General features: G+C 34.2%; 1 protein-coding gene across 1 annotated transcript; it reads right to left on the bottom strand.

Annotated features, from left to right (window-relative positions):
* Nucleotides 1–32,295: 32,295 nt before the first annotated feature.
* Nucleotides 32,296–121,825, bottom strand: LOC149797581 (carbonic anhydrase-related protein 10-like). Its single transcript, XM_089960433.1, has 11 exons — nt 121,191–121,825; nt 79,201–79,251; nt 62,622–62,758; nt 49,586–49,780; nt 47,612–47,707; nt 44,905–44,974; nt 40,826–40,980; nt 38,630–38,749; nt 38,168–38,207; nt 37,397–37,467; nt 32,296–34,361 (listed from the first exon to the last, which is right to left on the bottom strand). Exons 1-10 carry the CDS (start codon nt 121,267–121,269, stop codon nt 37,442–37,444), a joined length of 969 nt encoding a protein of 322 aa, XP_089816559.1. The 5' UTR covers nt 121,270–121,825; the 3' UTR covers nt 32,296–34,361; nt 37,397–37,441.
* Between the last annotated feature and the right edge of the window lie 22,354 nt (nt 121,826–144,179).

Raw genomic sequence — 144,179 nt, 5'->3', positions numbered from 1 at the left:
TTAGCGACTTCTTTGATCGTCACTGTTCTACAAACGATGACAAAATAGATGGGCGGTTTTGTCTTTAGCTAGGAAACGTGGTGTACATCAATGGCCCAATGACTTACATCAGTGGAAGTCTAACTTAACTTCACAACGTTGTCAACCTTGTCAAAAATAATTTGTTATATGAAAATGTTTGTTTGTTTGAAAAAATTGTTAATTATTGGTTGTTTGTTTTCTGAATAAAAATGTGTTTTGAAATGTGTATCTGTCGTTTGTTTTCAATTTTTATGCTCTTTGACTTCTCACTATTAATCACCCTAAGACCAGCAATCACAGCGTTCCGACTCTAAACGTTGTAGGGGTGCTTTTTATAGCGTCCACGCTTGAACCATATAAGGCGAGTCAGTCTCTAGTCTGCCCATCCATTCTTGACTCATCCTGCTATGAAGATGCATTCTAATTTAGCTAAACTAGGCGAAGCCTACGTACATTTGCACCGTGTCAGGTAAAGTCTGATACCCAAACCTGAAGAGATAGAGAATGTCCGAATGCTGAAAGTGGTTGAATACCTTATAGAAGAGGTCTTCGGAGAGGAAATCAAGAAAGAGCAGGAAGAATGGCCGAAGAAGCACAGACTTCAGAAGCAGAGAGAGCAGAGATAACACCAGGAACAGCAGGAACCAGACAGAGGATTTGTCGACTGTCATGTAGATTCGAAGGAGTTCTCCTTCTCTTTCCGAAGAAGCAGCTTCTATCCTGCGGGAAAGCCTGTCGCCAGACGGGCACGCAATCTCAGACAATAAAAGATTGTCACTACCCCCCGTTCAAAAAAACAGCCCTTTCCAGGGCTACTCCAAAACTCTGGAAATGAGATGTTAGTTCAATTTCCAATTGTATGTTAGCAAAATAAAAAATTTAAAATAGTGTGTCTCTACGCACTTTGTTCCTTTGTTTTATGTCCAAAATAAGTAGAAGTGTGTCTATAAACACTTCTTTTCCATGGTTAGTCAAATTGTCAAAACATAGCCAGTATGTGTTTGTGTTTGTAATAAGAGTTTGTAAGTAAAACGTGAGTGTTTCTTATAGGTCCGCGCGTTCCATGTTTTGGTGATAATATGGGCTTATACGTTTTGGTAACATGGGTGATTTTCTTCACGTCCGCGCTTCACAAATATAAATCGACAGCGTTGTGTAATCAACTGAAAGAAGATCAGCAGACTCACCAAGCTTCTTGAACTTCAGATGCACCTGAAATATGCCAGGGGCAACCTGGGCGAGCTGGCTATGGAGGCAATCCAGGAAAGTGAAATAATTGTAGAGAAGGATTTGGCGAGGAAAATGAAAGAACAGGAGAAGGGAAAGAAATAAATGATCCTGTCTCACATGATGCTAAGACAGAACTGAGAAGCCACGCCGATGGTGAGGACGCCTCCAGTGAGACAAGCACCACAACCACTACCAGCACAGAGAACCGCGGTCCCACAAGTAGAGAACATAATTGTGACCAAGAATTGAAGAGACAAGGGCGGGAGCCACAGCGTCCACAGGAGGTAAGGAGACAGCATCCATGGCTGCATAATAGGAGAAGGGAATTCTTATGGGTCCCGAGAATCAAGCTTGTGATGATGAGGCCACTCAAGCTGCCTCCGCACTTTCAGCAGGTGCAGCCAATTTGGAAAATGACTGGAGCCGCCGTTGTATCTGTGTTTCCAGGCTTAAGAGATGTCACTATTAGCCAGGTGCATGTGACGTTCAAAACAACAGCCGTTCTCATGGTTACCTCAATACAGTAAAAACGGGACTATTCAAGTTGCCAATTCGAGTGAGTGTGGAGTAGTGTGATTATAAACAGTCACTCCTTTTCTAATATGTGTGCGTTTGTGTGTGTGTGTGTGTGTGTGTGTGTGTGTGTGTGTGTGTGTGTGTTCTTGTATGAGGGCGCGTACGTTTGTGCGGATAATAGATATTGTGTTTGTATGAATTCGCGTATGTTCCTGTGATAGTATTGTGTGTGGTTCTTCTTTCACTTCTGTGTGGTTAGTCGAGTGTGTGTTTGTGTGTTTGAGTTAGCGTATCTGGTGTGGATAGTATATTTTGGGGTTTGTATGAGTTCTCGTACGTTGTATGATAGTATATTTTGGGTTTGTATGAATTCGTGTACGTTTGTGTGGATGGTAGATATTGTGAATTTTTCTTCTTCCCGTGTGTGTGTGTATGATAGTATATTTGTGATTGTTTCTTTTTTCTTCCCTCTGCGTGGAAAATATATTTTGGCTTTTGTTCTCTTCCTTTCCACTGTGTGAATAGTATATTTTGGGTTTGTTGATAGTATATCATGGTTATCTCTTCCAGTGTGCGGATAGTATATGTTGGGGTTTGTATGGGTTCACGTACGTTTGTGTGGATAGTAGATAATATGTGAAGTGAGTGTAAGGGATGTTTTACTTCACGTCCGTGCTTGACAAACATAAAGTCAAGCGTCTATCTTTCAGGCCATTCTACACAGAATACACAAAGATGGCTTCTAATACAATTGATAAAATGAAGACGTTGCAAGAAGTCGTGGACAATTTGGGGATAATTGAAGATATGCTGGTAAAACTGGATGCGGATCACTATTCTTCGTCACCATCGACAGAAGATGGAAATAAACAATTTGAGAAAGACTAGGGAACGACTAAGGTAAGTATTGAAACAAGATAAATAGAAGCGGCTGAAGAAGAATGAGAGCATGGAACGATAAAATAGAAAAGAAGGAAGAAAATGAAAAGAGGAAGAAAGAGGAGGAAAATGAGAAACAGGAGGAGGAAAAGAATGAAGAGAAGACAGAAAGTGTAGGACAGAAAATACGAAACTGGTGGAGGAAACGAAGGACTTTGAAGAGAAAAGAAGAAGGAAACTAAATGCTCTTTTCAGGGCCACTCATATGGCTTAAAAAGATTTTAGTTATATTGTATAGTTAACGTATGATAGATTGATGAACATCAGTCTATGTCTGTATGTTGTCTATGTCCCGCCAAGCGTTCTAGGTTTTTTCCCGCTCTTTGGGCCGATTGAGTTCAGTCATTTACAACATTGTTGCCAATCTCAAATACCGTGACGCCACCCCTATCCAATTCCGATTGACCCAAAACAGTCCCAATTCATTGTCTATACATTCCCTATGTTAAATTCTCATTGACCCTAAACGTTCCTAGGGTGTTTTAAAAAGTGGTGATTCTAAACGTTCCCACGACCTTTTTGAGTGGGATTTCCATAGACCCTACGTTATCCCCTATTACTACTGTACAAGTTCTATCAAAGTCCAACTGTATAAAGCTCCAACTGAATTCCAGTAGTGTTCCGAAATGTCAAATATGTATGCTTGTAGTCTTGAAAAGCCTAATGTGCCTATGACCTGGAATGTAGCGATGTGTTAACACTTATTTACTTATCACATTGATATAATCAAACAGGTATTTGACTGAATGCATTATAATTCCAGTTCAACGACTTAGTCCAAGAAGTATTAATGAGCAATTTGTAATTTTCGTGGATCTTGTAAATAAATAAATCCGTCCAAACTAAAACCTGAATACAACAATAAAACGAATTCCGCTCCAGATGGTAAGCCATGAATGAATAATATATGTATATGTTTGCGTGTGTCCATCATGTTGAGGGAAGGTGAGTCGGGGTACATTTTATCATTTGTATACATCCATCAATATGAAGTTAGGTGCATGTCGGAGGCTTTTCCAAATAGGCTTATATTCCTCATTGATAGCGGATCCATTTATATGAGATTTTGTAATGATCTGCTTGTATATATATATATATATATATATATATATATATATATATATATATATATATATATATATATATATATATATAAACAATAATTTAATATATGAAATTAATTGGTGGAACAAGATTGACCTGAACAGGGTTACACAATAGAACAACGGAAGCCTCAAAATGTAAAATACAACAATTTCATCAAAATGAATTTGAACAAAACATTTCGATGATACACTCTCTCTTACAAAATATAATAACAACAATTAATGCGAAATTCAATTAGCCGTTTTGTTATACCGATAAAATAATTTCATAATATAATCTGGTGACTCAAATTGCCAACATGTCAGCATGGCCTGGTTGTTTCTGGTCTTTTTCTTATCACAGTGGGTGATAGGTCAGCGGTGACGTATTCTTGGATAATGCAATGAGAAATACTTGCAACTTAGACTGAAACCTTTTGCGAGGGAGATTACTTAAACCTTGAACTTCGTCTGGGAAACACACCCTCGTTTATCCTGGCCAATCAGTTTTAACTCTCTCTAACCGCCAAACTTTGCACCACTCCTATCGAAGTCAGAATAAGTCTCTATTTTGTTTCTGCTTAATATCATTTTATGACACCTGTCTCAAATTCCCCAAGATTTCCAAATATAATGTATCTGGCTTGTCAGAACTTTGTCATTTCTCGTCACATGACCTTACGTTAATATTAACCTCATCCATCTGTCTGACCGTCATCGAACGGACTGTATTTAAAATTAATGTATGCTCCCTCCTCCAGAAAAAGACCATAATGAGCTGACAAGTTATTTTGAGCATTGTCCATACGTCATTCTATTGGTTACGTGTCATGGTGAGAAAACAAGATATATGGGTTTCGTTTGGGGTGGGTATAAAACACTTTTAGATCACTCTTTTGGATAAAACCCTAGAGATATTTAAAAATGTCCTTGGGTACCTAATTCACATTTAAACTGTAGACATAGCCACCCACTTGCACAATGTGAAAGGCATGAAATTACAATAGTTAAAATGTTTTCATTTATTGATCATATCCGTTGCTTAACACTGCAGTGTGCAACTTTTAATAACACTTATGCGGACCTCACCCTGGTGGAAATTGTTCATTGCTTCTATTGACGATCTTACCTTTACTTGTATCATTATTTCATTTAAGTTTCCTTCAGGCAATACAGTATCTATCATCGCGGTTACTTGGGCTCCGACGCTTTTAGCAATTTGATTGAGAAAAAGTTGTGCATCCATCATTATGGTAGCCTACGCTACTTCACTTGTAACAGTTTTATTGAAAGAAAGCGGGGTATGTATCCTTGTGGCAGCATAGGCTCCCGCACGTATAACAGTGTAATTTAAGGAAAGTGGTTTATCCATCATTTATTGTGGTATCCTAAGCTCCTCACTAATAGCAATTTTTTTTTTGAGAACGCAGCGAATCCATCATCACGGTAGCCCGAGCTCTCTCACTTATTACAGTCTTATTGAGAGAAAGAGGTGTTATTCATCATTGCGGTAGCCTTGACTCCGTCACTTATAATAGTGGTTTTGCGAAAAAGCAACGTATCCATCATTGTTGAAGCTGTGATATCCTCACTTGTAACAGTGTTAGTGAGAGAAAGCGGTAGTTCCATCAATATGGTAGAATTCAATTTTAACATAAGCTGGGTTTCTCTTTTCATTCTCTTGCACTAAGGGTCTCACGCAATAATTGTTTCTAAAAGACCATACATACATTAATTTTAATAGATATATAGACATTTGCGGTAACGTATTAACGCAAATGTCTATATTGCGGTTACGCGTCTTCACAAATAAGTAGATTGATTTAATGCGTCTTAACAGATAAGTGGCTTCCTTTACCGCGTCTTAACAGATGAGTGACTTGATTTAACGCGTCTTAACAGATAAGTGGCTTTCTTTAACGCGTCTTAACAGATAAGTGGCTTGATTTCACGCTTCTTAACAGTTACATGTCCTGCTTTACCGCGTCTTAACAAATCAGTGGCTTGCTTTCACGCGTCTTAACAGATAAGTGGCTTTATTTAACGCTTCTTAACAGATATATATCCTGCTTTACCGCGTCTTAACAGATAAGTGGCTTGCTGTAACACGTATTAACAGACAAGTGGCTTGCATTAACGAATCGTAACAGATACGTAGCTTCCTTTAAAGCCTCTTAACACATTAGTGGCTTGCTTAACAAATGTTAACAGATGTTTGGAATTATGGTATAACTTCAACGTTCGCCATTTTCATTTTATTTTTAAAGTTTCAATCATTTATATAACATCATCAATGGATGAGGTCAGATGCATTGCGGATTCGTTTTGAATAAATTTTATTCTGATATGTTAGTGCCATGAATTTAGTTCTATATCTTCAGTCACTGAAATAGTCTTCTTTTGCCTGAAAAAGAAAGTCATAAAGAAAACTCAAGTAATACTCTCACAATTTTAAAACACAATTACTTTCATATGAATTAATTAAACCACATTACTCATTGTTTCACTACACAGAAGAGTGTTTTCACAATTCTGGTTCAAGGCAGGAATTGAAATACAGAAAAGGCATTTGTCCATTCTTGCTTTTTAACCAAATTTTAAAATCTTGACCAGAATCTTGACTAGAATGAACGTGTTTATCAATAGCACAATTGTCTTTAACAATCCAAAATGACGAATTACCATCGTGATTTATATGATTAAAGGATATAGTGTGAATTTGAAATGTCTGGTACTTTAAAAATTTTATTCGGTATTAACATATTCAAATACGTTTGTTTTCTTCAAAACCCTGAAAACCATATTTTGTTTCCAAACATGAACGAATTAATAATCCAGATCGTGAAAATTTATAAGCTACTGCCAAAATACGTTGTAAAATAAACGTATCAACTAAAGCTACTCCGCATGCACACACTTAATGTGAATATTCTAAAGAATTGTCCAGGCTTCAACCTTTTGTTTACTTATTACTTTAAATGTGTAACGTGTCAAAATTGGCAAAAGCATCGAATAGGCCATGACCTGTTGAAACGGATGTGTACAGTGTGCATAGCAATACATCTGCTTACAATGTGACGATATAAGGGTATGCCACAATAATACTTGTAGGTTCTGTCTATTACCAAGCTACATCCTTGCTTTTGAAAAAGAAATATTGTGAAATATTATTTTGTCCTTCTGAAGATAAGGTTGTACTTGGTGAAGCCACTTTAGCCAGTAGTTACACGCATATCATGCAAAAATGATACATAAATATATAAACCGATATATTTACAAATATAACTAAGATACATATTTTCATGTGAATATGTATGGCTTACAAACTCTTTTAATTTATATTTTATCCTCAGGAACATGTCATACAGGAAAGAAAGGTTTTTGAACATAAAAAATGTACTTCATGTTTGAAACATTATTAATTCTTTTTCATTGTATATATAATTGTTAAATTTGGCCAAATATATAGAGTAGTCCCCGCAGTCTTCTGCAATAATTGAATAATTGGAATATGTTGTATTACCAACCTAGCCCTATCCGTTCAAACCTCGCCATTAGTTCCATTAATGCATTCTAAAATAGAAGTATGCTGCATGACAAAAAAATCAGTATATTCGAAGTATAAAACAAAGGCAAAGCCTTATCGACCAGAAACTTTAATTTAAATCACGCTTTCTGACGCCATCAAGGTACAACCATGCGATTGCGTAATGTCTTATCGTAACTTCCCCCACCCAAACTGATTCAAAAAGATTTCTTTAATTGCCTGCCACACGTTTTCATTTTTCCTTACCTGTCATAAATTTATCCACTGGTAACGGCCATTAATAGTTTGATATGGTGCAGGGATATATCAAGGATATCAGACCAAGACGTACTCATGCTAAATTGAGCGAGAACTAGCCAACTACTGAAAACACCCAAAATCCCAAGATTTTATTAAATACCTATCCCCTGTATACGCTTTCCAAAATTATTAAGATATACAATGTGAATGGTATACAAAAGTAAATTAAAAGTTGAACAAGTCCGCATCAAAAATAGTCTATGCAGTTCCATCAGTGAAAATGCCTGGATAGTTATTTTCTAAGAATGCAATAAGTAAATACGGATTCAACATCCGTATCGAACATCATCAGATGACCATGTAAGATAACGTGAGAACATAATAAACATCACTTTCGCGTGAAGCAGCAATTTAATTCACATCGGAAGTTTTAGTCATGCTGGAGACAGAGTGTTTCTCTTTGTGATTCGAATCATTCCTTTGACAACATATACGACCTTTTACTATACACTTTCCAAATTCCAATCGATCAGTAATCACAGGAATGTAAACAAACTGTCGCTATGGCTGAGGGACCAAGCGAACGTAATTTTAGAAATATCCAGTAATTATTTTATAATTTTTTCTGATTGAAACTGTCTTACCCCAATCAACATTGATAAAATTAAAAGTACAGTCCGTGGAAATGGGTTAATGCCAATTAATTATTAATAGACGCACTGTTTGAATTTTTCATCCATGTAGTTTAAAACTAAATATAATGTACTGTGACTTTCCACATGTTTTATCATATTATAAACGTGGTTTCCAAAAATATAATTTTGTTACTTTTCAGAATTTAGTTGCGTTAAAAGAAATCGTTCAAAGTGTAATACATTACAAAAATGTTACTGAGATAAACGACTATAAGATAAAACTAAGATCATTTACTACAACCAAAGTATATTTCTGGAGTTTTTGGGTGGGTATGATTTAATCGCATGCCAGTTCAAATCATCGTCTTAGAACCTTTGCATTCCTCTGATTTATTCCTTTCCCGTTTCAAATTATCGTCTTTGAAGCAAATTACACCAGATAGTATAGGATGTATTTGCCATCGAAAGAATTCATTCATTCATCATGCTCCTATTAACTGAATATCAGAAAACCAATTTACCAGACCAGTTTGTCCAAGACCCTTTCGCCTACAGATAGAATTTCCAGAACTAATGTCTCCGTGTGATTATAATATGTGTAAGACATAACCCGTATTACTGTCAGCCATCACTAAAGCATAGGAAATTTCGTCGCAAGTTTAACTTCTGTATCATTTATCTGTCAAACCATTTCTTCAACTCGATTTTCACCACAAGAAGCCTTATCGTATTGGATGGATGCAGATGCGTATCCATGAAAACGGCAGATAAATTGCGGGGTTCCTCTCTACTCGCGCCTCTGAAATCAAATTTCCATGGCAAGGTTGAAGATCGTTAAAGAGGCAGTGGCAGTTGTCTCGGTGCAGAACACATAGGATCCATGAAAATCGATATCAGATTGGATTAAAATGGAATTCAATACGTGTTTTTTGCGAACATACAATTGACACACCATCCTCAATATTCCAAAATCCTGTTACTTTGTAACGCAATTACTGATCATAATTTCAGCTCTCAAAGTCTTCCAAGTTTGAATTGGAAGTTAACATGTAACAAAATGATATTTTGCACAATCGAGTTTATTCACGTTTTATTAGAAATTGCTCTATTTAATGCACAAAACTAGGCAACTAAAAAAGATAACGTATTAATTCCTCTTTTCACAAGGTGTTAATGGGCGAATGATTAGTGAGGCATACAAAATTAACTTGAGGTGAAACATGTACGAGAGGTATTTAAAAACGTTTTGAATATTACTACACTATATAACAAAGTTCATAATGTACATTTTTTACCATTATCACGGGAGGTAAATGAGGAAAACCGTACATCTCAAGTAATGAAATAGTCGCCATAATCACAGATCGAAAGTGATGACAGTAGTATATTTCAAGTTATGAACTACTTGAATAATTTTCACTATAATCACGGGCAGCAAATGAGGATAACTGCACCTCTCAAGTTATGAAATCCCTGTACAATAGTTGATATAATCACATGTCAAAAGTGAGGACAATCGTATATCTCAAGTTATGAACTACTTGTTCAATTGTTGCCATAATCACAGGTCAAAAGTGAGGACAATCGTGTTAAATGATTCATTTTATAACAGTGGAGTGTGCTCGTTTGTGCCGTTTCACAATACAGTATGTAATGGAAATGTGTTGTAACGTTAGCTTTTTCAGAACGTACTACATGCATATTAAAATCTTAAAGAGTGAATAAACATACACGCAAATCCCCCACTAATGTATACGATTATATGTTCAATACTATCTTTCAATATTAGTTTCATTGAAAAGTCATATTTTTAAATACCAGCAATTTTGTATTTCAGTGCAGAAAAGTATACGCAGAGAATGATATATACTCCAGAGGTTGCGCGAACGGAGAGATTCATTTAAGTACCTGTAGGTTGAGAGCTGTGTTTTTATCGTGTCACTCCTACGTTCGATTACTGTCTTAGTTAAGATGTTCTCAAGAGGCTGACGGGTACAATGCATGGCAACACGCACCTCCAAGTGAAATCTCTGATTGAACAGCTGCATTTGCAAAGATTGTTAATATACAAAATTTCCTGAAACTGACAGTGCTATAGAGAGACAAAAACGTCAAATATTGGTGTCAGATTAAGAGGACGAACCCTATTCAATTTTGATGGAAAAGAAATCGATTTTCCAATTGCATGATCATCTTGTTATTAATGAAATATTTTTCTTCAAGAATCCAAACAACCAAAATGTTTAGATGCAGAAAGGTTAAGACATATTCAGAGTTCTATGAGACACAAGGAGTGTACTTTAACACGAAGGAGTTGTGGTTGGGCTTTAAAAAACTTTTGTTGAGCACTCTCTAATAAGTTAATAAATTTAATTACTCCATTAACTAATTAGACAAGTTGAACTAGAAGTCTTTAATACATTAAATTGATCTGACAATTCTGGGAGTTAATTTAGAAACATCAAATATCAGTCTTTAGATGGATTAAAATAAACTTTAAATGAAACATCATTAGGAGATGGATTTTCGTCAGCACGGAATAAATCTAAAACGATACGAGACCTTTCTTGCCGCAAGATTCTTCCCGTATTAAGTAATTAATTACAATCCTTAACTTGTAACTATAAATATTTGTACTATTAACAAACTCTGGAAGAAAAACCCGTCATTATATATCAGATAGGAACCACATCAGAAAGCAGCGCTGGCCTCTGCAGCCTTCTTTGATTGAAATATCAGAACTGTATCTATAATTATTTAACAAGCTCTAAAGCATACAACTATTTTAAACCGATCTGTTCTTGGCGCTACCATTGAACTAATCTAAAGAGCACAGTCTTTGCTGGGCTGAAAGAACCGTAGAAAACGATGAAAAATTGAGCGTGACACTTGTGTGATATCGTTTTCTAAACTGACTAAGGGTATTACAAAAATATGATTTAATTAAATCAATAGTCACAAAAAGAGTTTTAGCTGAAGGGTAAACTTTTGTTTATTATATCTTTTGCTTTGCATTCTATTGAAAGCAAACTTATCAGGTATTAAGAAAATAAATTGATGATAATAATAATAATAATAATAATAACAATAATAATAATAATTAAAATAATATTAATAATAATAATAATAATAATAATACGAATCAACCTAGTACTAGTTCCTAGTTCCATGTAAACAAGAACGTGATCCCTATGATTTAATGTGACATTCTGTTTAGCTTAGAACATAAGGTTAATATATAGATTGAAAAGATTATATTTTCAAAAAGAAAAAAATGATGACGGCCTACATTAACGATCCTTAAATTCCAGCTAACTTTCATGATCCTTTTTTACAGGTGGTTTGACATTATGCAATATGCATGATTTATGATAATTGTGTTTAATTACAGCATTATGATAACTGTGTTTAATTAACAGTTTTAGAATTGATGCATAATTAGAGTAATAAACGATGCTTCATACACAATATACGTAACATTTGCCTTTCAACTGATCTTCAGCTGTCTCATTCTAGCATGTCATCATGCGGAATTATGACCAGGTACATAGGGATCTATGGAGAATCCTGTGTTAAGAAGGGTTTGTGAATTATAGACCCAAATAGGATATGTCATGTCAAAAGTGTCTACATGTTTAACATTATTGATTTGTCGGGAGGTTTGTATGTTTGCGTTTTTTTTTTAAAAATATGTTAACGTAGCTTTAACAATCTGAGTCATATCGCTACAATGTCCGTAGTGTGGCAGTTTATAGTGATGTCTACTAATGGGGCATCATGCCGCAGACATGTGGCATCATATGCCACTGAGTCACATTATCCTGACACCAGGCCAACTAGTCCTAAAACTAACCTCTTAATGCTGAACGCCAAGCGAGGCAGCTGCGAGTACCTTTTTTATAAGTCTTTGGTATGACTCAGCCTGGGTTCGAACTCGAGACTTCCTGCATCCGAGTCTGACGTTCTCACCATTTAGGCCACCGGAGAGAACAAACTGTCAGGCGGGAAATGTAACATTGATCATTATGTTAATGTTTGCTTTATTGTAATAATTTAACATTGAGGTTATAATATTTGGTTTTAAATATGGCGCTTGAGCCTGAAAATTGACACTCTGGCCTCAAACATATAGATATAGATATATATATAGATATATATATAGATATATATATATATATATATATATATATATATATATATATATATATATATATATATATATATATATATATATATATATAGTGAAGGAATGCACTAGGACTCTACTGATTTTGGAGTAACAAATAATCGGAATTCAGAAATTATGAATGATCTGCACTAGAAACTTTCACATTTGTAACAGCAAGAAAGGAATGAACTTAAACGGTTATTATTTTAATATGAGCACTTATTTCCGACAACAGCAAACAAAATTTTAGTAAACTGGCTGTGGAAAAATATATGGGGGAGGTGTATGAAGAAATTGAAAAAGCACATGAATGCGATGTAAGACACTTTTGGAAAATGATCAACATTAAGAGAGGGAACAATATAAATTTTTATCAGGAACTATCAACTGATGGAGTTTGTGTCCGTGATGATGATTCCATCGCAAATGGCTTTGCTAGATACTATGAGGACATTCACACGCCGAATTTAAACCATAGTTTTGACGGAAACTTTTATGAATTTATAGAGAGAGAATTAAATCGGGGTCTACAGGACGAAGTAAGCCATATCGAGGCCTTACAGACCAGTATCAGTTTAAACGAAGTAAGAGAAATCATTAAAGGTAAAGAAATCAAAAGCATCGGGCCATGATCAAATTTGCAATGAACATTTGATCTATGGCAGCGACTACCTCATCGAGTGTATGACAATTTTATTTACTCGGATGATTGATCAATCTTACATACCTGTAGATTGCAAAAAAGGGTTAGTAATACCACTGTACAAAGGTAACAGAAAATCAAAGAACTCCCTCGAAAGTTACAGGCCTGTTACTTTACTGCCTGTTATCTACAAAACCTTTGAGAAAATTATTCATGAACGTTTGGTAACTTGGCTCAAAGATACTAATTCTAGTATACCCAGTTCACAACAACATGGTTACCGAAAAGGTTTAGGCTGCACAACAGCGAGTTTTGTGCTGTTGCAATCAGTACAATATAATGTAAACATGGGTTCACGGGTTTTTGCTGCTTTTCTTGATACAAAAAAGGCATTTGATACCGTGTGGCACGAAGGACTGTTTTTTAAATTATTCACGTTGGGAATTACGGGTAAATCCCTTTTGATATTTTTTAACATGTATACAAATTTACAGAGTAAAGTTCTTGTAAATGGGCAATTTTCAGATTGGTTCTCAATTGGCCAAGGAGTGAGACAAAGGGGTGTTTTGTCAACCTTGATGTACACAATATTTATAAATGACTTGCTGCTACAGTTAGAAAATAGTGGATTTGGAGCAAAGATTGGATCCTTAGCTGTGGGAAATCCAACCCTAGCTGATGATATTTCACTTTTGGCTATATATCCTAGCAATCTACAAAAGCTGTTAGATATAGCATACGACTACAGTAATAAGTGGCGATTCGAGCTTAGTGTTACAAAGTCATACATTATCATTTTCGGACCCCAATACAAGAATTATATCAATATGAAATGGTATTTTGGCCCGTCATGTTTGCCGGTTACCGATTCGGCAACACACCTGGGTCACCGGATTAACTCAAAGCTGACGTCGCATGACGCAATACTCGATGCATGCAAGAAAGGGAAAAAATCTTTTCACGGTCTGTTTGGTATTGGCATTAAACCGAATGGTTTAAATCCTTTGGTTGCTGCAAATGTAATTAAAACGGTAATTTTCCCTTCAATGTTTTATGGAAGTGAATTATGGTGTAACATTTCAAAAAGTGACCTTTATTGGATAAAACTCTGAGGTATTTTGCCAAACATTTACAAGGTTTTCCAATACATACAAGATCAGACATTGCCCTGGGAATGCTAGGATGGACATCAGAGCAGTCCGAAATTGATAGAAGAAAATTGATGTTTTTACACAGATTGTGTTTGGTGCCTAACAATGTACATACTAAACGTGTGTTTAACGTTGCGTTATTTCACTTCATTCTGAGCGGATGCATGTCAAGCTCGGGTTAATTTCAAATTTATATTATACCTCAAAGAAGTTTGACTTGCTCGGGTATCTAACTGATTACTTACATCATTCTGAAATTCCAGATAAACATAATTGGAAAGAAATTGTAAGGTCAAAAATTGTTGGTCTTGAAAACAGCCTCTGAAGAGTTCGTATGTCTAATCAAGCAGATTTTGATAGATCCTCTTCGATACACGAATACTTACGACCTGCCTCAGTGTGGCAGTCGGCTAAAACCAGACAACACACTAAGGTATTTACATATGTAGCTAAACTATGGGCTGCTGTTCCACAAACACCGCTTGATATGTGTATTAGATGTGGGAATGTTTATACAGACTTGATACTTCATTGTTGTGTTAGTTGTCCTTATATGTCGAACTTTCGAAATTCTTTCTGGGATTTCCTTACTGATAAATTTCCCCTGAGCCTGCACATTACGTTATTTAATGCAGAAGATGAGCTGCAACTACAATATCTTTTAGGTAAAAGGTTACCATCAGGAGTAATCGACAAAGAAAACTCCAAGCTATTTGTCCTGTATGCAGCATACTTTGTCATGCAGTGTGCAGCTATCTTCTGTAAATAAGGTACTGAAACTTGCAACTTATGAATTGACGAACACTTTGTTGATTAATATTGTGTAAGAATTTGTATTCTAATATAGAACATTTTTTTTTTTGTTTTAAAAATATTTATTGATTGTATTCAGATGATTTATTCTTATATCATGTAATCTTCCATGGAAGGAAATAAAGATGATGATGACAACAACAAACAAAGTTTTCCATGACGTTGAAATTGTAAATTTCATACCTGTGAAACAACATCCATGCACGATAAACAATCTCAAACAGGGAAACTTTACAAAAGAAATTCATTATTGCTGGAGAATGATTTCATAGTGCCCAGTAAAAGTGACAGGAGTTTACCATGTAGCCTTGTTGCGAAACCAGATAAAACTTTCTGTATGTGCACTGATTATAGGAAGGTGAACAGTGTGACTAAAACAGATTCATTTCCATTACCAAGAATCGGTGACTGCATTGATAAAATCGGAAACACCAAGTATGTCACTAAATTTGACCTGACGGAAAAAGCAAAGGAAATTTCGGCAATCGTGACTCCAGATGGACTTTACCATTATAAAGTTATACCGTTTGGGATGAATGGTTCGTGAAGTACTTTTCGACAAGTGATGAATATGATTACCTCTGGTCTAGATAATTGTGATGATTACATCGATGATGTCATCATCTACAACGACACCTGGAAAGAACATTTAGCAACAATTCGTAAATTCTTTGACAGACTAACTGATACAAGTTTGACAGTTAATTTATCCAACTGTGAGTTCCGCCGTGCTAGTGTAATATTTCTAGGACATATCGTGAGACATGGACAAATTAAACTTATAGATGCTAAGATCAAGGCTATCTCTGATTTCCCTGTGCCTGTTAGTAAAAAGCAACTGATGCGAATTGTAGGTGTGGCTTGATACTATCGGAAAATTATGTTCCAATTTTTCCATAATTGCTGAACCTTGACAAATTTATTGAGCAAGAAAAGCAAGTTTCTTTGCACTGAAAATGTCAGGAGGCTTTCGATAAGTTAAAGGCCATACTGAAAAGCGCGCCAGTTCTTACAGCTCCACATTTCAGTCAATCATATAAACTGTCTGTTGATGCAATTGATTTTAGGGATGATTCAAGAAGAAGAAAATGGTGCTGGTCATCCAGTTTGCTATTTTCCCAAGAAATTAAATAAGCAACAAAGAAATTATTCAACAATCGAGAAGAAATTGTTTGGCTATGACATTGGTATTACAACATTTTGAAGTTTACGTTCGTTCAGCTCCTTCTTCGATTGTCGTGTTTTGTGATCACCCCACCCCCTTACTTTCATCGGCCAGATACCAGTAAAAATCAAAGACTACTAAGGTGAAGTTTGTTGTTACAGAAATATAATTAGGACAAAGGCACATCACGGATAAAGATAATTTAATAGCATATGCACTTTCCCATGTATAGAAATGTATTATTGTATGTAAACGTTGTATAATTCATAAGAGTCCTAGCTGTGAACGATCATCAGCATCAGATGGTCGCATCTTCGTCTAAAAGTGATTTAATAAATTGTTTAATAATAGTTAATAAATGTTTTCATTTTATCTCTGCTAAAACAGGAAATGACTGCAAAAGTTAAATGTGTGTTATCTAAAAGTAATATCGACTGCTATTATGTACAATATCTGTGAAGATGTTTAGGATATTACACGCGATTTTATAAGGATACAATGATTCGATGGCGAGACTAATATGCCGTTTCTACAGGTTGATATTCCTGTTTCTGTTGAACTCATATTCTCTTACAATAATTCATCAATGCTATAAATAGTGTGATTAACAAACGTTAATAGTTAAATCAAGTTCACTGATTCAAGGGACATTTCTTTTGTAAAGAATATAATACATAGGTAATATGTCTCTGTGAGGATTAGGATAATCATCATTGGAGGTAAACATGTTTGTTTTAATTTGAATCTAGGATATTGGAATTCTCCCATGGTAAAACCTATATGATGCTTGCCACGTTCTTTATTATGAACATTTGGCCCTCATTCTGGTTATGTTACGTTATAAACTTTATAGTAGCACTGTTCAATCTATGTTAGACTTTTGTATGTTAGCATGTTAACTAATCAAATAATTGTTATGACACATTATAAGATATCTTCCAACATCTCGGCTATTATTTGACCACAAGACACAGAGTGTATGGTACAAGGATTCGACTAAAATAATTAAAACCGAACAATAAAATGATATTTTCAAATATACACACAAGCTGTTTCACTCGAGCACACATAATACTGGTTTACCGAATACTGAACTTCAACAAGTAAGATTTTATTCATTTATTAATTTTTTTATTTATCTACGTATTTATTATTTATTTTTTTTTTATTTATCTATGTATTTATTTTTATTTTTTTATTTATTTATTCATTTCTAGCTATTTATTTATTTGTTTATTTATTTCATTATTTTTGTCGGTTTTGCAGTTGGACAATTCCATGGCTCTAAAAGAACAGGTGGCAATTAAATCAAATTTGCTGTATTTATTGGTTTCATAGTTGGGTCGCTACTGTATCAAAGTGAATCCCAATCGACAGCCATGAGTATGGTGAATGTAAAAGGTCGCCATTAATTTCTACATCTTTTGATGCAATTCAACATGGAATTTAGAATATTGCATAAGCAGGCGGTCATATGTCTTTTTAACCCTACATAGTCATTGGCAATTTTCGTGTGTCTGCCCTCACCTATTTTACATCCAGCTTCTTGGTTATAAGCTAACCTGGACGCAAGTGTCGACCTTACCCAACAAGCATACGCAAACTTTCCGTACCCGTAAACATATAGATATATACGATGTCGGCCAATTCTGTGCAATGATGCACCATTTAAGTAAACATTTGTTCGTGTGTTATTTATGGTCAAAATTCCATTTTGTATTTTAAAAAAAGACCTATTGTATTTTAATTAAGGAAAGAGATATTCATAAAGTGTACAAAAACATCACACGTTTAGGCTCGAAATGCATATGAAAATGTGATTTCTAAATGTCAGCATGTAAACCCAATCCATGACTTTCTTGAACCTGCAACCCCAGAATAATATATTTACTATGCATCTTTTAGAATCATACAAATAAATACATTATATAAAGATGGTAAAATGTATATCTAAAAACAATTCTGCATCTTAATCCAAGTTTCCAACTTTCGCAAGATGTTGTCCCACATGTACGAAATCGTCTGCTACCCAACGTGTCAACTTGCCACTAGAATTGGATTTTTAAGAAATCCCCCAGCGAATATTCTGTTTACAAATTCGATAGTAATTTTTCCCCATAAACAAGACGTTGTAAACACTTTATCTCCTATTCGTTGTTGTTTCTCTCCCACGTAATAGCTTATATTTTTTTACAAATGTTGAACTTTACTAAAACAAAATTGCAAGATAGGTTTAGTTTGCTTAATATCTCTTGCCATTCCATTTGTTGGCATTGTTACGGTTAATTTGGTAAAACTAGCCATAAGCCTGACCTAATTACTCGACTGAATTGCTGACAGAAACAGTCAAAAGTAATGTATTTCATTTCCATTGCCCGGTAGATAAATATTACATCTTTTCAAAGCTGTGAGCAAAATAGGCCAACTAATCACGAGGCATGAAAACACGGTGGTGGTATCCCATGTGTCCAAAAATTAATATTATTTTGAACATAATATCCTGGCGACAATTGCCTCTTTTGAAATGGTAAGCGTTTACTTTCAGTAAGAGAATTAGTGTTTTATATATATATATATATATATATATATATATATATATATATATATATATATATATATATATATATATAAAGAACAAGAACAGTCCTTTCAAGTGCACTGGATTAAGCAAGGGATCACGTTTGTCAGGGATTAATTAAGATAAATGTAATAAACTGAATATGAACAGTGCAAAACTAGTATTTACCTAGCCTAAGCGCTTTGGACTCTCAATGGTCTTTTTCAAAGGCAAATACAAAACATAGACAAGACAAACAAACAAATAAAACAGACAAACTGTTGTCTTTGTAAAACTTTACATGACTATGACTTGTTGCGGATGCTGAAAGATATTTTATATTGACCTAGAAATCGATGAACCATAGCGTCATCTGTTATTTTATGTAAATTAAGTACGCACGAATTATATCCCGTATATTTCATTATTATAGTTGTAATTCCTTTTCTTTCCCGGTTTCGTAACTCCATTTGGGGTTGTGAGCAATTACTATTAGTGTTATATCACTGAAAGTGGGGCCATGGAAGGAGAAGTGTTCTGCGACTGGGCTCCTGTACAGCTTTTTTGCCATCCAATCAGATCTATGAAGGTTGATTCTTTTGTGTAGTTTTTCAGTTCCTCCGACTTAGTGGATTTGCAGGTTTTGTTTGATCCATTTTGCTCAGTTTTTCTCTAGTCACTGTGCTAGAAAAAGTCCCGATTTTTATCATATGTTGGCAGGTTTTGCACCTTTTATCGCCATAGGGGCCAGATTGACTGGTGTGGTCTTGGTTAGTGATTGGGGTTAGCTTCGCCCTGACCAGGATGTCTTTGAGGTTTTTTGGTCTCCGGTAGACTACTACAGGTTTATTCGGGATTATTAACTTTAGTGCTCCATACTATGCCACGATGATTTTACCTACTTTGGGATTGTCTGGATAGTAGGTCAGGATAAATGGTATCCTATCGGCCGTTTCCTTCTCTCTATATTTTAGTAGGACATTGCTGTTTGCTTCTCGCGCCTCTTGGGTTGCCTCCGCAATCCGATCTTTGTCATAATCTCGGTAAGTTAAATGTTCAGATAACTCTTCAGACCTTTTTTGGAATGTTTCATCGTCGGAGTCTATATGGAGTATCTTTTCTACCAGTCTGGTTGTTGTGTCCAGTAAAACGTGGTTTGAGTTGGAGACTTCTGTCGTGAATTTTATAAAGGAAGGAAGTTGTTTGCCTTTGATAAGAAATCATCCAGATTTTCTCTTCCATGTTGCCACTTCATTTCTATATCATCGATGAAGCGCACCCACTGGTATGGAGCAAGTTCCACCCATGCTAAGAGTTGACCCTCCAGTTCCCCATAAAAATATTTGCATACGAAGGGGCCATTTTCGTACCCTATAACCCTAATTCTCTTATATCTTCTGTGTAATCTATTTTTATCTGGACACCAATCAAAGTAATACTACACTACCCAAGTATCTTATATATTCCCTAAATTCTTTAAGATTCGCGATTAAATCCAATGCAATCGTGAAACAAAAATCAGATGCACCAAGACCATCTATCTTACTTATATTAGACACTAACTTTTACAAATCCAAACTCAGTATGTTTTGCATTTAATCTTTCGGAAATAGTTCATGTGAATGAACAAATAATTGGAATCCTTAGTGCAGTTGACCTTTCAGGAACCGGTCGAATCAAAACTGTTTGCTCTGTCATCCTTCGTGGAAGCATAGGACATGAACCCAAAAAACATTTTATTTTATGTTTAGGCTTCAATGCTGATTTCTATGGAATGCAGTATTCGCTGCAGAAAAAATCTAAAGGGAAAATCTGAGAAAAAACATAAATTGCATTCTTAGAGGTTACACTTGAATGCATAACAAAAGATGATGGCTCAATTTGTATTATGATTCCTTTTTGAAAAAGCAAAGATTACCAAAATGTACTACTTTTCATTTAACGTCAAATACCCTCTCATCCACCCCAACCCATTATTAGACAAATAGGACCCAGTGGTAGTATTCTCATTCACGTTATAACTGCAAGTAATTGGATTCTTATTTAGCATTATTGACCTCTGAAATTTGAAAGTCCTTTTATGGACAGAAGAGGAGGAGCCAAAACTTACTTTCATCTTTTTGAAAGTTACAATTCGGACAAGATAACTACAAATTTCGTGAATTTATTCACAATAATTCAAGAGTGGCTCTGGAAATTAGACTGACGAAAAATGAACGGACAGGCGAATGGTATCGTAACAAACTCATGCTTACTGATAAAGCGTTAAAATAAATTTCATATCTAGAAATTCACAAAAAGTACGTTTTTCATATTCCTTAAAACTTCTGCTTCTAGCATATTTAGCAAGCCCTTTTCAAGGGTTAGTTGGTGAGTAATGACTGTGCATCTTCGTACTGAATCACATAACTTTCTAAATAATGTTGCCACTGAATTAAATTCCACCCTTTTACCCATCAGAATGAGTTAAATCTCAGCAGATTAACTAACAGGCATATCCCATCACAATTTTAAAATGTGTTCGCCAAGCAAAGCGAAATATTTTTTTCTTCTATTTGAAACAATCAGCACATATTTGATTAAAACACTAACTCGTTGCCATTCCAAATGAGAAAGATTAAATTTATTTTAGGCATATTTATCGGCACTAATGCATTAGCCCATGTCATTCCAGTCTCTATTTGGTTGGATAAATATCTTTCTGCAGAAATTGAGTTATTAATGGCGGTAATATTTAGGGATTAAATAATAAATAACATTCTGCCCCATGTTCTCTTTCTCTTTCTTTCTTTGCTTTCCCGTTTTAGTGCGATGTTATAAACGCATTCATTCAAGGCCATATAAAGGATGGAACACATGCAGCAGTTGTTTCAAGATCTAAGGCCAACGTTGACCTCACAACGCCATGAAATGGTATATCTGATTCTTATTTTATTTTTTATTTTAAACTTACTTTTTATTTATTTATTTTTATTATTTGGGTAGGGGCAGCGCCTCCTACCATCTTAATCTCTCGCGGACTATATTATTTAGCCCATCATCATGCAACACTTTTGAAATAGTTTCTGCAGTTTCTTATGTTGTTACTGTGTTGCTATGATGATACTTACTGTTTGGTAAAAGGCGGAAATTGGCTGTGACGAATAATCAATAGTAAACCAAATGCGAATGGCTTCTTATGTAAAGGTAACTGATGCTTACCTTAGGAACGTACGGAGCCCTTTATTATCTGCACAATATTATATATTTCTTAGCAATTTATGTGTGTGTTATTATTTTAATTCTTGGCAATTTTTTATATGTCATATATTATGGCGTGAATTCATCCGTTTATAATGCAAGTACGTTCCTTTGGGTTTGGTTTCGTAGAATTAACACCCATTATAACCACGGAGTATCCGGTGTACGTATTTTTCTGCACGACAACTAATATTTGATTTTTTGGGCTGCACATGTAATTCTTTTTCAAGGTGGGACACGCTAAATCGGACGTCTTGAAAGTTTTAAAGATTACTTGGTTGACCTGCGTTTGATCGACGCGATAGGTGTGTTATCTTAGAACCCTCAAATGATGTGAGTGTATAAAAGTCAGTCCTGGTAACAAAAATGTACAATAATAAAATAATAATAGTAACCTAGGCTTGATTAGAGATCAAACAGCATCTACCAACCGATCTCCAATTATTTCTTGGAAAAATGAACATCGCACTTTCATTGCACAGTGACAAAATCCGATTATTAAATTGCATGACGCTTTACAATGTGTTACAAAAGTAATTACACGCTTTGCAAATTCGTACTAAAAATATATTTCGAAAGGAGCCACGTATTATAAGGAACCTTACCACGGATATGCAAACCCGAACAACAAACGAGAAGTTCTGCGAAAAGATACTTATATTATATAGGTCTCATTCAAGTCCCTAACACACAATTATGAAAGGTCATGAAAGATATACGACACTAACAAATACAATCAAAAGATCCAAAGGTATGTATTATACAGAGTATCTTACATGAGTGATTATTTCCAATAAAAATTATGCGACTAGTCTAATACGTACTATCTAATGCTAGACTTGGAGAGCACAGACATAATTCCTACCCTAGTGTGGCTTTAGTGAGCAAACGATTTAAATTATTCCATGAGTTTCATACATTACATTTTAAAAGAGCACACATTTCCCGAGACTTCAAGGTTACATTGGTTGGGTTGTTAAATTGACTCTGGTCAGAATTCTTAAAATAAGGATATCTCAGGATATTTTCAACTGTACGCGTTTAGCAGACATAGGCATAATTGTGTGTATTATTTATTTGAGACCTCTTTGCAGGTACGTGGTAAGAAAAACCGATTTACGGCTTAGAATTGCATACTGATAAATCATACCAATTCGATGTAAGAAAAAGTCATCCGATGTAAAATTAGAGTTTCTAAAATGCACCGTCATTAGTCTCTTTGGATGAAAAAATTTGTAATGTAAGAGCTCTGTGAAACACGTAATGATATCGCTTCATGTTGTTAAGTCATAGAAATAAAGAAGAACCAGCTTCCTAAAGCCAAGCTCGCAGTACGTTGGAAATTTTACCTCATGGTCTTGGTGTGAATTTTTGATGGGGTACTCTTGCCGCCGTCAATAGCTGCTTTTAAACTACTGGCTTGGTTAAAAGATTATATTGAGGGCCCCAGGTGGCCATGTGGTCTAAAGCGCTGACCTTTACCGATCACTGTAATCTCTCCTCTGATTTAGTTCGAGTCTCTGACTCAGCCAGTGTGGATATGTCAGATTGCTGCCAGTTGCTTCCCGTAGATCGGTGGTTCTTATCGTGATTTTCCCGGGTTCTCCCGTCACCACTTATACTGGCTATGTATCGCCAATCTTGGGCTGCAGAATGGTGTTAAACCCCAAGACAACAACAACAAAAACGACTGCATTGCAAAGGATAGGATCCAGTAAACTTGTTAAATTATAAACAAGTACATGATCTGCAATCAAATATGCTTGTACGTCCACATAAACATTTTAAAGATAATAGTCCAGATAGTATATACAATGGTTTAATGTCATTTAATTTGCAATATCGCCATCTCATTCATTTCCTTAAATTGGGATGTCGACTGAAACGGTGTATTTTATTTCTCCACGTATGGTACCTCAGTAAAATAGAACTATCGTAAAAGGGTAATTCACATCCAATATTATTCTTTGTTCCTGGTCTGTCCTTCAAAGTTATTACCATCTTTTTGGTTTACAACCTTTTCCAATCAATGCAGACTTTGAGATGATAAATGCTATTTTAGATGCATTATCAAGAAAATACACAAAATGTGCAAGAATATAAAACAAAAATAAAAAAAAAAACGCAAGCTTTGGAAACCTGGGCCTTTTCATTAAATCAATAAACCATTAAATTAAAAAAAGACACGAGAGTCTCTGCTGCCTATTTTGCAGGTTAAGCGTGAGACAGCCAAACATACAAATGGTATAACAACAGTATATGGCTGCATGATATATAACTGCGAACAAAGAAAAAGTTTGAATGTCAAACGTAAAGCCTCTGTTTCAGCGATGAACATAAAACGCATCATGTTACAAATAACAAACGTTAATGTATTCTAGCAACATGTGATGGAGTAGATAGACTAAGGAGATGGATCATATGTATGACTCTCTGGGAATACCATTATTTTTTGATAAATAAACTAGAACAATTTTTAAGGGCAAATGAAAACGTAATGGGCTCTGATGAATTGCTTATCCAAAGGATAAATTAAAGTGGGGTTTTTGTCAACAAAATGTTACAGTGCATCCGTTACTAACTTACACTGAACAACCTTGATTGCGATTACCTATGCAAAGAGATTGACGATAACTGGTGAAGGTGATAAAGTGTGAAAGTTAAAACTGGAAAACGAACCATCAAGGAAGATAACAAAATAAATCAAAAGTATACTTTCAAAGGCTAGGTTTGCCTTTCCACAGAAGACGTAAGGTTTTCATTCACTCCGATCTACATAAATTGTATTAGGTTTAACAAAGATACCTATGCCTGAATTAAGACGACTAAATAGCAAGAAATGGAAATGCATGTTTTTCTATTGTTTTGTTATTACATCAAAGTATCTGATACATGCAAATCGCTCTCGATTTATCACTTATCGTACGATCGAAAAATCAATGTAGAATCATTCAGATACATCGCCATTTCAACAAAAAACAATTACTCCAAACGATAAATTATGGAGATTGATTAGGTGTTGGATGAAGCATGGAAAGATATTCAGAAAGAATTCATATCTCTGTCTATGTTACCACCCAATATATGTTCATACAGACGTAAAACGTTCCCACCTAAGGATTTAAAATTTGTCTTCGCTTTGTAGTATGTTATCTCGTTGTTTTGTTATCTTATATACGTGCTACAGTGTCTAGGCAACTGCGCTACATGTACGGTGTCTAGAAAACTGAGCTACATGAAACAGTGTCTAGGAAACTGAGTTCCATGCAGTAGTGTCTCAGAAACTGTACTGCATGCAACGGTCTAGGAAACGGAGCTACATACAATAAAGCATTGTATGGAAACTGAGCTACATGTAAGGGTCCAGGAAACTGAGTTACACCCAACAGTGTCTAGGATACTGAGTTACATGGAACAGTGTCTAGAAAAATAGAAATGAACTTATTACATGAAGCGTTATAGCTACATATATGTCATGATAACTTGTACATGTGCCTTCAGTGATTACGAACGTGAACACATCAGCGGATCCAAAATATCAAAATGAGGAGGCGTAAGCAATAAGGTGAGGGATCTGTGAGACGAAACCTTGCCTCTCCTGAGTTTTTAGCATTTACTTGGCATATTTGTACAAATCTATCTGACAAGTAAACAGATAACAAGAAAAGAAGCATTATTTCAGGAAACAATGTAGAATGTAGGTGCTTGGACTGAGAAAGCGTTTTCGTCAACATTATAATCCATGGGAGAACGTAGCGTCCATGTATATACAGAGTCCCTCTGTAAACCAAGATTTCATGTCTGTTTCCAAAATGTTTTCTTTGCCCATTCGAAACAAATTACGTAGGGCTGGAAAAGGTTGTACTGATTTATTTTATTAAACTATGTACATTTTAGACAGGTGTGAAAGACCAGATGCAGATGCTTGCATTCGTGATCTGCAATGCGTTTCATATAGAAAGGTGTTTTCAAAGATATCAAGTTATATTTCATATAGAAATGTATTTTCAACTATTATGAATCTATAGTCTTGAAAAAAGTAATGAAAAGAGCGCAAACCAACACGTTTTCTACAATTCAACAAATAATTCATTTCCTTAGAAAACAAAGAGAAAATGTAAAAGAAAAACAATTTAAGGTATTGCAAAGGAAATCCAAATTCATCCTAGAATTTCTAACACTAGTCCTACTGAATAAAGTTCTAAATAGACTTTAGTGGTATTCTAAATAATTTCCAAAGCTGAAGGTGTTTATGTGTCTGTATTGGCATGCTGTCTCAAACGTATTGATGTACATATGACCTGAATTGCAATGATGTGCCAACAGTCGTGTTGAATCACCGTAATATAACCTAAGGTTTTCTTTTTTTTCCTTCTATTCTTTATTTTATTAATTCACAATTAGCATTTTCTATTTAAAAAATTACTTAATGAAAACTTCAATTCTAAAAGATTTCGCTACTAAAATTAAAATACAGGAAGAAGTGGTAAGCATCAGGTAGTCCCGGTATTTCATAAGGAATTCCAAATGTTCCGGATTCAGATTGAAAAAAAATAAATATTGTTTACAAAACAAAAATCAAGTATTCTCGTCACGTAGAAAATGAACTTGAACTTGATTTTGGACAAGGTCATATGTCAAATACAATTTTCAATATCATATGAGTTATAGAAGATACTATCAGACAATGTAAATTAAATATACATAACACAAAGACATCGAAGTCATATCATAAATTTTAAATAAGTTTATTTCATGTAGAAAGCTATTTTCAAAGACATCTAATTATATTTCATATAGAAATGTATTTTCAAAGACAGAGAAGTCATACTTTAAATGTCAACAAATTGTATTTCATGTTGCTATACATGTTTAATTCGTATTGTATGTTGGTTTTTCTCCATGATTATATAATATGTATATCTATATTGTGTGACTGACATTGGTCAGTAATTGAGTTTAGGACCTACTTTTACGTTGTGACGATTTTTGTATTAAAATCACTCACAGGAATTACAACGTGCTCTTGACTAAATCAATATCTTGGGATTACCGTGAATTAACTCCAGAAAATTTGGATTATATTATTGTGACAAATCAAGACTGTCAACAGATCGCCGCATTATATGTTATTGGTACATTAGCACATTCGTTATCGGAATTCATTCGGATGACCACTAGAACTTATTTGGAACTGAATTGCTTTTGACTTGTGATAGAACCTTAGGAATATTTAGGATTTAAGTCGCAATACTGTAAGGTTTTTCAAGTTTTTACTATGTATTCTAAGGACAAAAATTATTTCTTGAATTTACTGGCTTTCGCTCTTTCTGTTACCTAGTTTAAGACAACAGAATCGTAATACATAGAGAAAGGTATTTTTAAAAGACATCGAAGTGATACCCTAAATCTCCTAGATAGATTTGAAGGTTCTTATCCAGTCGGTTACCAATGTTTTGATTATTTTCAATAAGTTCTCAGTGCGGGAACATTGCTGAGAAATAAGTTTTTAATAAATTCACGAACCTAATTTATCGACTATTGTTAGGGCCTCAAGTACATTGTAAATTTGTACCGCACAAACGAATAAAGTTCATGCAGTAAACTCGTACCTTATCTCGCACAAATGGGTAGAGTTCGTACAGTAAACTCGTACCTTATGCCACACAAATGGGTAGAGTTCGTACAGTAGACTCGTTCCTTATGCCGCACAAATGAGTACAGTTCGTACAGTAAACTCGTACCTTATGCCGCACAAATGGGTAGAGTTCCTACAGTAAACTCGTACCTTATGCCGCACAAATGAGTAGAGTTCGTACAGTAAACTCGTACCTTATACCTTATATCTTATTATGCTTTTAGTAATAGACCTTATCTTGCCGATTTAATATGTTCTAGAAACGAACTTTTGACCATCATTCAGGTCCTACTTTTGTGTCTGAGGTTTCTATATAATGTTGTTTACTTGAGATATTACTCATTCTTGCCTTAACATAGTTAAAGTAGAATCAATATTATGTTGTGTTCATATTTTCCAAGTGGTTGAGTTTTTTATTCAAAGTATTATTCAATGGAAATACAAGGTGTTCATCAATAATATTTTTGACAAAGACATTAATTTAGAAATATAATGAATTCAGACAAGGACATGTTTGAATTTTTGTGATACATATAAATACTCTTGGCACATCATCACAATCCACACTTCTGGCACATTAGCATAGTAAAGACTACAGGCACATCAACACAATCAATATTAGAACTTAGAGTATGCATTATGTTTGAAACAAATATTTTCCTCATTTCATGGAAGGACACGTCAAAATATGAAAATGAGTTACGAGACTAGGTAATTCAAAAATATAATATTTTATACTGAATTTAAATGTATTCTTCAAGGAATATTTTAGAAGAGCAGTCAATGATAATATAAAGACCTAAAAAATCAAAATCCAGCACGCTGCAAAACAAAATGTCACTTTTAACAGGTGAGAAGCAATATAATTTTTTTCCTGCAGGAGTGCCATGATTGAAAGTGACGTAAAATTTTCTATTTTATGTATCGATAATAAATTTTATAAATTTATTTTTACCGATTTTCTTATCGAACTTTTATTAACAATTTTACATTTATTCCTAAAGAAGGATTTATAATGAAAACCGAATAACGTATTTTACAACTTTATAAGTAAACTGTGGAAGAATGAAGAACTGAAATACAATAAATTCAACGTGCTTAACCACTGTATCAAAAAAAAAATTAAACCAATTTTAGGAACTAATCGACAATTCAGTATTTTAAAGTCGCGTAATTAAATTCAGAAAGGACTTGCTACAGGGTTGCAACTGTGAAACTAATATCCATTGCAACCGACATCGGAGCGGATATTACGATAATTGATAATCAGACATATCGCCTTGGCAAATATAATGGCAAACGTTATTAACCACTTCGGATTTCTTTATTAGACTGTATGCCTACACATGCGCTGGTAGGAACGAACATATAATTTTAATAGAGTTGGAACAGTGTAGGCCTACGATTGCAGACTCGACGTGGAGTAATTGAGCCCAGCTTGTTGTGTGAGTTAACAGATTTATGTTTTGCTGTCTCTAATATCAATAGGTCACACACAGAGTTACTTTATAGCAGTAGAATAAGTCACGGCATGTTATGGATTTTCTACACAACGGTTGCGATATCATGAGAGAAGTGTTGTTTCATCAGAAATGTTGTTATTATCGAATAACCGCGTCTTCTTGTGTGCACAGAGAGAGAGAGAGAGAGAGTTGTTGCTGTTGTTGGGTTTAACGCCATTTTTCAGCACACGATAGGCTATGTATGGCGGCCAGTATTAATGGTGGAGGAAGAACCCCGGGGAAAAAAACCGGGAAGAACCACCAACCCACGAGAAGCTACTGGCAAGCTTTCTCACATACCCACATTGGCCGAACCCTAGACTCGAACCCACGCAGACAGAGGTGAGATGGCAGTGATCCGTAACGGAGAGCGCTTTAGACTACTCGGCCACTCGGGGCCCCGAGAGAGAGAGAGAGAGAGAGAGAGAGAGAGAGAGAGAGAGAGAGAGAGAGAAAGAAAGAGAGGCGCAGTTCGGTGGTAAGGGAAACTTAATAGGTTCAATGACGAGAGATATAATAATGACGGCACCAGAAAATCAGCAAGAAATTAAACTAATGCTGATTCCTGTTACTTTCGTCTCAAAAGATTTGTGTACCTTGGAATCGTTACGTCTTCCGATGGCATATATTTGTCCTGAAGATGAATATTTATGGATCAGATTTAATGTAAGATTTAAAAGATGGCAGTACTCCAATGAGACGTTTAAAACTTTATTTAAGTGGAGAAATTTCTGAGTAAAACTAATTTTCTGCACACACACACACACACACATACACACAATGCACACACACACACACACACACACACACACACACATATCACAATTGATCAGAGGCATCTTATCGAATATAGAATATGTAATGCCACTTTGGGCACACTTCTTCTAGTTTCCTATTTACATTTGAATGAGACGTTTAAAACGTTTAACTTTATTTAAGTGGAGAAATTTCGGAGTAAAACTAATTTTCTGCACACATACACACACATACACACAATGCACACACACACACACACACATCACAATTGATCAGAGGCATCTTATCGAATATAGAATATGTAATGCCACTTTGGGCACACTTCTTCTAGTTTCCTATTTACATTTGAATGACATGGTTTAAAGCCGTGATAGTTTTATGTTTGTTTCATTTCTCTGTTGTTGTTGCTTTTGTTTTCTTTTGTTTGTTTGTCTTTGTCTACATCTCTCAATTCCCATGACGTCACATTATTGTGGGTTGGAGTTTGTCATTTTTTCAAGAATATCTCCACACTCTTAGCTCTTGCTGTTGCTGACTCCACTGTCTATAGAAAAACAAAGGGACAGTCGTTTCAAGCTACATTTGCAATGGAGAAGCGTAACAGCATCGCTTGAGTTTTGTTATTACTGGCAACAAACAAAATAAACTATATACATTTTCCTGGCCAAGACGAAAGTTGTATCCATAAGCGTAATCTCAGTTGTAAAATACTTTCACAGACATTGTTATAATTTGGTATTATATATCCAAAGTGAAGCAATTAACAAGTTTAATCGGAAGACAGCTATCATGTGCGTACACATGCGCAACGTGCACGTGTGAAGTTGTTGTTGTTGTGGGGTTAAACGCCATTTTTCAGCACACGATAGGCTGTACATGGCGGCCAGTATTAATGGTGGAGGAAGAATCTGGGAAAACCCCAGAAAGAAAAAAAAAATCCCACGAGAAGCTACTGGCAAGCTTTCTCACATACTCACATTGGCCGAACCCTAGACTCGAACCCACGCAGATAGAGATGAAATGGCAGTGATCCGACCGGTTTAAAGCTATTCAGGAAAGGAAATTAGTTAATTTGTTCAGGTAATGTTTAAATTGTAATTCCGACAGATAAATATTAAAATGGATTAATTATGAGAAAACACTATACCCTGTGGATTCATGATAAATAAGTCACGGTCATCTGTCACTTTCAACTTTATGTGACCTAAACGAATTTTGAAATGTCACTGTTTCACAGTTGAAAGGAATATGTGAACTACTTCAATAACACACATTTCATCTCAAGAGATGCAACATTTTATGATATAGGATATTAATGTCATAAAGTCTTTACATGATTCAGAATAATGTGAATTCAAAAAAGTATTTTTAATCGGAGAGACTGTGCGCTTTTATCTCATAATTTATTGATCAATGTTGCAAGGTGGATATGTGAACATCTGTTGAATAACGTGACATCGATTCTTGGAAAGTTCAACTGAAAAAATACGTTTCATGGCTCGACATCGATTCTTGGAAAATTCAACCGAACGTTTCTCTGACAAACACGAAATGGCTATTGTATTTTAAACTTTAGATAATATCGAATTCTTTGATAAAGATCAGACCCTGTGCCACAAACACAAATCACTGACATCAAATTTGTAAAATATTGAAACTTTATGCTAGAATTGGGCTTGTCTATTTCCAAGAATGTATAATTGAATTTGATTTGTTTCATTTTGTAGTCGAACAAATTAGCTATTTTTTTAAATTTTAGTAATGTATGTATGTATGTATGTATGTATGTATGTATGTATGTTGTTATTGTTGTTGTTATAGGGTATAACGCCATTTTCAGCACAAGATAGGCTACACATGGCGGCCAGTATTAATGGTGGAGGAAGAACCCGGGAAAACCCCGGAAAGAACCACCGACCCACGAGAAGCTGCCAGCAAGCTTTCTCACATATCCACATTGGCTGAGCCCAAGACTCGAACCCACACAGACAGAGGTGAGATGGCAGTGATCAGTGACGGAGAGCACTTTAGACCACTCGGCCACTCGGGGCCCCATGTATGTATGTATGTATGTATGTATGTATGTATGTATGTATGTATGTATGTATGTATGTGTGCATGTACGTATGTATGTATGTATGTATGTATGTAGGTAGGTATGTAGGTATGTATGTATGCATGTATGTATGTATGCATGTGCGTATGTATGTATGTATGTATGTATGTATGTGCTTATGTACCAAGAAGCCTATTTTTATCCTTGCAAACTTATGTAATAAAACAAAAGAACAGACATGTGCAATATAATAAGACAAATAACAAGATTTTGTTTCATTTGGAGGCGACATTGATTTGGATGTTATTGTCCCGTTTTATAAAGCATGCGTTACAGAGTAAACGATAACCCACACATACTAAGTGATCAACTCATAATGAAAATGTCAACACCTTTCTTTAAAGATATTTAATGAATATAAATGCAAATGGCGAAATGGGCAAAGCAAACTATGTCTTCCATGGACGTGTCACAGACGTTTTACAACACACAAAACATACTGCCCTTTGTATGTTCATCTTTACTACAGCTTGCCAGATGGCGTCTATTTTGCCTCTGATAGCATTATTGTAAGATGCACATTATATTTTTGCTGGATTGTAACATAGACAACATGTTTTATTCTGCAGAAAATTTAATTTATATGTTGATAACTTGCGGACATTAAGCATGACTATTACAATTTCATTGGAGTCTTGTAAAACATCGACAAATATTTTCCGTTACAGATTTTTATCATGATTATTTGCAGGCAGTAAAGAAACTCTACTATGATAATTTAAATGAAAGACGTCGTTTTGCGAATCATGGTGTTCAGATAGACTTCTCTATGAGGCAGAATCACTGAACATAGTATTCGAACAATTGGAACAAAGAATAACGATTTCTCCGCCTCCAGTGAGCACCATCAGTAAACGAAATTCCAATGACAGGTCTGTTTTATATGTTTTAACAATTTTTAAGACAACTCCAGGTTTGCAAATATACTATTTCGTCCCCATGATATTCTAGATTTTTCCATGGCTGTCGAAACGTTACAAGCTGCATTGTTTAACTCAGAATTCGTTCTGAAGTGTTGTCAATGATGTTGTTCTTGTTGTCCATGGCCTTCTGTGCAGGATTTACGCTCAGTGTTGATAGACTGACATCAGCTTGCAATTGTGTCGTATCCGCTTAAATATTCATGTGGTATTCAAATCAACAAATAGTGTTCAAACTGGGGTTGAGTTCTGCTTACTCCAGCACGCCGACAGCATCCTGTGCAGTTGTCTTGTGTTCGCATGAATACTCATGTGGTATATAGAATCAAATCTTACTGTCCTATCTGGCGTTGATTTCTGCACATCCGGGCCCTTTAATTATCCGCCATAGTATTTGCTTACCATCATGCTTGTTTATACCCCATTTGAAACACAAAAATCATCAAGGTTATAAGAAATACACAAATTTTTGGACATTCATTGATCGATTTATAATTTTTACTCTGATTATCGCCTGTGGGTCCCTAACGCTGTCAACATGTTGGCCTTACGAACTAAACTGGATGTTCTTTAGTAAACAATCGCCAAATTTGCATGGGCGAGTTCATGGCTGCAGGCACTAGATGCAATATAGTTCACCGTTTTTTTTTTATAAGCTCCGAATAATTGAGTAAATTATCTCTCTGAACACATACATTCAAGGGACAGTTTTGACTAAAATGGATTGTTTTAGAAATCAGGAAAGGACAGTGAGAAGTCTGCAAGCTTGTTTACATCAACTGCTTCCGTTTGGTTCTAAACGCCAATAAATGTATAATGTTAGGATCACGTGGCGACAATAAGGTTGTATATTATCAACTGATTAGTGAAATGAATAAGTTGAGTGCATGTTTAACTCCTTGTTGGAATTCGTTTTATATAATAAATTGATTGAGAGTTACAAACAAACGAAAAGGTAAGCGACTCCTATAGCCTTCAATCCCTCTTAAAGAAATGTGTTATTTTCGAATAAAGTAAAATCCTATAAAGAAAAGTGAATATTCGAAATATTCGAAATAATTACTGTGACTTGTTCGCTGTAAGGAACAATTATGTTTTGCAAATTATTCCGTGAAAAGTACTAAAGATAGAACAGTGTAATGTTTAAAATGGACAACGGAAGCCTTGTTGCGTACAATCGGCCTGTCAATTCCACGGTCAACCATGTTAGATCACATCGTGCAGCATTGTACACAAATATAACAAACTGCTCCGAGTAAAACCAAAAGCAATGTCACAAGTCTTATGAAATTAAAAGTTTGTTTTGAAAGGATAAAAACAAACATTAAATAAAAGAAACATCACGACGGAAGACATCTGGCTGGCTTGTTTCTTCAAATGCTCGCGGAGCAGCTGATCCAGATCGTCTGCTTAGCATTCTTTTTTCTGAACAGTCTCTTAAAACTGTATCACTTTCTATCGTCTGGGGGACGCTTGCATCTAGAAAATATACAATTTACAATGATTAATGTATGTTCAAATTTATAACTACAGGTAAATAATGTCCATGTTACAGGCAAGTGTGAAAAATTTGATTGTAGTAGATGCCGTGTGTTTATTATGCAGTCCTATTGCCGTGGCATTTGAGCATTTCCGAGAACCGCTGTCTCCATGCGTCACTTCTGAATCACCAGTATGTAAGCATATATTGACGACGTTCACATAGCCGTTATGATTAACTATCTGAAGAAATGCTGTGTTCGTGATTTTTGTTTAAAAATAGATTTTCACTTACATGTATACATTTAAGTAAGATATCAAATCCTTTTCATATCATATCTACTTCCAATCCCTTTCTTCTACTTTACATTCGTAAATTCAGGTCGAGCACAATATGCGCAAATCGTCTGCTTCACAATGCAAACCATACAAGCAGATGGCTACATGACTATAGATAACAAAATTGTTATCTAACTTTGGGGGAGGGTAAAATCGCGAGTTTCGTTTCAGTGCGAGTTATAGCATTCATATCATAAACGCTTGTCAATTAACCATATCATCCCTTCAAACGCATCAAAGGTGCATCCTAATATAAAACTTAAGTTCTCGGGGCTTGGCGTTAACTATAAGTATTCCTTGTACGTTGATATATATATATATATATATATATATATATATATATATATATATATATATATATATATATATATATATATATATATATATATATATATATATATATATATATATAATTATTCATTTGTTTGTTATTTTTCTAAAACTTGCATTCCATGCATTTGTAATGTAGCTGTATTTACTAGATTTGACATTGCCCAGAAATTAAGTTCAGTTTTGACTGATTTATTTTTCTGTTTGACGTAAACAACTAATAAATGAGATATTGTATCTAATTTTGCCCTAGTTCCAGGCCTTGATTTAGAAGGAGTGGTAGTTCTAGTAAACAACATTTTTATTTATTTATTTTTAATTATTTTTGTCTCAGAGTAAGACCTGTTGATTTCAGTTAAGGCCATACTGGGAGTATTTGATATTAGGCATGTTAAATGCTTCCATTTTGTTCTGGAAGGATGACCATGTGACCTTCATATGGGAATCTGCCTTGCGTCTTAAATTAGTGTATAACTGTTTCCTGGATAAAAAATGTGCATTAGGGCTCTAAACCATTGACATTTAAATTTGTTTTGCTGTGACCAGTTTGAGTTGAAATTTTATTTTATGGAATACAAGTGATTCTTTTCCCTGGAAACATTTAATTGATCATACAGAATTCTTGGATAAAGACATTCATTAAAAGTTATTCGAAATTCAAAACTGGATCAATTTTCTCTGTACTTAAACAAAGAACTCTTGACACAAAAGCACTTTGATGGTTGCAACAGACATCATCGCCTGCTATTTTTGGACTTCATCGGTGCTCCAACTCAAATTAATTTTGGATTTTATTCGTAAAAGCGTAAGTTCTTTTCTCAGTTTTACCTTGTTTTCCTAGAGAAATAAATTGTTTGTTACATTTTACAAAGCTTGTGTCTTCACTTTTTTCTTGTTACTTTTTGTAACAGCCTAGACACGTAACAATATATATATATATATATATATATATATATATATATATATAGAGAGAGAGAGAGAGAGAGAGAGTTAATTATTTTATGGAACTGTTGTTAAATTTTACAAAGTTTGTTGTCTTCACTTTTTTCTTGTTACTTTTTGTAACAGCCTAGACACGTAACAATTATTTTATGGAACTGCTGCAAGTCACAGACTTCAATGATCTTCATTAAATTCATGCATTTTTAACATTTTTATTAAATGTGTTATCATTTCCAGATTCTTTTTATATATTATTTTTAGGCTCCTAGCGTCATAGGTCAGATTGAAATGCCAAGCTCTTTGACGGTTTTCGTGATGGGAAATGAAAATCATGGACCGGTATCTACGACTCAAAGGTTGATTACTGATGGAGAAGGATAAATATGAAATCTAAATATAATGGTGCATGATTTCTAAGTAGTAACACGGTTTTAGGATGTATTGGCTTTCATGTACATGTTTTACGAATGCTGATAAAGCGCGCGTTTCATGTCATGAAATGATCACGATACACCACACGTGTGCTCGAGTTTATTCAGTTATCTGGGCACAATTTTATATTAACATATTTGAGACAATATTTAAAGACCAAAGGAATTTTACACTCGAAATTATTCCGAACCTGGTATACCAGATTAACATACAAGGACTCTCTTGCATTTTGTCCAAGTTCAAAATGGTTCAGTTCTCTCAACATATCAGAGATAACTAATATCTCTTTCTAGTTTTATTGAAACAATCTTGCATGAAATGGTAAATAAAGTGAATCTCATATCGACCAACAATCTGCCTTTCTTGTTAAGGAAAGAAAGTGGGAAATGGTACTTATAACATGTGCTATAAGTCTTATCTCCCTTCGAGGAAAAGGTGTTTTCCACTCGGTAAAGTTGATAGATTGTTCAAGTGCACTTTTCCACGTTGTTTTGCCAAATTATGCATTTAAATGACGGTTCATAAATCCGTCAGGCATTTTAAATAACAAAGGCGTGTTCTACCACGGCAGGACTATCTTAACATTGTTGTTGTAAGTCTCTTTCCAATGGAATACTAGTACTGTATGAGATAAAATGAATCTCATATTTGTGGTTGTTTAATATGCTTTCTACAAACTCATTAAACACATTAAATGTTTGCTCGCAAAGACTTGATCAACATATGTTCTATGACTTTCACATACGACCATAAACATATGTTTTATGACTTTCGCATACGACCATTTACAAGTAGGAGGAAAGTGCGAAATACGCATATGACCATTTACATCAAGGAGAACAGTACAAGCTATGCATACGACCATTTACAAGTAGAAGGACAGTACAAACTTCATATACGACCATTTACATGTAGGAGGACAGAACAAACTTCGCATAGGACCATATACATGTAGGAGGACAGTACAAACTTATGGTATGAAAACATTTTACCAGAGCAGGCACTTCATGTGAGCAAGCAGTGGATAGAAGCAACTGTCATTGTCGTATCAGACGTTCGTTGACTGAAACAGAAGCAAGGATAATTAAAGTGTATCTTAATATTTACAAATATACTACTATACATATTATTTTCTAAAGATTAATGGAATCAACAAGTTATATAATTTTCGAATTTCCTCTCTCTCTCTCTCTCTCTCTCTCTCTCTTGAAATCAACATACAATGACAATGAGCAAAACAAAGACTGAACACTTTCAACTGGTGACAGCGTACTCAATCGCTGGAATCTACACAACAGTCTCTCTTAAACCTCGTGTTATTTACCAGGAATCAAAACTAAGGTTTATTTTTTTTTACTATATGTGAGTAACAGTAATATTCCTGCCTAGATGCTAAATCTCTGGCAAGAAAACGTAAGAATCATGAGTATTGAAACTCAGAGACGACGACGATTGCTAAAACGTATACATATAGATTAGCCTGATAAAGCTGAAATAGATGGATGTTTGATGTAATGAAAAGAAAAGATGGCTTGTAAATCCGAATGACAGTCTTTCTAAACCAAGCATAAAGAAATCTGCCTAATTGTGCAATATACTTGGATTAACCTTATGACTTTATTGTTTGTGATGCATCGTGGGTTGGTGGTTCTTTCCGGGATTTGCCGGATTCTTCCTCCACCAATTATACTGGTCGCCAGGTATATACTATCATGTACTTAAAAATGGCGTAAAACCCTATACCAACAGCTTGTGATACATACCTTTATAATATATGGTCCGCTTGAATGTACATTCTTTATCCTGGAAGCATATCGAAAACAGAGTATATATGTGTTTATTTGCAGAAAAAAATATTTTATGTAAAATATACCCTTTGCTTATGTTTTCCAAGAGTTATTAAAAGTATATGAAGAGAAATGGGATTATTTTCATCGTCCAAACAGAATAATTAGTTGCATATTAACTTTTTCATTTAGAAAACGTTATTGCTTAACGCATTTCTGACCAATAAAGATGCTATATATGTATTGCTAAGTAAACTCAATTTATCCAAGTAGCTCTATTTCTGTGTTTTTCTTCTGATGCGGCAATGACATACTACATGTATGGACATCTCTTAGTAATAATGTTTGTTCTTTTCGTTTTCGGAGTGTCTGCTATTTTGAAACAAAGGCTGTGATTAAATGAAAACACGAAGCTGTCCTCACGTGCAGAATATTTACCTCAGCTTTAGGGTTGATATTAGTCCTGACCGGTCGCCTGTTTACTGGCATTGGGGTCCGGAAATTGTTCTCCATTAGTGGTGTAGACTCCGAACTATGCAACAACCGTAAAACTTTTAGCTGTAAAACAATAATATTTCTGCATGAACAAAGGTTTATTTTAATGTACAGTAGAAAAGAGTGAATATGTACCATAAAAAGTACAGACACAACAAATCTTCATGAAAAACTATTTATCGTATTCGGGAGATTGTCCATGAACTAGAACTGGAAAATAAAACGAAGTTACTGTTTATCCATGAATATAGTATCGAATTATTTCACTTGACTGGTATAATATGCGTATTATTTTTGTCTACAAAAGTCACCAATCATTCACCAGAACCAGACAATCAACAATTTCCTAATTCCGCAGATTTTAATTCAATTGAATAAGATGCCCATTTTCTATTGTCACTTTGACATTTATTTAAAATAAACGATTGTTTTCCTTTCTGTGTTTACTATAGAAACATTTGATTCCCATTAATTGCAGAATATGTCTCCCTTTAAGAATGCTAATCTTAACTTTGTATTTGCACTACATCAAGTAATAAATAGTTCTGATAATAGACTTTGTTGTTTTTCATCTGAACGACTTCATTGATCATTGTCTTTTTTCCGTCGCGGACTGCCGATTAATACTACTCATCCGCAATGGTAATAACACTTACCAGAACATAAACGAAAAATAGAACTGCGACCATTGCCTATATCAAGCTGGAGCTGGGAGTACTTTGGAAGGTGTGATAAAATCTGTATCAAACGTTATGGGAAATCAATACCAATCTAACACTGTCACGTTTTAGACTGGCTCTCTAGATTTTCATTTTAGATATATATCTACAAAGAAATTGCATCACACTAGCTCCTTCTCTTTTAATTTGGAGCTATATCTGCAACGAAAGATTTAAAACAAGTCTACCTCTAAAAACTGCTTCTTAAGCATCGTTTTCAGTTGTCATTAGAGAGAAAACCTCTTTAAAATTCCAGGATGGCCAATTGAATGTTAGCAAGAATGATATGTCTAGCGGATATTGTATATTAAATATGCTATTTTCATGCTCTTAAGTGTAAGTACTCATCTATCAACCTAGTACACATACTTTCCAAATTGTAAAGACATATTCAATGACGACAAAAAGTTAATTTATAATTTTGGTATGAGATAACAACTACAACGCTAGCTCATTCCGACATTTCCTCATCTGTCTGAGGAGATAGTTTGTCATGTCAATGACAATCAAGGTTAAGGTGAAAATCATTTAAAAACAAAACATAAATTTGTGGACACAAAGTTAAATATAGTTTAACAGGAAATATATGGTTCTTATGCACTGAAGAAAAAGAAAGTCTTAAACGTCAACCGTAGTGTAAATTCATTAGTCATTACATAATCACGTAATGAACAATTATTAAACGTCCATGAACGAAGAAGTGCACTATGCTAATAATACCAATGAATAATCAAGCCCAAAGAGATCACAATTACAGTATCAATATCTATTCCTAGGTGCGATAATCGTTTATTGCGATCACCTTGTTTAGGCGGAGATTGTCATAACATTGCAAACGGTAATGACAATCTATCCGTTAAAATGGAGCTAACAAACCTCTTGAGGCATGCAATCAGGAGTTTTCTGTCCAGTCAAACGTTGTTATGCTAAATTTAAATGTAATTTCTCTCAAACAGCTTAATGTATTTATTTATGGTGCTATAATATGACAACAATTGGCAGAGAGGAGGAAATGGACATTCGTGAAGTTGTAAGTAATAAAGACCCCATTTATTCTCGTGCTTTCTGTCTATTTCATCTAACAAAGACCACGCACCTGCCAGTGTCTAGGAATTGCGAAACTGTTAATGCATATGAACAATGCTATTTAATAAGATGATTGTTACTTTGACGCGGTCGACGGAAAAGATTTATCTTTCAAAATCGGTAAAATTGTACGGGAATGGATACGCAAGCTAACTCAAACTAAAATATAATGGTAAAATAGAAGAAAATGGAATAAAAGATGGTAACAATATGAGACAAAGTTATACAGTGAACATTATACATTGTGTAAGAAAGTAAGAGCCCGTGCTTGCAAATGCATTCAGCTCAACTTGCCTTTTCAATTTCGTAGTAACGAGGATGACAAATCTCTTACCTGTTCTTGTGATACATGTAGCGGTCTGTTCATTAGTATCCATGTGACCGTTTCCTGGCAACTGGGCTGAGTAAGAGAACCCTCGTAGGTGATGAAAAAATCTGACTTTGGTATCATGCTGCGAATCGAAAATGAACTAATATTCCTTGATGAACCTGCAAAACAATAGATAATCAATATGTGGATATGCATCACTGTAATATGCTATAAATAGCTATAATCGAGGAAAAACAACACTCAAATGGATGTGACTAAAAGTAAAGCAAAACCTACGAAATTGCCTCAGACTTTAACGGAGACTAAATTATCCCGGAACATTAGATAACTAGTACTAAAATTACAAAAACGTTCCGGACTCTAGCGGAGTCTAAGAACATCTGGAACATTGATATTCGAAATCGTGGAGACTATAAGTGGCACTAAGATTCCGAAAAATGTTTTGAAAATTAATCAGCACTGAAAATTATCTGGAATTATTTATTTCTTTTAAAAATGTCAAAGGCTAAAAGCAGTAATACAATTTAACGCTTTAAAAACTTTGTGGATACTGAAAACAGTACTAAAATTACTGAAATACGCCAGAAAAGTATTGGTAATATTTATATATATTTCAATACAGTCTCGGATAAAGTCCGGTGCAGTTTCATAATTTAGTGTCTTGTCCATTTTTGAGAACAACATACAAAATCTAGATGGTTATCAATTGCCCTTCAAATTCATAAAATTTTCGGAATTTTAGTGCAATTTGTTAAGTCACGGCGATTTGAACATTATCTTCCGGAGTGTTTTACAATCTCAAAAGAATCTGGCACATTTGTGGTAATTTTATTACTTTTCTCATTGTCCACAAAGTTTTTTAAAGTTTTTTCTTTTTTAAGTTCTGCCTACATTAGGGATATTATTACTGTTTTAGTCCTGGATATTTTTAAAAGAATTAAATAATTCCGGATAATTTTCAGTCTCCATCAATGTCCGGTACAATTTAGGAGTATTAGTGCTACTTTTTTCTCGGTGTTTTGAATATTAATGTTCCAGATTTTCTCAGTCTTCGCTAGAGTCCGGGTCTTTTCGTAATTATAGTCTACACCAATGTTATCTAATGTTATGGGGATATTTTTAGTCTCCGTTAAAATCTGGGACAATTTGGTAATTTTAGCATTACTTTTAATCACATCCATTTTAGAATTAATTTTTTTCCGCCTTGATTATAGCTATTAAGAGCATCATTACAGTGAAACAAATTTAAGGAAACAACCTCAACATAATTTGAGGTCAACCTAATGTTTATAATTAAATCTCGGATACAAGGATGCAACAGATGCCAAAAAAAACATGGTGTGCTAGACAGCATTTATGCCATCTGAGTTCAGATGCTTCTAACAATGTTACTATATAGCCCCAATTGAGTCAGCCACTTGTTAAATTGTTACCGCCTGACACTCAAGTGACGCTCCCATGTTAAACCTTTGGAGAAGTTTAACATGGGATTTACCCTTGTCCCAAAATGTCCCTTCCATGTTAAATCCCTTTGTCTCCCAAATGCCCGCTCCATATTCAATATCTCTTGCCCCCCTATTCGTCATTACATGTTAAATCTTCTTTTCCCCGGATTTGTCCTTCCATGTTATATTCACATTGTCACCCAAATGTCCCTTACATATTAATTCCCCTTCTCCCCAGTAGCCTCCACCATGTTAAATTCCCCTTACAGCTCCAGCAGCCTCTTCCATGTTAAATTCTCCTTACTGCGTCCAAATCCTATTGTGCCCTCAAGTGTCTCATATTTCTACTCTCCTTCCACCTCAGCTGTTCAAACCGAGGCAATCGTCGTTTCATTAATAAAGGACGCTGCTTGCATAATTCTAATAATACATGGTTCTTGAAAAGCCAAATTATGGCTATTGAATGCGTCTATGGATGAAAACATAAACGTAAACATAAAGTATCAATCTTGAACATAATTAGAAACTATTTATATGCATGATACATGATGAATATGTTAACTGTAAGTAATGAAAATGACGAATGTGTAAAGATTTCTAGAGGGCGTAATCATCTCGATAGTCTGGTAAATATCATTGGTAGCACTGACTGCATCTTACAATACATATCATACCATTATGCTAACGTCCGTATATATGGTAACCATTCTTACGGTTAGAAGTGCATTCATATCTTTCCCTATCATTTCAACTGCATTATTTGGTAATCATATCAAGGATTTGCACAGATTAGAACGTAACCATGTGATCAGATTAAGCTTCGTTTAAATCTGTGTGGCTGTGAACGCTTCAAAAACTGCACTAAAAGAAACTTCAAACTAGTATTTACATGCTGAATGAGGACTCAACGAATACTGAAACAAAATAAAAATGAAATTATAGAAATGAATGCAATTAATTAAAATAGTTATTTTAAGAGATTTTCCCTGTGTTTATTGTAGTAGAAGCTGTCAGTGGAAAAACTAAACAACAAATAAAGCCCAGTGGGTCTATTTCATAGCTGTATGATTCAGGAACTGACATTTTATACTGTGATAAACGCAGAAGAAGCTGTAGTCAGCTCTTTATTAAAACAGCAGGTAAGCTATATTGTAATCAAATAGAATTTAAGTTAAAAACTTCCTCTAAAATCCTGCATTTATAAGGGTAATAACTTGAGTACCTACTCAACCAAATGATGTCCCTCTTAGATGTTCATTAGTTCAAATTTAATTGAACTGTTTCAGTGATAAGTTTCCGCATAACTAACTTGTTTCAAAAGGTGGACTTAATATTTCGTAGCTAAAAAAACGTAACTTTAATGTAAGTATTAGATCGTGGCTTACAGCCGATGGTTGAATGTAATAATCATATCATAGCTATCAAAAAGTACGCTTAATGTATTATATTGCAGCTTACGAATAAAAAAGGTTAATTAAATTATTATATCGTCCTTTAGATAAATAAGTTTAATGTAATTGTTATATAGTGGCTTGCAAAAGTACTCTTATCGTAATTATTGAAATGTTTCTTAGAAATGTAGGACCAATTTAATTATTATATCGTAGCTTACAAAAGAAGTCTTAAAGTAATTTTTATATAGTAGCTTACAAAAAAGTATGGTTGATGCAATTATTATATCGTACTTATCGTACTTTACAAAAATAGACTTGATGTAAATATTATATCGTAGGTTACAAAAGTATTCTTAACGTAATTATTATATTGTACTTTACAAGTGTAGCTTAATGTCATTATTATACCATAGCTCACAAAATAGTCTTAAAGTAAGTATTATATTGTACCTTACAATTGTAGCTTAATGTAATTATTATACCATAGCTATCAAAAGTAGTCTTAAAGTAATTATTATATTGTACATTACAAATGTAGCTTATTGTAATTATTATACCATAGCTAAAGGTAGCTTAAAGTAATTATATTGTACTTTACAAGTGTAGCTTAATGTAATTATTATACCTTAGCTAACAAAAGTAGTCTTAACGTAATTATTATGTAGTAGCTTACAAAAGTAGTCTAAAAGTAATTATTATATAGTACCTTACAAAAGTAGTCTAAAAGAAATTATTATATCGTATCTTATAAATGTAAGCTTATTGTAATTATTATATTTCGTGTCTTACAAAACGTAGGCCTAATGCAGTTGTGATATGATATCTAATAAAAAGCCGTCTCCATGATTTTGTTGATTATTAACTTTGCAAGCATGTTTGTTCATTACGATAATTGTGCGTTTTCTAAGTGTGCATGAGTAAGCAACACTTCCTGCCAGGCAAGTCTGCTATTTATGATAAACATGAAGAAACAATCTAAAAGAAAGACAAATTTATTCCCGTCCTCATTTTCCAAATGACATGCTATTATCTCTATGTTTACATATAAGATGTTTTACAACAGGCTGAGTGCTTGCACCCCAAAGTTCTGAATCAATAGTTTTATTGCTATTTTTGCTGTTATTGTTTAACAGTGAAACTATTAGGGTTAAACCAAAAGCAATAAAGATAAAGCATCTGTTCATATGGAGATGGTGCTTTTTAGAAATGAGAACCCAAATGTTTAAAATAAATATTGGCATACCTTTCTTCTGATGTATCATTCTGGCAGCATTTACAATAGATTCAAATTCTTCGTTCCCTTTATCGTCGATCTAAGCAGAAGACAAAGCAAGAAAAAGCGTGCTTGTAAGTGAACAATAATATTCGATGACACATTCCCGGGCATTTTGGGAAGTATTTTTTACCTCTTAGACCAACGTGTCCCAAAGCATTTTTAGCCATTTATACCTGTTTGTCTCCAACCACTTAAAACAAATTATCTCATGTCATTAATACTAACGTGTCTCATACCATTTAAACCAAAATATATCAAACCATATTTCCAAGATACTGTATAAATCACACAAATAGTACATATTTATTAATAGGAAGGTACAATATTCATACATGTCAAACTACTGAAAACTAGTGTCCAGCTCATGATCTTATTTTTATGAACAATCTAAGTACGCTTCAGGCAAAAGGCAATCGCAGTGTAATTCCATTATTCAAAAAACTGTTTAAATTTCCATGTCTGATATGCAATCGCATTTCCATGACTTGAATTAGAAGGATTCGAAAAGAACACTTAAAAACAGAGAAATGTTGTCAAGAAAGTGATTAATGTTTAAGAGACACTGTGTCCAAAGTAAAGTGAAGATAATAGCTAAATGATGTTATTTCAGTTTTAATATTTACCAAAACATCCCTACGTATTACATTTGAGAAAAGCTTTTACTTATCACATACTTACATTCAGATTAAAACTACCTTTTGTCTGATTTTCAAAAAGTTGTTGCTTTTTTTCTGATCATTCGCAAGTCTCATCCGTCAAGTTAACACATGAATGATTAAGAAAGTCCAAAGACATGTGAAACAAAATTAAACCATCACGAAGGAAGGTGTGTTGTCTCTTTCCGTGCTGACGAGTTCATTTGAGGACGACTTTTAATCAGATTCGTTCTAATGATTTCGGAAAAACTAAACCAACTTGCCACAAAAGCATGTAGATGTTTGCAATGAAATATCGCAGGCTTAATTAAAATGGTTCCACGCCTTGCTAACTGACAGAGGAAGCGCTCACGCAGTCATTCCATCATAGCCCTGGGAAAAACATCATTACTGAACACTCGTCAAGTTCTAATACTTTGCCCTGGATCAAATCTCGTCAGATAGGGATTTTGAATTCAGTAACTTAAATAAAAATCCAGGATCTCCTGAATACAAAAAGGATGCAAATTAGCTAATACTAACACTAAGAAGAAAGTCGATACAGAAAGATTGGTTTTAAATTACTGGTCAAAGATGTCCTCTTGAACGTTATAATTATTATGTCTTTGAATAGTTATATCCCTCTGTATACCAACACATTACATTCAGAATTTGTTTCCATTTTAAGAGTATTTTGAAATCGAAAATAAAACAAGCAAACAGCTGCTTCACAGGACGAACAGTCATCTCAGCACAAACTTATTCGCTCAAAACACAAGAGAACAAGCCTGGTGAGAAGTAGAAACCCCATTTGCTGGTCCTACCTCACATTGTTCTTTTTCTGTGCTCATAATCAACATATCAGCCAAAACAATTGTCAGGTTAATGCAGTTGAAGAAGGTAAGCCATAGAAATGTGACATTATATATGTGAAATTATTTTTAACTAAAAGATAAAACGTTCATCAGGGACATATCTTGATAACCTGATTCATGAAGAGATGCTTCAAGATTCTCTTTGTATTAATTTATTATCAGTACAGAGAATTATATAAAGAACATTTTGCTTACACTTTGAAGGCAGTATCGTCCGTAATGATAAAAGGGGTATATATAATGGTTCCATTCTCATCTGAATAATTTTATTTGAATGGATTTATTAATTATTTTAAGATCAATTACACTATAGAATATATTTTGAAATGTGTTATATTTCCAAAGAGTAAATAAATTATCAGAGTTTTATTTTCTTAGATATTTAATACCATTTTTCTAGTTAATGGTAGTGCATCTTGCAACATATAAAATTCGTCGAAAAAGAATACGAATATCAAATTATCATAATGTACATAAACCAGAGTCCGTTACAACATTAACATTGTCTAGAATTACATTGTACCCAATAGCTGAAACCATGAAACATATTAAGATGATTAATTTAATTTGATTAGAAGCTAAAGATTCAAACTGAACGTTTACATACTAGCACATATAGTGTTTTAAAACTTTTAGAATTGTTATATTTAGTTTATTCGATTGCATACCATTACGCTGTTAAATAAAAGCTATGTGACAACAAGAAAAGAAGAACAATGCAATGAAAATTGCAAAATATCGTTGTCTGGAAAACTATTTAGTAAATATGCGATAATAACAGTTCATTGCGGTACATGTCAACGGGTATTAACATGATTATTCCGTTTCATTTAGGTACATGGTAACTGGTATTAAAAGGACAATTTCCTGTCATTTACGTACATATAGATTTACCTACATCAAGTTACGTGTCAACAGATATTATAAAGTCATATATGTACATGTCAACGGGTATTACACATACATTATCATTTAATTTGGGTGCTTGTCAGCATATATAAAAAGATAATTATGTTCATTTTTCTTACACGTCAACAGGTATTAAAATAATAATGAATGCTCTGAACATATATACCCGATCAATCAAAGCATCAATGTATTAAGTTCTAACATTGCTTTCCTTCTGTTTACTGTCACTTAACAGAAACTAAAGATAGTACTTACTAGTCCTAAAACGGAAAATACGGCTAAACCATGTGTGGAAAATAGTGCCTCTGTGTAATTTTTGTACAAATCGGAATTATATCCAATTATTTGAATCTGAAAAAAAAATAATAATAATAATAAACAACTCAATATTCAACATCACCAAAATAACAAATTAATAGCGAAGCACATTATTGTGCCAGAAAGTTCTACTTTTACTTTTGTATTTAATATATAGAAATGTTTTGCATTAATGCTATATTGCAAAGACGTTGATGCTTTGCACAAATTCAGGTTTTCGTTCTAAAAGCTCTTGCTTAAAGTTGAAAACTAATAAACTTTAACTTGTTCTTTACTTTTCTATTATAGATTGTATACTATTATTGAAACAGATACGTAAGATATTGTCTTTAGCCAAATGAAAGATTAAGTAAAAATAAATTTACCATATTTCATTGGAACAATTAGAGAGCCCGGTTGGCTTGAAAGTAAAGATTTATTAATATATAGTTTAAATGAATATATAATTTATCTTTATTATATGCTCATTTTTTCCCCGTTAACTTAACATTGTCAGAATCGTTCAATATTCCCCGATACTGAACGCGCGCCACAATACACATATAGTATTCACGTTAATAAAGGAACTACTTTATTTTGTAAACAAACAATGGACTCAGACGCCAGCACTTTTCATTTGTAAACAAATCATGTACACTCGCGTAAGAGGCTCTTTACGTTGTGGTTGTTTAAATTTGTTTCTATATGAACTAAAACAGATGTTTCGTGGACTGCAAAAAAAACGCAGCTGTTTTGGCACATTCCGCGTTGATACAATGTTTCGGATTTAGGCTAGCTACATTATATCAACGACGGACGATTAGGTCCGTACAAATAACATACAAGTGACAAGGCATATACTGTTTTCTTTAGCTGATGATAAGAATGGCAAAATAAAATATTCTTACAGTTTTACATCCTGAATTTCCTCAAAATGTATTTTCTTAATTCTGCAAATCCAAATTACATGAGCCATGTCATCGGTTTTCAATCTGGATTACACATTTCGAAATTGTGCTGTAATTTCGATGATAAGTGCAACTGCATCCTCCTTATTGCACTCAAAATGAAATATGCATTAAATTCCATAGCGTCTTTTTGATAATTGCAATTGAAAGACTTCATATTTTTCCCACATTATGATTTCAAACATTCAATGACAGAAACATACACATTTGCAGACGTGAAAACGCTTCTTCCGCGCCACTTCAATCCGATGTATTTCATGTATAATTTGCATAGATGAATCCAGTCCAAAATCACAAACTTTCGTCGAATCGAAACAAAATACCAAAATCTATTCATTCCACATCAAATGAAACAGTTGTTGCAATGCGCATTCATTCACAATATGACTGCAAATTTCAATTTTAACTAGACACGCCATTTTCTTTCGAAATTTATGTTGAGCGCGCGACTAAGTTCAAATTTATCTGGGCGGAGTTATGTGCGCATTAATAATGATGTAATCGTGTAATGACAAATCTGCGTTTGTGTATTTAGTTTGGAATATGGCATTCATTCATTTACATTGTTTCTTGTAGTGTATTTTGTTTATATAATTAAACCTTAGGTATAATTAAAATAATGAGCATATAATAAAAAGGTTACTGCATTTGTAAGGGAAAATATGAACTCGTTTTGTCGGAAGGATAAACTGAACTCGCAAGTTCGTGCAGTATTCCATCTACAAAACTCGTTCATATTTTCCCATACAAATGCAGTAACCTATAACTCAGTGGTGCAAGTTCTTCAAGCAATACAGCATGCAGTTTCATACATGTTCTATCATCTAACCTTTATTGTTGCGAAATTAATAAAACTGATAGCATACATAGTTCTTCCAAAAAGATTATCAAGACAGCATAGTCTTATCACACAAAAAGCATTTACAAACATTTTTCAAAAAAACCTCTTCCACATAACACAGACCTCGATGGGAAAGGTCTTTCCTGCAACAGTATGTTCTGATCCTATGGCATCAACCACTCCAAAATGGAGTTTCATCCTCTGTACTCTGTATTTATAAGACAAGGGGCCACCACTGAATGTAAATGGAGGCTCTAAGGAGTCTTGAAGCACTTCGTATGTAATATCATGGCCTGTATTTACTAGCGTGCCATTCACCTGTGGAAAAAAAATAAAATAAAGATGATTTTTAAAAACCTAAATTTACATGCGGGAATGAATTTGGGTAGGATATCATGATATATTGTTCAAAACATCTCCTCTCTGCATGAAGACCTTCGGATTTGAATATGCCTCTCACAAACATAATTCCAGTCTGTACATGGACTATTGGGCTGACCCAGTATGTATCACTGTAACCGGTGTATTGATCTGATGTATCAAAGCACATTTTCAATTATGACGCCAAAATGTTTACCTATGCGTCTAACACACGAGTGTATTTAGTTAGGGAGACGCCAAGCAGTAATCTTTAGCACTGCAAACATTGTAGATATTTACATTATTTTAAGGGAAATAAATTAAATCACTATATTCAAAATATAATAAAACAAATAGGAAACAACATTCTTTCAAAACCAATAAAAAACCATTTTGAAATTTTAATTAAGAAAAAATATCCCTTATTTGTAAGAAAAGTAAGCAAGGAAGGTAAATCGTACCAGTATACATTTATATTGGATTCATTTTTTGAGAAAAAAATCAATATGGCAACATGATAGAAACAGTCTCAGTCCATCTGCGACCATTTACGATAAACTATGTAGATGTTTATACAATCTGAATAGTAAGTATATTGCCACTGAAATACTTCAAATGTCCTACAGGAATAAATAAACATTTCAAAATCTACAAGTCCCTAAAAAAACATTACTGGCGGATATTTTTACATTATTTATATTATTAGATTATTATTATTACATCTCTATATTATTACATTTGTTGTGTTTCATCAAAATAAATATAATTTTTATTCTACACGTTATCACATTCAAATGTCAGGAAACAATAGCATATGTAAAGCTTATAGAAAATATAAATACAATACATTTCCTTTTTAAATTGCAACTTTCCTGATCGTATTGAGGAAATATTTAAAGTCAGGCAAGCAACTTTACTTGGGTAATCTGCCTTTTTACAAACTGAGAGACTTTAAGAGAGAGGATATCATCGCCTGATTTATAAAATAGTGTTATTTCTATACGCAAACAAAGTGACGTTTACAGAGATGAAGAGATTTCAATGACCAAATGAATGAGCGGCAAAATAGATGTTCTTGTGATATAGACAGGATTTATAAACCAATGTATAAAAAGCTCAAGAGCGAACTAGATTAATATAGTATGTCATTAAAATAACGAATCCACAATGCAGCAAAAGCAATGACAAAGAGCATGAAAACATCAATTTGTGAAAGATAATACATTTCTAATAATGTGACACACGTGGAAAAACTGTTCAGTATAACGTGAAAGAGATAAAACGCACTTGAAATACCACGGAGAAATAATAAAGTATATAATATTATCAACAGTAAACAATTGCAATCTAGAGAATGTTACAACAGGATAACCAATGACATCAGGCAAGATGTGAAAACAGTTAAGATTCAAATGTAAGAAGATGATTTCAACTGCACCTCATTCAACTCAAAAGTAAATGTAATGTGCAAGACTACAAATTATCATATGAGAAATAAGATGAAATGCAAATCACATACAAATGTATGCATTCATGAAGACATTTAAATTTCTCTTGCAATTCATTCAAACAAGATAAAGTAATCGTGTTATTAACACAATCACCATTGCAGTAGTCCTGAACAAAGGTTTTATCATGCAAAATGTTATACATTTCTATTTTCCTCAGAAAGAATTACCACAGAATTAACCACCTCCAAAATGAATTATTCCTTTCTAAATTCGTTACCAATTAGGCAAATAAATAGTATATTGTTGACATACAGAAAAAATGATGACAGAGAACAAAACATTACGCCCTACTCCTACCATTTCCTTCAGCATGTCTGTAAAAGCTATCAAGATTTACAATCGTACACCATCATTAAACGATTTTGTAAACGTTGTAAGACTAATGAATTCCATTTACTTTTAGCCAGTCTATAATGGACTTAATCATATAAAAATGACATTCATGTGAACAAATATTTACTCAGTCGATGTTTCCAAAAGCAAACGTTTATCGTCCCTTTATCAACCAGAAGCATTAATGTTCTAACACACACTACCTTTACGGAAACAATACGTGAGTAATAATGGGCTAATGGAATATGTCTCAAGAATATGCGTACAACACCAATGTGCCTTTGGTACACGTTCAAAACTTTTGAATAGAACTTAATAACATTTTACAGAAAAGAAACAATAAAAAATGTAACAATAAATCCTAAAATGGTTCTGCCTGTCTATAGAGAAGGATCTAGAGAGTCGATAAAATATATTACTAATGAAAAGTCTAATCTTTCTTTTTCCTATTTATAAGATAGTAAAAATATGCTCTACGTTTATCATTTACACTGCCTGTAGACGACGATCTTCATTTCAAGTTGAAAAAAGGTACGACATTGAAAACTATTTAATCATAGAGGATAGACCATTATAAACTATCCCAAGGAAATACAAAATAGTACTGCTATGAATGCAGTGGAAGCTATCATGAGAACATTTTCAGGTGGAATTAGGGTAACGGCAGCCAGGCGTAGGGGTTGCAGGAATTGATATAAGTGCATTTGTTCCTTTGGCGTGCAACACTGACATGATTCGATCAACAAAATAGTTTCAAAACTAAAATTAACAACTGCAAACGACACGCTGAACAGTATCAACAACATGACAAGCAGATCAATAACTGGCAATGAAATACGCCACCAAGAGTTTAGTTTGATCATCAACGAGTGCGTATGAAACAATGAGATAAAGACAAACTGAGTCGGAGAGTCCCTAAAATTAAACATTAGTTGAACACAATTTTAATCATTTGAAAGATGAAGAGACACTACGGAAACATCTAAGAGCGTCTTAAAAAGTAAATGCAATGCAGAATACAAATTAAACAGAAGAACTGTACTGTAACTTACTGCTGTGTTGGTTTTCTCTGCGCTATCTTTACGTTCACAAATGGAGATATATACATTAGTATATATTCGTTCGTATCACAATAAAGTCAATTATATTATTTCGATTGATACCAGAAATGATAAACTATCGATAGGATATGACTAAGACAACAATACCCTCACTAACAATGAACAAGATCCATTACAGTTGTCTGCTACAAATAATAGAAATGTTGTACTGAAATAGTTGCTGATCTAACGGTAAGTCACTGGAGTATAATAATAATTTAAAAGATATAGATACGTGGAGTTAAGATGTTGAGAAGTAATTATCAACCACTGACCAGAGTCATACTGAAAAACCAAAAATAAATCATAAAGCTACACAAAAATGATGAGAACAAAAACTTCGTTTTAGATTCACATGAACTGCTCAGAGCTGTTTACCTACTGCCATGCAAACCCTGCAAACAGAAAGAAAGCGTACACGTAAAATAATTAGTAACTTATATTCAAAAATATTTACAGCTAATTAGGAAGAAAAGAAACGGTGAAATACATGATTTAGATACAAACATGGAAAAAACAACAAATCACTTAAAGAAAGTAACAATGTTCAAGAACGACTGGAATACGTTCGCAGATTTCTGAATAACGAAATTCAGCAAAGGTCAAAAGCAATTATAAAGGTAATAATTGATTTCTGAATAACGAAATTCAGCAAAGGGCAAAAGCAATTATAAGGGTCATAAATGATTGTAACACAACAAGTACGAGTTAAACACTAAGAGCATTGACATCACTACGTTAAAACTGGAATGAAACAAGTCTTTCACTGGAGGTTAGGACAGAATAACGAAGATAAATTTACACAATAACATAAAAATGATAACTAGTTTCAGGATAGAACCAGTGTTATTCTTGAATGGATATATTACCTGATGGAATCCAATAAGGAATGATAAAAAAGGATGAGGGGTACTTACAAACTGTTTTGTAACTAGTTAGATATGTGTTCAAATCTGACACTATTCCACAGACGTTTGTTAATTCTTATGGATTCGACTACATCCCGTCACGTTTTGCCAAATATAGGTTGCACAAAATAGATGCTTCGAATCAAGATGTCATTAAAAATAGACAGGTTTATTGACATCTAGTATCAGCGTGCACGTTGTTTTGGTATTTAATATTGATTTTACATTGGATTCATGGTAGGCAAGAAACGTGAGGATTACTCTTTAGACATTAAAAGAGAGCTCAGAAATAAGATTTACAAAGTAAACTACAACCGTATACTATCTAGAGGAGGATAATGTTTTAATAATCTCATTACAAAACAAGGAACTATAGCAAATATCAGGACTCAAAACAAAATCTTGCAGTAGTATCGCATTGTACATGTATCATCAGCATGAATAATTGTAACTAACGATCTAGCATTAACGTGAGCAACTATTCTAATGGAACTGGCGAAGAAAGAAATTAACGAAAGTAGACCCAAGCTACCGAGTTACTTGACTTAATGACATCAAGATTATGTGATCCAGATAATAAATAGTCTGAATGGTGCTCTTACTGTACACGTTGCGTATGAGAAAGTAAAACTTTAAAAACTACGACAACCTAAACTTCATTATTTCTACCTATCTTGTAAAGACCAAGAATACTACGAGTTCATAATCATTATATCTATAATAGATGTTGTTGTGCTTCATGTTTATATGTTTTTGTGCGTAATCATGCAAAAGAACTGTTTTCTTTTCTACGAAACTAGTCTAGGTTGGTTAGGTTACTTGTCATTTTCTAGTTTTTCTAGTTTTTTAAAAGACCAACACAAATTCGGTCAATAATCGGTCTCCTGGCAAACTATAGGTCGTACTGAAATATATCATATTTATTTACAATGTACAGATTGTTAATGTTATTCTTAAAATGCAAATTTAACCTTCCTTTTCAATTTTAGAAGTACGTGTATATGAAGTTTAAATGGGTTATTTTATCCTTCTCTGTGCTGCTTAAATTTCTATAGCAATTTTGGTACTTCTGGTCTTGTACATTTGTAGTCATCAATCGAATTCTTCTCTAACTTCGACAAATCAATTTAGAATTGATTTATCTCGAGCTAACAGGCTATCTTCAAAACAACCAGGTAACCAGTTGCATGGTTCGCATGATTGCCGACGCCACATTCAGTCATCAAACGAATTCAGTGAACATTTCTCTGTCACTTTAATTTGAATAGTAGATGCTTACTAACAACGTTAACGTTAGTCAGTCAACTGTATCTAAGGTTGTACGTTACTGCCGTTTACCTTTGTTGTGCTACAGTCCTATATTTAGTGGTTTTTGACAAGATGTATGTGTATCTGGAGATCATATTTATATAACTTTTGGGGTGGGTAACACATCGGCATAACTTTATTGACAGGTCAAAGAAGCTAAAAGGTTATAAAAACATATTCAGAGATATTCTAATAACCTCTGGTATTGTTATGTGTATTTAATTTGTAAATCAAGTTCACTGTGTACCAGACTAGAGACATTAACGTGTTTAGTTTGCAAACAAATAATACATAGTTAATATTTTTCTAGAAGCGTGGATTAAATATTAGGATCCTTATCAATAAAGGTAAACATGTTTATTTTGTTCTGGGCCAGGATATGGGATTCCCCCATGAAGAACACGTACCTGATGTTTCCAATAATCTTTATGATAATTTTAGTAACATATGTTATCCGTTTACAACTTATAATTGTCTAGAAATGAAGATTGGACCTACGTCCTGGTTCTACGTTTGTGCCTTAGTCTTTTTATGTAATCTTGTTTGAAAAATTAACCCTTCTTGCGATAACATCAGAAGCAGAATCATATGCATAGTTGTGCTAAGTTTTTGATTTTGTGGACTTATTTCTTCATATTCTTCTTCTCTGGAATTTCAAAGTGCTAAATGATATTCTTGAATAGAAATATGAATTGGGAATTACAGTGAATGCAGACAAGGACACCATCGGTTATAATAGTGTGATTAATTGTAAGACTGTTAGCAAATCATCACACTTCAGGCCACCGGACCATACGTACATTCAAGACTACAGGCATATCATTACCTTCAACGGTATATCTTTTTTCGAACACCACTGGAATTGTTAATTATAACTTTATTCATTAGCACTTGTGATAGAACTAGGGTTATTTGAGATATCATTCACAATGCTGTAAATTAGTTTTAAGTTTTCACATTATATGTCTAGGGACATAAATTATTTGTTGAATTTTACAAAACGTTTTAGTTTTCGCTCTTTTCTGTTACTGAGTTTAAAACCATAGAGTTGAATTTAAATGTCTTCACCTCCTTCTGTGAATAATTGTGTTTGTGATTTTTCTTGTCTTAATTCACTGTAGCTAGTTATGAGATTGTACGGAACACAAAGTAAAGTACTTCAATGTGATCTGTTCCTTTTGAAGCTATATGTTTATATTTACTACGATTTGTCATTGCATACAAAATCAACACCGATAGAATACAATTGACTCTTTACATTGTCCATCATGGTGTATCTGGCACACTGGCTTCTTAATACATTGAGTTCTTTAACGCAGATACAATGTTCTGCGTCTGATTTCAGCACAGATATTTCGTTGTTCGTTTGTGTTCTTTATACGCTTTTTCTACCAATATACTTTCAAACTCACATTAGTAATATTCCAACAATTTTATTTGTCGATGATAGTGTCTGACTTTTACAGCATGATCCTTGTATGTTACATAAATTGCAACATTGGTCATTGTGTTCTGATGATTTTTCTCGGTGCGTTGAACAAATTAAATTATTTTTGGCAAACATATTTCTCGCCATCATTCCAATATGTGATGAGATCAGTTTTGAAACAATCGACTTCCCCAAAGTAATGGTACCTTTATTGTTATTAGATTTATCATTTTCAAATTAAATTAATAAGTCGACAAGAATTTCCCTCCCCATTTAATATATTTCAAGAGAAATAATGCGGTTTCTTTCAGTTGTACCAATGCTGTCTCCTCCTTCTTATATTTCATGCACATTTACGGATGCATTAGATTCATTTAAATTTAGGTTTTGAATATCCCCAATTTTAATTTTATATCTTTTAAGTCAGGGACAGTAGCCATCCAGATTGTTTTAATGAGTTATCTACGTGATCACTTGATGTACTTAACACAGATTGGAGAGCATGCAACAAACAACTGTCTTTTTATTATACCTTTTTATGTATCGTATTGTCCATTCAGGCTATGAGCTAAACGTTATCAAGGTTACCTCTGTCCAATATCTTTGGAAACCACGTCATGTTATAACTATGTATGTAGTATATTTGCTGAACCTCTCGGTGGGTCTTTCTCTTTACGTTTAGTTGTAACTTTCGAAAATCGGATCGTTTTATTCTTCTCTGGATGATGCCCATTTATATTCCTCAGATAAGAATTTATTCTTGTAATAAATCTGTATCAATATTACCTAATTGTTTGGTTGTCGATTATAGAGGACTTCAGTTTGATACATTTCTCTAACACAATTTGAGTACCCCTCCCCAATATCACCACACTATTGTTCTAACTATTTTCACTGTATTTCTTTCAATTTACCACTCTACGTGGCTTAAGTGGCTAGAGAGTACACCTCGGAAGTGGGAGGTCGCTGGTTCTACCCCCGGCCAATGCAAAAAAATACTTATAAAAATATTACTAGCAGCTGCCTGGCTTGGAGCTCAGCATTAAGAGGTTAGTGTTAAGACTAGTCAGCCTGGTGTCAGGATAATGTGACTTGGTATGACATGTCTACGGCATAATGCCCCAGTGCTAGACATTACTATAAACTGAAAAACACTGCGGACATCGTAGCGATATGACTGGAATATTTTGAATCACTCACGCACGCACACTTTATTGGTCTTAATCTCTCAGAATACTTACTACTGTTTATACATTTTATATTACTGAAGACCGTGATCTTGAAATATTTTCAACTGCCGTGTAGGAAAAGTTACGAGAAAGTTAGTTTGTCGACACTGGATTAAACATTTCTTCAATGAGGTCTCAAATATCAGTGTAAGACTAAGTTCATTTGGTCACCGAAAGTAATCTTCAGTGGTTTGTGTCTCCTACAGGTATAGTAAAATAAGTTACTGAACCATATCTGCAAACATAATCAATTAGATATATAGTTCTTGAGTTGTATAATGATTGGCCCGATTTAATATTTGTTTTTTGTTTTATTTAGCTGATGATATCGTTCATGGTAGGCATATCCATTGTTTAGTGAAATCTGGATGTTTTTTGTACCACAGGATTCCCTAATCTATTTTTGTCTCAAAGAGTTGTTACTGCGTTAGTTCCCACATTATCAAGGTACGATGACCACTTACAAATATCCCAGCACGTTTTATTTATCACCTAACAATTTAACTTCTATAGCGTTAATTGCTTGACAAACATTCCCCAGCAACCAAGCGCAGAGTATCAATTAAAAAGTGTTATCCGTAGTATAGCAGTGTTAGGGACCAGCTTCGCACTGCTAAAAGAGACCGTCATAAAGTTGTGAGGCTTTGGCTTTCCACCGGACTCACTATTCATAAGCAAATCTATGAAGCTGCTAAGAAGAACGTCACAAACATAGACCTAGCAGCAAAATTAGCAGATTACAGTACTAAGATCACGGAAAATTTCAGCTGCAAAAATCTCTTCGAGATTACTAACAAGCTAATGTCAAGGAACAAACGTACACCACGTGCAACTACCTTCTATCCAGTGGAGCTTCCGGATCTGTTTGCAAATTTCATTTGTGACAAAGTACAAACCATTAGAGATAAGCTTGATTACACAACTTCATTTGACTCGTCGTCACCATACAGTTGCGATACAGAATGTCAGCGGCAACCGTTAGCAGCATTTTAACATGTCTCTATGGATTGAGTACGTACAATCGTGATGACGAGTGCACCAAAGTCATGTGAACTTGATCCAATTCCAACATCACTGCTGCTTCAGTGCTTAGATTCAATATTGCCTTCACTAACTAATGTTCATCCGGGGAATTCCCACCATTTTTCAAAATTGCCATTGTAAAGCCTCTGCTGAAGAAACCAACACTCGACCATAACGATTTAAAGAACCACCACCCAGTTTCTAATAATAATAATAATAATAATAATAATAATGATGAGGACTTTGTATAGCGCATAATCATTAGAAGCTCTAAGTAACTTTACAACATTAGACAACACCTATAAGGAAAAAAACATATAATGATATGATTACAAAATCAAACACCATGAAATTAGAAAACATTAGAAAAACATACTGAGAATATTTAAGGTAGGAAACATTATTTAGTCTTTGTTTGTTCTTGCAGTCGAAATAAGTGAGTGTTGAGAGCCCTCTTAAATGTGATTACTGTGTCTTTATGTCTAAGTTCAGTGGGCAATTCATTCCATGTTGCCGGGCCCTGGTATGCAAAAGAATGCTGTCCATATGACTTTATTTTCATAGTGGGAATAATGAGTATACGATTGTCAGATGAGGAGCGTAAGTATCTTGCTGGTGTGTACACATGGGTGAGGTCGGATAGGTATGTTGGACTAGAGTCCGACAGTGAAACGTAGCACAGAGAACAATTTTCGTGTTTGATTATGGATCGAATGGATAGGCAGTGTAGGGTACAGAGCAACGGCGAGGTGTGCTCTGATCGTGGTACTCTAAGTATGATCCGAGCAGCTGTGTTTTAAACTTTTAATATGTGTTGTCTTAACTGACTAGTTTTTCACTTCTGACAAGTATCGAATTGTTACCTTCTTCCATACATAAACATAAATCAACATCTATAACGTATGTCATCACTTGTATAAACCAATCAGAAAACGAACTTGTATAAACCAATCAAACCTCATGTCTTGCAATATGTTTATCGTTAGATATTTATGTTTAAATACAAATACGATACCTTGTACCCTTTTAAGACAACTGATATATACAATACCGTGAAAAATAGGACGCAATGAAATATACATTTACTTGGATTCTTTTATACTTTTTTCCAAATATTTGTAAAATATTATATGGTTTCTATTTTGGTTATGTTGATTATCTGGATGATTGGTTTATTTTATAGTGCAAGAAAAAACATGACATAGTTAAAGGCCAAGCCATTAAGAAAACGGGGCACCAGACTGCTTGTGAAGAGAGCATCTTGTTAATCATAAAATGGATTGTTCCGACGTTATTGAAATATATGCGACTACTCTTTAACCAAACACAATATCCGAGCGTGATTGAGAAAAGCTGTTAATAAATTCGCTGCATACTTCTTGGTCGTTTGAAATCCAGACTTCTTCATTTGACTCCATTTTTATCAGTACACTATATGTTCAGCTTTTCTCGCCGCTATAGTTCGTCCGCGATGATCCAGCAAATGGCGATAAGGTGTTATTTATTGTTTTCATATTATAAAATGTCCTCCCCAGAATTAGCAATATTGAAGGATGCGGACATGGAAATGGCAATTTTCTTCTTGCAGGATCTGAGCTAGACAATGATCTAACTCACAATTTGCCATAATTACTTGTCTTCGAGGCTGGGCAGGTTGAAAGACAATTAGTATTGATTCATGTTGTAGCAATCAGCACCATAAAGTTGAACACAAATCACTGGTTATTACAATGCAGCAACAAGCTCAGATCATATCAGAGATGAATGCGGTCGATAAAAGGGTTGGAACATTTCCTCACAAGTTGCATAATTTTAACAGAATATGCGAAAGGAAGGAAACATCGTCCATAGATGGATCTCCATTAATGTATAATTGTTGTCATTCGGCTTAGATCAACCACCCGTCATTCTGTGTGCATATATATATATATATATATATATATATATATATATATATATATATATATATATAGATAGATAGATAGATAGATAGATAGATAGATAGATATATTTCTTGGTCCAAACACTCAATAACGAATTCTTTACCGTCATCTAAATTATTATAAAATATCTTCCTTTTAGTCATCAGATAAACAATATATCTAAAGCATTTTCCAATATTATATTCCACGAATTTTCTGGCTTCGTTCTAATTTATATATGATGATATGAAGTCAACAAAAGTGATTAGCATTGTATAGCATTTCCTAACCCAATCATTATCAAATTAGGCAATATTTTCTTATTTTCTATATTTTTAAATATATAAAAAAAATTTCTACTTATTTTTCAAATAAAAAATACACTTTCTTCTTAGTTATAAAAAAGACTGTTCGTCCACTCTCGCTTCCCATTAAATGCTTATTCACTTTGGTTCAAATAAAGTGTAAGTCACTACTTTTCATCTCAATCTAGTCTTGCCAATCTTTCAACATCATAGATCTTAAAAGCAATACCATAAAACAGGTCCTCATGGATACTGTTTAACTCATAAAGCCGTCAACGTGTATCGGATTGATGACAACTTCTGCCTTTGTCTGTGAACGGAGATCAAATTTCGTTGTCTAAGTAAAATTTGTTTCCTTTCACATTGGACAAACAAATGTTGCGTGCTGATAATATTTTATCGTCTGTGGAATGCCAGGAGCGTTTGATCAAGATGTTATTATTTTTCGTGAAATTGCCGGGAGCTATCATTTGCTTACTGTTGACAGTTGAGTTCGCTGAGAAAGGAGGTGACCTGCAGTGTGTTATCTGTGGAATGTGTTTGGGTCCCTTCGTTCAGAAGTTTGGCACAATATCATGAATGCGATTATCAATCTTAAAATTATCTGGTACACTGACGCAACTAAGCAACATTCAAGAGCAAAGGGTTCGGTGTTACTGGTAACAAGACAATCATTACTCAGCATGTTTTAATTGTTTCAGTTCTTTTGAGTAAATAATCAAATACATTTCGGATGCAATCGGAGGCAATTTAATATCTAGATTTGAATGGCTTTGCATTGTACTTTATTGTTGTTGTTGTTGTTCTAGGGTTTAACGCCATTTTTCAACACAAGATAGGCTATACATAGCGGCCAGTATAACTGGTGAAGGAAGAACCCTGGAAAACCCAGGGAAGAACCACCGACCCACGAGAAGTTACTGGCAGGCTTTCCCACGTACCCACGCTAGCCGAGCCTTGGACTCGAACCCACGCAGACAGAGGTGAGATGGCAGTGATCCGGAATGGTGAGCGCTTTAGACCACTCGGCCACTCGGGGTCCCGATTGTACTTTATTAATACTCAAGAAGATGAAAATTGATGTAGAAACCATTCGCATTATGCACTAAGCTTTAAGCTCTCAAAACACACAAGAACACATACATACATATTATTATCGGCTTTAAGGAACTAAACGTTTATTAATCACCGAAATAGTAAAACATATAAGAGGCACATAAGTTATTCTGTATTATTGAATACCGATTATTTCGATTTTATTCGTAATTGTTGGCAATACCAAACGATGTAATAAGGATGAAAGTTCTTGGACAGAAACCTTCGTTAAAACATAAATCCAGGTTTCTGCTCACTCACACCTCACACGTTTTCTGACATTGCAGCAAATTAAGCATCTCAATCCCATTATGTCTGATATTTTTTGTTTAATACTGAATGTTCAATTCCTGGAATATGTACTAATTAGATATATTGATTACCGTGGATCTGCATACAAACTTACGTCGTAGAAACTAACAATTAAAAATGTTCTTCCTTAAACGTGTTTTCTAATTTTGTTAAGGCGAATGCACTTCATATACTAAAGATGAAATAATGTGTTAATAAGTTAGCAAACACTGTCAGTGCTCGATTTTCTCATCCTACTAGAGTCAAACTAGACATAGAATAAAAACTTTAAGTTTAATTACGAGGTGGCTACTTTTGTGTTGTGGTGTGAAAGATCATGCATACCTTTGTGTTGTCAATATGCAGTGGCTTCAGATTTGGGTCGTATATAAGCTTATTTGGAATGATATCAATAGGGGACTGGTACTTTCCCTTGCTGCAGAGAGACCACGCTGGGTTGTGAGTTCCCCAAAAGTCAGGCCCTGAAAGTGGTAAAGAAAACGAAGTCACGTTATCATGGCTAAATGATGATGTCAAAGGCTTAGTTCCAATTACAAGAGTTTTCAATCGATTCATAGCTTTTAAGCTTATTTTAAAGGAATAATGGCAAAACATAAAACGCTTTATCACATGGCATGCACCTGGTTTCGTCAGGGTTAGATTGTAAAAGGTATGCAAATCATTTTGTGACGTCATACCTAATCAATTGAATAACTGAGAGTTTCAACCAAACCTGTAAGATGATTGATTGACAGGTGTTAAGTATAACTGACATAAAGAATCATCTCTTCGTTTTAATAGCATGGAAGATCTTGTAAGTACTCACGTTTAATAAAATAGTGAAGCATAACTGTGACTTTTACTACAAAATATCAGAATCTGTTCTATGATAAATTCAAAATAAAATATTACAATACATATTTATTAAATTTGTGAGCCAGAGGGCTATGAGACATGAATTCAGTTGCCCGGTTTTCTTAATCAACAAAATACGAGGCAGCTTCGACGCGGAAATATGCAACATCCCTCGCAAATATCAAATAAATGAAGGAATTATTGGACAAGTGAATACGACAAGTAACACACGTCTCAAGCGTAATTGACAGACACTGGCGTAATTCCTCTCCATGAATATGGAATCAGTCAGTAATAATATAAACGTGAATAACATATCACACTATTCGACATATAATGTCAATTACGGACGATTGGATATTGAGTTCCATTAAATGGTCCTTAGGTTCATTTGGGACCAAAGCGGCTGCACTTTGATACAAAGATTACAAAGAGTGATGTAACATAATTAATGTCATATTGGCACCTGAAAGCTGACTTTTACATAGGGACATTACAATAATTCAAATAAACCCTTTTTTCAAGATCGATGAATCTAAACCAGAGGTTGTCAAACTTTCCAGTGCAAGTGCCGCATACACAAATTTACACCTTGTCGCGGGTCGCATAGTTCATTGAGTAAAATAATTAATATTTGAAATAGCAAAAACATAAGGTTTTTCTAAATAACATCATAATTATTTTCAGTTGTTAATATGTTGTTAATATTTGAAAACTTAAACTTCAAAAGAAGCACATTTATTTGATAAACAGAGTAACATAAACAGAGTCAGTGCGAATGATGACTTGTTCCTGGCCGCATGAAAACCCTTGGCGGGCCGCATGCGTCTAAAATATTAATCTTCCAAATGTTTATTTTTTAAAATCTTTATTTTCGCTTTTCTATTTCTTTTGTGTGTCTGCTTCGTTTACTTTGTTTTCCAGAAATTGTTCAGACATGGACTTTTACAACTGCTTCTGATCGGACATGGAACACGGTCACTTATGACTATGGAAAGTTAGAATAATTACTTGAGGACCTCGGAACCATTCTTTTTTATTTTAGTCACAGTCCATTCATGAAAGTCTCAATGATACAGTAATAACCCCGTTTGCACACCCATCCATCTGTCTGCTGCTCTGCTTCCATCTAAACAGACAAGTGAAATTTCCTTTAACTCGACATCGTACTCTATAACGTAGCTATATATATGAAGAATACATTAATATTAATCGTTCCTTGGTTTGACAGGAGAACGGGACTAAAAGGTTAAATCCAATAAATTTCACATATAATTATAAGTTACTTATTAGATTTTCATTGTTCATCAGCTTTCATAGAGGTTATATATATATATATATATATATATATATATATATATATATATATATATATATATATATATATATATATATATATATATATATATATATATATATATATATATATATATATATATATATATGTGTGTGTGTGTGTGTGTGTGTGTGTGTGTGTGTGTGTGAAGCTGTGTATGGCACGTGTTATTAGACGGACGTTTCATCACAACTACAATTAAAGATGGTTACCAGGGGCTTTCATAGCACATTTCCCTGTAGATGATTGGAAATTTCACCAAATAAGAAAGATATTGATACAATGATAGCATTCGCCGACGGTCAGGGCCTCTGATAGGATTTGTGAGTCCTAGGAAACAATTTACAGTAGACCCCTATGAATATAAATTGTGACTGCTGTGGGCCACCTGACCGTTGTGGGCACCCATAATTATGTCTCAATTATCCTACATTGTTCGCCTCCCTGCGTACGTCTATGGTGAATTGATTGCCGGTAGATATTACAAACAATTACCTTTGTAACACCAAACCGTTGACATACGAAGTCGGTTTAAAGTTATACAGGGTATCTTGTCTCTAGAAAATATTCATCATATATTTCCTTAATAGTTCTGCAAAACACAACTGCAGATATATGATTTTCTCTTGCAAACATGGAGCAAGTTTAACGAAATTAATGTTCGCTGCTTTCTAATTTTAATACAAATGTAGTTTAGTTTTGTTTCTGGTTTTTATTTTTGTTGTATTTTTTGTATTTTGTTTTTTAACAAACAGTTATTGAATGACTGCGGAACCATCTTAATTTTATAATATATTTTGAAATTAATGTAATTCTTACCCAACTTTTATCAAAGAAAAATTATTATATACCGATCTGATATTATTTGTGCTACTGCATAGCTTCCGCATCAATATCGGGTGTGAAATAACCTGGTGATATATTCATCCCATCTGTGCAATATGTTTTATCGTTTTAAAAGAGGCTATACAAAGGACTGATCTGTAAAAATGTTGGAAGCATGAGGACAAAACAAGCTAACTTGAAATAAGGAGGCACATCTAAATACGGTCCATATGATGAAATAGTTCCTGTTTGATATGAGTATTGTATTTATGCGAAGAAGCAGAAGTCAGTGAGCGGTGTAAGGGATGGTGAGGAGAAAAGTAATGTGGGAACACTAGACCAAGGAACAAAATACTTTCTAGAAAGAGGTGACTGTCAAGATTAGTTTGATAAGAGCAATATTTGTTAAGATGACAGAATTTTTACCAAAAGCGCAAATATGATACCTAAAGAGCGAACACTTTTGGCCCCAGGACTTGAAGAAAGTAATTTTGGTATGGGTAAACATTTTCTAGTTATTGTAACATATCTAAGAAAAATACAGGAACACACATGCACGCAGATCATTCTTATAAACAAATTCTTTGAAATAGTGAGAAGAGATAAGCATATTTCCATTGATGATGAAATAGCGGAAATTAAATTCTAAGGGCTGCTCGTGAGAAGATCATTGTGTTTGGTATCCTATACTAATTGCTGACGACAGAATATGTGCTTTAAATGGGTGAAATCTCGTAAACAGCATAGTTCCAAGAACGTGTGATGCTGTATGTGATCTTCGTTGGAAAGGTTAAGTAACCTGTCCAAAGAATTCTTAAACATTTTACAAGACCCAAATTTATCTTGCAAAATGTGTCATATTTAAAATGGGAATGATATTGAGATAAAAGACGAAAAATGTACACATATTTCAAATCATTTGATTTTTTACAGCCAACAAGGACTCAAACACCTACAAGAGTTCCATTTCATCATCTAATCTTCAAGATCAGATTGGTCCCGGGTGGCCAAGTGGTCCAAGGCGCTCGCTTTTACAGATTACTGATATCTCACTTCTGTCCCCATGGGTTCAAGTCATGGCTAGGTCCACTTGCCTACGTTAAAAAGCATGGCAGTAGTTTCCCTAATTTTTCACGGTTCATCCTCCAGCCAAATATACTGGCCTCCATGCAGAGCCAAATCAAGGGCTGAAAAATGGCGTTAATCCCACAAGAAAGAAACAAATAAAATCAGCAAATGTGTCATGTTTCACAAGACCAGGTTTTTTATATTAGCAACAGAGAATATCCCGGATGTCGAAGAGGCCTCAAAAGACGATAAAATGCGAGAGCATCGTGACTACATATAAATGTTGTGAAATAGTTAAAGTCAATTGTATACGTCTCATGTGGGACATCCAAATTAATGTTAGAACTATAACTATGCCCGCTGTCTATGTGGTGAATCTAAAATGAGTTTAGACCTATGTATAATGTGTATGTGGTATATCTAAATTGATTTCAGACCTGTGTCCCTTGTATATAAGGTACATCCAAATTGATATTAGACCTCTGTCTCTTGTCAATGTTGTACACTCAAATTGATTTTAGACCTATGTCCCTTGTATATGTGGTAGATCCAAATTGATTTTAGACATGTGTCCCTTGTCTATGTGGTACATCCAAATTGATTTTAGACTGTGTCTCTTGTCTATGTGGTACATCCAAATTGATTTTAGTCTGTGCCCCTTGTCTATGTGGTTCAGCCAAATTGATTTTAGACTGTGTCTCTTGTCTATGTGGTACATCCAAATTGATTTTAGACTGTGTCTCTTGTCTATGTGGTACATCCAAATTGATTTTAGACTGTGTCCCTTGTCTATGTGGTTCAGCCAAATTGATTTTAGATTTGTGTCCCTTTTCTATGTAGTTCATATGAATTGATTTTGAAATGTGTCCCACGTCTAACTTGGAACAGCCAAATTGACTTTAGACATGTGTCCTTAGTCTGTGTAGTCTATCTAAATTGATATTAGACATGTGTCCCTTTTTTATGTGGTACAGCCAAATTGATTTTAGACTGTGTTCCTTGTCTGTGTGGTACATCCGACTCGTTTTAGAATGTGTCCCTTGTCTATGTGGTCCATCTAAATTGATTTTAGACTGTGTCCCTTGTCTATGTGGTCCATCAAATTGATTTTAGAATGTGTCCCTTGTCTATGTGGTACATCTAAATTGATTTTAGACTGTTTCCCTTATATATGTGGTCCATCTAAATTGGTTTTAGACATGTCCCTTGTCTATATGGACCATACAAGTCGATTTTAGACCTGTTTCAGTAGTTCCTTTGACTTATGAGCTGAGAAAATGAACAAGAATATATATTTAATTGAAGACTACAAATTAAGATGATTGAAAACTATTTCTAGAACTGTTTTATTATTAGAGAAATGTTATAATGTTTTTTATTTATGGACGGGTCTATTTGAGAAAACTATTGTAACTATGAACATAATTTTTCCATTGTTGAATTTATAGCCTCTAATATTCTATCTTTGATTCTACCTTGAAAACTAAAAAGGTATGAAAATTAATCTGATCGTTAAGCATGCAGATTCTTCCATTTCAAACGGAGCAAAGTTCTAATAGCCAATTTGTAGATAAGGAGAGAGAGAGAGAGTTAAGAACGAACACGACCTTACACTGCAAGTTACTAAATGCTTACCTTTGCTCCGCCCAGATTGCAGAGGTTGACTGTGTGTTTATCCAAAATCCTACTAAAACAACATAGTCTATACGTTAGTAATTTATTTCTTTAAAGTAAGTTTTTAGGATAATTTTAGGAGAATGTCATTTATGGTACTTTATGACATGTCCTTGACTATGGTCCAGACATTTAGATCATGGTGATAAATCCACAGCAAAAGCCTAGCATGGAGAATTTATTGAGTAAAATTCTGCACGTAGTTTATTTAGTTGATGCATATTATTGTGTAAATGGTCGGATAAGACAACATATCGGGTTTTTGAGTACCTTATCAAAAGCACATGACACAGATAATTGAATCTACAAATTGAGCTTTATATGAAGTGCAGTCAAATGATGGATAAGTTGTAGGTCAATATGGAATTTACTTTTGTGATATAATTAATTTACATACATACATACATACATACATACATACATACATACATACATACAGAGAGATCACTTATGTAATATTTTCGTAAATTAAGCAAGCATTTACAAACAAGGTACAACAGAGGGATCTGGTGGAATGAATTGAATTTTACTCAGGTGGTGAAGCTATACGAACAGTCTGATTAGATTCTGTTCGTGCCTGCAGTGGAGTAATCCATTTCACATTTCCTTGGGGAGTCGTTTTCGAAATAAAGCTCTATATAAAACACGTTTTGGCTTTGTATCTCAGTAACTTGAGACGAACTGATAGTGACACAAAGTAACCATATCCATCGCGTATGAATAATGACTGATGTATCTTTATCTGCGATATAGTCAGAATTATTGAAATGATAACTATGAAATGAATATGGTATGCACACGAAAAGAAAAATGTTTGTCCACTGCTCGACAACTAAATCAATACAAATTAAAGTTCGTGTAGCAATATGGAATGGGCATGACAGGGGCTACATTTACGATGTGAAGTTGCTCTGAAACGAAGGATAATTAGTCTCAAGAGAGCAGGCTTTCACTAGAAAACTAACACTGAATATTGCATTTCTATCACAAGGACAAAATAGTTCATCTAATGAATGCACTGCAGTGAAATATGCCGCATTAACTGACTGTAAACGTTGTTATACTAAACAAACATGGACAATACCCCAGTGTTGATAGCCTACGGTGTGGTAGAGATGAAGCCCACAAATAGAAGATCTCCATCAAACTAAGCATTTTCCATTCTAAATATACGTTATAGAATGACGCATTGGTTGATCGTGCTGCTTCGATACACACATTTATAATAATCTTTGGATTGTAAAATATTGAATTCGACGTTGGAATCCAACCAGGAAACAGAGAACAACAGGGATCGGATTATGTTTAAAAGTTTGTTACTATGATAAACAGAAAGCCCTGCGCCAGTCGCATTAATGTCTGTATTACTATCTCTTTTGTGTGTGTGTGTGTGTGTGTGTGTGTGTGTGTGTGTGTGTGTGTCTAGCGTTAAAACTTTTCAGTCATATCGCTACGGTATATGTAGTGTGGCAGTTTAGAGTGATGTCTAGCACTGGGACATCATGCTGCGTCATGTAGCATTTCCCACCCACTCACATTATCCTGACACCAGGCCGAGCAGTCATAACTCTAACCTCTTAATGTTGATCGCCAAATGAAGCAGCTGCAAGTACCATTTTTGTAAGTTTTTGTATGACTCAGCCGGGGTTCGAACCCGCGACCTCCTATGTCCAAGGGGGAGTTTAATGTATAAAATAATCTGAAAATAGGAATTTCATTTGAAAGCTACGCTACAACCCAGTGGCCTGTTACGTTACTATACAGATATCGATTCATGAAAAGGTAGACATATACTGGAGTGCCATTAATCTCTTACAGATGCGAATGAAGACATACTCGTGTGTTATTAGAGGCCTGTATTTCCCAGACATACATCATACTTCACTTTAATTCTCTTATACGTCTTTAGTCAGTATGTGTATTACAATGTCTGCGTCAGGCTGGGTTGCTGTTTATATTTCTATTTTTGTGAGCATGATAAAGACTTGGTATTTATTTTGGTTGAAAAATATTTCAAAAGAGAGTTGAAGAAAAATGTCAAACAAAAGATGTTATAATGTAATCTGCCTTTGTCAGTTGCAACTTATAGCAAACATTTATAATGGTGTAATGATTTTATATGCAAAACATCCTATCTAGGTCTAACAGGTTTCCTTCTTATATTTGTTGATCGCTAATTGTCTGTATTATAATCTATTAAATCCAAGTTCCCTTTTTTCTTTCTTTTTTTTATTTTACATTAAAGAAACCATTCAGAATGTTCCCATATCTGAGCGCAGCTGAGGCCATAAGGTAACCAACCGGAACGCCCTTTCCATCGCACGTTACATGTCCTCGTATGAAGGAAGGTTTTATAAAAAAAATAACCGATTGAAAACAGGGTTCAAATGTTGATGATAAGAAAACGAAAACTACAAAATCGGTAGAACTGCCGGTTGAAAGGACAGGGTCACGTTTGTTGGACAATCTAGACTTGATGGTGAACTAAAAATGTAGGGTTTTTTCGAACTTGACAAGCTTTAGTCTTATTACTGAAGATGTATCTTAAAATATATAGAATAAAATTATAATATTTTTATATAAAAGAAAAAATAGACTGCAGCTTTCATGAAACAGACAAATAGGAATTATGAAAAAATACAGATTCTTTATTTTTTTTTTGTTACGGATGACATATCACCTCAACGTCGTTAAGTCCTGTCAGATGTTGTACTATCAAATGCTGAATATAGTTTTCAGTATCTAAAGATATGGTGAATACAGTATTCATTATATACAGACCGTTTTGAAAATAGTATTCATTATCTACAGACCGTGTTGAAAATAGTATTCATTATCTACAGACCGTGTTGAAAATAGTATTCATTATCTACATACCGTGTTCAAAATAATGTTCAGTATCTAAAGATATGGTGAATATAGTATTCATTATCTACAGACCGTGTTGAAAATAGTATTCATTATCTACAGACCGTGTTGAAAATAGTATTCATTATATACAGACCGTGTTGAAAATAGTGTTCAGTATCTAAAGACATGTTGAGTCTACTGCTGAGTATCTAAAGACCTGCTGAAAAAAATGTTCATTCTTAAAAGACTTGCCCAATGTAGTGTTCAGTTTCTTAATTTATGATATGCTCGTGTTTATCTTTGTTAACTTTACATTGTCAGAATCGTTGAATATTTTACGATATTGTATACTTTCATATTACATTCACGTGCATAAAGGATCTACTTTCTATTGCAAACAAACAATGGACGCAGACGCCAGCACGTTTGATTTGTAAACAAATCATGTACACTCGCGTAATAGGCGCTTTTCGTTTTGGTTGATTAAATTTGTTTCTGCATGAAGTAAAGCAGATGTTTCGTGGACTGCCACATACCAGCTGCTTTGGCACATTCCGCGTTCACTTTTGTAATACAATGTTTCGAATTTAAGCTAAGTATACAGTAGACGCAAGAAAGGGTCCTTACAAATAACATACAAGTGACAAGGCATAAACTGTCGTCTTTAGCTGGTAATAACAATGGCAAAAAATATACTGTTTTACATCCTCAAAATGTACATTCTTAGTTCTGCAAATCCGAATTACAGGAGCCATGTCATATGTTCTCAATCTTGATTACACATTTCTAAATTGTACTGTAATTTCGAATACAAGTGCAACTACATCCTCCTTACTGCACTCAAAATAAAATAAGCATTACATTCCATAGCGTCTATTCTGATAATTACAAATGAAAGACTTCATATTTTTTCCACATTATGATTTCAAACATTCAATGACAGAAACAGAAACACATCTGCATATGTCAACATGCTTCTCCCTCGCTTCTTCAATCCGATGTATTTCATATGGAATTGATCCAGTCCATAATCACGAAATTTCGTAGAATAGAAAAAAAATACCAAAATCTATTCATTCCAGATCAAACGGAAAAGTTGTTGCAATGCGCATTCATTCACAATATGACTCCAAATTTCAATTTTTAACTAGACACGCCATTTTCTTTCGAAAGTTATGTCGAGCGCGCGACTATGTTCAAATTTATATGTGCGGAGTTATGTACCCAGTAATAATGTTGTTGTTGTGTAATGATGAATCTGCCCTTGTGTATTTAGTTTGGAATACGGTATACATTCATTTACTTTGTTTCTTATGTATTTTGTTAATATAATTAAGCATTAGGTAGAATAAGAAAATGAGCATATAATAAAAAGGTTACTGCATTTGTATGGGAAAATATGAACTCGTTTTGTCGGACGGATATACTATACTCCCAAGATCGTGCAGTATTTACATCCGTAAAACTCGTTCATATTTTCCCATACAAATGCAGTAACCTATAATTGTATCAAGAAAACAATGTACAGTGGACCTATGCTGAACATAGCGCTCAATATCTAAGACATGGCGAATACTGAGTTCAGTATCTAAAGACTTGCTGAATAAAGCGTTCTGAATGTAAAAGGTGCTGAAAAGAATGTTCAGTATCTAAAACCTTTCTGAATATAATGTTCAATATCTAAATACTAGCTGAATATAGTGTTTAGTATCTAACGACATGCTGAATATAGTGTTGAGTATACAGACTCACTGAATAAAGTGTTCAATTTGTAACAACTAACTGAATATAGTGTTTAGTATCTAACGACATGCTGAATATAGTGTTGAGTATCTAACGACATGCTGAATATAGTGTTGAGTATACAGACTCACTGAATAAAGTGTTCAATTTGTAACAACTAGCTGAATATCGTGTTTAGTTTTAGAATATTCGCTAAATATAGCTTTCAGTATCGAAAGACATGATAAATGTTGTGTTTGGTGAATATAGTGTCCAGTATCTAAAAATAAATTTTGAGAACAATAGAAGGATAGAAACATTAGTTCACTTGAGTGCCATACGCCTATCTGAGTGTAGATAATAGACAATCAGCAGTCAGTTCCAGGTTTGAATATTTCCAATCAAGTTTTCTCGTTATCGTGGACATTTATTTATTAATTTTACACTCGTGGTGTTTAAATTACAAAAGATCCGGGATCATCGTTATCAAGTACTAAGATAATAGCTACACAATATGAGTTCGTCCTGTCGTTGTCAAACGTCTTAACCAATAATATTTTAGTCGACATTCTATTATCAGACGATTGTCACAAGCTTCGAAGCTAACATGACAAGTCATGAAAATACCAAAGAATGCACGACCGTATTTTAATTTCGTCCATGTCAAAAGAACCTGAGTGTAAAGAAAGAGAATCTGATATTTATGACGTTATCGATCATGTAGTAATTAATGAAGCGAGTCTTCATAAACTGTATTCCTTTGAACAGCTGTAAAATATTCATAAATATTGAAGATAAGAGCGTCAATCAATAAAGAATTGCTTTGATCTATGTCTCTGATCAGCCTAAAGGAAAATGTCTTCGTTTATTCAAAGGCGCATTACACACACACGCACGCACACATATACACACATGCACGTACACACACATGCACACACACACACACATATACACATACCACTCCCTACATCAAGTCTGACTACGTCAATGTATCACAACTTTTGTCCAATATAAAATGCCCAAGTCACAACCGGTATGTGTAAGCCCAGAGCTTGCTTTTAGTTGGTTGGAGTTGGATATTAAATTTGTCTTACACAGTTGGTATAGTCGCTCGAAAATGCTCACGAAGGCTTTCATTCTTACCCCTTTCCCAGCACGCACAACCACAAAAACACAGACTGAGAAAGGCTGGGGAGGGGCTTCTTGTATAGCCTTGCTAACAGAAGGGTTACATCTAAGAAAACAAGTATGCTGGTTAAAAAATGTTTAGTTATAACATTTTAGCAAAGAAACTAATTTGTGTTAAATTTCATAAGTATTAAATTTTAAGCAAATAAGTACTTAAGACGTTGACGATAGTGCAGGTAAGGATTCAAAGTTCAATGACGAAGAACCAGATTTTGCATATTTTTTATACAAACCCTCAAGTAAATAACGAACACGCTGAGAACGTTTCTCGTTCGATATATAAATCGTGACGTTGGCGTTGGCGTTATATGGGTTACTGCTTCAAATTTACCTTCAAAAGCCCAGCAATTTAGTGCATACCAAGGCAAGATTGTGTGTGTGTGTGCGCGCGAGCGCGATTCGGATTATTAACGTAGCTTTGACAATGTTTCAGTCAAATCACTACGATGTCCACAGTGTGGCAGTTTATAGTGATGACTAGCAGTGGGCATCATGTAGCATGATGTCCTACCTAGTCACATTATCCTGACACCAGGCCAACCAATCCTAACACTAACCTCTTAATGCTGAGCACGTAGCGAAGCAGCTGTTAGTACCATTTTTGTAAGTCATTAGGCCACCAGAGCAGTCACCAAGGTAAGAGTTTCGATGTTTTATTTTGTACATATGCTGTTATATGCGCAGTGTCTATTCAGGCACTTTTCAAATTTGCATCCAATATAAGTGTCGACCTTTTTATCATAAAGCAAACTTCCGAACGGCATATTATAAAAGCAGTTATTTATATCTTAGCAAAGTGTATTGTTTTACATGTATTATTAGATAAGAAAAAAGAAATGGTGTATTCTAATCTAATAACATTTTCTGATAATTGTCTCTTTACACTCATAAAACCTGTAAAAGACTGCTTCAAACGACAGCATACAATCAATAGTAATCATATGATGAGCTTGTATTTAGTCTAAATTACTTGAATTTACAATCCAAATATCCCTGGTGATGTTTTGTACAATTTTCTACAGAAAGTATAAACGAATGTATTGAATTAAATTGACTGTCTTGAAGATCGATATAAGAGTGAAGTACAAGGACTTCTCAGATCAAATATATTTTTTCACTTCTACATTGCTCATTTGGAATTCGGCGTTAACACATTTGGTGGTTCTTGATTTCAAAATTGCATTGACTTACTCAGATATTAGTGCTTCTACAAATGATCATTTTCATAAGATCTTTAACTTAATGTAATACTTGCAATATTATGCAATAATTAGTAAATCGCCTCAGAAATAACTGCGATTTCTCACCTTTTGCTATTTGTATTTTGTTTGTGGTGCAGATTATCAGAACGTTACCATCTACAGTTCCTCTCTAACGCAAGACAAAGTTCGAAAATTACAAAAGTAATTTTTATGATGTTTAAGCATAGAGCCCATGTTATATGTTTATCGTGTTTATGAGCCTCGTTATATACAGGCTAGGGCCCATCTTTGACATGCACTTCAATATTAATAGGCAGTATATATTTTGCGCACGCTTCTAAATGTCGTCCTAAAACCCTTAAATATGTCATTTGCTCCAATCAAAGGGGACATACATAACGTAAAATAACAGTTCCTTCGTTCTAAGACATAATGCAACAGCTTCGTATGTATATCTACCAATCTATCCAATACACAGCTATTCTGGGAAAAACGAAAGCTCAAATTGTTATTAAATATTAGAAACCAGTGCATTCAGTTGTGACTTTTAAAGGGCAATACGTTTCCAAATCTAGCAAATATACGTTATCAGTGAATGATTAACTACAGTACTAGTAGTTTACGTTTTAAAACACCCGGCTGTATTCTCAAATATCAATCGAAGATGAATATTTTGACGCTTTTTCGCGATGATCTTCACTTTTATTATCTTTCTTTTTCCTTTACAAATACAACCAAGTTTAAATATATTTTGATAGTTCTATCCGTTAGATACCATCAGGGAAGGAGGCATATTGTAACTATAAGCGGAACAAAAATGTTTAAAAAATATGCATGACTGGCACATTTTTAATAAGTCATTTCCAGGTTTCGTTTTAGAACAGAGGTATATGTAGTGCCTGCTTTCATCATAATTTATATCTGTAAGGGAGACACTTTTCATCCTGAAGCATTGTCAGCCTAACTTAGAACTGAAGACTTTAAAAATACTCGTAAACGATAGTGATGTAAAATGTTAACAGGATTAATTTGCATTTTAAGTAATGCACGTTTTCTTTTTCATTTTGTTCTTTTATATTATTATCATTAATTATTTTACGGAAGCCTTCTGTGAACATCAACAGTAATTGGCTGGATTAGGTGTATTACCACGCCGGAAAAGTAGACTAACGAGGCGTAGAGTGAAGGGTTTCTGTTTCGAAATTAATGGCTCGAAATTGGATCAACATCTACAGAGGAGATTACAATATTGCACGAGGAAATCTATGATTAACACCTCCAGTCTCGTCGGCATATTGTCATTAGAGCTCCCTTGTTGGCTGGCAAATTTCTGCTTCGATTGCATAGACTTCAAACTCATCATTTCAGGAAATGAGTAGTACAAGACCACGTAGAAAACGTGGTCGAATATTCATTTGGATACTGATATCACAAAGTGACAATGGAATAGTCATTTTGGACTGTCATCAAAAAGTGACATGACAATCGAATCGTGATATCTGATACTATTATCAAAAGTGACAAACTAATAGTCAGTGGGATACTGATATCACAAAGTGACAATCGAATAGTCATATGGGATATCAAAAAGTGCCAAGACAATCGAATAGTCATATTTGATACTATTATCAAAAGTGACAAACGAATAGTCACATGGGATACTGATATCACAAAGTGTCAATCGAATAGTCACATGGGATATTGACATTCAAGAGTGACAATCAAATAATTATATGGGATATTGATATCACAAAGTGACAATCGAATAGTCACATTGGATACTGATATCACAAAGTGAATGGCACAGAGTGGCTGTGAGGAATGAGGAAAACAAATACAAACCAAAAGAAAACAAGCCAACCGACATACAGAGACATCGTTGTAGATTAAAACACAGTCGTCTTTGCTAGCTAACCCATCCCACACAAAACAGCGTATAGGAGGATGGTAAGTGTATGGTATAGAATTATGACCAGCTCATTTTCTTACAAACTAACACTCATTCTTGCATACCAAAACCTGCAGTGATAGGCAACAAACCACCACCCACAGCAAGAGAGACAATCACTCTTGAAGACAGCAGTCATAATGAGTTTTCTCGTTTCGTGATCTAAACGAAATATCCCTCTAAAGGGCAGCAAGATTTGGGCTTTGAGAAGTACCGTTGTATAAGGTTCAGAACGGCTGTATCTTCCACACCGGACTCCACAGCACCTACAACTCATCCACTACTTCTCGTCTGACCAGACTCTGACGAAGATACAAAGCCAAATGCAGTGCTCTTTGGCGTCTGAGGCCCAGTCATCCAATACAACTTGAAGAAAATTGTAGTGATCCCCTCTCGTGTCCTCTCTTAGCATCTCTCCTTCGAATTGTTTCAAAACAAACTATCCGTCGTTCTCAGACAGGCTGTGGGTATTCGCTAAAGCGTACTTGGGACAGCTGCCGTCACGATCTAAATTTTCGTCCAAGTCATCGGTGGGGTCCAAAACATACTTTTGTCTATGAAATACCTTTTCTAGTCTGCGGTTTCGACAGGTGTCATTCTTGAGGTTCCTGAATACAGTTGCTGCACAATTTAACCGCTACGGTAAAGATCATCACGTGAATTCCAATATAATGGCAGCAATCAAAGCAAAACCCATAAAGTATACTTGATAGCTTGGCATCTATTTCTCTTGCTGTTGTTGTGCTTGTCGTTGATGTATATGACTAGATGCACCTGCAATGATTGAATTCGACTACGTGATGACTAATATGATATCCTTTTCTTTCTACAACAAACGTATCAAGCTTTTAAGCTGGAACCGATGCTCTGTTTGTACAGACGCACATCAGTTCATACGTGATTTTCCTCTATCCGAAGTGCTTCATTGTATATCGACTGCATCAAGCTTCACTCACAAACACGTACCTGCATGCCAAATACAAAAGTCATACTATTCGCTTGAGAACACATGGACAAGAGGTCAAGCACTGATGTTTAATATAGCGTTGACATGATTCTAGTTAAGATAAAAGTGTGTATATATTCCGTCTGAAACATATAGTCATCGAGACAAACAAAATCTGCATCTGATTAGGTGGACCTTCACAAAATAGTAAGGGTGCAGTACCTGTTGCATCTCGTTGGGTCCGCATGTGAACTCCTTTGAATATTCATGTTCTAAATGTGTCCATGTTTCTCTTCAGTGCTTACAAAATAATGCAAGATGAACAGATTAACTGGATTTAATATATGTTTATTTAAAATGGATATAGGTGTGGAAGGAACTCATTTCTACTGTAAAAGGCCTACTCTGCTAAGTTTTGAAGCCCCGAGATAAACCATCGTATTTTGATCTTGTATTTAATTTCTTGTAAACAAATACTCTCAAAAATCAGCCCAAACATGCCTTTCAAAACTTAAACACAACATGATACAAGCGTGATATTCATAATCAGATTAATATATAAACAAAAAGACAGACAGACGAACAGAGATAGATGACAGGCAGACAAACAGAGAAAGATGCCCAAAGAAATGATTACACCGTTGATGGTGACTTGGACCTTACACAAGTAAAGATGGAAGAGCAGCAAAAGATAAATGCCTTCGTTATAGTCTTACTGAAGATGAATCAAAATTACACGACGTTCGCAAAGTTCCATTCCAGACCCAAACTCTCGCTGTACCTCATTTTATTACTGTGACTACGTATAATTTATACGAAATAGATTGATGTTATAATGGGAACCAAGAGGTTCCAAAGAGTACAATAAGAGGTGTCGTAATTCCTCATAGTGGTTCAATTATTTAACCAAAACCAGCATAAACCCATCATAATTTGGGCCTCTGTGCATACCCATAGCACATCGATCTATTTCCTATGTATTTCAAATAGGACCTGATAATGTCCGGATAATGTCCTGATAATGTCCCCACAAACGATTCCAATTTTAAATTCTCTTTTTCATTTATTTCCAGCCATTGACTTAGTTAAGAGTGACGGAGCACGACAGTAAGTAACATACACAAATGCACGTGTATCTCCCTGAATATCTAAAATTACTTCGTTATATCTTTAGCTTGTGCTTCATTTGATATGTGACGTTCCTTAGAATTAACCATAAATTCGTTGCATCCGTGTTCGCATTAATCATGTTATGGGATGCGTGGTATGCGTAGCATGCCACCTGCCAGTTTAATCAGCTTTTCACCTACCGGATATTCCATCGTACGTCCACCATTCGTGCCACAGCATGGTGCAATCACCTGAAGAAGAAAATAGCTTTGTGAAAGAATTTTTCTTTGAGATAAATTAAAGCAAAAATACGCCCATTCCTGAACAGACGTTTCAGCACGTAGATAGTTATGTTTAAAGGTCACCGTCCATACTCCAACATTTTCCTATTTATATCAGAGTTGCATTACATGATTAAAAATAGTTATATTCGCACACAAAAAAAAAATTATCAAGTGTAAAGAAGAAATAATAATTTAATTACTCGAAATAGAAGTATACAACGCTGTTACTTCCCTTTAGTTACCATTTTACACCTATAGAGCACGCAACCGGAAATGACGTACATTTATCCCTACAAGACGAAGTACATGCTTCTTGAAGTCGGAAAAAAACACTATAAACTATGGATAGGGAATATTTTAGATGACTAATGAAAACTAATTTACTGTTCAGCCTTATATCGGTATGCGCGCACGAAGCACTAGATTGTGTCGCTTTCAAAACTGTTCCATTGTTTCAATTTACTTTGAAAATTCCCGTTAATACAGGTTAAAAAAGAATCAATGCTGGCTTCCCTGTGTCCGCAGACTTTATAATTTAAAAAAAGATGAAAGAAATCGGCACACTCAAAGAATCCAAAGGAACCAAACTTGACTTAATTTTGTCGGCCGACTTCAGAAGAAAAAATCGGCACACTGAAAAGATACCAAAGTCAATTTTCTGAGACTGGTTTGCATTGTAATAAAAAAAACCTATGTTTTTGATATCATGTCGGTAAGTTTAAACATGTTAGTTGTGTTTACCACCCAGATTTCTATTTGTTTGCCATATGTAATCATAATTGATGTTTGAAGGGCAAATATTATACACAATAATAACTTGCTTTAATAATACTTTTGTAACCCATGCTAGCAAAAATATTATCATTTGCACTTACATTAAATGTATTTTAAAATAATGATTTTTTTTATTTGCGAGATACCGATTTATAGTTAACCTGGATATAATACAATTTGGGTCAGTTTGCAATAAGTAACTTATCATGCGTAATTGGCAGGTGCCTTCAAGCAATTGGGTTATACTTGTCTCATTTGCGATTTTGTTATTTGACATAAGCGATACACACTACACTAAGGGTGCATACGCAAGCCGGCATCCAATACATATACGGATTTCTTGGATATATATTTTTTTTAAATAATGTTCGCATGATGAAAGAAAGAAGGAATATGTGCTAACAATGCAAGGTTAATTTCTTTCATTTTATTTTCAGACAAGTGTATGTTTAACAATTTATTTTGTACCTTGGGGGTGGGGCACAAACTAAACACAAAATTATTTCCTTTCTAATTTGTACGGAATAATGGAGCAAATATTATTGACGATATTGACCAGTAATGACAAGCTTTCAATTTACGCGCGCAAACACTAAGACAACTTGAAAAATAAAAACAAACAATAAAATTAACTGGTAAGAGCTTTATATTGCAGCAACTAAATACTAACAAAATGCTCAACATTATTCTCTCTCTCTCTCTCTCTCTCTCTCTCTCTCTCTCTCATGTGTAATCTAGTATGTATTCTATGCAGCTGTGTTACAGCGTGAAGCCTAAAATTAAGTCCATTTGTTATAACATCTCATGTACACTACCCTTAGCAAAATGTATACGTATTATGTGGAATATTATCTGTTAGGTATTTTTGTTTTATAAATGATTATTGATAATTTGACCGGAAGACTTAAATTGAGAATGTCGTTGTGCAGATGCATATATTTGTTAGCATAAAAAAATGTATATAATTATTTAAATTAGAACAAGCAAGATATGTCAGTTTGTGTTTTCTCTCATAAATATGTATGTTACGAAGCATGATTATTTTCTTTCAAAGAATATCAAAATAGTTTGTTTAAATTTAGGTTTTTTTTCCTAATACCTATCTTACATATTATCTACTTTTTGTTGAAGAAAAAGAACGTACAAACTATTATTAAGTTTGGCCGAATTGTATTTCGAGTTGGGCCGAATTGTCTTTGCGCGAACTTTACTATAATCCGGCATAAATGATAAAACTTTCCCATCCCTCTCCTATTCGATTCCACAGATTAAATACACTTTTTTTCTGGTAAACATGGTTTTTCGGAAAAAGAAAGAACGCTTTTTCCCATCATCACTCTTTTGGTTACATCCGTATGCAGTACAGTGCACCATATCTGCTGTACAAAAGCACGATCGTACGCTATATCACATAGACATTTACGTTGGGACATTAAGCATTTGAATGGATAGGTTGAATAGAATGGATAAATGTACGTCATATCCGGTTTTGGCACGCGGAAACTACCGATTGTTTACGGAGATTGCCGAATATATTTTTTCATTTTATAAAGCGGAGTTTTAAGTCTAATTAAACATTTTTATGGTGTGAATGCATAACCAATGCGTTTTGTTTATAATTATAATAATATCACTCGTTTGTACAATATAGGTGGCCGGTGACCTTTAAATAGAATGAAAACTAGACGACCATACTTTGTAACCAAAATTTCAGTATATGAATAGCGATAGTTGTATTTGGCTATTATTTTCAACTCGCGTCTAACATGACTACGTATATTAAGACGCGCCTCTAATTTATATTAATTGCTATAACATATTTTTAACATATGAAACAAAATTGGAACATGATAAAAATTTAGATCAAAACTTTTTAATACAAAACTTGAACTGTTTCACTTCAAAGTACAGATTATTTAAAAACAAATTGTAAACTTCACTTTATTAGAATTTTATAATGTCAACTTCTTATATTTTAAGATTCAAAACACTATTTATTCGTTTCATAAGTTGGCTCTGATTTGATATAGTCGTTAAGGTGCAATCATGTAATTAGACAACTTTTAAAATGCAAGAAAATGTAGCTATCAACTTTCTAACGTAACCCTTACTCCGATGATATATTATCTCCCAAATTGATTTATTTTGCAGTGGGATTGGCACAAGATATTTGGAACAGATGAACAAAGCTAATCATTGTGGAAACTGCGAATAAATTTTGGATTTTATATTATTTATTTGTCCCTATGTGCTCATAACAGTGGTCAATACCGAAGTCATGACCGGTAGACTAATGGATCTAAGTTTAATAACGACTACGAAATAGCTTCAGGAATAAAAATAGTGCTTTCCTTGACGCTGTTTTTGTACCACTGGTTGTAATGAGCATTAACAAATAAACGTAGAAGCAATTAGCTCTTAAACAGAGATAACATGTATTTGTTGTTAAGATTGTGGTTTTGCTTCGGGTTTTTCTGTTTGGGTCTTTATTTTGGTTGTTTTTGCTATTATTGTGATATGCAAGTTTGTTTTGTTGTTTTTTATGTTTATTTTGGTTTTGGTTTATTTGTTTGTTGTGACTTTTTTGGAGTGAAGAGAGCAACTTTATGAACAATGTAAAAGATTTTACTTTTAATTGCAAAGAAGGTTATATTTGTTGATCGCACGGATTCAAAGATATTGTCCTAAAATAGATGTTCAGATTATCCTTCAGCATACCTTCCTGAAAATTCAAGTACTTTAATTTCAATTAGGCATTAATTAGAAGCATTGACCAATGGCATAGAGCATATAAGGTGTGGCGCTTTCGTACATTAGATACTAATCCATTACGTTAGATACTAATCCATTACGTTAGATACTAATCCATTAATCGTGCATAAACAATAATAGTAAAAATTATAAATGATATCAGTTGCACCTAAGCAGTTTTGAGATTGGGTGGATACGAGAGGAAATGTCCCACTCCTCCTTGCAGAGGGTCCATGAGAATTCCCCTGTGACTTTTTATATTAAGACAGGAAATGTTAGATCTTTCTGAGCATAATTAAATTCAAACTTAATTGGGTTTTTTCTTCTTTATTTTATTTAATACATAATGCTATAAAACAACGATTTAAATATTTAAGTAAAACAATACATTTGCATTAGACTTCACACCTGATTCAAAACATTCCACAAAATGTCTAGAGTGATTCTTTAGGATTCACAAAGTCGTTTTCCATAGCACATATGTCCTTGCTGTCCGCAGCCTATCTGTGAACGTATATGCTTCAATGCGTTCCTGAATCATGCTGGTGCGTAGATATGATTTATTTTTCTTCGTAACGCAGAAAACGATCTTTCGCTTGTGTCTTTTATAGCTGGCTTTACGAAGATTAACTTAGCACCGTCACAATTCTTGAGAGAGATGACGAGAACCGTTCGCATCTCTTGCATCATTTCAACAGTGGTCTGCACATCTCTTGCATCATTTCAACAGTGGTCTGCACATCTCTTGCATCATTTCAACAGTGGTCTGCACATCTCTTGCATCATTTCAACAGTGGTCTGCACATCTCTTGCATCATTTCAACAGTGGTCTGCACAGTGAATATATTCACATCCTTAGCTTCACTTTAGACGTTTACTTTAAATTTCTGAAGATGTGTTTCAACGTTGATCTTATCAACGACATTATCCATATCATCACTCTGAACTTTGCATCGTTAGTAACACATTTCTTAAGCAATCTTGAAGGTGCCGGTAAGGCGCATACCCTGAGTGGTCAAATTTGTCTTTCACACATCTAACAGTCAGATCAATTGCCTCAACGCGTTTCTGCCGATACAGATTTTTCTCCGTTGTGAGGTATTCGTTAGGCACGTTACCAATCTCAAAACCTTTTGGCATATATCGGCGGCGCGGCAAGGTAGGTTCGTTGCCATTCAAGTTATCGTGCTTCCCGGTAACAGTGTCCCAGGACTTGTCATTAGCATTTAAATTAGTACATACAGTAACCGTCATGATATCACGTCTTTGTTGATAGTATGACAACCAGTCTTAGTCGTTAGTATGATCGTCCGGACAACCAGTCTTATTCCATGACATAATCGTCAGGTTAACAAGTCTTAGTTGATAATATGATCGTCGGGATAACCAGTCGTAGTCGATAATATGATCGTCCCGACAACCAGTCTTATTCGATCGTATAATCGTAAGGTTAACAAGTCTTAGTTGGTAATATGATCGTCGGGATAACTAGTCTTAGTCGACTGTATGATCATCCGTACAACCAGTCTTAATCGATAGTGATTGTCGGAATAACAAATCTTAGTTGATAATATGATCGTCCAAGCAACCAGTCGTAATCGATAGTATAATCGTCGGAATAACCAGTCTTAATCGACACTATGATTGTCCATACAAGCAGTCTTAGTCGATAGAGTGATAGTATAATCATCAGGAAAACCAGCCTTAGACGATAGTATGATCATCGGGACAATCAGTTTTAGTCTAAAGTATGATCATCGGGACAACCAGTCTTAGTCCAAAGTATGATCCTCCATACAACAGTCTTAGTTGATAGTATCATCATGCATACAACTAGTCTTAGTCGATAGTATAATAGTCGGAATAACAAATCTTAGTCTATAGTATGATAGTTCATACAGCCAGTATGATCGGCCTGAATAATGGATGATCATACTATCGACTAAGACAGTCGATAGTATGATCATCCATACAACCAGCCTTAGTCGATAGCATGATCGTCGGAATAACAAATCCTAGTCTATAGTATGATAGTTCATACAACCAGTCGTAGTCGATAGTATGATCGTCGGAATAACCAGTCTTAGTCGATAGTATGATCGTCCATACAACCAGCCTTAGTCGATAGCATGATCGACGGAATAACAGATCTTAGTCAACAGTATGATCGTCCATACAACCAGTCATAGTCGATTGTAAACAAAGTCCTCAGTTATCCATAGTTACTTCTTCATTAAGGTAAAATCAAGCACGAATCTTGGAGGAAGTTGGATATCTCCTCGCCCTCTCTCTCTCTCTCTCTCTCTCTCTCTCTCTCTCATATTGTGGTGGGCCCTGGGTTGCCGAATGGTCTAAAAATCTCGCCTTTACATTTACAGATCATTGACACCTCACGTCTGCGTAGGGTAGGGTCTTGTGATCGACCAATGTGTGTATGTTAGAAACCTTTCCATTAGCTTCACATAGGTCATTAGTTCTTCCTGGGTAATTCCTCCACCAGATATACTGACAGCCATATATTTCCTCTCATGTGTGAAGGAATGTCATTAAGCCCAAGACAACAACACCATATATTCGCAAGATAGATCATGTGGATAGATGGTCAGAATGACATCAGTACTGATAAAATGAGTTTGACACATAGTCTGGTCATAAACTTGCGACTTTATATAAGCTTGACATACATACTCTAATTTACCCATTTCAAACCGAATAATTTGTCGAATTCTCGAGCGATTGATTACGTGAATAAAGAGAATATTATTATAAACTTTTTTCTATTTTTCAGAATGAAAGAATTTCAAAAATATTCAGAACACACAAAATGCTTAATTGGTTATGAAACTACATTTACACTTTGCAATATTGTTATTCTTCGTTCAGGGCTATACAATTTTGAAGAAATAAACCTCTTACATATTTCTCACTAATACGATAATCATACACAATTTAGAAAGACATATATTATAAAAATAAATTTCTAGAGTTAACTGCTAATTAGCTATCGAAATTTCATGGGATAAATTCAGCACTTCACAAAACAGTTAAATGGACAAGACACTATTTAAGCGAGGAATGTTTCATTCGTAATTATTTCACAACATCAATGTGCTCAGTTAACATAAAAAGCAAACAAAACCTCAACAACAAACAACAAAATCCCACTAGAATTAACTTAATACTTGAAAAAGAGGAATGGGGTGGATAGGAAAGAGGCAAAGCAGATTTGCGATGTTTACATACAGGTATAACTACTTGACCAAAAAGCAGCTAATAATAAATGCATTTATGTGTTATAATTGCGGCTGACACGAAATGATACAGACATCTTTTTTTTTTTAAATTTAAAAAATGCTATTAGTTTTAAGAAGTTTTGGTGTCAGCCTAGGCTTTCTGTGCAATTTCATTAGACGAGAATTATAAATCCCTACTAGTATTATTAAATATTTCCTTATTTGAAACCGAAAAGTATGGACTCTAAGAGAGAGAGAGAGAGAGAACTTGGCTAAAAGTACCCAAATTCCTACAAGAAGCGTACAACCTATACCTTTCTTAGACATATTTGCAATATCGTCAGTTTATGAAAAAAAAGTTGGTGAATTTCCAGCATTATTTAAAAATTACATATATTTATAGACAGAATGTACTGACGGGGAGAAAGAGGGACGCACTAAATATACGGTCACTGGAGAGTGTTCTATATCATCGATACATAATTGTCTACATATGATTATTATCCCATTTTGGTGAGATTGCAATTAACAATTCCTCATTCAGGATTAGCCTCCTACGATAAATAAATAAATAAATTATAAAAATAAATAAATAAATACACTAGTTATGCCAGTATAACTGGACTGAGATCGCTAGAACGATAAATAATAAATAAAACTCTCTCTCTCTCTCTCTCTCTCTCTCTCTCTCTCTCTCTCTCTCTCTCTCTCTGTGACATGCCGTTCTGGCAGGTTGGCCAATGTTTGTTGGTAGAATAAAAGGCTCCGTGATTTTCACGCTTCAAATCTGCAATATACTGGACCAAGGACTGTCCTGCCTCTTCATCAATTAATCTAACAGCTTATTCTGTTGTCAGAATGGGTCATTACAGTAATGTGTCATCAAATACGGTCAGAACGCAACGGGAGACTTAGAAATGGAATAGGGCAATGCAGATTGTTGACGTGTGTAATAATGAAAATATGCACAAGGAGTCTGAAGACATCAGATGGTAGTATTTCAATATGAAGCACATCAAAAGAACTTTTGGCAGATGCAAACATGGGCGCCCGTAACTTAGGTCAAGGTGGGTCACTAGACACTCCTCGGAAATCATACTGCATATATATATATATATATATATATATATATATATATATATATATATATATATATATATATATATATATATATATATTCCGACAAGTTTAGTCATGCAAGTGAAGCTGAAAATATGTCACAAGATTATATTATTATATTAGCTTTAGTTTCAGACTGCTTACGTAAGGAACCACGCAATTAACTCATCCCAGCCATGACTGACCGACTCACACACACACAACCTGCAAAAAAATCCTGCCGGCGCCCATGGATGCAACATGCAATCTTGAATGTACATCTTACACAAATAGAAAACGGAAAAATAGAATAATTCAGAAAATAATCTACTTATACAATTTTCATGTATAGAATTATGGCGGTAATCATCATCCACATGTAATCGTTGCCTTTTGCGCCAAGTATTCGATGCACATAAAAAAATTGGAATCCTGTCAATCCTATTCTTATTAACTCCTAATATTTGCAACTTAATTACCGGATGACTTCCCATGACCCTAAGACTATTTTGTACCCTACATCCATTTCTATAGCCACGTATCTCTGGGATCACCTTTATTTCGTTTTCTAATCCAAAAATGCACTTCTCACTGTTCTCAACTGTTACTAAAACAATAAATCGTCAGTTAGACAATATCGAAGACAACATGTCCAAGTCCAAAAGATTAAAATAACTAAATCTATATTTAGAATTGTGAAATATCTCAAGGTACTTACCACCATGAGCCATTCATATTTACTGTCCTTTAAATGGATGGTACAGAGCGGATAAGTAGTGATGTGGTAGCTTTATCTCAGATCATCAATTGCTTTCTTATTAATCTTTAACAATGTGGCAAACCCGTATTGTACTGTATTTCAGTTAGAATTACATAAGTGTACAAGTCAAGTTTTGGGGGCACGAGCTTAAATTTTGAGTTTGAGTTAATATGGAAGACAATACTTCCCTTATTAATAGTGTCACTTTTAAACATGTTATTGTACCACGTTTTGATCATATAGTAAAACTTATTAAATCACTATATCTGGGATTGTCATGTCTATTACAGGAAATGTTTTTTTTTTCAAAGAACATGCATGTCAAACGTCATTGTATTGTCAGTTCTAAGGAGTTTATAATGTGAGATTGTTTTCCAATTTCGACCTGATGCAGCTTAACAAGAAATTTGCCGGCAAATTGTCGGCCTCAAATTTTTGACGTCGCTCGAAGTTGTTGCCAGACAAGAATACAGAGTAACAAAAGAAAACCTTTCAGAAACAAAGAACTAACAATTATTTGTCATCGTCTTGAACAGAATGGACATCAAGTGCCTCATTAAGTTTAAAATGGATACAATTTAATATAAGTGAGTTGGAGACAACTGCCTGGGAATAATGGAATGATGTGTGATGTTGTTGTTGTTGTTCTAGGGTTTAACGCCATTTTTCAGCACAAGATAGGCTATACATGGCGGCCAGTATAACTGGTGGAGGAAGAACCCTGGCAAACCCAGGGAAGAACCACCGACCCACGAGAAGCTACTGGCAGGCTTTCCCACGTACCCACGCTAGCCGATCCTTGGACTCGAACCCACGCAGACAGAGGTGAGATGGCAGTGATCCGGAACGGTGAGCGCTTAAGACCACTCGGCCACTCGGGGCCCCAGGAATAATGTGTGAAGAAACTGCTTACATTTAACCGGTTGTAAAATATATTCAAAGTCATTTCAAATCAATATTTTACGATTCTGAACTTTCAAATACATAAGTAAATTACAGTTAAAATAAAAACGGCTAGGTTTTCTAAACACGAACAACTACTGAAATGGACTTCGTTCAAAAATAATAATGAATTAGCACGCGATTTTTAAGTACTAAGAACTATGTACTGTTGGTCGGGAATAAAAAATTTAAAATGGTGTTTCGAATTTACAAGTGAAATTTATTTGAGAATACGTAATGTTGTGTACGGATGCTGACTAGTGACGTCACGCGCAGATATAGATCAACTTCTACCCTGTGCTGGATGGCAAAAATGCAATCTATTAATTGTCATCGGGACATAACTTGTAAACAATAACATCGTGTCTGTCATCTGTAGTGGACCTGTGTGTTCAAACATATTTGTGAAGAGATCTGCGGTGAAGTTTTGGATTTCTGAAGGATTGCAGGCGAAGGAAACGATGGAACTGGCTCTAAAACGAACAAGCCTGAGTGACAAGAAGAAAGCAAGAGCCTTCAAAACACGATCGTGTGTATAACATCCCAGCATCGGTGTATACAATTAAGTCAGAAAGTCTTTTGACACATACATTTGAAAGTGTACCCGAGTATAATATTTGTGAGTGAGTTTTAATTTAAGTGTTTGCTTCAAAGAAGAGTTTTCTCGATTGATGATATTGTAGTAACGTCTACATCTCAATGCTTGAATGAGCACTTTACTTCTCTAAATCTTTCATGGACTCCGCAGTGTAAATACGAGGCGTTATTTACATGGTAGATCCATAGGTCTCCAAGTTGAATATGTGGACAGTTTGACACAGAGTTTTCCTAAAGGTTTGCACCTATTTGGTACGGGTCAGGTAAGTTATACCCCTGTATATTCAGTTTCTTATCGTGTCTGTTTTGTCAGTGTTAGTTAAATTCAAATAATGTACAGATAATGATAGTTTATGTTTATCAATCTGCCCAATATCGTCTTGTCAACTCACGGTCGCCGTCGACGGATGTAGTGTTTGGCCAACGACACACTGCGCATGCGCGGGGTCCTCCGGTTGTAAACATAAATATACACAACGTGTACATTCAGGAAAAAGAAGATGCTTCATGTTTATGAGACGCAGGAAGGTCAATAATACCGAACTGTGAAATTTCTCGTTTGATGTATGATTATTGTCAACGTCTGTTAGGTTGCAGCATAGAATGAATCAAAGGATTTATTCTCAGATGTCTTTCATGATTCTTGCTCTTTCGTGACCCCACAGAAAGAGAAGATTTTCGCGTGTGTGTGTGCATGCGTGTGTCCGTGTGAATGTGAGAGTATCGTTTATAATAATATGTATCGTTATTCAGAAACTTGTGTATAAACATTTACAGCAATTGTGCCACTTTTTCGCAGTCTTCGCTCGATTGTTTCTTCTCTGCAGATGAGATATTGCTGTCCACACCCTACAAACGATAAATATTAAAGAAGAACTGGAAACGTAATAAGGGCATATGCTACCGGGCGTCATGACAAAACAACTAATTGCTTACGTATCTAAATTTAACCACGATTTCTTTGCCAAAAAATGTATATATTACACAGAAAAGATTAAAATTAATAATTTATAGACCAATATTAATTTTAATAGCTAACATGCAATTCCAACTTCAGAGTATTGTGCCTGCGGTTTAAATATATATTTATATGTGTGCGTGTTTGTGTGCTGCTGGTACATGAGTATGATGCCATATTGTTTTTGGTCTAAAGATGAGCCTTTGCAGTAATAAGTGAAAAATTTATAGATTCTGTAAGCATCAAGCCAGTGAAATCAATCAATATTGATGCCTTTAATTGGATATTTGACGACCCATTTACCGGGTAAGCATCTCCCCGACCCTTAATTGTATAAATAAATTTATTTTCTATCTTCGAGCCATTTCTAGATCTAATTATGTTTTTCATTATTTTCTTCTGCGAAAACTTTCCACATTACTGTCAAGCGTAACTAAAGACTAAAAATTTTTATCACATTTTCTCTTCTGTGGTATTCCTTTCTCAGACGTACCTTTTAGAAGAGATTTCCGGGACAATGGCTTTCTGTACAAAAGAGTGATACAAATGTGTTTTCGTTTAGCAATGTTAAGAATCACGCGGATCTTCTCGCTCCGCGCCGCTAATATTGAATGTCCCAATATAACAGATTAATGATGCTATACGACGCGTACTGATAGTATAATGTATCGAACTGTCTTGATGGCTCTACACAAATCAATACTAACTTTCTTGAAAATGCTACAACATTTTGTTAAAACTTATCTATATCAATTATATATATAATATTACAATGAAATTGTATTGGTTTTAAAATCGTTGCGCGCCTTGCATTTTCGTGCATGCAGTTTGAATGACATGACTTTGCAATTCCCGTGTCATTTATCAGGTAAACAGAAGTGCTGTCAATACATAAAATTTCATTTGTTTTCAATAATAAAAAAAAATTTTCATGCAGAATAATATGTTTTCTTCAAAGTTGCTTCAACAACAGTATGCATTGCAAATAATTAGACGCGACTATTACAAAGTACTCCTGTGACCAAAAATACATCAGTTGCAATTTGCTACCTCAAGTAGTCTAGTATAATGACATATTCATACAACTTCTTGAATTTAAATTGCCGGCATGATGAAAGTAGCATGTCGCTGCATAGTAAATGGTTATTCTAAACGCGGTCTGCAGGACGAATTTGGGAACGAAATTGCAAACATCTGGGCATTTCGCTTTTACCAGACCTCAGTCAACTTCAAAAATATATTATAACACAATGTTCTCCAAGACATCTTTGCTTACAGTTGTATAATCACATAGTTTTACTGCCAGGGGGATTACTGCGCGAAAAAATATTTTGTTTGCCAAATCTCCATACTACACAATGCCGAAAGATTGAATATAGAACTCTGGCTTTACCCATGAATAACAGCAAGCTAATTATGAAGGTGATATATGTGGTGTTGGAGATGTTAGACATATGGACTAGAATTACTACAGAGTGATAACTGTAGTATTGGAGATGTTAGACATATGGACTAGAATTACTACAGAGTGATAACTGTAGTATCGGAGATGTTAGTCATCTGGACTAGAATTACTACAAAGTGATAAATGTAGTATTCAAGATGTTAGTCATCAGGACTAGAATTACTACAGAGTGATAACTGTAGTATAGGAGATGTTAGACATCTGGACTAGAATTACTACAGAGTGATAACTGTAGTATAGGAGATGTTAGACATCTGGACTAGAATTACTACAGAGTGATAACTGTAGTATTGGAGATGTTAGACATCTGGACTAGAATTACTACAAAGTGATACATGTAGTATTGGAGATGTTAGACATCTGGACTAGAATTACTACAAAGTGATAAATGTAGTATTGGAGATGTTAGACATCAGGACTAGAATTACTACAAAGTGATAAATGTAGTATTGGAGATGTTAGACATATGGACTAGAATTGCTACATAGTGATAACTGTAGTATTGAAGTGTTAGCCATCTGTACTAGAATTACAAAAATATGATAACTGTAGTGATAGAGATATTAAATATGATGACCAGATATTACTACAAAAGAGTGATAATTGTAGTGTTGATATATGGACTAGAATTACTACAGAGTGATAATTGTAGTATTGGAGATGTTAGACATATGGACTAGAATTACTACAGAGTGATAACTGTAGTATTGGAGATGTTAGACATTTGGACTAGAATTACAAAAACGTGATAACTGTAGTGATAGAGATATTAAATATCTGGACCAGGTATTACTACTAAAAGAGTGATAATTGTAGTGTTGATATATGGACTAGAATTACTACAGAGTGATATCTGTAGTAATGGAGATGTTAGACATATGGACTAGAATTACTACAGAGTGATGACTGTAGTATTGCAGATGTTAGACATCTGGACTAGAATTACAAAAACGTGATAACTGTAGTGATAGAGATATTAAATATCTGGCCAGATATTACTGCAAAGTGATAATTGTAGTGTTGATATATGGACTAAAATTACTGCAAAGTGATAACTGTCGTATTGGAGATGTTAGACATCTGGACTAGAATTACTACAAACGATCAGATCACCAAGCAAATCCTTATTTTTATTTGTACTGATCGATCCAGTATTCAATTTTTCGCTGCTTTTATTAAATGTGTTAATACATGAGAAGAATAACGGTATTCAAGATGGCGGCAACTACAGTGATTCATATGTCATGCTACAAAAGAAGTCCAAAGCCAAAGTTTAGTCTTTTAGATCATCTTTGTAATTTGTTTTCTTCAATTATGCCATCCAATACCAAAACATCGATCCTATTTTTTCAAAAACAAGTTTAGTCTGAATTCAATCACCGTATGAACTTTAAGAAACCCCTTGCAAATGAATTTGTCAAAGATCGTTAGAGACTAATTTCATTTAAAGGTGCATTTGAATTTCGGGCTTAGAGTTATAAAGTGTCGAGAAGTTTGATAAACTCAATCATTGCTTTCAAAGTTATCATTAAATGCTAGCTTTTAATAGCAACACATGCCGGGTCAAGCACTAGCTCTTTCACTGTGATTACAGATTTTCATATTTAGTCCCAGTAGGAAATCTGAAACTATTTCCTTTTTTTTTTTTTTAATTTATTTATTTTTTTATTTTGCTTGTTCGGTTCAAAAAGGATATATAGACATATTAAATTTGTTCTTATTTAGAATAAATGAAGAATAAACAAATATTTCAATTTTCCAAATTATATCTGAGTAGACAACAAAAAATCGTTTTATTATTCCTAATTCAGACTTATAAGGAATCAAGAAATAATTATGCTACTTCTTATTAAGGAAAATGGAAACAACTTTATGAGCCTCTTGAATGCTTTTGATTTTGACTTCAGACTATGTGCGCTTTGTTGACTATGGTTTCCGAATATGTGCGCCTTCTTCATTTCGACTTCCGAATATGGGTGCTTTGAAGAGACAATTCTTAACACAGAAAGACAAACGAATTTCGATACTTCGAGGGGTAAGTATAGTTTCCCAATGATTCCAACGACATTCATACTCATAGTAAGAGATAAGAGATAGAAGTAGTTATTAGGATGTAAAAACAATCACAATTTTGTTATCGAAAGACATGACACATTCAGCAATTAACTAAGAGAAAATGTACAAGATTTAATGCAAGTTATATACGTAGGACAGTGTCCCCTATGGTATTAACATGACAAGGAGTTTAGGGATGTATTGCATGCTGCTAGTCAAGCCATGTATGACCAGCATGCATGATACAGAGTAACATGTCACGAGCATGCACGATCCTGAGTAATATGTGAGCAGCATGCATGATGCTGAGTAGTATTCAGCATGCATGATACGGAGTAATGTAATCAGCATACACGATATTGAGTAATATGTGACCAGTATGCATTATACTAAGTAATATGTGACGTGCATGCATGATATTGGGTAATATAACGAGCATGCATGAAGCTAAGGAATATGTGAACAACATGCATGATACTGAGTAATATGTGACCAGCATGCACGATACTAATATGCGATCAGAGTGCATAATACTGCGTAATTTACCACATACCGTACCCACAAATGATGGTGTGGACAGAAAGTATACCCTAAAAAGTTTTTCATCAACATCACCTTGTTGTTGGAGTAATCTTTTTCACCTGGGAATCAGAAAATACACCGAGTGAACACTGGATGTTATATACGCCAAGAATAAACGAGGATTTCGATACTCCCATATGGTTGTATTATCAGCGACGACAGCATTGTATTACTAGAATGTTTGTGTCCATTTCGTACATGTGTAAATAAATAAGTAGAATAGTATCTTCCTCAGGTTTTTATCAGGACCGGAAATGTCTCCAATAGCGCATCATGGTTTATTAATTGACCCAATGTTTAGGGAATGTTCCGTGATCAGCTCGGGTTCATTCCTTTTATTATAAGAAAAAATGTTATAATACCAGTTTCGGCCGATATAAGATCCGATTCCAACAAAAAATCATATCGTTTTATTCGAGATGATAACGTTGCTGTTAGCGATTTGGGTTTTTCAAACGAGTTAGAGTTATTCGGGTTATTTAATTTTAAAAAAATAGAATTTTCTTTTTTGTTACTTGGAGGTGAGTTGCCAGATTATGACTGTGTATCACGCACAAAAACACCAAAATAAAAAAAAACAGTTATTGAGTTACTACCTTTTAAATGCTGTTTTTCATCATGTTGACAAAATTTCAAACCACTGCAGCCAAGGTTGGCTGAAAAATTATTTGTTTAAACAAATTTATATTAATATAAGCGATGGAAATCTGGCAAGCGCATCAGATTTTTGATACACTATGAGGCAAATAAGTTTGGTCAAGTTCGTCACATAAAATTAAAGATATACGAAAATAAAATTAAAAAATGTTTCCGAAACAATGATTAAGTACTATCAGTTATTCTTAAGTGATGGTTTCGGGTTTTTAAAAAAAAAACGTTAAAATTTACGTTCGTCGTTTTGTTGTCTGGTGTTTCAGAAGATTCATTCCAGAGAGACGATCACATTAATAATAACCGTGAAATTTCAAGACTTGGCGGTACATGCAAACATATAATCTCCAAACCAGTGACGGCAACAAAGTGAGTAGTGAACAACCACGTTTACAATCAATACAAGCAGCATCCAAATCTCTTAAGATACATACATACTGAGCTCTGATGTTTAAAAATATATCATATGTCGTTATAAAATATAAACGGAGTCCAATTCTATTTCAAGATTGATAGTGATGATGTTTAATACTGGTGTATTTTTTTTTTGTATTACCTCTGAAAACGCCTTATTATCAATGGAGATACGCCCGCCATTATATCATATACAGTGTGTGACTCTTTTATCAAATCTACCATCGAAAAATTATTACCGCAAACAATGGATTTTATTTTATTAGGAACTTTCGTATAAACGGTAGACGCGCAACGAACGGCATTTTATTATTTTGCAGTCGATATATTCCCGTCTTAAGAACTACTCCCGCTGCTGACAGAACGTACAATGAAGGATTCGCCGTTGCTCCAATGCTGACTATTTACACGGTTCTTATCGCGATCGGAACATTCGTCATGGTGCTCCTTGCTCTTCAGTAGTGAAGGTACAAATGTGTATAACAATAAACGAGCCGGTGATAATGCTTGTAATACACTCTTAATACATCTCGTTTATCATCATCAAGTTTTATCTCATGAAGCTGAAGTCGATTACGAGTTTCATTATATTAGTATAACCCCAAAAACTCTTGAAACAAAATTTCTAGATCTAAAAGATTTTCTGTTAAAAGCAACATAAAGTTTGGAAAAGTTATTTTTACGTGATTGAACATCAAGAACATTTTTTTGTGTTCCTACCAAATAAAACCCAACGTAATTCGGTCTATTAATTTTTACTAAATCCTCCAACGTATCAGAATTTATTTTTAAGTCTAGGTGCCCGAGATACCCATTAACGAGAGCAATTTCATCAGGTTCATAAAACTAATTGTACGCGTATTTATAGATCTCATAAAACACTGGATTGTCTTCTTCGCGCTAATATGCGATAAATTTTACTTTATTTTTTGCTGAATTGCAGAATGATCCTTATGTTTGGTATACTTTAACACATCAAGATCACTGTTAATCTTATTTGCTCGTAAATCGGGTTCTGCCTCTGGAGGATTAGCGAAGTTTCGTGTTGGAATATCCCAATCTTTTTTTTTTTTTTTAAATCACGACTAATGTCGTGAAACGTCAATTCCGTCACCCGTCGTTTCTTACTAAAACTCTTTAAATAATTGTACGCAGCTGCAAACAGTATCGGGATTTACTTTTCCGTGTTCGTAATGTTACGTGTTTAGGCTCGAATAAACAGTAACACAAACTTTGAAAATTTAACAAATAATTTCTTTCCCTGGAAAAATACTATAAAAAATGGAAAAATAAGAAATTACGGTTGTAAGTATCAAATCCAAAAATAATCCAAGAATACTCCACGAATAAAATTTTAGAAGTCCTAATAATGAAATGTTCTAATGAATTCAAATTCGAGTCCCTATGAAGAATCTAAGATGGAAGGCGATGACTTATACTGTATCCTTTGTGGTGTTGGAATGTCTACAATTCGGTGTTATTCACAAATAATAATCCGGTGTTGGAAATCCGAATAAAAGTTTTTAGAAATGTCTTTGTTCAAGAATTCTGTATGAGCACACAAATATTTCAAGAGAAACGAATTAATCTTTTAGAATCCAAATAATCTGAAACAAAATTAACATATAACTCGATAGCTGGTTAAAACAGAAGAAAACGACTTGACATCAAGTGTTTTAAGCCCAGACTGACTAAATTCTCTATACAAATTGGCATAAAACCTAAATACTACGCGAGACAGATTACATGATCAGGGTCACGTGATCATGTTTACATCAGGTACTCTCAACGTGGCCCTAACAAAAACCAATCATTATACTCTAAGAATAAAATTTTAAAAAAAGTTGTTTGCTTCACCAAAAACTGTTTACAAGTCGAGGTTCACGTCTCCAATACAGCCTCGATCTCAACCTCATTATTCCCACAATACAATTCAATTTAAAAAAGAACTTGTTCACGTGACTGATGCTAATTTTGAGTTAATGTCTGTAACTAGGTCAACTTGAAGTGTTTAAAAATGAACAGTCAATTTCAAACTAATTTCTGGAAAAAATGTCAAATCAAGTAAACAAGATTTTATTATAATAGAATGTAATAGAATACAAAAATTTAAAGCTAACAAACAAACAATAAAACTAAAATAAATATAAATTAAATCAGATATAAATTAAATCAAATATACATAACAGTAATGTGCCATTATTATTGAAAACAACAGGAAACAAAACAAAACAAAATTCCATCGCCCTTTGTTTTGCATCATCAGGTTGTTCCTCCCCGAGATTGTCATCAGGGTTTATGCGCTTACCATGCAACGACACCGTTTTCAGTCTAGTGTCAATATTCTTGTAATAAATCCCGGTCTCCTTTAAAAAATAGTCGTGTTGCCGTTTAACTGTGCAACCATCGTCTGTTTTCAACACACAAAACATCGAATCCGATATTTTCATAAGGTCATGATTTTTCATATCTGTCCTCATCAGCAGCCTTCATACCACGTCGTCTTACATTTTGTTTCCACGATGGCTTCAATTATGGAGTGGTCGAGCTCTGAAACGATCAGATTAATTATATCCTCTAATTCGTTTGACAACACTGTTGATTTTCTATCATTGCAAAACAAGACGACACATCAGACCGTTTGTCTATGAAGCATTGCAATTGTGTTGTCGCATTTCCGCTACCGACAAAAAGTTGTAAACAAAATCACCTTATTCGTGTTTTGAATTTAACCTGATCAATTTTTTTAATTCACTAAATTTTTTTTACGTTCCTATTTTAATGTAAGCCTGCATAGCTTTCTCATCCCAATCGGGTGCATATACATGTTCCGAAACAAGGAAGAGTCTAACGAGATCATGTGCAACACCAAGTATTCCCGTCATCGCTGCTATAAACATCATGTCGATTAAAATTAACCGACATCATTGGCTGGAAATAGTTGAAAGCATGTCTGTCCGGGATTTCTGGATTCAGATGTTATTCCGTATAATCAATGAGCGCTATATTTTAATTTGGCGCTTGCAGCACTAACTCCTGTAACGTTGATTCGATCGGGGTCTAGCTAATGTACAACGTTTTCCAATTAGATTCTGATAACATTTTGGCTTCTAACCTCCAGATTGTTTTCCTTTCGATGTTACTCGAATGTCCTCGTGAATGGAACTTCCAGATGGCAAATTCTGTCAAACATTAAATTGAATTGAAGGGTTTATATACTTAACATAAGTCGTCCATTCGTACGACCTTTACAGAGGTGTAGAATTCCGCAAAGGTCAGGAATATTCTGATGATGCAGAAGCGATAACCCAAGACCAATTTGCCCTGTTTGATGTCAACGAAGGCGTGATTCCCACGTTCTTTTTATCTCGCCGTGAATCTACGCAAAATTTGTTTGTGACGTGAGAGTCGTTTATTGGTGCAGGTGATATATAATAAAAAAAAAATTATGTACTCCATATTGATGTCACCCGGTCACCGATCAACCGAAATTCTACGTGTTTAAAACTAGTAACATCGATATCTTTTCACACCAACTCTGTGTTCATTCCGACTATTCAACATTAATGTGTTATCAACTCCAACTATGGTATTGATACTATCACCGTGTTTATTTGGATCGTAATCCTTACCTTACTTGTAACTCACCGTTTGGTACTCCTCGACGTGATCGCTACCCTGATGAATTTTCAGCATTTATGTATTGTGCATATACAGGTTTTCTGCCAGGTGATGTTATCTTTTTCCAATTATAATAATATATTAGGCTTCCAGTACATTAACGCGAAATCCTCCTGGGGCGTTTCCCGATATCTCCTTTCGGTGCAAATAAATACTTCGATAAACAGTACAAAACCAGAATACGAAAACTCTCTCCGGTTAAGATGTGTTATATAATCTATTTGCTAAACAGACGGGGATGAACTCATACCGGATGTAGCTGGTCGCACTATGATATTCCCCGGTGGCTAAATGTTCACCCACACTGAGATCCCCAGTTATCGTTCCTCCAGCTGTGTTGAATTCCAAGCTCAGGGCGTTTTCGAGTTGATTGTAACTTGCGGATCGTGATGAAGCGGCTCCTTCAGCCAGTGGTTGTGTTTGCAGCCCATACAGTAAATGTCCACCCATGTTTCATTTTAAAGCCATGATTCATCCGAATTCATTCCACTTTGTATTGGCTTAAGCTTTTAAGTTGGCATACAAAGGGGATTGAGTTATTGACATGGAGGTTATCGATGCTGCCTGGGTTTAAAATACCTCTACAGTTCATGTTGTATAACCAGTAATCGTCCCCGGGTCAATGATATTTTTTATTGACATGACTCATCGTTGCCACGGTGGTATCATCGGTGATGTCTGATGTACACATATTGATGATTCCTTGCTCGCTCATGTTTAGGTCACCGGGAAAGATGGATGGTGGTGAATGTTCATCAAGAATGTTGTGGAAGGATCAGGAACTCACTGTATCTATTTACACAATGAAAGGTATTAACGCGACACAGAGAATTTCGACTCGTTTTGGTTACCACTTTGCGATGCCATACTGGAATACACTACACTATACAGAGTCATCTACAGTTCTGTTCAGATTCAACATGTGGATGGTAATGTCTGTGGGGTGTACTGTGTTCACCATATTCGATAACGTGCACGTGGACGTGATCCGTTCGATACGTTGTTGATGTTCAAGCAGCGCCCGACGCGTGACAGTGCTAATTAGGTTGTGGTTGATCTATATAAATATTTTCTGTAAACCGAATTATAACAAAATAGATGACTAGCAAATATTGCTTATATTGTAACGGATGATTATGCCACGTCATATTAGGTGTCTGCGGCATGATGCCCCAGTTGTTGATATCACTATAAACTGCCACACTGCATACATAGTAGGTACCTGACTGATAATTGTTTTAAAACTATGTTAAAATTCCAAATCAAACTCTCACACACACACAAACATGCACACGATTGAAATATATTTAGTATAAGTGGTGATAGAAACAATGCACCACCTCGTGCACTGAAGAGAATTTTAAATTTCCCATGACATAGACGGAACATAAAAAGAATCTTTCCCAAAGGAGATAACAGTTATTTAGCCTATAGTCAATTTCGGAGCCTTCCTGTCAGTGTCTGATAACAGATGTTTCCTATGTTCTTCGCTGAAGAAGATTATAAACTTACAAGGCAGAAGGCCTTTCTAGGAACCCTGAAGCAAGCTCTTTAATAATCAGCCGATGTCTGCTATGCTAAGTTCAACAGTATTTATAGATTACTGCATTTGTATTGGAAAATATGAACTAGGTTCTCGGAACCTACTGAACAACCTTGCGGAGTGAAGTGTTTTTCAAAAGAAAACGAGTCCATATTTTCCCATAAAAATGTAGTAACCGTTTTTATTATGTACTCATTTTCTTTAACTACCTAAGGCTTAATAATAAAAGGCATTAAAAGAAACAATGTAACTGAATTTATGCTTTATTCCAAAAACATATTTCACAACCGAAGATTTATCAATACACAATAACGGTATTCACACGCACATAGCTCCGCCCAGCGACCCTTTGACCTTGTCGCGCGCTCCACGTCAATTTCAAAAAGAATCGTTCTTTTGTTCTACTTATAAATGAATCAGAGAGTCATATTGTGAATGAATGCGCACTGATTTTGTTTCTGTGTTGATAAATATATATATGCATACATATTAGTGTATTTATTACCATAGTTATTATCAGCTAAAGAAAACATATTTAGCCCCTGTCACTTGCATCTCGCTGTTGACCTTTGTCATACAGTGTTTTCTTCGATCGCTAGCCTAATATTCTATCAACATAGCTACACTGGGAAACTTGAAAAGCAGCTGTTGTGTGACACTCTATTTACCCAGAGAAAATAGTACTTTTTCGTCTTGGATTATTGGCCCTTAGGCTTTTGTTTCCTACCAAAAACCTTTAGTTGCATTTTTTCTCAAATCTAGTATTTTGAGAAACTTGTAAAACGGTACGTCTCTGTTGAATATGCAATAGCCGTTTACCTCAATATGCTTTTCTATGCTATATATTTAGATCCTATACATAACTCCTCATAGTCTGATTTAGTTCAATCAGAAACAAATTTAATCAACCAAAACCTAAAGCGTCTACTACACGAGTGTACATGATTTGTGTAGAAATGTATTTCCTTATATACAATACTGTCTTTAGGCACACGTGTTGTGCACGTGCGTGCAATATGAAGGTGTTCAGTCTCGTAAATTACTGCACAATTCTGACAATCTAAAGTTAACGGAGACAACAATGAGCGTATAATAATACTCATTTCAGCGATCACTAGGCATAGCTAATACCATTTTTCTGAAAGGATATATTTTCTATATTTTTGAGAGGCTTTGGTTGTCTTCCTTATTATGTCATTAATTTCTCCCATGTAAATTTTCATATCATTCTTCAAAAAAATTAAATGTTGTACCCCGATAGGCTTGACTTAAAATGTATGAAAGGAAAGGATTACCCTTATATTGTGTTACTAGTATTTATGACGACAACATGTTTTGCATCATGATGATATTCTGTTATTTACAAAGCTAGAAGGAAAAATGGAACTTGTAAGAGACTAGAATGAAACTGACTAAAAACACAACTTACAAGAGACATTATTGATACCGACTTTATACCTAGGCTTATTAGAGATAGAAATGATAAACATCGGATTTATAGGAGAAATGAATGACACTGACATTAAATATGGGACTTATCGAGAGACAGGAATGAAAAACATGTGATTTATAAGAGACTTGAACGACACTGAATATAAACAGGGACTTATAAGAGACGGAAATGAAAAACATGGATTTATAAGAGACATGAATGATACTGACTATAAATGTAGGACTTATAACAGACAGAAATGATACAGACTATAAACAGGGACTTATAAGAAACGGTAGTGATATTTATTAGATCTTGGGGGGGGGATATTAAAAATCGACGCAGCAAAAGTGTATGATGCAAATGTATGTCATGCGTGGTCCACGAAATGTACAGTATCCATCACATTGTATATCAAGGCTAAAGATCACATTAAAGAAAGAAAAATAAATAATTATTTTGATTCAGATTTCGGAGACTTGCAGAGTTTAGTATCGCCAGCAGCGACACTTTCTTCAGTTTTTGGGTTCCACATTTTCTGCGCTATTGCATGTCCTTGACCAGCTCTCAAAATTTCCGTATATCCGATGCCGTTTTAGAAACAGATTATGCTCCAGATAAATTACTTTATGTAAGCGATGAAATAACACCGATGAATTCGTGAAATATTTAATGGCGTCTTAGGAGTCAAGTTGATTATAACTACCATGTTTTCTGCGCGTTAATTTCAGCAGGACAACAATTTTAAAAGTAAATACTGACAAGAAAAGAAACGAAACTCCTGGCATAGAAGATCGTTAAGTGCATATTGTTCTAGGTTTGCTGTTGTAAAGGAGAGATCTTAAAATGGTGCCTTTAAATATGTAAATGATTGATATCGATCAGAGGTGCTGTTCTTGTCGCTGTATATTAATAATAATAATAATAATAATAATAATAATAATAATAATAATAATAATGATAATAATAACAGTAATAATATGAATCTCGATATATCGTTAAGATAATTGCTTGCATTAATTAAAATCAATTATATAAGATTACAAATTTTGTTTTAAAATGTCTGGAAAATTGAACTTGCTCTTGCAACATCTGAACTTGCCCCAGTTATAATAGCCCAACAATAATAAGATAAAATATGGTATATCTTAAATAAAGAACGTTATAGTTATATTTATTGAAGCCTTTGTTTCCTTTGCATATGTGTGGCACCTTAAAATCGTATACAGCTAATTAAAATTCTCCAAAAATGTATAAGTAAATATATAAGTAGATAGATATGTAGATTAGAAAGCGTTATAATGCAGATATAGATAGTAGAAAAGCACACGTGTACATGTATATAGACACATACAGGGATAAGTAGGAAAGATTTTGGAAATTGCTATACTTTTGATGGGGGGGAGAAGAGGGAGGGAGGGAAGGAGGGAGGGGAAAGAGGGAGATTTAAATCAAGACTATTTTTAGTGATTTATTTGCACTCACAACTCAAGGATATACTCACAACTCAAAGATATACTCACAGCTCAACAAATGTTTGAACACTCACTTATCAGTTATCATGGAGTCACCTTCAACTCTAACTATTTGAGAATCTGACTTTTGAGAATGATTTGAGAACACTTAATTTTGTCCATTTATTTGTTTACCAAGCAGTATATATCGAATCTCCTCTGATTATCTTGTAAACAACATATCACAAACGCAGCTTGTGTTGCTACATTATCCTAACATAACGTATTGAACAAAATCCTCCAGGTAGGTAGTCGTTAGCGACGAGTGCCTTTTATTTTCAAACACACACCTGTCAAAGTAATATCCCAAGTTCTACTTTTAGCACCTACCCGCCATACATTTTGCGACATGAATCAAAATATCCTTTGAAAAGCCATAGTGTAGAGTCAGCAATATGACTGATTAAATGCTCATTTTGTCTCCATTAACATTACATTGTCAGAATAGTGCAGTATTTTACGATACTGAACATCTTCATATTGCACTCACGTGTACGGCACGTGCGCCTAACGATAGTCTAGTCTATTAGGAACAGGTTTCGGTAGAAAACTACAAGCCTCGGAGCCAGTGATCCAAGAAGACGACAAAGTATCATTTCCGCTGGGCAAATGGAGTGTCACACAACAGCTGTTTTTCAATTTTCACCCTGTAACTATTTTGATACAATGTTAGGCTAGCGATAGACGACACACTGCATGATGCATGTCATTACTGGGGTCACTTCAGCAGCGAGATGCAAGTGACAGGGACTAAGTATGCTTTCTTTAGCTGGTAATCAGAAGGATAATAAAGATACTACATTTATGCACATATTTATCAATATAGAAACAAAATCCATGCGAAAGTGTTTTCACAGTACGGCTCTAAATTTCAATTTTACGTAGACCAAAACGACAATACTTTTTTAAACTGTGGTAGAGCAACTAAGTTAAAAGGTCGCAGGGCGGAACTTTGTGCGTTTGAATACTGTTATTGTGCTTTAATGAATCTTCGGTTGCCAATTTATTTTGGAATAAAGGATTAATTCAATTACATTGCTTCTTTTAATGTCTTTTATTATTAAGCCTTAGATAGATGAACAAAATGGGCATACAATGAAAATGTTGCTGCATTTAAATGGGAAACTATGAACTCGTTTTTTCTGAAAAAATACTGCACTCCGCAAGGTCTTGCCGAATTTTCCTTTTAAAAAAAGCCTCGTTCATATTTTCCTATACAAATGCAGTAACCTATACAAACTGTACCAGGCTAACTTAGGACCGGAAAGTTGGCGCATCCCTGATACTTACAGATATTACAACTACAATGTAACGGATAATTTACAATACAAATTTTTATTCCTTAGTTGTCATAAAAAAATTTTAGTAGTGAACATATATGCACATTATCACGTTCGAGCGAGAAAATGCGAGACTGGCATAGACACAGACTACTTTATGGAATGAACGAAATTTTAGCCAGGTATCAAGAAGAAAAATGTACTACACATATGCTCTAAATAAACGAACTGATATAAGGCGAAATCACAGGGTATATAACTGGCAGAACGGAAGCATTAGGAACGGAACATGACCTTTTGTCGCTAAATTATCCTAACAAGAGTATTGTATTTTACGCAGACCACTGACATGAAGCTACAATTTCTTGAACGTTGTATCCCTCAGTTTTTCGTGACTCGCCCAACGGCAAGTGCCTTGCAAATCTGAGCTCACCCGAACCGAATTTGAGCTTCTATATTATGAGTAAATACGGCATTGATCAATCAATAAAAAGGTAAGAGTGCAAATGAAATCAGTGGCTGCAAGGACAACTACCTACCACTGTTCTGCCACAAAAATATCTTTTAATTATCTTGTATTGAAATTAAAGTTTCAGCTGTGCGACAACCGTTCATGTGTTTACGCAATGTTTTGTGGGATATATTTTTCTTCTAAAAAGAAATTTAAAAATCAAAACATTCGAGTTTCGTACTAATTACTTTTCCTTTGAAGGAATGTTAGTAATTACAAGTTTAAAGTGTGTAGAAAGAACTATGTAAATCTGCTGTTTATAAATACAATCATTTTAATCTTTTGCCATGTTTGTAACTGTGTTATGACATTGTAAGAAACAAGTTGACATCATTTATGTTGTCTTTACACAATCTGACTAATATCAGATCTCCGTTGTCCTTCGTAAAAATCTGACAGAGACCGCTTAAGGGTCATGCTATGGGGACCTACCATTATCGTTATGGCTAACTTTATTAGCCAATCAGATGAAGTCTTACTCATTCACGTTCGGGAAACTGAGCAGTGTAACTGAAGAGCATCAATGTGTGCCCAACGATTTGATTTACTTTCAAATTTCTGACAGCTGCAAACCTATTGGCTAATTTAAAGGTCACCAGATCATAACATATATGTCACAACATCACATCCAGAAATATACCAGTACAATAAGCCTTCTAAAACTATAAAGAACCCTATTTCAATTGAAGATGCAAACAAAAGATTGAACCATCATAAAACGTATTTTAGCTTGCATGACAGTAATCGGCTGTTTCTTTTTTTTAATCTATTCTATTTTGCTTCCTTTGAAACAGAAATATTTGTTTCGGTGTAAATAAACTTCAGAGAATGAATATTAAGTTTATTACTTTGGCAAACGCTTAATAGTTCTCTGTAATCATATCGTCTTTAAAATCCATTCATCGAGTAACATAAATGAAATGTTGGATATCAGGTACTACTAAATTCTGAGATTCCTAAAACCTCTTTATAGTTCAAAATTATGAATGTGTTGGGCCAAATTAATATGTATTCTCTTGTTTTGAACACCGATATTTGGCAGTGGTTAAGTCAAAGACTTCGTGTGGGTGTTATTACAAAACTGTTAGCAGATCTAAGCTCATCCGATCCTGGAAATCGATCTCCCTTTTGGGTCACGAATCCAATGACTCAACCACTTACCAACCACACCTTAGACAAATAATGTGTAACCACGTATACATTAATTTGGATACCTTCAGTAAGTATGGCAGAATGATATTATTTAAATTTGCCGAATGATCCTTATTTAAAGTCACGTGGATGCTTCAGTGGTATAGAAGTTATGATGCGTATTTTAATTATTGGTATTTTAATTAGTTTAATATTAAAGTTTACATTAAATCTTGAAGTCATATCACATATAGACTGTTTCGCTATATTAAGGTCTATATTAATAATGATATATCAATGGCTTTAATATCATTCATATCGTTTGATGTTGTTATTTTGCAATTTTAAAGACGTTTTCTGTGTCCGCTCTTACAAACTTGTTCCTCCTTTCGATTCTACCGTACTTGATGATGTACACGAGTTTATAATTTTTCAGCTTTTGTTATCGTAATCGATTTTTCTGCTGTAGGAAATTACACGATATGAATGGAAATTATTGAGAATATTCTCTTACAAGCTGATTGAAGTTTCTGAAATGTTGCTTTCACCTTCCCGAAACCGTTATTATCATTGTTAATTTTTTTGGTAAGCGATCTGGTTTGTAATTTTATATGTTTGTTACTATTTGACTCGGATAACATGTTTCTAATCGTTTTGTGTTGAAACATGGTGCTGTATAAACTAAAAAGGTACCTTCAATATTTCTCACAAACTTGAATGCAAAATCGGTAAGACTTATTTAGTAGGATATCCGTGCCCAAACAATATGCGAAATATGGCATTCAGACACAAGAAATGATGTGATTTGTTACGAAATATGGCATTCAGACACAAGAAATGATGTGATTTGTTTACGTATTCATAGTAAACACACCAACACAAGTTAGCTACACCACCTGGAAACTTTAGCTACCCATGTGAAATCCTTAGCTTCCTCGCACAGAAAACTTTTGCAACCCCACATGGAAACTTAAGGTACCCCACATAGAAATATATTACCCTACATATAAATTGTTGCTACCCTACATAGAAACCTAAGCTACCCCACACAGAAACCTTAGCTCCTCTGCATATAAACCTTAGCTTGTCACATAGAAACATCCGCTACCCCACATATAAATATGTTACACTACATATAAATCTTTGCTACCCAGTATAGAAATCTTTGCAACCATACACAGAAACCCAAGCTACCCCAAATAGAAACCTTTGTAACCCCACATAGAAGTATATGCTACCACACAAAGAAACCTTTGCTACTCCCCGTATAAACCTTGTCTTCCCTACATATAAGCCTTAGCTACCCCCATAGAAACCTAATCTAACTCACATAGAAACCTTTCTTACTCCATACTGAAACCTTAGCTCCCCTATATATAAACCTCAGCTATCCATATAGAAACCTAACCTATCCCCCATAGAAACCATAGCTGCCCACATAGAAACATTAGCTACGTCACACAGAAGTCCTAATTCCTCACATAGAAATCCCTTAGCTACCGCATAAAGAAACTTTAATTATTTCACATAGACAGTTTACCACCCCATTTAGAAACATTGCCTACCCCACATAGAAACCTTAGCTACAACAGATAGAACCCTTACCTACACCTTATAAGAACCGTACCTATTCCGTGAAATAAAACATGGCTTGTAAAATTTAATAATTACTGTAAAGCATTTTCATATCAATTCGCTGTACGTAATATCTAACTTTGTAAGGCCTTCGCGTTTCATTACGTGTTTATTGGTCTGCATACCTTGCATCCTTTAATAGACGCAAAAATGGAAAAGTTAGAATAATATCTTTAGTTTCGTATCCCATTTTCTTAATATTTAAATAAATTTTAGTACATTTCAATAATAATGCGCATTGCTAACATTGTCTCCATTCTTTCTAACCTTTAATATATTATGTATAACTCACAAAACTTGCTAAAAACAGACAAAAACAAGACAGAAATCATCGTCCTACACGTTTCTGAATCACTACTCCACACATAAATCATAGTTTACCAGTTTATCATCATATTATATTACAGTACTATGCGTTATGGTTCAACCTTATTTAATTATCTTGTTCCGTGAGATAACCCAATATGCTAACCGTTATTAATCCTGATGCTTCTGTTGAACAGGGCTGACATCGTCGATTAAATCTATAGACAAAGCCGAAAAATATACTAAGCCGAACAGTAATGAAAACAATAGCTTTAGAAAGTTCCGAACATAGAGAACTGGAGTAGTGAAAACTATTGTATTCAATTGGTATTGCTTTTCCTACCAATCTATTAACAGATTTGTATCTTTCTATGGATAGTGCTTAAATAACTGGATATGATATACTGAAGACTACCCAATAGTACATATTCATCCATAATGTTATAATGAACTTATTTTTAACGCGAGCCTAAATCATGGTCTCACAAACTGTTTTGTTATAATTACCTTATCTAGTCAGGATGATCTGATGACGCTTTTTTGCATTGGAAAGTCTGGAGCTTGGCGTTTGAACAAGTACATGATGGAGTATAAATATGCAAAGTAATCCCCGTTGAAAGGGAGGAAAATGAAGCATTTAACTTTTTCAGTTCTTTTTAGCGGAACACAATAACGTGTGTGTCGTAATTAGGAAATAAAGGATTTCTAGGAAATAAATTACGAGCAATAACGACATTTGAAATAGAAAGATAGCTTGAATGTACTCCTTACGTCAGTTATCATATTGATATGTAAATCAATTATGTCTTATCTCGATAATCAAGCAACATGGACTCGAAGAAAAGCAATGATATTTCAATAATCTTTACCATAAGCACGAAACAAAAATCATTTTTTAAAAATAATGTAAGCCAATGTTTGTAAACCTACTAAGAGCCTATTCATTATTTTATTATATTAAAGTAATTGCAAATTATATTATTTCGTTTCTGAAACATTAAGACTGGACAATTGTTAGTTAGAAACCTCACGAATCTTGACAAATGATTCGATTTATGCTCACCTGTGCGAATCATGGAGGCTTTTCTTCAGCTGAAATAACAGTAGCTGCTTTAATAATTCGTAATGCAACTGGTATACTTTAGATTTAAAAACGTTATCAATAAGACATTAGTCTCCTTAGAAGACACAAGATTATGACTATGTTGTAAATTTCATTACATGGGAGGAAAAAGGAAAACTTTACAACTTGCCATAGACAGAAGTATTGATTTTTGTCTTCGACTGGATTCAGTAAGCCATTTCGCTAGCGGCAACATTAATCGTTTACCTGGATCCTTTGAGTGGACTATATCATACCTTCCATGTCTACAGTGAACTAATCTCATTCTGCTGAGTTTGTGAAGTCTATATAATACCTTCCATGTGTACATTGAATTAATATCACACTGCTGAATTTGTACAATCTATATCATACCTTCCATGTGTACAGTGAATTATTCTCAAACTGCTGAGTTTGTACAGTCGATATCATAACTTCCATGTGTACATTGAATTAATATGATACTGCTAAGTTTGTACAGTCGATATCAAACCTTCCATGTGTACAGTGAATTATTCTCATATTGCTGAGTTTATACAATCTATATCTTACCTACCTTCCATGTGTACACTGAATTAATCTCATGCTGCTGAGTTTATATATACCTTCCATGTGTACAGTGAATTAATCCCATACTGCTGCGTTTGTGCAGTCTATATCATATCTTCCACGTGTACAGTTAATTAATCTCATATTGCTGAGTTTATACAGTCTATATCTTACCTTATTGTGTACAGTGAATTAATCTCATGCTACTGAGTTTATACAGTCTATATCATACCTTCCATGTGTACAGTGAATTAAGCCCATACTGCTGCGTTTGTATAGTCTATATCATACTTTCCATATGTACAGTGAATTAATCTCAAACTGCTCAGTTTGTAAGTCTATATCATACCTTCCATGCGTACAGTGAATTAATCCCATAATGCTGCATTTGTACTGTCTATATCATACCTTGTCTATTTTATAGCGAATTAATATCATACTGTTGCGGTTGTACAGTCTATAACTGAATTAAAGTGCAAGTTTTAGGTTCAATCAAGTTATTAACCTGTAAATGCAAGCATAGCAACAGGTCTCTTCTTTGCCACGTCAGAAATTTCATGTGACGCAGCTTGTTTGTAAAATAATATAGTCCCGTCATAAATGACTAAGACACAAAATCAAGTCATTTCATAACAAAAATGTTCATCAGGCTACAAAATGGACCCAAAACTCCTCTAAGGACCCCAAAACTCCCCAAAACTCCTCTAAGGACCCCAATACTCCTCTAAGGACATCCAGCAACAAACTTGATCAGACAGTAGAAACACGATCTGGTATTATTTAAAGGAGAGGAACATGTTAACTGTGGATTTCGGGCTCATAATCTGCGGCAAGGTCTTTGTCTCCATTGTCAATCTCTTGTCGTATCTCCACTGTCAACCTCTTGTCTTTATCTCCATTGTCAATCTCGTCTTTATTTAAGTTGTCAACCTCTTGTCTTTATCTCCATTGTTAATCTCTTGTCTTCATCTCCATTGTTAATCTCTTGTCTTTATCTCCAATGTTAATCTCTTGTCTTTATCTCCATTGTTAATCTCTTACATATGTAGATTATACGAAGTGTTGTCCAGTTGTACTTAAACGCAGGCGAAATATGATTGACCTATCTAAGTACTGGAGCTTGTGTTTAATACATCAACCCCTGCATGCCCAAGTATAATTTTGAGGAAGATATATTTCGAAACACTATAGGACAATCACATTCGTCTTTGGGTAATTATCTATTTTATTTTGCCTTTTTACCGCATAAACACATGATATTTATTTCTAAAAATATGCATACATAATTTCTGTAGGTAAGACGCATTAGTTGACAAAAACAGGCGATATAATAGATTTTGAAACATTTCTTCAATCAGACAGTTATATGTTTTTTAAACAGGGTTTACATATTCCTTTATTGGAGGAAGATGTGTTCCTTAAAACAATAAAAGCTATTCTTTGCGGTATATAATGAAATTAAACATCTCAAAAACTGTACCAGAATGTTTCACATTTGAAATGGCTTCTTCTCTAAATGGAGAGATTTATGAAATTGATATAATCTTTTCGATACCGTTTGAATTATACCGGTGTACTTCTAAACTTTCGACTATTAAAACGTTTCAGACACATTATTGCGTGTGTTATGGATTTGTGACGAAGTTCATGAACCTGCTGGGTGGACTTAAGACAATATTCATGGACTTAATAGGCGAACGTGCGGCGAAGTTCATGGACTTACTGGATGGACTTACGTTCGGTTTCTCTGACAGCTTCTTGACGTTTCTTCTCTGAAAGCGACAAGCGCGAGCGACCTTTACGTTTTTTACTCTCTCGTACGTCCGTCATTTTTGTTTATGGTAGATATTTAAATTACAACCACGTGACTCATAACCCGCCCACTGGACGAAGATGACGTGTCCGTTTTCAAGGTCACGTGGGGTTTCCGTAACAGTTAGTGACCTACAAGTTTCAATTAAAGCGGTCCCCCCCCAAAAAAAATGTTCTCTCCTTTCTTTATCAATTATCAAACTGAATCTTCACAAGCGCAGAGTGTTTGTAAATTTTTTCAGTTTATAAGTTGATACATTTTATTGTTTTCATGATCTTTATAATTCATAAAATTACATGCACTGTGCTATTGTACCTTTAAGACAAAAAATTTACAATTAATGGCTTGATAGTATTTTCGTTACATATTGTCTAAATACAAAATGCAAATGCTGTTTTGTATTAATTGCATACCCTCATTTTAGAGCTTTCTAAATAGATCAAGATTAAATGTGTATGTAGACAAATATCATCCTAGCTGAGTTTTCGTTCATAAACGACATCTCTCTCTCTCTCTCTCTCAAACGATCGATCGAAATCTACTGATTTGTTTCAAGGTCACAAAGCTACAAAAGATGATTATACAAACGACAACACATCAAAACACAAAAGGGTTAGTACTATGCAAAGTCTCCATTGTGTTTGCTCTGGATAAGTACAATCAAACAGATCATACAGATCGAACAATGTTGAGTATTGTTACGTTATAGTGCTAGCAATCCAGGAATGGTTAGAAAAAATAACCCCAATCCTCTGCTTTAATAGGTCAAGAACGAAATATTTGAGCCATCTACAAAATTGTCCATCCCGGATGTGATATTTCCAACCTGAATATAATTTTTGATGAGCAGATTCTTAGAAAAATTTCCATGCCGGATATAATATTTCAATCCTGGACATATTTTGATGAGCTAGTTATTGCATGGAGATGTGTTCTAAAGCAATATTGCATTATTGAGTTCATCGCATATAATAATATGTTTTTTAATAAATTTATTAATGCGTTTTTTGTGGTCATTTTTATATTTAAAAAATTGATAGTTAAGACCATGTGTTTGACAAAGCAAATACATGGCACAAAAAATGTCATTTTAGTAACCTGTAAGTTCCTTGTTACCTAGGCATTGACAAATCCCGTTTTGATTCTTCGCAGGTTTAAGGTGTTTGGTTTGAGTGTACGCATCCAGTAAGCTTCTTTGGATTTCCTATTTTTGTGGTCCATTCTGACTTATGGGATAGATCGTAATTTCTGTGTTGAGTGTCCACTATCAAGCTGTAACATGCAACACAGACAATGTGATCTACCTCATCACATGCAAGACATGCAGCTCCCAATGTGTTAGAGAAACGAAAAAACTAAACATAGCATAAATCTCCACAGATCCGACTGGCAAACCAATAAATTTAGACAAGAGCCCAGTGGCACAACATTTCTCTTCTCCAGGCCATACTTTCAATGATGTAATCCTGACTGGAATCGCCCTTAACTCAAAAAGGAGAACAAAAATAGGAACTTAGAACTTATGTACAGCAAAAACACAATGCAGACTTTGTATAAAACCCGCGTGTCTGTGTTTTGTGATGTTGTCGTTTGTGTAATTATCTTTTGTGATTTTATGCCCTGGAAGAAATAATAGGTAGATTTTTGGAAAAAGCGCTTCGGTTGGTTTCGCACCAATTATTTTCGCTGTTGTTTGTCGGTTCACCTGTCACATCGATATTTTCCCTGACCAACACGGCCTTTGTTTATATCCAATGCTTTAGGACAGATTGTTTTCTGCCATGCGATATATATATATATATATATATATATATATATATATATATATATATATATATATATATATATATATATATATATATATATATATATATATATATATATATATTACATACAGTTTGATATGAATACGCCTTGCAATGTTTTCGCTTCATCAGGCTCTAAAACACATTTTCAGTCTTCAAAAGATGTTATTAGTAAATTAATAAACTCCGTGAAAGTTGCAAAATGTAATCTCTTAGCTTCAACGCACGTATCTGCTCGTCCAAAAGGCAGGATAATGTTATAAATATTTTATCTTTATGTTAAATAAATTGCAAAGCTGACATTTTCTTCCTTTAATTGTGTCTTTGCATGAGTCAGTCTAGTGATAAAATGGGAAGTCGAAAATAGATCTGGATAGCCCCTTGTGACTTCGGATGAGGAAATGGCACCAAGACACTGAAATGACGAAAACTCGGGGTTAAAGCATGGTTGATCACGCTTTTTACTCCATCAGAGCAACACCAGCACACTGACGTAAGGGTAATCCAGCACATTGGTGAGTCATACTGGTCAAATTATTCCTTGAATGGGAAAAGGTTAACAGTAAATTTAAATATGGTCATCTTTCCTTGAAGAGTTTATTATTAGCTGCGTCGTTGTTTTATTCAAGTCTACACATTCAAGTTTGCTACGTACTCTTTATTTTTATCTTTGTATCGATAGTTCAACAGCTCTGGTTAAATAATAAATAAATTAAGTTTGGTTACAAAAAAGAACTCATCTTAAATTTAATTTAGTAGTATATATGTACTAGTGGTATTGAGAGAGAGAGCATGTGGAAGAAAGCATTTATACAGTTGATGCTTACAATGGTGGCATGGACCATCTATACGCTGAGCTCTCCTATATTAAAACTAGAGAAACGACTTTATAGTAATTTGTATTTATTTGCACCTTACCTTAAAGCTTACCTTTCAAAAGTGCTGTATAAATGGTAAACATATGCATGGAATTGGATGGAATTGAAAACATGAGTTATCGTAGACGACAGCATCAGACGTGTGTGTCTCACAATAATTACGAGGACGACGCCATCTGGAATTCTATTTGCAAACTTTCGACTTGAAGAACTCGTATATCTTTTGTGGAATTGAAATTCCACTGGACTAGATTTGCAAATACAAATAGAATGCCCTTTCTTCTGGGCAGTGGCGCCAGGGACAATTATCAATAGCGCTACCTCTTACCTTTATCAGATTCAGTATGATTTTCATTTTTCCCGATCTCAACAAGGATCGATTTGTCGTGTTTTTTGTTGCACAATGTTCAATGTGCCTGCGACTGGCAAAGAGTGCATCGAGAGATGAACTACCTATGATAATACTATGTTGCATACGTATTCCAAGGGTTACGTAATGCTGATTCATGGATTACATTTTTACTCTCGTGTACACAAAATCAGTAAATTAACACTATGCCATAGTAAATGACTGCACCAATCCCTCTCTCTCTCTCTCTCTCTCTGGTTTATGTCATGTATAGAAAACAGTTTCTTTCTAACCCGTTATAGCAAAATAGTCAACACTTCTTGCCATCATATACATACATATATATATATATATATATATATATATATATATATATATATATATATATATATATATATATATATATATATATATATATATATATATATATATATATATATACGAATAAATAGCATTATGATACGGTTTAGAAACTTTTAATTTGTACTCGAACCCGGTTCTGCTCTTAAGCGGTACCCATCGCCTTACCTGTAGGCACCAACGCCTAAACCATCTCGAGCATGCATTACCAAAAATGATGCGACAGAGCAAGTGGCTTGAATCTCCGTAGAGTAAAAATTCAAATAATCGAACCTGTATGATTATGTTGTTATTCGTATTTCTTAACATTATGTTAGCATTATCAAACATTGTCCTGCAGAATACAGGTATAGCACTTTCCTTTCTATGTGTGTGTGTGTCTCTGTCTGTGTAAATAATCCTGGAATTAGCTAATATTGATATTTAGCAAGGAGAGGGGAAAAGATCAAAATCATCTGAAATTGCACCACAAAGTTAAGACGAACACCAGCACTCAAGGCAATTCTTTCTGCTGACTTGTAATAATGAACACGTTAACGCAGTCCCTCGACATTCTGTTTCGATTCATCGGCTTAAACGGTTGATGTCATTGGAAACCATATGCAGACAAGCGATATTATTTTGTCCTCCATCCGCTCAAAGATATGCGATTATTGATATGTACACTGCTATCAAATAGTGTCACGACTTCCCGCATCCGAAACGGACGCCCTAACCACTAGGCCACCGGAGAGGTCTAAAATTCATAGTATTAACAAACGTGAAAACGATAAGCATCATGAAGGTAGTACTAAAGAGCTTAAAGAGAAGATGGGTTTAGGAAGCTGCGCATTGAGAAGCGAATTCGGAACGCCGTCTGTAACAGAAACCATCCATGTAACCTTTTAATGAATATTTAGTAAATTTTAAAAATATTCGTATTGATGGCAATGATTTTAGGAAGTGGGATCATTTAAATTCGTCCATTCATGGGCTTGCTATTCGTAAATGCAAGAATAACTATCGCGGATTATATTATTTAATAGTCGTCTAGAGGTCACGTAATGTTTCTTCAGTTTTATTTAGAACAATTATATGCAGACTGGATTTTAAATGCCAGTTGTAAACGACTTACTTGCATTAATTTTTTGGCGAGTGATATATACTTTCAGACCATATCACGTGCAAAAATGGATACGGAATATTTTGAGCCATATTGCATACAAAAGTAGTAAAAAAAATCTTTGCTTCTCCTTAATCTGAGATTTATTTATATAGACATTGTCTAGATCCTGGATATAACTGACAGACAGTTACATAAAATCCCAAATATATATGACAGAGACTCAGATAAGATCCCGAATCTATTTGACAGAGGTTCAGGTAAGATCCCGAATATATTTAACATAGACTTATATAAAATCCCGACTGTATTTGACAGAGATTCAGATAAGATCCTGAATATATTTTTCAGAGACTCAAACAAGATATCAAATATGTATGACAGAGACTTAGATAAAATCCCGGATATATTTAAGAGAAGGTCATTTAAAATCCCAAATATAATTGACAGAGACTCAGATAAGATCCTGAATATATTTTTCAGAGACTTAAATAAGATCCCGAATATATCTGACAGAGGCTCATTTAAGATCCCGCATATATTTGACAGAAATTCAGATAAAATCATAAATATGTTCTTCTGATACTCAAATAAGAGCCCAAGTATATCTAACAGAGGCTAAAAAAAGATCCCGAATATATTTGATAGAGACTGAGATAAAATTAGAGTATTTAATAGATTTGATGAAAACTTTCACTTCATGAAATCTACCTAGTATATGGAATATTTATTGATAAAGTATATTCAGTATCGACAGCGTTTATTAATACGCAGCGCTATGGCTTCTGTCGTAGATAGAGTATGCATTTTTTTGGTTAGGAAATATCAAGTACGTGACAAGTCCCGCAATGCGAGAGATGAAATAATTCTATTTTTCCTGTTTTCGGGGCCTTTTCGTAAGTAAGAAGAAGCTGACAAAGTGTTATATTTTGTTTCCAAAGTATGCATGAGATTCTAAGTCTTCTCATTCACAAACATGTTTGTCAAGGAGACGGAATTTCTGCGTAGAGGTTTAAATAAATTCCTATATTGGTCACGGCGTAAGAATCCCTGCCGATGTATATAAGTAACTTTCTATGTTTGTCATATAGTTGGAATTTCTCCCTTGGGTATAAATAATTTCTGTACTTGTCAATGTGTAGGAATTTAATTGAAGGTGTATAAGTATTTTTTCATTTTGTCAGTGATTAGGAAAATGTCTTTTAATGGTGTCGGTAAGTTTTCCATATTCGTGTTTGCAAAGCTAAAGCCACACAATATTCATGATAAAACGATATACTGGTTTCATCCATCATTCCGACTTACCAACTTTCAATGAAAGTCTTGCATACAATTTATATTATTTCAATGTCATGATAATAATAGGACACATTGTGAATTCTTTTATTTCTGTCGGTATCATTTGCCACCGTTTCACGAACAACAGCTGGGTTTGCCACGAAAAAAAGTGACTCCATTTCATTCATTTTGTGTTCAGTTAATGACACAATTGTTCAAAACTGATGTTTAGATAATGTTGAAGGGGCGTGGTAAAAAAAGAAAAAAGGACCCTAGTAAGAAAAGATAAAAGGGCCCAGGTAAGAAAAGATAAAAAGGACCCTAGTAAGAAAAGATAAAAAGGGTTGATCAAATACTTTTTATGGAACAATAAATAAATTAGTGTCTGGATGAATAGACTGATACAAAATGACTCTAAATATTGATACGTTTTTTGTCATGATAATGACAGTGACATAGAAAAATTTATAATACAAGTGTCGATACATATAATAATCTTGACATGACGATCAAGTGAGTAGTACACGTATCGATATATTATAGCGATAGTGACATGACTATCAAGTGAGTAGTACACGTATCGATATATTATAACGATAGCGACACGACGATCAAGTGAGGAGTACACGTATCGATATATTATAATGATAGTGACATGACGATCAAGTGAGGAGTACACGTATCGATATTATAACGATAGCGACACGACGATCAAGTGAGTAGTACACGTATCGATATATTGTAACGACAGTGACATGAAAATCAAGTGAGTAGTACACGTATCGATATATTATAATGATATTGACATAAAGATGTAGGGAGTAGTACATGTTTTAATATATTATAAAGAGTACTTAAAAATAAAATACTTCTTTGTTAATTTCTTTTGCTAATGTGTACGCTTGTTAAGATGAATATGACACAAGAGGAAATAAACATGGCATGGTGTTAGTTACCCAGGTAAAAAGCACAATCTATATTGATTCTGTTATCTCGTTTTACAATACCAAAGAGGTCATACGCAGGCTTTTGACTTCAATTATTAATGGCGTGCATGAATTAATTAATTAATTGATTGGTGGTCATATATTTCGTTCTCTAATTGTTTTCATTAAACAACCATAATGTCTCGTCAGCTCTGTACTTTAAAAATAGAAAATGTACATAGTACAGATTCATGTTCCAAACTGACTGTTTAAGTTACCGTAAAACTGAAATGCACGATAACTTTTAAATGTTTGATTGGACGCTCTTTTGAGTGTTTAATAATTGCTCTAAATCAAGTTTAAAATATTGACACTGAATACAATGGCAACGCACTATATATCCTCTAAAGCGATAACAATGATATTGCGCATGTTGCGGGTGGTCGCTAAACCTTGTTGAATATTTGCAATATTTTAGGGAATATTTTTAGCGCTTTTGCGAATGTTCGCAACTCGTTTTCGTTGATCCATTAGCATCTGCTTATATGTCTGTATGTCTGTATGTCTGTAAGTATGTATGTATGTATCTATCTATCTATCTATGTATGTATGTATGTATGTATCTATGTATGTATGTACGTATGTGTATGTGTGTGTGCGTGCGTGCGTGCATGGATGGATGGATGGATCGATGTATGTATGTATGCATGTATGTATGTATGTATGTATGTGTGTCCGATGAGTTAATACAGTAAATATTAAATAACGAGTCTTGATTTCATCAGAATATTACAAAGTTGTATCTAACATCAAGTGATGTCATGATTATTTTCCTAGGTTGTGATATAGAGGTTAAACTGAATCGAACAAACAAATTGAAGCAAAATAGAAATCTTGTTGTTCACATTTTTCATCTCATAGTCCGCCCACCGCACCCCCAAAAAAATTTAAAAAATAAAAAAGTAATGTGATACATCATATAACAAAAACTTGAGCAACGTCATAATTGGTCGAAACCATAACGATAGTATTCTCGCGGATTCTATAACACAACTACCAATATCATCCTGTTCTTTGGCACAACAATGTTATTCAGGATATCTTTGTGTATGTGTGTGTATACGTGTTTGTGTATGATAGGGTGGGGTGTTCATTTTAATACAATACCACGTTAAGGATTTTTTACACCATGTTCAAGCTATTTGCACAACGTCAATGTTGCATGTTATTATCTTGAGCCACAAGATCATACATCATTCATAACTAGAACAAAATACAAGGATGTGAATAGAAACTTATCGTAGGACCGTGCGTGCAATATCTCCCATTTCCCGCTCTTAGTAGTAGTTTCATTTGTAAAGTTGGCGGAATCGCAAATAGACACGCTTACGCAGGTCTATCAAAAATCTATAAGACATCTCGCTAGACCTATTATTATACATAAACATCTGTTTCCTGGATCATTTTCAACGTATGCCTTTCTTAAAAACGGTTAGTTCTTCTTAAATGAGTAAAGTCGATATATTTTTGGGATTTATAGCCGCGGCATGTAATCATCAATACCCCAGTTTTTTAAAGTGATTAAACATTTGCAAAAATACATACAAAAGAATCAACAAGCTATAAAAGCTTTAAAACAGTTTACGGCTAGAATATATAGCGTGACCAGTAGAAACGTAAAGAATATGAACATTAGGAAAATTAGGAGGTAATTATGAACTTCAACCTCAAGACTCATTCAACTCGAGCTATAACATAGCTACTTGTCACGTATAATTTCCTTAATCTCCAACAGAATATATATATATATATATATATATATATATATATATATATATATATATATATATATATATATATATATATATATATATATATATAATGACTGACTAATAAAATTTACAACATGTGTGAAATCCTGAAAAGCTGATATCTATACCATAATTATCAAAATGATACAGAGGAAAAATGCGCTTTCTCATTAAATTTCCTACAATACAGAATCTCTTTAATTAACAGCAGGTTGAAAAGAAAGTGTTAGTACTCTTGTTGTTATCGGTTAGGTTCATCGAAACGACAAAAAAAGACGATGTCACACGCATTGTAATGAAACTGAAGACGTTGATGCAACGATCTTAAAATGCATCTTAAACTAAGAAAGTGACTTTTGAACGATGTCACGTCAGCCATGGTATTTTGTCTTATGGGACTGAACAGCTAAACCGAAATGATTTTTTAAAGACGGTTATTTCTTCTTATTTGTACTAACATCAGTCAAATTATGATGAACATCAATTAATCAAAGGTAACTAAGAAAATAACCTAAACGAAATGTCACTTTCTGCACCTGAATTTCGAAATGAATATCACTTTAGAAAAAGGTATTTTAGACGCAACAGCTATTTTTTAAAGCTACAAAAATGCAACTTACCAATATTTAACAACATCGTTTGGAACACAAATAGTTCTGTCAAATACATCATTTTCCGCATTTCAGAAAGGTGCGCCATATCCGGAATTCATGATTCAGAAGTTACATTCCTTCCTCGAAATTACACAACTATGCCTACCGCAACCACGGTAAAAAAAGTCCTTCAGTTCTGTTCGTGTCACAAGAACGGTCGAAAGAAAGTGGCAATGAAACGTAGAAAACCAAGTCATATAAGGAGTGTGCATATGAAAATAGTTTAACGAATAAAAGGTAATCCCATCTCTGGTTTCTATTAGCAGTTAGTCCTGTGTAGAGACCTTTTGTGATACTGGTGTTGTTCCTAAACTGTTTAATCCACCGCACCGTGCCACGCTTAAACAAGTACGATCGATTCTATTTCATCAAGCGTCCCTGTTGCAACTAACGCCACAAGGCTTGTTGTGCAAGATGACATTCGTCGCTATCTTCAAACTCGGTGAGATAAAACATAGCAATACATACAAGCTGGCCCATGCTTGTTTGCGATCAAATAATTGCAATGCTTGTTAAGTTTCAGCCAGGCCGATTGTGTCCTCGAACACGTCCTTCGCTGCTTATTGTGATTTAGACAGATCCCCTTCAAGGTATATGACTTAAAGCAAGACGCATGCTGTCAAAAATGTATATCCTTGTTTGTGATTCCTGCAATGAAAATATATTACACAGATACAATTAAGTTCAAAATAATACTTAAGTCAGTTTGCATTTATGTTACGTCAACACTTCACTAATCAGCGTGTGGGGGAATTATTAAATATGTTATCATTCGATAAAACAAAGAAAACAAATTGTGTGTGTGTGTGTGTGTGTGTGTGTGTGTGTCATTCAAGGATAGTCAAAAAATTAAATGCACTAATTTCATATGTTCTGAAAGACAAAACAGCTATTCACATTTATTCGTTTATAATCATGCTTGTTTCCTCCTAAGGAAAATAAATATTTAATCAACGTAAATTATACCATATAACAATTGTTTAGTTTAAAAAACATTGTTTGCTTTTTTTTCATCCTTCAACTTTAAACATAAACGTTTGAGAGCCTAAAACAAAAACCAAAGTAAACATAACCAAATAGTTCGAAAACATTTAACCTGTCCCCTACAATGAATTTATGCTTGTGTCGGCAATATCATCTTCAAGGAGTCATGACGATTTATGATATATTTGTCTAGTTCCTTTGATGCCGCAGATGCAATGAGGCCATTGCGTGTAAAAGTCCTTTGCGTAATCATTCATGTGTCAGTACGTTTCCTACTTCAATAAATTCTTTGTTCATTAGCATCGGCATTCATTGTTCAAACTTTTATTCCTGTGCTTTAAGTGCAAGGAATGACGTGGCCCCGCCTTGTTAAATAATACATTTCCTCTCCAACCTCAACTGAAAAAAATGAAGTCTAAAAGAGCAATGACCGATTAAAGTTTGCAAAAATAATTAAGGGGAGGGTAATTATTCTTTCTCAAGATTACTGAAAGAAAACAGCTAAAATTTGAACATTAAATTTATTCTTTCACAGTAAAATTTACAGGTGAATTGTTAACGTATTGACAATATATTATTGCCTTTGAAAATAAAAATACTTTCCGATTCACAAAATGCAATCGTGATGGGTATAAAGCTGCGCCAAAAATCAAGACAGAAATTCAAGCAGAATGCATGAAAGCTAACAATGTCACATTATCCTATTCTATACTGATATGTTTAGTACTGGAGTGAAACGTATGCAGGCATCCACTCTGATTGAACTTGTAGCACTACATATGTCACCTACATGGCATTATATGACGAAGTTATGAAGGATAATGGATTAATTAAATATTCCACACTTTTAATGGTTTTAAAAAAATAATATCAGTTGAACTTCATTACAGTGTTATATAATCATATCAGAATGTATTACCACCTTCCCTACCCAAACAAAAATTTAATCACAAAATCTTCCTACCAGACGATTCTTGAGTACAGTCATTTTAAGAATTTTCAGTCGCTAGTCTCTGTCATCGTAGTAATGAATCGTTTAACAATAGTTTAGATTTTAAAACGATCCAACAAAAAGAAAACATTTTTTTATATATTTTGTATCTCCTTTATTCTGATTGTAATGTTGTAAAGCGCTTCTCGCTTCTAAAGATTAGGCTCTATACAAAGTCCTCATTATTATTATTATTATTGCTTCTCTGCACTTTTGTATTGCGCAGTAAGAATTTTTGTCTTTATGTACGATGTACAATTTAGCAATTTTATATGTGACGTCTTTTGTTCAAAATCTAATTGTAGACATCAATATTAATTGCAACGCGGTCGCTTTGTTTCCTTGAGGTCATGGGGTTAAACATCAGTTCCGAAACGAGCACATGTACATAGTCTGTCATGCATAGTCGATAGTCATACTAGACCCTGAGGTTTACAAAATTCAAATACTAGATCTGAGACACCTGTTAAACAGGATATAGTTATTAGGCCCTCAGGGTTCCCAAACTCAAATTCTGCATTTAAGCAACCTATAGAACAGGATATAGTTACTAGGCCCTACACTAACGTCATCACTGATCAAGAAGGGCCTTTATCTCTGTTAGCTTAATGTACCATGTCTAAGAATGTCCTTTTCACTTGAAGAATTCATAGTAAGACATTTTCAAGGTGAATCTGAAATAGAATGATATCCAAAACATGTTCCTGCAAACTTTATTTCAGGATGTGAGCTATGAAATGGGCATCTTTTAGGTAGGTAATGCTTTTCTTTGGAGGCGGTAGGTTACACAATGGTTGCACAATAGTGATATCGATTTCACTAGTATTGAAGCTTGTTTTAAGTTTTAATATGCTCAATCCAGGCAAGGAACACGAATTGTAGATTAGAACAAACTTTCATGTTTAAAATGATCTAGTCATTATCTCATACAAGAAAATTATGAGGCAAAAATCAATTTAGTATTTTGTCAAAAAAGAATATTATAAATATTATTTAATCCTAAACATTGCTGAACAAAACGCAACAGAACAAAATGAAATCATCATTCCGATTTGCTGTACGTTGAGTCTTACCAGGAACATTTGTTTTCAGGTCCTTTCTACAGCTTCATAAAGATGTAAATCGGTTGACAATGCCAAAGCCGAAACAAGAATGGAGAGAAATTGTATGTTCTAACTTTTTGTCTGGTTTAATAAGACTATTTTTTTTATTCGGAAATTATATTTTAATATATCATTTCTCGTGTAGTTAATGGCTATTTCCAGTGCAGAAAGACTTGAAATGGGGAATCGAGTGGTGACCAGAACGTTAGGCTCTCCATTTGCTTTAGTCTCAAACTAATACTTACAATATTACAGTCTGAAGGGGGGGGGGGATACACCATGCCTACAGTCCAGTCGGTTTAAAACTTAAATTCACTAACATAATGTAATGAACAATCAATATTTACCTTCACAAAATACTTTACTGAGTAGAAATCGAACATGTTTTCAAACCAATTGGACATAATATTAAATATTGCGCATGCCACATCACATCACTGAAGATAATGTTTCATATTTCTCACAAATGTGAATAATGACAAATGTCATCTGTCAATAGACAGTGTGTTGTTTATGCTCATATACGGGTACTAATCGTTGTAAAGGCAAATGTCAGTGTAAACAATGAACACGAATAATCACTGTCAAATGGCCTCTCAATCGTTAGTGAGCTGTTTATGTTCATATATTTCCACTAATCGTTGTCAAGGCAAATGTTATTGTTTACAAGGAACATGTACATTTTATAAGGAACTATTTAATTCATTTGTGAACATTTATTTTTCCAAAAGCAACCTATTTGATTTCTTACAATAAGATTTAAGTTACAACCAAAACGTTTACTGTGTCGTGTGTGTGTGTGTGTGTGTGATTTGGATTTTTAACGTAGCTCTAACAATTTTTCAGTCATATCGCTTCGATGTCTGCAGTGTGACATTTTATAGTGATGTCTAGCACTGGAGCATCATGCCGCAGACATGTAGCATGATGTCCCACCCAGTCACATTATCCTGACACCAGGCCGACCAGTCCTAATGCTAACCTCTCAATGCTGAGCGCCAAGCGCTGTCTTTGTAATTAGTGCATACCGACTACGTCCAAAGAAAATATTACAAACACCAATTCGTCTTTGCTAATTTTTGTTATGATATAATTATTTAAGTCAACTGTCAGGATACATTTCTAAGTAAACTTATCAAAATTGGACATCGCTGTGATTTTTCTTTCCGATAGGTATGGGCTACAATCTCACATTGTAAATGACAATGTTTAACATCATTGCGTTCGAAAACTCTTAGTTCAAGAACCCAGCGTTCATAGGAATACAATTGGGACCTATACTGACATGCTTCGTTTGCTCCTTTGATTACTGAACACTAACGATTTGACGAATCGATGGTATTGAATCAAGGATTTTCATGATTGTCTTGACATTGGTTCTTTTATATCAAGGATTAATAAGGAGCGAGTGAAAGATGAATTTCCGAGCACCGAATGAAACAAAATCAAAGATCTAATCAAACTGTCACATTGTGACATATTCGTATACAGTTTACACGAAAACACTAGCGCATCAGTCGAAATGCGTCTCTAAGAGACAGTAGCTTTTGGGGTAGATGTAATTTATTGCTACAATATAGATTAACAAAGTGTCTGTCCAGAGTGAATTTATTGGCAAAGGTCGCCAGAATGACGCTCTATTGGAATTGGAAATTGAATGCCGTAGCCGTTATATATCTCACAAATACTCTGTCATGCACACAGGTTATGCAAAAGTGTATTTGAACTGTTGTGTCTAATGAAATCTATTGATTTATGATCGTTTGCGCAAAAATATTATTTCCAATTTTGTTTTATTTGATTATCTTTGTCTAAGATAGGATAGGTAAAAAGGAGATATTAGGTAGATAAAATTAATCTGAAATCCTTGAGAAGATCTAAAGAAATCATGGGGTTTTTTAATTTCCTTTCTGAACGGTGCCATCCTCTTTCCTACAACTGTTATCATCATCGTCATCAACATCGTCATCATCATCATCATTATTATTATTGTTATTATTATTATCATTATTATTATTATTATTATTACCCAAATTAAATACTTATCGTTGTGTGTCCCAAAAACCGTAACACGTGTCGATACGATAGACCGCCGACGAATGTAGTCGCAATGGTGTTAAAATAGGAATGAGTATTTCTAATTTATATCAACCTTAATATAAAAACATAAGGATGAGGGTCAAAAGTTCATTTCCAGAAATTTCTAAGTTATAAATAGTCTTATATAGATCCCGCCTAATCTGTCATTTAAATAGAAATTTCCGTCAAACGGTAAACAGAATCTGTTTCTAGAAAATTCTTAGGTCAGAATGACGGCTGTATCTAAGTAATCATGTTTACCCTACATGATGTTGGACATGCAGGCCCAACTCCTACCTCAAATTATAAATAAAGCTCAATCATGCAGTATAAATGTTGGGCATATAATCATGACCAAAAGCCAACACACAATCAAATTGAATATACGTAACAACTATATATAGTATATAATTTCAAATCTTCATGATTTAAATAGTTTTCAAACCATTTTTCATAAAATGTTAGGTATGAATTAAATAGTACGAATTATCATGAGTTAAAAGTCAAAATAACAGAATCTGACTTTAGATAACGTTCTATGCAAATTTAGTAGGAAGTGGTTCTCTGACGACATATATATATATATATATATATATATATATATATATATATATATATATATATATATATATATATATATATATATATATATATATATATATATATATATTAAATATAAATCAATAATGTTTTGTATTTCTCTTGTACTAATGAACATTACTTAACTTTTAGTGTAATGAGTCAAATGCCCTGTATTCATGACAATAATTAACGTATTATCTCATTTGACTCAATTGGCTGGTCAGAGAGTTCTCAGACCGGTTGAGATATAACAATATGCGGCATACTTACCTTTCGCAATCAGCAGGAAGAAGATGGAACGGCTACATGACTATGCAAGATGTCACAAGGCAGAAGGACACGATTTCAACAGACGTTAAAGTTTTAAATAGAAAAATTGAATTTTACGGTAATGGAAACGAAAGCCGTTGCATCTTGTTTAGGATTTCTTTCAAGATGCACTTCGAGAATAATAAAAATGATAAAGAAAACATATTTATTTTGTAGAAAATAAAATAATGATTCTTTTGATTGTGCCTAGTTTAATGTAAGTCATGTAAAGTACTGTGCTTGTACGAATTTCCATTATTCAATGGAAGCAAAGTGATGGGATTTTTATTTAAAAAAAAACAAAGTTTCAATATAACGTATTCAGCTTTCAAGCAAGTGTCACATACTGTACAAAACCATTCTTACTTTTAGTACTTCTTCACATTACATATATATATATATATATATATATATATATATATATATATATATATATATATATATATATATATATATATATATATATATATATATATATATAATAAGGTAGGAATTAATGAATTATGGACAAACGGTTATTTTAAGGTACCCAACACAATGTGTATTGTCAAATTCTTATCGTACCGTATAATAGTATCTAAGAGATGCATTTAATGCAAGCAGTACTATAATACTGCGAAGAGAGAGTACATCTTACAGAAACCATGCAATGACTGCAATTTATGTTGTCCGGGTTGTCAATTATTCCTTCATATCCGATTGTGTCATATCATTTCGAGCTATGTTTCATGGTGTGCATCATAAGTATACTGTTAAAAGTCAAACGATTAAAAAGACGACTGACAAACTGGTGCGTTTCGTGGACAAAACCAATATTTCACTTCTCTTCGTCATTGTTGCTTGATTACCAGCGATTGATTTGACTATGAATTATTTAATATCATCAAAAACAGGAAAGTCTACTCCATTACGGATATTTTACCAAGAAAAAGTATCTTTAATTTTCCAAACATACCCAGCACTATTCACGAAAAAAACTCTGTTCAGTAGGTTGCTGGAAGTGTTATTAATGAGTTGCTTATTAACCAGTTAAGGCACATTTTCAGTCCATTTTTCTCGTAGCAAGACGTCTGAAGTATTCAATTCTCCAGACGATTTGTGTAGCAGATGTAGTTTAGGATACCTTGATGATTTTCAACAGGCAATAATCCTATTATGTATAGTGAAAGTGACAAGATAAATACATCAGAGGTGTAGGGAGAAATTAGAAAACCGTTTAGATTGTTAATTCACGAAGGTGTGGCAAGACACGTAATCATTCCAAATTGTTACATAGTAGAGGTGAAGGAAAACCCAGCGTGAAAGTTTGTAGTAAAGCGGAATAGCCAATTATCATGTCTAAATTTTATTTTTTTAAATGTTAGTATTTACACATCAGGGCTATACTATACCGTGCCTTCCAATGATTTTTATACCGATGGAAATAATTGGGATTACTTGGTCATATACTTCAGTATATACCTTTGTCTTTGAACAGTTATTCATTATATACCTTTGTCTTAGAACAGTTATTCGGTATATACCTTTGTCTTAGAACAGTTATTCATTATATACCTTTGTCTTAGAACAGTTATTCATTATATACCTTTGCCTTAGAACAGTTATTCATTATATACCTTTGCCTTAGAACAGTTATTCATAATATACCTTTGCCTTAGAACAGTTATTCGGTATATACCTTTGCCTTAGAACAGTTATTCATTATATACCTTTGTCTTAGAACAGTTATTCATTATATACCTTTGTCTTAGAACAGTTATTCGGTATATACCTTTGTCTTAGAACAGTTATTCATTATATACCTTTGTCTTAGAACAGTTATTCATTATATACCTTTGCCTTAGAACAGTTATTCATTATATACCTTTGTCTTAGAACAGTTATTCATTATATACCTTTGCCTTAGAACAGTTATTCATTATATACCTTTGCCTTAGAACAGTTATTCATAATATACCTTTGCCTTAGAACAGTTATTCGGTATATACCTTTGCCTTAGAACAGTTATTCATTATATACCTTTGTCTTAGAACAGTTATTCATTATATACCTTTGTCTTAGAACAGTTATTCGGTATATACCTTTGTCTTAGAACAGTTATTCATTATATACCTTTGTCTTAGAACAGTTATTCATTATATACCTTTGCCTTAGAACAGTTATTCATTATATACCTTTGTCTTAGAACAGTTATTCATTATATACCTTTGTCTTAGAACAGTTATTCGGTATATACCTTTGTCTTAGAACAGTTATTCATTATATACCTTTGCCTTAGAACAGTTATTCATTATATACCTTTGTCTTAGAACAGTTATTCATTATATACCTTTGTCTTAGAACAGTTATTCATTATATACCTTTGTCTTAGAACAGTTATTCATTATATACCTTTGCCTTAGAACAGTTATTCATTATATACCTTTGCCTTAGAACAGTTATTCATAATATACCTTTGCCTTAGAACAGTTATTCGGTATATACCTTTGCCTTAGAACAGTTATTCATTATATACCTTTGTCTTAGAACAGTTATTCATTATATACCTTTGTCTTAGAACAGTTATTCGGTATATACCTTTGTCTTAGAACAGTTATTCATTATATACCTTTGTCTTAGAACAGTTATTCATTATATACCTTTGCCTTAGAACAGTTATTCATTATATACCTTTGTCTTAGAACAGTTATTCATTATATACCTTTGTCTTAGAACAGTTATTCATTATATACCTTTGCCTTAGAACAGTTATTCATTATATACCTTTGTCTTAGAACAGTTATTCATTATATACCTTTGTCTTAGAACAGTTATTCATTATATACCTTTGTCTTAGAACAGTTATTCATTATATACCTTTGTCTTAGAACAGTTATTCATTATATACCTTTGTCTTAGAACAGGTATTCATTATATACCTTTGTCTTAGAACAGATATTCGGTATATACCTTTGTCTTAGAACAGTTATTCATTATATACCTTTGTCTTAGAACAGTTATTCATTATATACCTTTGCCTTAGAACAGTTATTCATTATATACCTTTGTCTTAGAACAGTTATTCGGTATATACCTTTGTCTTAGAACAGTTATTTTCTGCATTAGATTATTATCTTGTCTAACATTTAGATTAGCTCTATATATAAACCCATGGCTATATTATCAAAGTAATAACCACACAAATCTGTCCATGTCACATAATATATGAATTTTGAGATAATATCAAGATTTTAAAAAATCATTTTTTTAAAATAAATTGCATGGCAAAAAGTTATTTGTGAATATAAGATAATTCGCTAGTACCTAACAAAGTCTCAAAAGCAATCGTTGGCCCAAAGAGCAATCATGTAATTTTTAAGCAGACTTGTTAAAACATCTGTAAAACAAAATGAATCGTCTTTGCCACACACAAAACACGAGACAGTGGTTATAGGTTACTGCATTTGTATGGGAAAATATGAACGAGTTTGGGAGTGCAGTATATCCTTCCGACAAAACGAGTTCATAATTTCCCATACAAATACAGTAACCTTTTTATTATATGCTCATTTGTTGTATGCTACCTAAGGTTTAATTATATAAACACAATACACTACAAGAAACAACGTGAATGAATGTATGCCGCATTCCAAACTAAATACACAAGTGCATATTCATCATTATACAAATCAACATTATTACTGCGCACATAACTCCGCCCAGATAAATTTGAACTTAGTCGCGCGCTCGACATAACTTTCGAAAGAAAATGGCGTGTCTAGTTAAAATTGAAATTTACAGTCATATTGTGAATGAATGTGCATTGCAACAACTTTTCCATTTGATCTGGAATGAATAGATTTTGGTATTGTTCTCGATTCTAGGAAATTGCGTGATTATTGGCTGGATTTGTATGTGACGATTCCACATGAAATACTTGAGATTTAATAAGCTAGGGAGAAGCGTGTTGACATCTGAAAATGTGTTTCTGTTTCTGTCATTGAATGTTTGGAATCATAATATGGCGAAAATATGAAGTCTTTCAATTGCAATTATCAAAAAGACGCTATGGAATTTAATGCTTATTTCATTTTGAGTGCATTAAAGAGGACGCAATTGTACTTATCATCGAAATTACAGCACAATTTCGAAATGTGTAATCCAGATTGAAAACCTATGACATGGCTCATGTAATTCGGATTTGCAGAATTAAGAAAATACATTTTGAGGAAATTCAGGATGTAAAACTGTAAGAATATTTTATTTTGCCATTCTTATAACCAGCTAAAGAAGAGAGTATATGACTTGTCACTTGTATGTTATTTGTAAGGACATTATCTTGTGTCTGTTATATACTGTAGCTAGCCTAAATCCATAACATTGTATCAACGCGGAATGTGCTAAAACAGCTGGTATGTGGCAGTCCACGAAACATCTGTTTTAGTTCATTCAGAAACAAATTTAAACAACCACAACGTAAAGAACCTCTTATGCGAGTGTACATGATTTGTGTACAAATCAAAAGTGCTGGCCTTTGTTTACAATAGAAAGTAGTTCCTTTATGCACGTGAATGCTATATGTGTATTGTCGCGCGAGTTCAGTATCGGGTAATACTGAACGATTCTGACAATGCAAAGTTAACGAGGGAAAAAATGAGGATATAATAATGGTAATTATTGCACTTACTTTAATTTATTCATCATTCTCGAATTGGTTTGGCTGGATGCTTGCTTGTCAATGTTTTGGAACAATTTGTTTAAAAACTCAAAGTCAATGTGTCTAATTGTACCCTTCACCTACATTTGTATGTCATTTCAGGGCATAGATCAAATTACATGTATTTGCACGTACATAAAATAACGCTCGTATTTGTACAATTTCAACGCATTTTAAAAGGTGATTACTCATTGCGCAATAAACCACAATTCATAGGAACGAAATCACGCATCGATCAGAGGAGACTAATGATAGCGCCTTCGAACGGGTAGCGGCAAATTAATGCAGTCGGTGACTATTAGCATTTGTCAGTTTTACTCACCTAAATCTGGTCCAGCCTTTTAATCACAGTTGTGGATTTATTAAACCATACTTCATAACATTGAACCTGAGTCTTATTCTTGGACCTTCTATAGTACAAGTCACATCGGTTATGTATGCGCATTTACTCATTTTAAATTAATTGTTCCTTTAAAATCAAACACTACTTTTCTTTAACCAAAGTCTATTCGGTCCGGAGTTTTTTAATGATATGCACCTTAACTGTCATAAAAAAACTTCCTGACGAAAATTATTTATCTCTACGGTCTTTTACAACAGTAGCCATGTACTAATCTTGGGTCAAGAAAAGAGCACATCTAGTGGAATCGTCGCAGTATAGGGTAGTACGAATTTTTTTATCAATATGCGTAGTGTTGATTGTGACGTCACAACGCGTGATATTCAGTCCGGATTGTACTGGATCACACCTTTAGGTTCATTTCGTCCAAAAATGTATACATACATTAACATTGATTTTGCCGTATGCTCTTCTCGGGGCGTCTAAATAATGACCTTCCAAAGGAATGTGGATGTCGAAGAATCCAAATGATGTGAATACTTGCCACTTAAATGTATGTATAATCACATTATATAAAATGACACCCATTACTGAAATAATCGGTGTTGAATGCATACATGACCTGTGTGACTTTTACTACAGTAAACTTCAGATAACTGGTATGCATTGTGTCTTTGCTGCAGGACTCTTCATGTTAGACATTTGAGGAGTTTTACAATTAAATGATAATCATACACAACCAATATTCTCGCTTTCTCAGTTGTCATGTCTACGTTCTTTCCATCTTGCTTATGCTATTCTCTAAGGCATATTGGTATATCGAAGCCATCTCTTAAACGATACTCAAGACAATAGAGATGTGCAAGGACGTACTGAAGGTAATTCAAAACTGTGTTGATTAGTAGACGATCTTTATACTAAATAATTTCAGAGATCCTGATTAGATTTGTCATCGAATTGTATTAGGGTTTAACTTGGGATATAATTCCATTTATTATTCCATACTATAAAAATATGCAATATGCCTCAAACTAGGAGCCTTTATAAAATTAATTGATAACACAAGTTCGAGAAACGACGTATCCCTCATTCTTTTGCCCTAAACGTTTACTTGCAGCAAGTTGCAAGACAGAAATGAAAACATCAAGCCACTAAAACAAGTCGGTGGAAGAAAAGAGATTGACGTTAACAATCCACGAGTTACGGATTCAAATTCATCTCAGTCATTTTAGTTGTTTCGTTATATAATGGAATAATTAAATAGGCAAAGGAAAATGACAATAAGATAAGGACATGTTTATTTTCCAAATGGCAACAAAATAATGAGTACATCAATATCGATGCATACAAATGGACGGTCGAAGGTACGCTTCGTGTTGCAATTTTGACAACAATATTAACTACCTCTTTGAGTACATTTTCAGATAAACAGTCTCAACTTTATACTTAAGAAAAGTATTTGTCGCATATCCATGTACTTGATTGATCCAGATTTTGAAATGGTATGTACTCTATTTATTTATATCACACACTCTGACTGGAACCATGTTTTTGGTTTCGCTAATATATGCACGTTAATTGCTCCGAATCAAATTTTAATCAATTCTGCTTTGAATTATATTCTTACAGTATAGCAGACTATAATGGAAAGGGTACCAGAAAGAGTAAATATGGAATTACAAAACTGCATTCGTGGATTTGTTCCGAGTAGGGAGAAATGAAAATGTTTGATAGTGCGCATGAATACCTCTCAGCCTAACGACTTCGGCATCTCTGTACACTGTCTGAATTTTATTCTTTCCACCCATTAAAAACAAAACACTATTTAGTTTGTCTTGGTGTATGGAATACACTATCCATTTTTCTTTTTTAAGTCCTTTGTTTGTTATTCCCATTCCCATTGCCGACTTATGTCGAGTGCAGTATGATTCGGAATAAATAACGTTTTCTTTCAAATGGTCACGAGGAGGGGAAATCCTATTAATACAATCTAAACTTCCAGACATATTATCGACTACAATGAATGGCATCTTGCATCCCTACTGCCAGACATTCACGAGGTTATTATATGTGTCAAAGCAAATCAAGTCTACCAAACCGAATACGGGTCCTTAACATTCAGACATTGCTTTTGTATGGATTAAGCTTGCAGATCTTCGTTCCTATCACTGAAGCTGCCATTACGACCCATGAAACTTAGCACGACAGGTTTTTGAATAATTTTGTTCTAAACGTAAATAAGTGCAAAACAAATAAACGATATGTTCTTGATTTAAGACAAATATATTAATTGGTTTACAAATTTCGTCTGGCCCTCTATGATGAACTATATATATATATATATATATATATATATATATATATATATATATATATATATATATATATATATATATATATATATATATATATATATATATAATGAGGATAGAGGCTTCTAAGTTACAATCACACACACACACACACACACACACATATATATATATATATATATATATATATATATATATATATATATATATATATATATATATATATATATATATATATATATATATATAATTTTAAAACACCAGACGTTTTATATCTTTTGGTTCATATCAATGTTGTATGCCGTCGTCATGCTAAAATGTGATTGTAACTTAGATGCCTCTATCCTCATTACAAAAATGGCACTGGTGTTTTCTCTTTTTTTTTTCTTCATTTTTGCGCTCATGTGCTTAAGTAGATCAAGATACTTGTTCTATTAAATTATTTCTCTCTTCAAACTTTTAGGCATAACAGCAGAGCCCGATTACACACAAAACATCTATTAAAAAAGAACAAATTTGATAAAATGTCTCCGAGAAGACATGTCCTGCTCAATAACATTGCTTTATTCTTGGACCTGGTCATTGTTAAATGTATTACAAACAAAACTGAGAAATATCTTGACCACGTTAAATGAAATAGCATTGGTAACTACCTTTAGTTCGTCAGGAGCTCGTTTTACTATTATATTATAGCTCACCTGGAATTTGTTCATCGGGTTATGATCTTATGACATTTGGCGAAGCGACATAAGAAATATATATAGGGTTTAAAACATAAAACTCCGTGTCCGCATGTATCAATATTGAAAAGTATTGGGGCGCGACACTTCATGATTTAAAATATTTGAACTTCGTTTCGTGAAGAGAAAAAAAACAACATATGTTTGACTCTAGAATATGCAAAGAATGGACAAAAAAAGATTGTTATTGTCTACAAATATGGATATGCGGAAATATCTCGAAGTTCACTCAAATAAGCAAATAATACAAAGTCCTGGCTACAAACCACATACATTGTAGATACAATATAAGATGCAATTCTGTCGCCACGGTGACTGTACATATATTGCAATATTCTATCAGTACAATGTAAAGCTTACACCAGTTTAGTAGAAATGGTTAAATACGTGATTTTTTTATTTCGTGATTTAATTTAACCGCACAGTTGCTAAATGGCCAGTGAGTCTAAATGTATACCTTTAATTATGTGTAACTCTATTTTTTCGTTTAGTTGAAAAGTATTGTATGAACAGAATATTACGATGCATAAGCACTACTGCATCGTTAATCCACCTTATTCAACCAAGATATTCAATGACAGCAGATAGAAATGCCTTTCCATACCGTTTCAGTTTGTGATGATTATACACTTAACTTGTTTGTTAACTATTGCAGTTAATTGTTTGCAAAGAACAACCAGATGCAAAACCCTGTTCTGCGATAATACTCATTTTGCCGAAATACACTCTCACTAACGGCTTATGACAAATGATTTTAGTCTTCAACTTTTTGAACCTGGTACAGCAGTTTGCACGATAACAAATCTCTCCGTTGTTATTCACACTAAACAATATATTTCAAAACAAAAACAAAAGAACGCTGCGTTGAAGACTTGATGTATTATAGCTTCAAAAGCATTCTAGTTCCTGATACATTCTAAATTGGTTTTCTACACGTGGAAAACATAAGGATGGCATTTATAAGGTTAAGCGTTGTACGTGCTTCATTTATTTCGTTCACAAAGATATATATTTAGGACTAAGTAGGTTCGAGTCCACTGACGACTTGTTTGCATATCTTTCATAACAAAGTCATGCGATCTTTTTCGACTAATTAAAATATGGCCCTTGGTGAGCAAGTCGTCAAAGGAGCTCGCCTTTACAATAAATGCCATCTAACCTCTGTCAGGGTGGGTTCGAGTCTCGGGCTTGGCCAATGCGGCCATGTGAAAAAGCTGCCAGTAGCTTCAGTTGCTTCATGAAAATTGCTGCTCTTGCCGAATTTTCTCGGGTTCTTCCTCCACCAGCTATAAAGGCCGCCATGTATAACTTTTCTTCGCTGATAAATGGCGTTAAATCCACAACAACAACAACAACAATTTATTAAAATTTACGTTGAATGAATTAAAAAACCCTAATAGAATAAAAATATATTTACGATCCATATTTAGCTTGCTTTCAATGAATTGTATGTTCATTTGGTCTGCCTCGAAAATATACATACGAAAAATTATCTCGTGTTTGGTCTGTCCGACATATTTGCTCACTGTTTTAGCTATTAGAGCATCCGCATGACCATTACGCGTCGCTCAGTTGATGAATAGTGCAGGAATATTAATAGCAGTATTTGTCAGCACTCACCAGAATTGAATCGTTGTCAAATGCCGATAATTCTCATCTAGTAACAATGAAAGATTGTTATTAATAAATGTAATGTGATTGTACTGACATGTCATTCAGATACATGAATAGAACAATTGCATTACTGGCCACGCATACTTATCACGGGAATCGATGTTTCCTATTAGCTGAGAGGTAAAGTGAGCGCCTTTATATACAACTGTTTATGTGATTTAAATATGATAATACTCTGGATTCAGTCCTAAACGAACACAAATGCTTTTCATTTGTGAATGACGAAACTATTAGGTTAATACCCGTTTGATAATAGCATCTAATTAAACAATACATTTTCTGCCAATGTCAGTGATATGCTACATTTAATTACAATTTATCTAAATTAATAAGATATTGCGCCTTTGGGGTGTCACACTAGAACCAATATTCTAAGATACTTGTCAAAGATTCCGAATGTACGAAATATACGTTGATACGAGCGCTGTAGAAATATTCCGATGTTCTGATATGTTTGTCGAATGACAGAACTGATGCTCTCTCATTTCATTTTATTGAAACCAGTAGGGTGTGCTTTGTTCAAATTAATTTGTAAACTGTTACATATTTCTCAAATACATGTATAGATAAATTTGGAGAAATCTTTTTTCTTCGGGTAAAGCCTTTCTGCTTTTTTGCAATAATACTCTGATAGATCTTGGATGCTCGGAAATTTCGGAGTTAAAGGTCAAGGACAACAATCGGTCTGTTTCGCTGTCTATCGGCAAACCTGCTATTTTTAGTCGTTTGTCCCAGAATGTGAAACTTAGATGTGAACACATTCCACTTGTGTTTGATTTTAAAAATGAGGGAACACCTCAGTGAAATTTATTTATCAGCTTTTTATCGATCTGTAATATAATGTAACCTTTTACTGGTTACATTATTGAAGAAATGGTTCCATCAGGTACCCTAGACAAAACCCCTGCTGAAAAATAATTAGATCTATTCGGGGAATTGATCCATTGTTTCTTCAAAATTCACCTGGAAATACTTTATGTGCATGGAGCAGAGACTAATATGCGCTTTAAATTATTGATATCATGGTCAGAACTCTGATTCCAACCAAGAACTTGTATCAGCTACAGAATTATTCAAACTTTTGTTGTAGTGTATAATACTGACATTTTTCCTCATCACGTCACGTGAGTTTTATTGATGATTACTTTGGCTTAGTGACTGTAAATTCAAAACAAATAAGATTTGTTGGATCATATTAATAATTTAAAACCGTATGCACTAATATATAAGGACATAGTTTCATGTTACGTCTAAGTTCCATCAGACCTGAAGGGACGATGATAATTATACGTGATTCTATACTTGTATAATAATTCTAAGTCAGCAATTTATACAAATATTTTTCAGTAACAAACAAAAACACACATGAATGATATTTCTGAATGTTTTAAAAAACACCAATCCGAGAATGATGCGTTGCGTGAATGTTAAGAATAATCTTGTCATCTATTTTTTTGTTTGAATTGTTTTCCCTTTTCTACATTGGATAATGCTTAAACCAATGGTTCCTCTCTGCCACACGGACGTACACACGGACAGACATACACATGAAAGCTCAGAGATGTATATAAAGTGATTGAAATGTTGGAGAAGTCAAAGCGATGCAAACTACGGAAGTGCTAGTATATGCGCAGTCGTTATACTGCTATCATATATTTTACTTTCATATAGTATTCTCGATACACATATATGATTCACAATGATACCAATGAAAAAGTTATAATCATAAAACCAGGGAAAAAAGCCACTCTGATAGCATAAAACGTAATCCCTCGAAGAAAACAACTAATCCATTATAACAGCAACAGAATAAAGGCATCGATATTATACAACACAGTCATGAAATGAATTGTCCACATCAATAGATGTCAAAGTTCTTATAAACATGTATAATCCATTAACTAGCAAGAGTTGATTACTATTTTATTTATGCTTGCTACCGATTCATTTTTTTAAATTTATATCAAATGGCTACGACAATTTTAGCATCTAATACTAATGGACACCAATGATTGCAATATTTGGTATCTGATTAGAAATTAATAACGATATTAAATTATTAAAACTATTCATTTACAATTAATTTGCTAACATATTATGTCATAGTTTGTTTTGTAAATCTATATGGCATCTTTAATATTTAGTCCATAACTGGAGATTGTATTAAGCTATCAATAGATTATTTCTTTGTTTAAGGGTTCTGTATGTTGAACATGTTGACAATTTTGGGGTAATTTCCCATTGGATGATCTAGTCAGGTGGGTTGTGTAGCGACGTAAGTTACGTGGGATGAATTGCGACATAGAGTCGTAATAGAGTCATGGAGATGTATAAAAGGACAGAGTTGAACAATTATTCTAATTCCTAGTTACTTGTCCTCGTATTATTCTTGTTTTAATATCAGTCTGCATATGTATTTAATGTTTCGTTTAGAATTAATTTGAGATAAATCATTTGTTTGGATTGTTTATTGGACAAAGTGCTCATTGACATTGGACTAAAAAAACTATTTGGGGATTTTTGTGAGTTCACTCAAAGGAGTTATGGACAAAATGATATTGTGATACATCATGACTGTTGGCACTTCAGCCTATTCAAGGTAATTGGTACAACAGCACATCTGAGACCATGAATTCATTCCTACCACTATTATTTTGGATATGTGATATAACAGTTCAGGATTGCTTAGGATTTCATTCACAATAATGTACGTTCCTCTTAATTATTCAATTTATAACTTAGAGAATTAAATTATTTGTTTACTTTTGTAAACCTTGATGGTTTTGCTTCTTTTCGTTACTTAGTTTAAGACCATAGAATCGTAACACAGTCACAATGATAATGTTGCATTTAAGAAAAATAAGTACATATACGATTATTGTAATGTCAAGTAAACGGTCTTGACGAGATAGCACAATGACGAATTAATATTCATAGGACAAGACTAATTCAGTTTATCCTAATGTTGCTTTATGCCGTAATAAATCTGATATTCACATTTGCTTTAATACAAATATATGGAAACTTTTGCATCCAGCGGACTCACATTTTAGACAATATGCTGCTTTTTTTGTCAGGAGAAAATTGAGCCTTTCAAATAATCACCAAAGTTGTATTTTCACAATATAACAATGTTTGATATCTAAATTTTTACCTGCTGAAATACACAGTTAACATTGGATGATCGGAAATTATAGTTTATTTGCTTTGACGACAAGGTTTCAGGCGGCAGATTGCAATGCTCATTTTATATATGTATCCTTTGAGAGTTACTTGGTGTTGATTAATACTGAATTACACCAAGTTATATGAGGAGTATAATGGACCTTATATACAGAAGAGCCACAGTCTCGTCTAAAACAGCGTGTAGGCGAAGCCCAATAACTACAGGATCGGGAATGAACCGCATTTCTATTTTTCTTGTCATAATAAGTATTTCTTGCGGCTTTAAAGAAAAGCAGTGATCTACAATAACGTCTAGGAACATGGCAAAATAATGGAAAGCGTTCTTGATCCTCTCAATTCTGTATGAGAATCGAATTAAAATGTTAGTACATGCTACATTTTCCCAATGTGATTGAAGGATGGAGAATGTCGAATTAATACATATGATAATAAGGAACTGTCATTGGAAAGCTATTAAATGCTGACGTTGACTATGTGGAAAACTTTTTTCAATTCTGACGTTGGAAAATATGTGGAAAGATATTCAAAATACTGACAGTGAATAAGATGTGGAAAGGCATCCAAATATTAACGTTGAATAATATTGGAAAGGTATTCATATACTGCCGTTGACTATGAGAAGACTATTTCTGAATCATAACTTTGATAAATATGTGGAAAGTTATTTAAAATACTGACGTTGATTCATTTATGTAAAGGTATTTAAAATAATGACGTTGAATAACATTGAGATAGGGTTTCACTCTAATTAATTTTACTTCTCAGAGCTAAGCAGGTCGCTGATCCATTGGGTCACGATCACCTATATATTGAACGTTCAAAGTGTATCAAGACACTGAAATCAGATTCAAGTATAAAGTTTTTATATTTGGGGTTGTTTCACATCTTAAGGGGATTCTCGCATCGTCTCGAATATATTTACTTCTTAAAGGGTACTTTTGTTGCACTCAGTCAATATATCTAATCAATTAATCGGTTCGTTATTATACAGTCTGATTTAATGATCCTTCACGAGGAAATGGCAGCAATCAACAACATTACTAATAGCTATTTTATGACAGAAAATAACTGTCAGATAACCGTATGTATTCATTTGAATTGGAAATCACAGTTTTAATTAGCAAATAAAATAGTTTTCTACATTATGACAGATTCATAGATAGCTAGATGGATAAATACAATTACATGTTTACACACACACACCCGCGCATATATATATATATATATATATATATATATATATATATATATATATATATATATATATATATATATATATATATATATATATATATACATATATATATATATATATATATATATATATATATATATATATATATATATATATATATATATATATATATATATATATATATATATATATATATATATATTATATATAAGATAGATAGATAGATAGATAGATAGAGCTAACATAAAAATATCAGAGTTTTGGGTAGAGTGTATAGATTTAGTTCATTGACGCCTATTGTGTTTGATTAAACACATACAATAATCTATATAAATAATATAACAAAATAACGTATCTTCTCATGCGAGTTTCGGATAATATACCAGTGATTTAGGGACTGTTTAACACTGACTTCTGATTATGTACCAACTTTAGAACATACGAAATAAAGGGTTGTAGCTTCTAAATATATATAATGCATAGTCATGCTTCTTATATTGATTGTTGAACTACACAGTGTTTATGAATTCCTTTAAAGAGAGCATTTAAAGCATTTTTAATGACAACCATGCCCACTGTATTGATGTTGAGGTGACCACCAAATTAGTAAAACGGTTGTCAGCTTTCACATCAGCTAGTCCATACATGCATCATTCAAATCGATCTGAAGACAAATTATATCTCGAGACGATCCTTTTGAGGTAAACTAATGACTATATTGCCGTAAATAGCCTACGGTTTTGCTAGTGTATTTTCATGGTAATGTTTTCCACCATTCTGTGAAATATTTTTATGTTGTGATTTTGTCTGAAGCAATTGAAAATTTTAAATATTCCGTGAAAATAAATTGGTTTAAAACACAATAATTTTGTAAATAGTGGTACTGAACCTTTTTCGAATGATGGATTTCTTTTCGATTCAAATCGAATGATTCAATTTCATCTGATTCTAATAGCATGAAACGTTGCAAGTAGTAAAGTGGGCCACCCTAGGGACAATGGGAATTAGCATTACAGACCCCCCCTGGGCCACTCTAGGGGCAATGGAAATTTAACATGGAGAAAAACGCTGGGCCACTCTAGGGACAATGGGAATTTAACATAGAGTTTGGGCTTGTCTAGGGACAAGGGAAATTAACATGAGGAATAGAGTTTGGGCTTGTCTAGGGACAAGGGGAATTGAACATGGGATTTTTTTTTTTTTTTAAAATTTGAAAAAAGGGTAGGCAATTGAAAAGTCATTCTCTTTTCGAGAAATATGGCTGGCCCTGAAAAGGGCCTTTGGTTTTTTCTTCTACTTGTTCTGCTTCTAATTTCTTCTTTTTCTCAACCAACTTCTTATTTTCTCTCCTACACTCTTTCTCTTCTTTTTTTCTCCTCTTCTTTCTTCTCTTCCTCCTCTTCTTTCTTCTTCTCTTCCTCCTCTTCTTTCTTCCTCTTCTCATTTTCTTCTTCTTTTTCAATTTTTTCGTTCCATTTGTGTATTCTTATCCTTTCCTCTTCATCCTCCTTCTCCTCCTTTATCTCTTTCATGACACCACTTATCATATCCTTTACCTTTCTTAAGTTATTAATTTCCATCTTTACACGATGGGGACTATAGGAATAGTGGTCTTCAACGAGTCTTATTAACATCTGCTCCATCATTCCTAAATTGTCCAAAACGTCTTGCAATGTTTGCATTTTGTCAATTTGGTTAGAAGCCATCTTCTTTGTAGAATGGTTTGAACGACGAATACTGTGGGTTCTTATAGTGAAAACGCGTACGTGAAGGAAAACATCCCCCTAAAACATAAAATTGATCTTACCTAGATCATGACCCAACAACGCGCGGACGTGAAGGAAAACATCCCCTACTTTCTCATTTCATATAATAGAACCAAAACTATACTCTCCACATACGCTAAGAAACAATAAATAAACCCATAATCTACTATTCACACAAACATACCTGAGCTCTTACAAACACAAACACACAAACACATACCCTCACACAATGAAAAAAGAGTTAGTGTTTATATTCACACTACTCTACCTACACACATTGGCAAATGGATCGTTATTTCTTTTCTAGAGTATTGGGTAGCCCTGAAAAGGGCTGTTTTTTTGGAACTTCATGGACACCTGGTTAATGGTGACACCTTCCAGGCCTGGCGCCACATACACATCTTGTCCTCCAGTTACTTTTTACCTTTTGGGGGGAGAGAGCAGAGGCAGGATATGTGGCTTCAGAATCCCAATTTTCGGTTTCTGGAATTCTGAAATTTTTTCTTCTTCTCTCCTTTTCCTCCTCCTCTTCTTTGTATCTTCTCTCCTCCTCTTTGTATCTTCTTTCCTCTTCTTCTTTATATCTTCTCTCCTCCTCTTCTTTGTTTCTTCTTTCATCCTCCTCTTTTATCCTTCCCTCTTCCACAATGGCTTCCGCGGCCAGTTCATTTAATATGCGCCTGGCATATTCCAGATGCACATGAAGTTCCAACAGTTTAGACAGTCTCGTGTTCATTTTTGGTGTTGATCAATCAACAAGGGTAGCTAGACTGCCGAACGAGTTTCAATTTATAGTGAAAGCGCGGACGTGAAGGAAAACATCCCCTAAAAAACATAAAATTGATCTTACCTAGATCATGACCAAAAAACAACGCGCGGACCTAAAAGAAACACTCACTTTTTTATGCTACCCATCACTATTTTAAAATTTTTTATAAATCACTTCAATAGACTATCCACATACGCAAAGCAATCCAATCTAACTCCAAATATACACCT

This window comes from Sinohyriopsis cumingii, chromosome 6 (genome assembly GCF_028554795.1).
Source record: "Sinohyriopsis cumingii isolate HCF-2022 chromosome 6, ASM2855479v2, whole genome shotgun sequence".
NCBI classification, from domain to species: domain Eukaryota; kingdom Metazoa; phylum Mollusca; class Bivalvia; order Unionida; family Unionidae; genus Sinohyriopsis; species Sinohyriopsis cumingii.
The sequence above is the reverse complement of the archived record's forward strand: the minus strand, read 5'-3'. Positions and strand labels throughout refer to the sequence as shown.

What these genes read in the sequence shown, in the direction of transcription:
- LOC149797581 (XM_089960433.1), bottom strand. Translation starts at nt 121,269, where the DNA reads ATGGCGCACCTTTCTGAAATGCGGAAAATGATGTATTTGACAGAACTA. An exon ending in TGCATATTGACAACACAAAG is followed by an intron (nt 49,781 to 62,621) that starts GTATGCATGATC and finishes TTTTTTCCACAG; the next exon opens with GTGAATGGCACGCTAGTAAA. An exon ending in TACATGTATCACAAGAACAG is followed by an intron (nt 38,750 to 40,825) that starts GTAAGAGATTTG and finishes ATTGTTTTACAG; the next exon opens with CTAAAAGTTTTACGGTTGTT.